General features: G+C 50.4%; 4 protein-coding genes and 3 long non-coding RNA genes across 20 annotated transcripts; 2 read left to right on the plus strand and 5 right to left on the minus strand.

The window, feature by feature from the left end:
* Positions 1-2,203: 2,203 nt before the first annotated feature.
* On the plus strand, positions 2,204-23,091 carry MFSD4A (major facilitator superfamily domain containing 4A). Its single transcript, XM_056361919.1, has 10 exons — positions 2,204-2,547; positions 8,695-8,893; positions 9,029-9,268; positions 15,150-15,318; positions 17,069-17,184; positions 18,149-18,322; positions 20,119-20,266; positions 20,918-20,988; positions 21,184-21,304; positions 21,973-23,091. Exons 1-10 carry the CDS (start codon positions 2,318-2,320, stop codon positions 22,035-22,037), a joined length of 1,533 nt encoding a protein of 510 aa, XP_056217894.1. The 5' UTR covers positions 2,204-2,317; the 3' UTR covers positions 22,038-23,091.
* LOC130159889 (uncharacterized) lies at positions 18,904-21,973 on the minus strand. Of its 3 annotated transcripts, none has more exons than XR_008825875.1 (4): positions 21,771-21,973; positions 20,808-21,057; positions 20,386-20,700; positions 18,904-20,253 (listed from the first exon to the last, which is right to left on the minus strand). It is a non-coding gene; the product is annotated as an uncharacterized LOC130159889 (long non-coding RNA). The 3 variants fall into 3 exon arrangements; XR_008825874.1 differs by having other exon boundaries at positions 18,904-19,415; positions 19,512-20,253; positions 20,386-21,057; XR_008825873.1 differs by having other exon boundaries at positions 20,386-21,057.
* Positions 23,092-23,198: 107 nt separating the features above from the next.
* ELK4 (ETS transcription factor ELK4) lies at positions 23,199-47,124 on the minus strand. 6 transcript variants are annotated; one of them, XR_008825870.1, is made up of 7 exons: positions 45,755-46,013; positions 37,258-37,473; positions 34,962-35,885; positions 33,686-33,802; positions 30,847-32,525; positions 23,854-23,974; positions 23,199-23,324 (listed from the first exon to the last, which is right to left on the minus strand). XR_008825870.1 is itself a non-coding variant. In XM_056361925.1 (6 exons), the coding sequence occupies exons 3-6, from the start codon at positions 37,462-37,464 to the stop codon at positions 32,427-32,429; spliced, it is 1,347 nt and encodes a 448-aa protein (XP_056217900.1). In that variant the 5' UTR covers positions 37,465-37,473; positions 38,211-38,396; positions 38,630-38,732; the 3' UTR covers positions 24,093-32,426. The 6 variants fall into 6 exon arrangements, 4 of the variants coding, with proteins under 4 accessions (XP_056217900.1, XP_056217898.1, XP_056217897.1 ...); XR_008825871.1 differs by lacking the exons at positions 23,199-23,324; positions 23,854-23,974 and adding an exon at positions 24,093-30,716; XM_056361925.1 differs by lacking the exons at positions 23,199-23,324; positions 23,854-23,974; positions 45,755-46,013 and adding exons at positions 38,211-38,396; positions 38,630-38,732 and having other exon boundaries at positions 24,093-32,525.
* Positions 47,125-56,521: 9,397 nt separating this feature from the next.
* On the minus strand, positions 56,522-63,447 carry LOC130159888 (Krueppel-like factor 15). 4 transcript variants are annotated; one of them, XM_056361926.1, is made up of 4 exons: positions 63,391-63,441; positions 61,687-61,769; positions 59,666-60,707; positions 56,522-56,916 (listed from the first exon to the last, which is right to left on the minus strand). In XM_056361926.1, the coding sequence occupies exons 3-4, from the start codon at positions 60,598-60,600 to the stop codon at positions 56,739-56,741; spliced, it is 1,113 nt and encodes a 370-aa protein (XP_056217901.1). In that variant the 5' UTR covers positions 60,601-60,707; positions 61,687-61,769; positions 63,391-63,441; the 3' UTR covers positions 56,522-56,738. The 4 variants fall into 4 exon arrangements, 3 of the variants coding, with proteins under 3 accessions (XP_056217901.1, XP_056217904.1, XP_056217903.1); XM_056361929.1 differs by lacking the exon at positions 61,687-61,769 and having other exon boundaries at positions 63,391-63,447; XM_056361928.1 differs by lacking the exon at positions 63,391-63,441 and having other exon boundaries at positions 61,626-63,338.
* A 2,615-nt stretch (positions 63,448-66,062) lies between these two features.
* SLC45A3 (solute carrier family 45 member 3) lies at positions 66,063-97,084 on the minus strand. Of its 2 annotated transcripts, XM_056361579.1 has the most exons (7): positions 96,855-97,084; positions 96,284-96,393; positions 82,691-82,838; positions 77,466-77,893; positions 76,374-77,207; positions 74,584-74,849; positions 66,063-71,074 (listed from the first exon to the last, which is right to left on the minus strand). In XM_056361579.1, exons 4-7 carry the CDS (start codon positions 77,611-77,613, stop codon positions 70,619-70,621), a joined length of 1,704 nt encoding a protein of 567 aa, XP_056217554.1. In that variant the 5' UTR covers positions 77,614-77,893; positions 82,691-82,838; positions 96,284-96,393; positions 96,855-97,084; the 3' UTR covers positions 66,063-70,618. The 2 variants fall into 2 exon arrangements, with proteins under 2 accessions (XP_056217554.1, XP_056217553.1); XM_056361578.1 differs by lacking the exon at positions 82,691-82,838.
* On the plus strand, positions 70,880-82,684 carry LOC130159696 (uncharacterized). The gene is made up of 3 exons (XR_008825820.1): positions 70,880-70,969; positions 79,598-80,868; positions 81,998-82,684. It is a non-coding gene; the product is annotated as an uncharacterized LOC130159696 (long non-coding RNA).
* Positions 97,085-97,173: 89 nt separating the features above from the next.
* On the minus strand, positions 97,174-103,422 carry LOC130159910 (uncharacterized). Of its 3 annotated transcripts, XR_008825882.1 has the most exons (5): positions 102,824-103,422; positions 102,217-102,323; positions 101,618-101,799; positions 100,952-101,080; positions 98,827-100,827 (listed from the first exon to the last, which is right to left on the minus strand). It is a non-coding gene; the product is annotated as an uncharacterized LOC130159910 (long non-coding RNA). The 3 variants fall into 3 exon arrangements; XR_008825881.1 differs by lacking the exon at positions 98,827-100,827 and adding an exon at positions 97,174-98,812 and having other exon boundaries at positions 102,217-103,421; XR_008825880.1 differs by having other exon boundaries at positions 102,217-103,411.
* Between the last annotated feature and the right edge of the window lie 11,096 nt (positions 103,423-114,518).

Here is a 114,518-nt window from a genome sequence, read left to right on the forward strand (position 1 = left end):
CGCTGCTGTCTGTAATCACGCTGCTCTGCTATTCCTCCATTCATGGTTTCACTTTGCAGTTTGCAGCAAGCGCAGAAATGTGGGTGTTTAATTCATTGCAAGTACAACATTGATTTCAGTTTGGAAAACAGCCTAAAGTGCCTCCTCGTGAAGCTAATTCTGGTGTTGCATATACTCATAGTCCTGTGGCTTGCATTTTTATGAGCTACCTCCAAGGATCTGGATTTCAGTACATGGAGCCAGAAAGGATCTGCGTGTTCTTATGCTGACTAACCCACCTACGCTTCGTTTCTTATTTGCAAGCAGATCTTGCATGATTTATGTTATCCCTGATAAAATGGCCAGATATTCCTGGAGGCAAGTGTTCTAGCGTTTAGGCCATTGCTTAGCAAACAGGGTCAGCTGTTGTAGCTGGGTAGGAGTTAGCACTAACATCTGTAACCTCTGGTGCCCGGATGCTGCTTTCTCATCTGGGGGTGGATGCAGCAAACCTGCAAAGATGGGGAAAGCATTGCTCAGCCTTTTTATAGTTGGGGGAAGCCAGGGCCCAGAGGGCTGATGCTGTCAAGTGATGGTGATGCAGTAATGGGAGCTAGTAGAGCACACAGGTCTCCTGGCTCCCTGTCTGGTAAAGGGAGAACTACAATCAAAACTGAGATCAAGAATGTGGTCGAGGGCAACCACCGGTAGAGCCCTGTAAGCCCTTTTCCTGGGGCATGGCTCCTGGTGCGTGGAAGATAAGGATCTGCTGTTTCATCAGGTAACTCCAGCTCCATGCACAAGAAGATGGATCGATGAAGAGGCTCAGGAGATGCATTTTGATGGAAAGGCCCTTTCTGTCACAATCCTTCCTCCCTCCTGTTGTTTTGTCGCCGCTTAAGGCTGGGGATGGAGACGCTGGGGTCACCTGCAGTGGCATGACATCTCAAAGCTAGTGATTGCCTGGCAGGGAGAGCCCGAGGCACCCAGGCCTCCGCATCAGCCTCCCCCTCCCCCTCTGGCTATTAAGGAAGACAGTCTATCATGTAATGATAAAATCCAATTTCCGGCCGTGCTGTTGACTCACTCCATGTCCATAAGCAAAGTGCTTCATTCCTTTCTGGCCCTCAGTTTCCCCATCAGTAAACCAGGATAACAACATTGCCCTGTCCCCCCAGGCGGCTGAGCTGTTTCTTCAGTTGCTTAATGGTTCCAGGTGCAGGTCCCTGACCACCCCAGAGTTTTCCTTCAGGGCAATCGGGAGTTTATTTTGCCCACCTGCCTGGGGCTGTTGCCCACAGCTGCTTTACTTGGTGGTGGAAGAGGCCAAGATCCTGTTCTCCTTACTGTGGGAAGACTCCAGTAGATGCCGCAGACAGGGAAGGACAAGGACTCAGATGTAATTTGGATTAGCTAAACATTAAGCCATGTCCAGGTGGAAATGGGTGCCTACAGCCCCGGAGCAGCATTCCTGAAGGACGGGTCACAGGACGCGTGAGTACCTGTGCGGGGTCTGCTGGCACGGGAAGGGACCTGGTGCGTGGGTCCGGGGCCAGCCCCCTGCCACGGCTGAGCTCCATCGATTCTGCTTTGCCTGGAAAGAGTGTTCTAAAAATTGTCTTTCCTAGCTAAAGTAGGTGAAATATTTATAAATCCATCCTCTAGAGGAGACCTTTTGCGTAAGCATCAACCACTCCGTCTTTAAAACATGCCCTCCCCGAGCCGTCTTGTGCTCCTCATCCAGAGAGGGGGCAACTTTAATTGCATTTGTCTGGAACGGTCACACCTATTTACCGGAGAGCACAGGGATGGTCCGCAGCAGAAAAAGGGGATTTCTGGGCTCCCTTTGGGAAGGGGATTTCTGGGCTCCCTTTGGGAAGGGGATTTCTGGGCTCCCTTTGGGAAGGGGATTTCTGGGCTCCCTTGCTTGGCCCTGCTGTCTGTCGCATGGCGTTTGCTGTGGTGGCCCTGGTTCAGCACCGCGAGGTGGGGTCGCGGCGGGGGGCTGCCCCGCTTCTGGCAAGGCGATGCGAACGCCGCGGGGTGCCGGGGAGGGCGGCGGGGCTCTCGGCCGGGCCCCCGCGGGATGCGCCGGAGCGCGGCGGGCTCGGGCGGAGCGGGGCGATGCGGGGGGCTCCGCCCCGGCCCCGCAGCCCCGGCCCCGGGAGGCGGCGGCGGCCCCCGGCCCCGGAGGCGGAGCCAGCGCCCGGCGCGGTGCCGCGGGCCCGGGAGCCACATCCTGCGCGGGCGGAGCGGAGCGGGGCGGCGGCGCGGCCGGCAGCGGGGCAGCGGGCGGCGGGGGGAGCCGCATCGCCGGGGCCGCCCCGCGCCGCCCAGGATGTGGTGGGACGAGCGGGTGTCGGCGCGGTTCCGGAGGAACCTGCAGCCCACCCTCACCTACTGGAGCGTCTTCTTCAGCTTCGGCCTCTGCATCGCCTTCCTGGGGCCCACGCTGCTGGACCTGCGCTGCCAGACCCAGAGCTCCCTCTCCCAGATCACCTGGGTCTTCTTCTCCCAGCAGTTCTGCCTCCTGCTCGGCAGCTGCCTCGGAGGGGTCTTCAAGAGGACGTAAGGCGCCTGGCAAACTCAGCGCACCTCCCGCGGGTGGGCTTAGCGCTCCGCAACCCCCCCCCGCCCCCGCGCTTTACCTCCCTGGGTGGGGGTGGGCGACGCCAGCCTCCCCCCCCCCCCGCGCCGCGTTCTCCTGCCGGGTTTGCATGGCTGAGCTGGGATGCTGTGGTCCCCGTGGGATGCTGTGGTCCCCGTGGGAAGACCCTCCCCGAGGGGAGCGCTCCACGCGTGTCCTAGGGGGTCCGCAGCCCCCCTGCCCAAGCGGCTTGGAGAGGGGGGGCTTCCCAGGAGGTGCGGGGCTCTGCGGGCTGCTGCTCCCTTCTGCACGGCTTCGTACCCTTGGAGAGATGCTGCTGCTTCTCCCGAAGCTCAGGACCGAGGGAGGCTTAGCATGAAGCTACAGCCAGAACTTCTGGAGGGTATTTTCCTTCACCCGATTGTTCATCACAAAAATATTATTGGAAGCCTGTTTGAATAACCTGGGTGTCAGAACTCACAGCACTGCCGTGCTCCCTGGGAGTTTGGGCAAACACGAGGCGAGATGCGAGCGGTCCTCGTGGCCGTGCCGCTGTGAGGGGCGAGGGGGGCGGCCGTGCCACGCACTTCATGGGGCAGCCAGAAAGCTGGGTACAGCCCCATGGGGATTTGCGCTGAGCCTCCTGTCCTGGATGTGTTTCAAATAAGTAATACACAATGGCTCAACCCTGAGGATTGCCAAACAGGCGTTTGATCTGAGGCTCGATGGCAGCCATGCTCTGCTAAGAATCAGCTGATTATTTACATTGTCACTAATTCTTCAGGCAGTGATGTAACGTGTCAGTTCCACGTGTGGCTCAGACATACACGTCATGTATACCTTTAACATGCATATTAGAGAATTTTGCATGAATCCTTCACTGCTTCCAAATGCCCTTTTTAAAATGGTTTGTTAAACTCTTTGTCTTGTGAATTGTAGAGTGTTGGCTAACAAAGATGGCATTAGAGCACCTGTTTAATTGCCATCCTGGTACATTGAACTGTCCTGACCCCCTGTCCGGACAGAGCCTGAAGGCTCCATGGAGCAGCAGGAGCTGCCGTCTGTCGGGCTGTGATGGGAGAGGTGGGATGCTCGGGAATGGGGCTGGCACAGGAGAGGTGGGATGCACGGGAATGGGGCTGGCACAGGAGAGGTGGGATGCACGGGAATGGGGCTGGCACGGGAGAGGTGGGATGCATGGGAATGGGGCTGGCACGGGAGAGGTGGGATGCACGGGAATGGGGCTGGCACATGGGAATCTTACTCTGGGTCTGACACGGATCCGCGGCTGCTGGGTCAGCAGCAGCGCCTTTGCCAGCCCCTGGTCTGCTTCACATATGTTTGAAGGAGCAGTGAAGGAAAATGCAGAATTGTTTCCTGCTGTCAGCTTCCTACCCAAAGCTCCTGCCCTGGGCCAGTGGGTTACACAGACTTGTTTGGGGGTTTGTGCTCAGAGACTCCCCAACTTTGGCGTCTGCAGCGCGTTGGGGAAAGGAGCGTGTTTGTTGCTCTCTGTGGTTACGGACCAGGATGGGTTTGTGATCGTGGGCTCTCGGAGCAGTGGGCTTTTGCAAAGCGCCTGCGAGCCCCACTGAGGAGCAGCAGCCCTGCCAGGCAGGGGGGCATGTTTCGGATAGTTGTAGCTTGTGAGCATTGTGGGGGGTTACTCGGAGCAGTGTGGTGTAAAAACGTGTGGCTTTGGATGAGGATATTAACTGTTCAGACTCTTCAGGGGCGGACAGATTGAGCTGTTCTGCCAAGGATTTCTGCTTCTGGGCCGTGCTGTGGATTTATAAATCAAATTATGCTGGCCCCAGTGCTGGGCAGGGAGGAGCACTGGACAGGTCATCTTTTCCAGTTAGGAGATGGATAGCTGCTGGTAGGGGAACCCAAAGCGTCGCCTTCCTGCAAGCCAGCCAAGCCAAGATTTGGCTGCGAGCTGCGTTTCGTTTCTAATGCCTGAGGAACATAGAATTTGTTGCTTGCTTCTGATTAAAATATGTATTAGTCTGAGCTGTCTGCTCTGAGTGATGGGCTCGCAAGGGAAAGCACTGCTGTTACTGGATTCTGCAGCAGAAGTGGGTGGTGACACCTAAATAATGGTTTGGTTCCTCTCACCAGAGTTGTTGAATGCTGGGTCATAGTCTCTGCTCTGTCAGCCCAGCTGGAGTCCTGGAGCACGGGGAGGACAGAGCATAATGGTGGCATCTCTCCCTTGCGTAACTCGGTGTGAGCCAGAACGAGCTCCAGAATTCCCTCTCGTGTGAGATTGCAAGGGAGGAGAAAGTTTGTTGTTGCAAGTAATGTAGAAATGCAATAGTTGCCCGCAGTGCTCTGCGCTGGAGACCCACGTTTGCTGCGTGGTCCTTTCCTGGGCTTGTCGGGAGGTGCTGAGCTGGAGCCAGGGGACAAGCGGCTCCCACGGAGCTGCACGGCGCCTTGTTTAAGCTCACGCTCAAGTTCACGACAGGCTGCTGCGCTGTGGTCGCTCGTGCTTGGGGTTTGCTGGGTTGGGATTACAAGCTCTGAAATCCACCCCTGGATGCCTGGCACTGCAAACTCCAGGGGTGAGCTCTGCGCACCCGTATCCCCTGCCGCTCCCTCTCTTGCTTCCCTTTTCCCATTTTGTTGGATTTTAAGCTTGAAGTTAAAGCCACGCTCCCTCTGTGCTGCTGTGCTACACACGTTTGTGACAGAAACACCAGAGTAACTGAGCACCCATGCCCCAGGTTGCCTTTTTTTTTTTTCTTTTTCCTTTTTTAAAATTCAGAAACCGCATTTTTGTGTCCTGTATTTTTTGCTTTCGCTCCCAGCGTTGGGGTCAGCCCTGAGCTAGTCCTGCCAGTGTGAGCGGAGGAGGGGGCTGGTAGGTCTGTTGCTGTGTTGGAGCCCTGAGCAAGCTCTGCTCAAAGGAGTGACCCCCACCGGGACCTGGAGGGCTGATGAGATGGGACCCTTTTATCTTTCTTTCGTCTTTATCCCTGGGCACCTGCGCACATCGCAGCACATCGGCTGAGGGTGGATGACCCTGTTCTCTCCCGGCCCTTCAGATCCCCATCTTGTGAAGGTTTCTGTTCAAACACGTGGCTGGTGCATGCAGGACGCTTTTCACCACAAAGGAAAGAAGCTTTTTGTTGCCGAGAGAGCAGAGAGCATGGTGGCTAGAGCAGGAGCACCTCCGGGGAGGCGATGCTCCCCAAGCCTGGCCAGGAGGAGACAAGGGTACCTGAAGGCAGCTGCGGGATAATCCATGCCGCCTCCTTCCTCCGTGTCCTCACCTCATCCCCTTAGGGCTTTGGGTTTTAATTATCAGGTTTGCAAGTCTGAATTAGCCTGATTGTCATTTTTCTTCTTGATGTGAGTGACTTAGAAAATGCTCCCTGGGGTGGGGAAAAACATAGTTGAAGAGTGCCTGCTGCAACAGGAACGTCGAGGTGGGGGTTTATATGTGTTGGTGGGAAGGAGAGGGGCAGCTTTGCTGGCTGTGACTACAGGGCAGCGTTAACCATCCTAATGCTCTAGGGGAGATCAGCCTAAACCTTCTGGGGGAGCTGCAGACCTTCCCTCAAGCCTTGTGTTGGAGCCCGGCCATGCTCTGGCTGGTCCTGAGACGGCATCCATGACATTCCCAGACTTGTTTCCTACGCTACTGGAGCAGAGCCTGCCCTGGACCTAGCTGCAGCTGGCACAGAGCTGTGCTGTGCGTCTGCTCAGCGGGGGACACGGGGACCAGTTCATGATGGGGAGGGCAGCGATGTCAGAAACCGGACGGTGGCAGAACATCAGGGTTGCTTTTGAAGCCCTTTGGAGGGGTGCATTGGTTTTACATCATCAAGAAGTCCCCTGGAACTAATGGGGTACCTCATTTAAGGATGCTTTCAAAGAGGTTTGTTTCTGAAGAAATCCCTCAGGTCGTTGTTCAGTGCCTCCCTGGGTGCTGAGCAGTGTCCTTCAGCTGGATCTTGGGGATCTGGCATTGGAAACCAGCAATTTCTTGCCCCCCGCTAACGCCAGAGCCAGAGGAGGGGGCAGCAGTGTTGCATGTCACCCTGGGCTGTGGGCTGCTGGTGTTGGCGGGGGATGTGATTGTGTTATTAACACGTTGTGCCTGGAAGCAGGAATTTTTGCTCATCGGGGAAAAGTGAGGTGCTCCTTTTTAGAACGTAACATCACCTGCAATTAATGTTTAACTCTAGTAATGAACATGCTCCCTAGCCGAGCACAGGTGGTTGTTTTGCTGGGGCTGCAGAAGAGAAGAGGCGGTTCTGGGATGTCTTGTTGTGTTTCCCTGTCGCTCCCGGCCTCGGATTCACCAGCTGCTGGTGCCTCTGCCTCTCCTCCTGCTGGGCTCCTGCTGTACCCTGGAGAGTGCTGCCTTGTCTCTCCAGGCTCGAAGCTGCTTCTCTCTCGTTTGCTAGTTGTTTTTCCTGCCGTGACGGCGCACATCTCGCTTTGCTCCCTCCCTCCCCCAGAAATCCCACGCTGGCTCCCTGTTTTGCTGTCAGAAGCAGATCAGTCGTTACGGCTTTGCAAAACACGGGCTTCTCCCACATGGTCTGGCTGCTGGGTGAGCGAGGCTGGGCTGGGAGGTGCGAGCACACCGAGGCTCTGGTCCAGCCAGGTTTGTGCCACCGGGCAGCAGAATAAAGGAGCCGTGCCCTTGGCCCGTTTTTCTCCCTGGTGCTGTTGAAGTGCAGTGTAAGCACCAAGCAGGATGCAGAGGGCCAAATCACTCTGGGCTCGCAGATGAATGAGGGCCACACAGAAACACAGTGACATGCCCAAGGCCGTTCTGGATGAGCAGGCAGGGCAGGAAGGCTGGCAGCACGGTGCCCAGCAGCTGCGGACACTCTCTGCTCCACCGCCAGCCTGTGCCACCTCAGAGCCTTCTCCTGCCTCTGGGCAGAGCACAAAGCAGAGAGCTGTCGGTGGTTTGCTTGCTGGTTATGTGCCTGTGCTGGGGATGTACCTGTGCATTGCCAGTCCTTCGCTATGGACAGGTGATGCTGCCCCACATCACCCAGCAGCAGACCCCAATTGCTAATTAGCAACTCATTACAGCAAGCTGCTGGCCACTGCAATGGGCTGCAACTGCAGTTTGGGAACCCCGGTGTGGGGGGGAGCGTGCCTGTGCTACTTAGTCTCTGCTGTGGCTTGCTTTATAGTCTTTCTGCTAGTTTCAGTGCTTCGCTGTCTGGTCCCTGTTTCCTTCCTTCCTGCCTGCCTTTGGGCTTGGCAGCCCCGGCACAGCGCGGTGCCAGCCTGGGCGCCGTTCTCCAGCAAGCTGGCTAGTGCCTGGCTCGCACCGAGAGCTCAGCCGGGCTGCTGCCAGGCTCGAGATGTGCTGCACCAGCTTTACCTCCACCACACGCATCCCTTGGGCTTCTCCGATGGACCATGTGGGTTGGAGAGCGGCTGGCCGCATGGAGAACAGCAGCGGTGCTGCATCCCACCCTGGTGTGCTGGGGAAAGGGATGATGGTGCCAGAACAGAGGCAGCACAGGGCATGGAGAGGGAGCCAGGAGTGCTCCCTGTGAGGCAGGACGGCTCGTGCAGGCAGGTCCGGGATGACACGGTGGTGTGGATGCCAGCAGCTCTGTCCCTGCTGGGAGCTGGGATTGCGCAGCAGCTCTCGTGCCTGCTCAGCCTGCTTGTGTGATCCAGCCCTGCGTGAGAAATGCCCTGGAGCTGCTCGGAAGTCGTGATGTGGCCTTGCCAGTGTGGACCTGTGTCCCTTTCCGTTCCCCAGGTCTGCCCAATGAACAAGGGAAGGTTGCTGGGCTTTATTCTGCCTTGGAACGTGCAGGGTGCTGGTTTGAAGGGATGGTTACTCTTCTCCCCAAAAGTTGGGTGGAAGGAAGATCTGCCTCCCTGAGGCATCGCCCTCCACACAGGAGATGGCGGTGCCCTGGGCTGTACGGCTGTGGAGACGTGGGGGTGCAGGGTGTGTAGCATCCCCCTTGTCTTGTCAGAAGAGCATGTGCTGGAGCTACAGCCGGTGGGTGCATCTCCTGCTAGTGCCTACACCACCGACTGACCCGGGGCTGAGAACAGGAGACGGGGCTGTAGTGTGGATACTGCTCTTGTGGTAGTAATTCCATCCTGTCTTTCCTCTTTCCCTGTCTCAGGTTGTCTCAGTCCTTGTTTGCACTCTTCGCCTCGTCGCTGGCGATCTCCTTGGTCTTTGCCATCATCCCCCTGTGCCACAATGTGGTGGTCCTGGCTGTGGTCATGGCTGTGGCAGGACTGGCCATGGGTTGCATCGACACAATCTCCAACATGCAGCTGGTGAAGATCTACCAGAAGGACTCGGCCATCTTCCTGCAGGTGAGCATGGAGCCCACCTCCCCCCTCTGGCTGTGCTTCCTCCTCTGAGGAAGAGGAGAGAGGGGCTGAGCCACCCTCCCTGGGGAGAAGAGCAGTAACCTCCTCTGCTCTGCTTGCATGTCTCATCTCCTGTAGGCTCTTCATTTCTTTGTGGGCTTTGGAGCACTGCTGAGCCCGCTGATAGCTGACCCCTTCCTCTCGGACACCAACTGCATCCTCTCAAACACCACGGCCAATGCCTCCAGCAACCTCCCTCACATCCGCAAGTCCCTGGTCCCGCACCATCCAGGCAACCTGTCCCATTATGACTTGCCGATGAAAGGCATGGTGGTCACACGCGTCTCCTACGCCTTCTGGATCATGGCCCTCATCAATGTAAGTGCTGCAGCCGGCGTGGCCCACGTGGTTGCCGGGGACATCCCTGCTTCTCGGTTTTGCAGGTGGCTGGGGGGCGTTGGTGCCTGTTAGGTGGTCCCAGCGATGGAAGGAGGCATGAGGATGGTTGTGCTGCTCCACGGGGAAGGTTCATTCTTTGCCAAGTGCCCCGTTTCCAGCAGGTGCCTGGGGAAGGAGGGCAGGACCCTGTAAAGCTGAGCCAGTGGTCCCTGCACTGCCAGATGTGACAGGGTCAATGTACCATCCTGCAGGGATTTGTCTGATCTCTCTGGAAGCAGGTTGTATCTCCAGCACCCCCTGGGCAGGAGTTACACCAGCTAACTGCACTCAGAGCCACAGGGTGTTCCTCTGTGATCGGTGCGGGAGGGCAAGTTGCAGTGATTCTCGTAGGAAAGTGCCCGTCGGTGAACTGAGTTACTGTGGCTGGAAGCTTGTTCGGGGTGTGTCTCCTCTTTGTCATGTTTCCCTGGTGATTTGCAGCAGGTGTAAAAGCCCTGTGGCCCTTCTGTTGAGGGAGAGAGCTGGGGTTTAGTGCCCGTCCTCTTTCTCTGCCCTGCTGAGTCCCAGAGCTGATCTCCAGCAAGCCACCCTTGTCTGCAGGCTGTGGGCTTTCTTGGAAATGTAGCCCTGTTCCTTCCCCCCCAGTTAAAACCCGAATCCCAGCGTGGATAAGTCCAGCTGTTCCCCTGCGCAGCCTCCCTGGGCAGTGCCATCATCGTGCCCATCCTGGTCCCCCTGCAGCAGAGCTGGCTAAGCTGCTGCTGTCCCTTCCCAGTGGCAGGAGCCCTGCGAGCGTGTGTGTAATTGTCCGTGTAGATCCGGAGCGATAAGAGCAGAGCGTGTTGCGGCAGCGAGCGGCTGCCCTGGCGAGCGGTGCTGTTCCTGCTGGGGTTGATGCTGAGGCTCTGCTCAGCACCTGTAGAGCGCCTGGCTGCGCTTTGTGCGTGGGAACTCTTGCTGGCAGGGGTCCGGGGTCCCTGCTGTGAGCAGAGCCAAGCCCAGCCTGTCAGCCCTTGCCATACGGGGCTCTGTGTCCGTTTGTAAGACGCGTGCCAGGGCAGGGGCTGGCGAGCTGGTGCCCGTTTCACTCGCCAGGAGACCTCCTGCGGTAGGGGTGAAGGGTGATGCTGCCAGGAGCTCTCCCTGCCCTGCAGCCCCCGTACCTGCTGCCCTTCCCTGGGCAGGTTGAGCCATTGCCCCTCTGCCCAAACATGAGGATGTGCCGGTGCTCCCTGTCCCAGGCCAGCGAGCAGCCCTTGGTCTTCCACCGCGCCGGCTGCCCTAGGCAAAGGGAACAGGTTTCTCTCTGCTTTTGGCCTTCCCGTGTGCCGAGTAACTGAAACATCCCCCCGTGCCCCTCATCCAGGGGCTCTCCTCGGACCTCGCTGGGGCGAGGAGAAGGGGCAGCTGAAATAGCTGGGCAGGAGCTGTAATGAGTTTCTTTGCAGAAGTACCAAAAAGAACGTTCCCTGCCTAGGAGGAGAAGCAGCTTTAATTACCTCTGCGTATGCCATGGGAAATGTGCTTTTAATTACACCCGAGCGTTACCTATTTTACCAGTCAATCCTGAGCAAACTAATTGAGTTTTGAAGGCGGCGTCTCATATCTGCTTTGAATACAACCGTGTGCCTGAAATCTGGAACCCTGATGGGAGGGTGGCTGCCAGACCCCTCTCTGTGCCTAGCGGTGTCCCACGGACATTTTGGGAGCAGGATGGGACCCTCGGCTGAGTCCCAGCAGCTGATACGTAGCAGGTCGTGAGCTGGGCTCGTGCATCACTGCATGCTCCAGTGCTGCTTGCACATGTGGGTGGCTCGCCACGTGTGTGTGCATGCTGCGTGGGATCAGCAGGAATATGGCAGGGAGTGCCGGGGTGCTGGGTGCTTGGGATGAGGGTTAGGTAATGAGCATGAGAGGAGGGGGCAGCTCTTGGAGCGTGTCCCCCTGCCAAAGCCGAGCGGTTGTTCTTTCCCAAAGCCTTGCTGAGGGAGCTGACTTGATTCCTTGTTTAAATTAAATAACTCAACCCACCGTCTGGAGATACTGAGAGTAGCTCAGCTCAACGAAAAAAAAAAAAAAAAGCTCCCAAACTCCTTTCTTCAAGGTGTAAATGTCAGAGAATAGATGATGATAATTGATATTTAAAACCCCAGGGAAGTGGATGAAACGAGTAAGCTGTAGAAGTGGAAACCAGGACCAGCAGCTTTGTTATAAAATGGTCAAAGACACATTTCCATCCCGGTTTTCGCAGAGCTGTGTGTATTCTGACAAGACACAAGCTGAAATGATTCATTTCAATTTCTTGCTTTGTTTAAAGTGGAGATGTCTCAATTTAACTTTGGCATAAATGCAATGTGTAAAGCTGACAGAAACATAGTTGTTTCAATGTTATTGAAGCAGAATGTTTTTTGCTTTAGTAAGATTAAGTGGTTCAACATTATCAAAATGAAGTACTTGGATGACTCCCGGCCAAAATTTTTCATTCTAAGAGAAAATTTTTGGCTTTTCATCCAGATTTGGAACAAAAACATATTTTAAAATTTGGTTTCCCACAGAGCGGAAATTTCATCATGCAGCCTGTTCCAAGGGGCTGGAAATCAGGAAAATGTTCCTCTGAGAGAGATGTGTTTATCCGGAAGGTGGTTTCCCAGGGGAAGTGCGGGACGCTCCATTGTGCTTAGGTTGCTTAAAAGTAGCTGGGATACAATAGCAGGGAACAGTCCCCTGCTCCTGGGGGGAGAGACCGAAATAGAAACTGGAGGGAAGGAGCCTGGATTATACCCACACTTAACTGCGTGATGCAGCAACTCGTTAAGTTTATAATAACGGTTAAAAGCTGCCAGGGGAAGGGGAGCATCCCTGGCAATTAGAAGGGCAGAGCTGGAGCGCTGGGGCCAGGCGGGGAGGCTCTTGCTGCCTGCACAGGCTCCCAGGGGATGCTCGGATGCCCCTTTCCCCCTTGAAAAAAGAAAAGCCTTCCCCCGCAAAAGGCAAAGCCGAGTTGCCCTGGTAAGAAAGCCCGTGAGCAAATGGTTATCACACCAAAATCTCTGCCCCCTCAAGAGGGAGGGCTGCTCGGAGGTGGGGATCCATCCAGATCCCCTCCAGCTTGGCGCGGGCAGGACGGTGCGGGGCAGGGTCAGTTCGGCCGGGCAGGGCAGTGTGTGAGCACCCGGGTCCTTGTGTAGGGGCTGTGGCTGCTGCTCAGCTCTGGTTCTGGGGGCTCCCCCAGGGTGGGGAGCTCTGACGGCTCCGGGAAGGCTCTGGCAGCTCTGTGCCTCGTGCCAAGCAGCCCGGGCAGCCGAGGCGTCAGCCCCCAGAACACTGAGGCTGTGCCGGGAGCCGAGCAGCAGGATTCTGCCACAAGCACGGTGGCCCTGGGTCTTGGCACGTGGCTCATCATCACCACCCAACCTCTCCAGCTGGGACACGTAGGGGCTGTGGATAGGAAGAGGGGCTCAGCGCCTGCCTGGCACCTCGTGGCACCAGCCGTGCTCACGTGGGCAGTGGAAGGGACATTTTTCCAGTTATTTTGTAGCTGTTCAAAGTGCACCTTTGCTTATGTGAGTCATTGAAGGTATGTTATAAAACATACTTTTGATCAGGTTTCACAGAAAGTAGTAAATGCTAACTTACATTAATTAGCAATTTTTTTATTTATTTTTTTTTTAGTAAGCGGAGTTGCATATACTTGAAAGTAATTTTTGTAGCTTTTTCTGGCTGATGAGGAAATAAGTGGAAGGGACAGTCCTCGAGCTGTCCTTGTCCCGTGGTTGGGGTAGGCTGCTCCTCTGGGATGGGTTTGTCCCTTTGCTTGGTGAAACATGCCCTGGCAGGGCTCTGGTGTTCGGCTCTGTTTGCTCCTCTCCATCTACCCACGTAATAACTGATCTGCTTGTGTGGATGCTCCGTCCCCTGCACCCACCCCAGATTTACAGCCACCCCTCCTGCGGGCCAGGTGGCCACAGGTGACCGTCCCCCAGGTGGTTTGCCAGCTGCTGTGCAGGACACGAGGCTGGCTCAGGATGGAGTCCTGGGAACCTGCTTTCTCTTGAGCTTGATCCTTTGCTCTTCCCCGCGTCCCTGAGCTCGCTTTGGCATGATGGCAACCTGTGGGCGAGGGCTGCTCTTGGGCATGGGTGAGTCTCCAGCTTTTGGGCATTTCCTACCAGAAACAGCCAAGGCTGGTGAGCAGCTGATGGGGTCAGAGCACTCGTGCCCCTGAGGCGCTGCCAGCTTCAAGCCGGTACAGCCTGGATAAAGCCAAAGCGACCTGCTTGCTTTAGTGATGAGGATCTGGGGAGCAGGGGTATGCCTGTGGTTTGACTGGGAATCGGGAGTCGGGAGCTGGGGCCCTTTGCTGCATAGGCACCGAGTGCTGCTTAAGACTGGAATTGCCCAGAGACGTTTATCTGTACGGCCGGTCCCTCTGCGTCAGTTTGTTGTTGGGTTTTGGGGACTTTTTTTTGCAAAATCTGCAATTTGGAAGAATAAAATCTGGTCCTGACCTCCGGAAGGATTAGAACTATCAAGCAAATGCGTTTTTCTTCCATGGGACCGAACTAACTGTTCCTATTCCCATTGTTCCCAGAACAATGAAGTCCTCATAAATGAATTCAGGCAAGAGAAGCAGGGGTGGGGGGGGGGAATTCTCCATACATTTAAATCATGCCATGAGCCAACAAAAGGCAGGAAATTGGGAACTAGAGCTCGCACTTGCTCACAGACATGTAGAAAACAAGCGCTCAGCGGCTGGAGAGTGAGCTGTCACTTAGGATTTCCTGGCTTTCTCCCCCAGTTTGCTGCAGAATAAACACCACTTGCTTGCGGCGGGAGGTGAAGGGAGGGCTGGCGAGGAGCAAACCCAGCTTCATTTGCTTCCCTCTGTTTTCTTTCCCCAAAAAAGAGCAAGTCCCTCCGGGCTTGGAGGCACCACGGCAGCGTGGGTGTGCGCGGGGAGTGGGCTCGTCCCCAGGCATGTGGCAGCGCGGTGCCAGGGGGCCTGATGCTGCGGCTGCCACGTGATGGATCCGGTGGGCAGGTACGAGCCCACGGTCCCTGTGTGCATTAGCAGCAGGCAGAAAGCCCAGACTGCGGGGAACGGTGCTGGTGGGACTGTGTGTGCTGGGAGCCTGAGGACCTACGGGGTTCTCCAAGGCACTGACAGCTGGAGGCTGCTCTGCAGCCCCTGGTAGCCGCCGTGGGGGCTGCACCAAAGGGCTCTTTGAAGTCGCTGGGCTGTAGCAGTTGGCCTGGGAAGCATCTCATCTCTTACGAGATGCTGAGCAACCTCTGCTAATGGCTGGAGATGGGCAAAGCTGGTCTGGGAGCAGCTTGCCCTTCCCCCACACAGCATTTTGGCCACAGAAGCTCTCCCTTTAAAACCGTCCTGCTCTCCGCAGGCTTTATTATTCTACTCTTCAGACAGAAGCGGCCAAATGCTTGGAAACCAGAAAGTTACGGTTTTGAAGGGCTGGTATGGTGCTTTGTGAGGTTTGCATTTAGGTGCCGTCTGTTCCAGTGTCCCTGTCCCCCACCCCAGGTGATGGTCCCCAGGCCACCTGGCATCCCACAGAGACTGGCAGGATGCTCCAGCTGCACTCCGGATCGGCGGTCTTTGCTCTCAACTTGATTTATTTTTTTTTCCCCTCCCCACTAGCTCTCCTAACAAGCCTCCATCCCTCCTGCAGTGGCTCCTTACCCCACTGCCAGCACCTGTCCTTGCTCTTTGAGGTCAGTGCAGGCACATCCATTGCAGATGCTGAGCGCAGCTTCCTAAAAGGCTGTTGTGACTGGGGAGCTGGACTGTATGTTGTGCCAGGCTTGTCACGCTTACCTGCCCTTCTCTGTTCCTCCCCAGCTGCCGGTGCCCATCGCGGTGTTTTTCTTGCTCTACAAGGAGCGGATGGTGCCGTGCTTCAACAGCAGCAGCCACCCGCTGCTGTCAGCTGACGAGCTGGCAATGGAGACGCGGCCCGTGGAGAAGGACGATCTCTGCGCTGCTGTGCAGAGACCCCAGGCAGCAGGAGGTGAGCTGGTGGCATCTCTCTCACGGGCTTGGAGGAATGGGGGGTGAGCAGGGGGAGAAAAAGCCGAGCTTTATTTCTGAGCTGAGTTTACCAAGCGAGATCCATCGCTATTGCCTAAGGAGGAAGCTTGCCAAGAGGCACACGTGAACGTAATCCAGAAATACCCAAACAATCCAAACAGACAATTTGGTGCCCAATTGCCCTCCAATTAGATGGGACCGTAATCCCTGAGCAGAGATTAGCAGCCTGCTGGTGGCACTCAGGGCTGCTTTTCTCCAGGCTGTCCTAAAACTAAACCTGGGCTCCCGAGTCATTTAAGCACACGTGGAAGTTGTGCCCCTTAGTTTCCTTCTGGTTTTCAGTCAGGTTTTGAGCTGGCTCTGCTGACTGTTCAGTTTAAAAGTGGTCGTCATGCTGCGGAATGCTGCCTTTTTTTTTTTCTTTTTTCTAATTTTCTAATAAATCTGAAAGGAATGAGGACAGTGCCCTTGTTTGCAGGGAAAAGTTAAACACCAGCAATAGTTTGCTCTTGGACTTGTGACTACACCCTGTTTTGGGGACAATAGTAACATTGTTCTTTGCTACCCAAGAGAGACGTATCAAAAAGCAAATTCTTCAGCTAAATAGTGAATCTTGGAAGTCATTGTATTTTAGGGTTATCAGAGGAGTGTGTAGTGTTATTACAGGAGAGATGGCTTTACCTGAACGATAAAAGAAATTTTAGGGACTACTTGAAGGTGGAGGCAGTTGGGATGTGGGGAGGATGCTGTAGGGAAGGATCATAGGTGTCCCTAACGGAGTGGGTTCTCTAGTGTCTGATAAGGTTGTGCTCATCTGATAGCATTTCCCTTAGCTGAGGTGCTGGTGGTTTCTTTCCTCAACCCAGCTGCCCGTTTTCATACAACCCCACTGCAGCTTCATGTTCTTCAGCTCTCCATCTTCCTCTTAAACGCAGTTGAGATTAATCCTTTATAGAGAATCAGGAAGGCTGTACGCTGACTGCTGTGATCTTCGGCAGGCACGTCTGTGCTGGCAAAATCCCTTCTTCCCCATAGAAGTAGTGAGAATCTCATCTTTGCCAGGCAGGAGCAACTGTCTCACCTGCACAGGACTCCAGGTGCTGCCACCAGCCCTTTGTACATCCCAGAGTGGTGGGATATAAGCAGGAGGATGGGAGAGTAGGGAATTCCTGGGGTCCTGACCCCCAGCTTTGGCAGGCTGTTGCTCCCAACGCTCTGTTCAGAGGAGGCAATGCTAGCTGTGTGGTTATCACTCTCTTTCCCAAAGCTGGCTTATTTGGTTAACTATCGTTTATCCGAGGAATGTGAGCTATCCTGGGCAGGACTCTCCTGTGTGGTGGTACCAAGGATGAGGGGCTCCGAGCACCAGTGCTATGGTTGAATGGGCTTGTTTCTGTTGACTGTAAGAGCAGGGCCAGCAATTGGAGCTCCTAAATGGGAAGAGGAGCACAAGCAGCTACAGTAGGAGAAGTAACAAGTATCCTGGACAGCTAGGATCCCAGTCTGTGGACAGCAGCCCATAAGCATATCCATCTTCCTTCTGAAAGTTTAGAGGTAGGTAAAGAGAGAGGCTGTGCCAGCAGAGGTTAGCAGTGCTCCACGTTGTTCACGGTCCTCTATGAATCTCTGTCGTGCAGCTGAGCGCAAAACAAATCCCCATTGCGGGCTGGCAACCACCCAGCCCCAGGGGGACGTTCCAGCTAAGTTTGCTTTGCATTGTTTTTCACCAGGTCATGATGACTTATTTAGCTGCTGCCAAAGCAAAAACTTCAGAGGGGCTTCTTACACCTACTTCGCAGTCCACATCACTGGGGCTCTTGTTCTCTTCATGACTGATGGGATTGTGGTGAGTTCAGCTGATAGAGGGATCTTGTCTGAGCAAAGCTATACGGCTTTCTTCCTTCCAAATCACTTGTAGCAGCCCAAACCCCGGCCCGTGTCCTCTGCGTGCAGTGGGCTGGTCCTGAGGCTCTGCCGGTGCAGCAGGATGCTTCCCGAGGTGGCTCCTTCACAGCTAAGCGTGGTCAGGCTGGCGTGTGCCCTGCTTCTTGGGAGGGTTCCCTGGCTTCTCCTAGGCTCCGTGTTGTTGCAGCTAGATCGCTGCTCACCTAGCCAGCGTACAGCTGGAGTTGTGACATTGTCTACTTGTAGGTCTCTTCTCGCTTCAGCCAAGAACAGCTTCATTTTATTTCATAAGAAACCATGGCTCTTTGATGAAGCCGCCGGTCACACGGGCTTCGCCGTGGGTAGCACTTCTGTCCGGGCGAGGAAGGCTCGCTCCTGGCTGGCACCTTGCTGTTCTTTTTCTTTCAACAGTTTTATCTCAGTCCCCTCATGGTAAAATACTGCTGGGTCTTGCTAGGGCATTCAATAGGGTCCCGAGAGGTGAGTGGGGTTACACAGAGCAGCTGTCAGCTACGGGAACTTTCCAGGGCCTCCGTCTTCAAGGATGATCAGCTCCGAGTTCTTAATGTGATGATAGGTTTTGAGAGGATGCAATTCCAAAAGGATAAGACAGTCCCTAGGGAAGAGAGCATCTCTGCAGATAAGCGCTTAGCACGTGTTTTACCCAGCAACGCTGTGAAGTCTTGCCCTGTGAGGAGAGCTTAAGTCCTGTGTATCTACTTCTGGTGGAAGCCTGTCTCCAGCTGCCAACCCTTGGGAACGAGGTTCATTGAGACATGGTAGCAAATCCATAGGTGGGCTCTCCGGCACTGTTGCGATATTGTGAATAACTGAGGGTCAGGCTGAAGCTGCAAAGCCTGCAGGCAATCCCGTCGGTGTGACGTGCTGTTTTGTCTTCCCTGCAGGGAGAGTACTCGGGCTTCATTTACAGCTACGCCGTGGAAGAGCCTCTCTCCGTAGTACATAAAGTGGCCGGTTACCTGCCCAGCCTCTTCTGGGGATTCATCACACTGGGCAGGCTCATCTCCATCCCCGTGTCCTACCGAATGAAGCCGGCAACTATGGTCTTCATCAATGTGGTAAGGCTGGGGTTTTACTCCGTGGTCTTTTTTTCTTTCTGCTTGCCTCCAAGATGCTGTCCAGCTCTGGTGTGCAGAGCTGCAGCTGCTCTCATGCCAGACCTGGGGCAGACCTCTGCACCTCTGTTGCTGCATGTTTGCAGCTGGCTCCGATGCAGGAGCTTGCTAAGACTTACAACGTGGTTGCACTGCTTTTCTGAGCTTGCTCCTCAGTTACCTAATGCTACATTTGTGAAAGTGCCTAGTCAAGTGTCTGCCAACTTTATTTACTTTGCACGCTGTCTTCTCCGGCCTCTACAGGGAAATTAATGCCTGTGTTAGCCATGGAAAGGGAAGGCAGGTAGTGCTGTAAATTCTCTGCTTTGACTGTAGCAGCTGTCAAAGAAACTGATGTGATCTGAGGTTGCTTAAATTGATAAAACACATTCATGTGAAGAAAGGGGAGGGAATCCTTTTAGGATATGTAAGAAAGATGCATGTAAGGATGTGGCAGACAACAGGAAGGGAGTTGTTCCCATTCACAGTCCTTACAAAAAAAGGAAACCATACAAAAACCAAAAAGAAAAGAAATGAGCGAGAAGGCAGTTGATTTACCATTTATTTAAACCAGAAGTTATTTTGGTACCAAGTTTCACAGTTAATATTGCGAGGCCAAGAATAGGTAGCAGGGTGGTGAAAGAACAGGAGTGATGGTTCCCACTGGGATGGGTTTGAGGATTTCAGCCCGTGTCCATTGCGGGCCAGAGCAGGTGAGGCAGACGGCTCCAAACCTTCTTGCTGGTCACTTTACGAACCCAGCTTTGAATGCCAAAAGATACAGCCGAACAAAACACGACTGTTTTTTTAAAATGAGTGCAATCTCTTCCTTCGGCACAGAGCGACTGCTGACAGGGGAGCAAGGAAAGCTCAGCGTCAGCAGATCGATCGTACGGACAGGCCCATGCATCTCCTTGATGCACACTGCTGACTTCATCCCTGGTCCTAACTGCACCATTAACAAACCCGAGGACAGGAGTTTTGCTTTAGCTGCTGCTAATATTTGGAGAGAAGCAGGAACAGCCTCCAGCCTTGCATGGAAACCTTCTCGCTTCCCCTTAAATGCAAAGGGGGTAGCACCATGAGAATAAAAATTCACTTGACCGACACAGAACGCTCTCTGAAACGCTTGCTAGTTGGTGCTGCTACTTACGGCAAGATACACCGGCTCCTGGCGTCGTTGCAGCAAGCTGCCGTTTGAATTCAGCTGCTTTAGAATCCAAATGGCTCTTGCGTACATGCACATGCTCACAATCAGGGCCTGAACAACTAAGACAAAATACCTGGGGTCGGTATTGCAGAGCTGCCTCCGCTGCCGTGGTGCCCTGGCGAGCCTGGGGCACCGGGGGGATTTGCTGTCGCTTGCTCACTGCAGCACGGCAGAGCCTGCTGGATAAGGCTGAGCAGTGACTGGGACATGAACATGTTGTGGAAGTAGCAGTACTCTTGCATGAAAGCTGCAGAGGAAGAAAGTACTTTTTTCAGATATAATCTTAAGTCTCTACCTAATGACCGTGAGACTTAAGTACCAAGTTATGTTACCGAGTCCTGTTCTAAAAAGTACCAAATTCTTCACTGTCAGGGCAGACGGATTTTATTTGGCTAGCTGCTTCAGCTTTTCAGAGATTGTGGTCTTTCTTCCAGTATAACTTATTTTCTTTTCCAGACCATTTACTGCAAAAAAAGGATAAAATACAATCTAGAGCCTGTCGCAGCTTGGCGTTATACCCTTCTACTGACTCTGTGTGTGTCGTTCACAGGTTGGAGTCCTGATAACTTTCCTCCTGCTCCTGATTTTCTCCTACAGCGTCGTCTTCTTGTTTGTGGGGACAGCGTCTCTGGGGCTGTTCCTCAGCAGCACGTTCCCCAGCATGCTGGCCTACACCGAGGACATCCTGCAGTACAAAGGTGAGCAGGGATTTGGGCAAACCTTTGGAAGCAGGTGGGTGTTCCAAGACTAGAGCTGGCATACAGTCACACCTAGCGCCTCCCTCCCTCTTCAGGGATGCCTGGGAAGAAAGACCTACCTTTGAATACCATGTTTATTCAAGCTTATGGTCAGAAAACCAGCACAAATCCCAGCTTTGGTGTACTAAAAATTTCTCCAGGCAGGGATCCAGACTGGTTCTTAGCTTCCTGCACCTTTAGGGCTCTCGGGCACTGACAGAAACGTCTGCTTTAGAGGCTCACAGAGAGCCAGTTTTGAAAACATCATCCAGATTATCAGGGAACTGAAAAGCCCAGCGTTTGGCCAGCTCTTGGAGGAAGTCTCTGCTAACCTCCGTCTCTGGGGCAGTGATACTGAAGAATGAAAATCTTTCCAGCAAGAAGCAACGTCACCTCTGCCAACAGAGAAAAGTGACAGGAGAGGGCTTTTTGACTTAAACTTAAACCTTTCTGCACTATCGCAGGTTAGAAGAGATGTTCTCAACACTAGATGGGAACATACATTAAGTATTTGTAAATCTTGTATGGAGAGATCCATAAAAGAGCTCCAGGCTGATCCTGCTGGCTGGTTCACCTGTTCCGTGCCACATCACTTGCACTATTTCTTTGCAGGCTGTGCCACAACCGTGTTAGTGACTGGAGCTGGAATTGGTGAGATGGTGCTACAGCTGCTGGTGGGATCGGTGAGTGCGGACAAGGCATGCCAAAACCTGGAACTTCTCAGTAGAAACCTTAGTCCTGGGTTTGGACAGCTGCTGGGAAGAAGCACTGCATTACCCTTGAGCTATCAAACAGTGAAGCTCTTACTGAATGTTAATTAGGTATTTTAGTGCTATGATGACACGTCTGCTCCCTTTCCCCCCCTCTTCCAACTGCAGATTATACACGATCAGGGCAGCTACAGTTTCCTGGTCTGCGGGATGATCTTTGGAGGCTTGGCCTTTATCTTCTACGCTTTCCTCTTGTTTTTCCACAGGATGTACCCCAAGCCCTCATCAGGTAAGAAAGCACCATCACTCAGCCCCGCTTTATAATGAGAGGAAGAGTGGCATATGCATCAAAACCTAACCAGGGTGCAGCACTTCAGCAAAATGCAAGGAAATGTTTATTTTACTGCTGCTTCCTGTCCCCTCTTCCTGCTTTGACTTACCCACAAAGCTTTGGCAGCCACAGCTCAGGGTTTGCTTTCTTTTCTGTTGGAGAAGCAAGGGAAAAAAGTAGGAATGGTCTGTGGATCACAGGGAAACTGCAGCCCACATTCGAGGCGAGCTGTGAAAGCAGCAGCGTGCTGCTGCAGGGCTATGTCCTCCCAGCACCGACTGCACAGGCTTCCCTGTTCCCTGGCTAAAATCCAAGGAATGAGCAGGTCTGCCATGCCATCCAAAGGCAGACAAAAGCCTTGCTGATAAAGGATTTATCTTATCTACCACCTCAGTCCGTATAGGCTATTTGGTTTTACAAGCACCTTCTACGAAAGGAGCTCTGTGTGTCAGGTAAAAAACTTGTCCAGGTTACTGGGAATAGCAGCTCTTCCTCCACGCCCAGCGAAATAACCCAGCTGGTGTGGTGGGTGACGGAACAGCAACGGTCACGTCTGGGAGAGCTCATGCACATTCCCTTAAAGCTCAGCAGAATTTCATCTGAAGTATCTAACATCAATTTTGCAGATCCGGATGATGCCTCGCCCGACAAACCAGCAGTAACGGATGACACCGGACAGTATCAGCGCTAAAGAAGTGGCCAAGCCCTAGACAAGCAATAAAACAACACACAATTAAAGCATTACTGTTAAGGATGATTTCACAATTAATGACTGAATCATGCAAGTTTTCTGCAATCAAAAGCACATTAGATTGGGTAAGTCAGAATCAAGACAACATCCTAAAACACTGCATCAAGCTAAGCACAAGTTGCCCGTGGCACACGTACCAAAAAGATGACTGTTGCCCGTGTCCGAAAGGGTACGGTGTATGGCAGGGATGGTGGGAGAACAGTTACTCCTGCAAAGGAACTTTCTTACCGGTCCAGGATGGAAGGTGGGAAGGAAGAGGTTCTCTCAGTCTTACATATGGAACGCAATTGTTGAACTGAATGGTTTTTTTTCGTTTGGCCTGTAACGTACAGAAGCCCCTACAATTTACAGCACAATACAGGATTTGAATTCATTTTTGTGCAACACTGCCATGAGTAGATGTCACCTCCACGTATACTTCCAAAGGGGAAAAAAATACACGATTAGTAGAACCCACCGAGTGCACAGTGGTAGCAGGACCTATCTATATTTGCACAGTTGATTCTTGTATATGACACAGTATCAGACGTTCACACAGCCAGTGTCTTATTCCGCATGCTAGGGCCTCTTGATTATTAAAATCATTAGCTTTTTTGTTTGTTTGTTTTTGAGTCAAGAATGAGTTGTGACGGTTTGTTTTGCTTTCAGTCACCGGTTTAGCTGCTACAGTTGCAGTGTCTTTTAGGGTGGTTTTATTTCTAGCTTCCAGTTGAAGCTGAACCAGAGGTATTTGGGAGCCAGCCTCCAGCTGCTTTAATCTGTGCAATACTTTATTAATAAACAGGTGCCTTCCCTAAGGTACTCTCATAACCCACGCATGCCCTATTACAAGCTATGAAGAAAGGACTGGCTTTAGAAGAGTGTAAAGCTATATACATCTATTTCTTCAGTGACTGATTGGACATGTACTTTTTGCTTTAACTGCTGTATGTGGATGTACATATGTACGTGTGTATATAAAGCAGTGTTTAATTAAAGGTGATTGGTTGCTAGATTCTCGGCACGACTGGACTGAGGTAACTTCAGCTGTTTCTGGGCAAGACTATCAGCTGCTCCCTTCACCAGTTCTAGCTTTCAAACTCAGACTAAGGGCTGTTCAACTTCAAACTGCTTTTAGCATGTCAGTAGATCTTACCTTCCACAACGTATCTTCGCAAGCTCCCACGGGCGGTTCCGTAGAAAGCCTCAAGGGAGTGAACTTGTTGCATTTACTGTGTGCACCTAAAGCTGAGTGCAATGCAAGAAGGGAGTAAATGCAGTTGAATTCTGGGCTTAACTCATCCCTGGACTGCAGGAGGCCCCCCGCCTCCCACCCAGGGCAGCGCGTGCTGTAATTCTCGCCGAGCACCACAGGATGCCACTGTTACTCTCCTTGAGACACCCAAACCAAAAAAAAAAAAAAAATAATAATAAAAAAAATGGATACTGCAAAACCCGTTTGCAGCAATAACCCCCCCATCTGTCACTAATAGAGCCCCTCCCACCATGACACCATTCTCTCCATCCCTCTACGGAGGAAATGAGCATGAAACAATACAAGAAGGGAGTTTATTTTGAAAGAAGGCTGCTCAGATTACGTATGTATCACATCAGGGACTGTCTGCTATTAAAACAAGTCTCTTCTTATGATGTCCTCGCAGACTGGTAATACAGAGCTAAACGCTATCGCCAGAACAGCGTTTCTCGTTAGAAGCGTACTAGACAATTCAGATCTCCACTTTGCTGTCGGCACTATATATAACACAGAGCTACTCACCAAAGGCAGTTTTCACCAGAAGAGAATAGTTCCTGGTTTGGCGACGAGATTGTGCAGCCAGCTAGCACGAGCAGCTCCACCTCTGTCTCGGTGCAAGCAAGATGCGGGAGAGCCCGTGATGCTGCGAAGGGACAGGGTTAGCTCAGGGTCTGATGAACTCCCTCATTATCACAAAACAAGCTGCCCTGCAGCTGTAACTTTCAATTTCCTCAACTAAAAAAACCAAACCAGTCAAAAGATCAGCAACTTTGTTAAAAATATTTATTTAAAAAAATACAATTGTTTTGCATGTCTGGTTGCACATAACTATTAACATATGATCGACTTGAATAATTTGCTACAATGCTTTTTTAAAGCCAGCTTGCATTATACAAAGCAAATCCCTCTGTCAGTTCTTACATAAAATAGTTTTCTTTAACTATTCCCACCCCATTTTTAAAAAAGATTGCAATACATTGATTTTTTTTAAATTTTTTTTTTTGCACAAAAATCGAAGCAATAGAAAAGTCACCTGATTTCTCAGGAAAGACCTTCACTATGTTTGAATAACAACTGCCAATACGCCACTATTTAAAAGCAGCATTTGTTGCTTTGAAGTGTCATTACAGTGCGCTTCCTCTAAAGTAAGTTTTGCCTCCAAATTGTATTCAAACCTGAAATGTGCTCAAATAACTGCATATCTGCTAGAATCTTGTTGATCGGACTTTTTTTTCAAAATGCTATCAACATGCTGAAGGTCTTCCTAGTGTGTTATCTTGGAAGGTTAAACAAAAAGCAAATTTAGTAACACTGAACAATTACTGAAAACTTTGGCTATTTATGTACTTGCATTACATACCAGCATTTATTTTTTTTTTAACACAATGGCATTAAGATACTCTTATTATAAGGTATTACTTTCAAAAAAAGTTAGACTGAGAAGCTATTCTCTCCCAGGCAAGTTTACCCAACTGTAACGAGAGCACCAAAGCGGTGTGAGATTACAGTTGTCTCTAAAAGACTGTGTCTAGAAAAAGTCTCCAGTGTAGGAAGTTAAGACACTCACTACAACATAACTTGCTTTGTCTCTTAACTTGGTACTATATATATATGTGTATATATAGAAATAAAAATGCAATTCTGTTCTGGAAAGAGTAACTGAAAACATTCTCTCTGCTGCTTTCAATGTAATTTTTACCACTGACAGTTCTACTAAAATCACGGGAAAGTAAAATGGAATCCATTCCAGAGGTCAGGAGTAAGTTAGTTGACACGAACGTCTGCCCCAAGCAGAGGGGTCAGAGCTGCTGTAGTATAAAAAACATTGCAGACATCCTCTTGCTGATTTGCAAAGAACCCAGGTTAACCTAAAAATTCAATCGAGGAGTAAAACACTGAAGGCGTCTGAAAGTCACTTTCCAGAACAGATGTGCACTTTAAAAAACAAACAGAGTAACAACTGTCACACATTACTACAGCTGATTAGGTTGCTTAAGTTCTCTAAAATTTAAACTTCAGCTTCCCTCCCTTGACTCCATCTGAGCCAGAGGCAAGACGCTGCACAGACCAGATTCTCAGCCGCTGTAAGTTAGACCAGTCGCAGTGAAGCCAACGGATCTATCCTGATTTACAAGCTTCTGGCATACGATTCACATCTGCCATCAGCTCGTGCAAAGATTCTCAGAATTCCCAAGACAAAGTCTCATGCTGGTTAACGATCCCTATTCAGAGTCGTTTCAGTCCCAGATTAATTCCAGCTGCCCTAATATACATTAGTGGAGACAACCACTCTCCTTACCGTACATGCTGCTAGAATTTTCCCATTTATTCACCTCTATTATTCAGAATATACTTCTCAGCTATAAAAACAGAGGGGGGGGGAGGAGATAAGCATTAAATGTGCTACTGTACTTATCACAAAACACTGTGACGTACATAAGGCCATCTGGTAACACTGCAACAGAATACAAACAAGATTTTTAAAAAGGAGTTTTAGAATACAACTTTTTTTTTTTTTTTTAACTACAATGAATAATCTCAACCCTGTTCACAGAGAATTAACGTTAAAACTAGTACATCATATATATAAAACTCTGTGCAACTGAACAACAGCAGAACAAAAAGTCAACACAATTCTATAAAGCAGTTTCAAAGCCTGAAGATTTAAGACATGCTAGCCAAAAAAACACAACACATCTCAAGGAGTCTAGAGCAAAACCCAGGTATCGTAACCCCCCCCCCCCCCCCCCAGCACACAGCACACACTAGGAACCATGCAGAGGCCATCCTCAAAGCCTTCCTGTGTTAAGGAAAAAAAAAAAAAAAAAAAAAGGAAAAAAAAAAAGAAAAAAGAACCCCAAACAAAATAAAAATAAACCCCAACGGCTTCCAGTTATTAGTACAGCACTGCTGCGTGTACTGCTCAAGGACTGAAATGGGCTCCGAACACAACGCCTTCCAGCCTCTCCTCCCCTCTCTGCTCACAGTTCATTCCCCGTCTCCATTAAAAGACCCCCGTCTTCCAAAGGTTCGTAAGTTATCCTGTTACACCCCCTGCTAAAAAACCCTACTTTGAGATGAAAACCTTCTGCAACACATGGTCTCAACAGAGTGTTTGAAAGTAAAAAAAGAAGTCCAAACTTTTGTTCCATGAACACAAAACGATTCAGACACATTTAAGACTTTTTTTTTTTTTTTTTTTAGATGTGGCATACAACAACGTCAAAGATGCATTTAAAAATAACCTTTGGCAATTAATTAGTCCACACTGTGGTATAACTGATTGAAGTACTACATAAAAAAACAAACAGAAAAGCCCCCCAAAACCTCACCAGCATGTGCAAAACATTTAAAAGTGGCAACTGCATAGTGCAGCATTTGCTTTGAGTGTACACGGGAAGCGTGACTGATACACGTCTAGAAGGCAGCCTACGTAAGGAACACACATCCTCCGAGGCAGCGAGCGTGTGCACACACGGATGTTCACGTGGAGATAGCCATTCCAGCCTCCATCAAACACTGCATCGAAAACCCAAGTCCTCAGCTCTCCAAGTATGTTTTTTATCAGATGTCTGGAACAGCTCCACAGTCCAAGTCTTCTACTACATTCTTTGGGAGGGGGTAAATAAAAATAAATTCTAGTCCGTTTTACTTTTTTTTTTTTAAAAAAAACTTTTTTTTTTTTTGGTAGAATAATTTATAGGAAGCGGACATCTTGCAATCTCCAAAGGGAAATACATTAACATACACATTCAAGAAGAAACACCGGGCCCTGCCCAGCTTTCTTACCTTGCGGGTCACACGGGGGTTTTTTTGGCAAAGCATGGTTACGGCCAGCAATGCTCTATCCCTCCAAAAAGAATCAACATTCTGCGGTGAACATATTCTCCCTTATTTTTGTTTGTTCTTTGTATAAAAGCAAGAATACTATCCCTCAGTTCAGGATCCACCAGACACCCAAAGCCAAAGCTTTAACCCTTCTGCTTAAGACGGGACCCGGCCAGTCGGGACATGCAACAGAAGGGCTGTTGATAACGACGGATCGCAGAAATACGGTAGCGCTGCCGTTACTGCCGCCTGGTAGCTCCTGTATTACATCCTTATGACCAAAAGCAGGCTGTGGAGACAAGATGGGTGGTTCTACCATCAAAAATTCTTTGTCCTGAATCAGCTCTTAGGAAGGGCTCCTACACAGTCCATACTAATGCCACATCCACGGATGCTGATCCACGACAAAGCCTTTTGCAGTAATAGCCCTAAGGACTGTGTAAAACAACCACCACCGCATTTTATCTTTTAATCTTCATCTGACAGCCTCTGATTTCAGCAGATCAACTTTAGCATGTCGCATATTAACCACCACTCAACTTGACGGCAATAGCCACAGGCTTCCACGTTAAGCAGATCTGCTAATACTGTTCAGACTAAACAGCAGCCATTGCCAATTACTGTTTAATTAAATTCAAATCAAACCATAAAAATTCCTGTTTAGGCAAGACACACTATACCTCATTAAAACATTCTGAACAGCTTCTAAGCAACACGATTGCAAATCTAATGGATTTTCAACTTATCTGCCAAGCGTAAGGTCCTGTGGGGCTGGGGCTGTTTGTTTGCAATGCCGTGCTACGTGATTACCAAGAGAAAATAAAATTATCCATACCCATGACCTCAGAGGCCAGAAGTTACGTCTATTTCTTACACAGGAGAACTAAGGAACAAAACAGAACAAAATCGTTATGGACACCCAAAACTCAAGCATCAAGTTTTAAAACACTTGTCGACTTTGACAATGTTCCTTAACTACTGACGTAGTTTATTTTCATAACTGGCAATACCAAGATAGCCTCTTGATACAACACTGAGATGTGTCTTGTAAACAAATATGCATTAAAAATGGAAGAGGTTAAATCGTATAGTAAAACATGAGTACATACAAAAAATGCTATAAAACAGTAGCAAAAGGTAACTAAAAGATACATGAATAAACCACGGGTAGCCTGCAGACTGTCAGAACTGTGGGCTCTGACCTCAGCACTAGAAAAACGCTACAGAAGCGGATCAGAACTCTGCGTGCCTGTGCTCACCTGAGAAACTGCACCAAAGCGCTAGGCTAGCTCTTTCATCCCATCTCAACCTGCAGAAGTTCTCACGTGAAAGTTGAACTCATGAGGGAATCTGACATTAACGTGCCTCACTGCACTTTGAAAAGCTGTGTAAAGGAAGATACGCACATAAGCAGCCTTCACTGTGGTTAGAATAAACACTATAAAAACCCAAGAAGAATCTATTTGCTAGGTATCTGAGGTTTGAAAACATATCAGAGGGAGAAATTATCCCAAACAAACCACTGAACTGCCAAAGCCTCTCGTATTAGAACGCATGCTCCATTATACCAGAGATTGCATGGACACTGATGTCTTAGGATGCTCTAAGTTGAAACAAACGAATTCTCAAATTCAAGGAACTTTATCACTTCCTGACCTATTGCAAAATGCAACTTGAATGTGCCAAAGACAGTGCATAGGAATTACATTCAGCCATCGCTGCTGAAGACCAATTTCTGAAAGAAGAATCTAGACCTAAGCTGCTGTTAAGGAAAAAAACCCAACTCTCCTCCATCACCCTCGTTACTAGGATCACATTCTCTGGAAACAGGTAAGACAGAACAAATACGGTTCTACAACCATAGGTATTATTAACACGTTTCTGCTTTCCGTGGATTACTTCTGCTAGCAGCACGTGTTGCCAGTGGCATCCTGACAGTTCAGGATGTCAAAAAAAGCCAGACGTAGCACACGCAGCACCAGCAGTGCAAGCTTTCCAACTGCAGTACTATTATACAGCAGCAGTGACATAGAAATTTCCAGAAGCAAGACAGATGTTCAGCTTCCATGCTCATCCAGTCTAATTCTACCACCATCTATGAATTAACCGATGCAAATATTATCAAGCATTCAACAATACCATGGCTACTTCAGCAACACAAATTGTAACAAAATGTTTCTGTAATGCTGCGGGTTTTTTTTTTTTTTTTTTCAAACCAACACGGTACTATACCCATATTACAGACTGCTACCATGATAATTAAAAGAGCCTATATTAACCCCTACTTCCCTACACTAAATTAAAAACAAGTTGTAACGAGCTGCAAACTGCTTCTGCAGCGAGCTGGTAGAGTACCAGCAATTCACAGAACCAAGCTCCAAGAAGTCACAGCGACGCTGTGCTGTCAGGAACGCGATCCAAAAAAGGTGGCTGTAATATACTTGTCAGTAAATGTGTGTTTAATGAGGCAGCATATATACAAGATAATATTACCTTAAGTGACCTGAAAGTTGTAATGGAGAAAAGGCAGCAAGCCGCTCCTCTCCCACCTCCCCTCCCCTTTCAACTCGCTTTCCCAAGTGCCTCCTGAGATTATAATCCTACACGGGACTGTTATTTTCCTAGCCAGGTGCTCAAGAAGCAAAAGCAACCATCTCCTCAGCGCTACCTGTCAGGAAGCTGGATATGACCCGACTGAAACCAACACGTACAGGCTGCATTTCATACCAGCTTTCTCTGAAGAAGGCATCCCCGGTGGCGAACGCGCATCTCCCCAGCCCACTACGGCCGTGCAATCTTCCAAAGCTACTTGGAGAAGAGGCATGAAACCAGGCCAAGCACAAGTGACAAGCTACGTTAGCATTTGGTTCTCTTGCATACCTACGCTGAAAGTGATAAAGTTTACAAAGAATTAAGTGCACGTGTGCACATACACAACTTTTAAACAAATAAACTTGGCTTTTCTCCATAGGGGACAAGGAAAAGGAAGCAATTAAATTGCAAGTCTTTAGTGCTCAGTAATTATTTTTAAATTCTAATCCTAGTCTGCAATGTTGCTCTCAAGTCCACGCACTTGGTGGGCATAAAATTGGCCATCAAAACCATCAAAACCATCAAAAGTGCTGCTATTTATATATAGCTATATATATATTTCTAGAGCAGACTCATAAGCCATCATGCAAACCAGAAAATTCCAGATGCCTGCTCTTAATTATGATCTGCAGCTTTCTTCCTGCATTTTAAAAAAAATAATAATAAAAAGGTCAATATTGCACATTGTCATTTTAAGAGCTGCTGGCACAGGAACTTTTATCCTGCATCTGCTGATGTCTAAAATGCAAAGCAGAATTATGCCTCTGACATAACCGGGCAGGAAGACGGTTCAGTACGTGAGCTTACTCCCTGCTACATCCACCTAAAGAAGGCATACTCTCCCACCTCCCACCTGGCAGGGGATTTTCTGGATGAACAATGCCCAAAAAGCAACTCCATCACACCCACCTGCCTCAGGTGTCATGTCAGGAACATACATACTAAGTGGTTTACATATTTCAATGCTAGAATATAGAAAGATGACATCACTGCAGTGAATGAAGTCTTGGGTTATTGTCATACGCTTTAAAGTGAATTCAGAGCCTGCACAAGTGGCAAAAGGAGAACTCTGCAAAGCTCGAGTTCACCGCTTACCCATAAGACAGGTGCAATATATACAGCATACACTGTCAGCTCCTCTTGCTGTAAAGGTACAATCTTCCTCTGCTCATTAAAACTTTGAAGACAGCCAGTGAGGATGCCAAAGGAAAGAGACGGTCTCCACCTGTTTTCTAGTGGGTATTTTATGGAGAAGATTATCTTACGTCATTGACTCTATGTACAGAGTAGCAAACAGAAGCTGCTGCCTGACGTCAGATGCCCAAAGTGGAGGGGCACACCATCCAGCGCCACCAGAGCGAGACATCCAGCCTCCGAGGGGCCGTGAGAGGCGAGTCTCTCTTCTTTCATTCCTCAGTGTTCTTAAAAGGCCTCCTGAGGTATAAAAATCTAACTACAAATTTCATTTCGTCAGCGTTTCAAACAGCTTGGGAAACTAACCTTGCGTTAATCCATACAAACATGGCCACCAAGAACAGGAATGCAAGCGCAAATTTACCAGAAGGTTGATATGCCGTGATACCCCTCTCAGCTAGCTGTTCACGCTGAGCCTCACTTATTTTGGGTCCGGTGCTTCCTCAGATACTAAAAAAATAAAGCAACAGACCTAATGCGAAACTTGAGATAAGAGCTGGTAGAAGAGGAGCGTCTCCACTTCAACTGTGGGAAAAGAGCAGTAACGTTAACGGTGGGACGTTAGTGTTCTCGCCCACTGTTTGGGTCTGAAACTCTAGCATCAGGCAGCAACCTCACCAAAACGACACACCCTCAAAACCGCACGTCAAATCCACCATCCTGCTAATCTTCTAGCAGTGAGATTACAGGCTTTGTAACAGGTCTCTGGCACAAGAAATGTTTGGACTTCAGCATTCAAAACTTTCTGAGAACTGAAAGGAACTAATCCCACCATTCATTTGTCTCCAGACCTCGCCTCCTCACCGAAGGGAGGGCAGGGAAGCATCCAGAAGCTAGCCAGACAGCTTCTCCGAGGGGCTGGTCTGGCGGTATACAATGCCATTCAAAAATTGTCCGTTATCTCAGTAACACAATCATTGAATATTCCTTGAAAATTTCTCCCTGCAAAAAGACAAGATGTTTTTACAGCAGAAGAGAGGCGGGCTGTTTTGTCGCTGCAGAAGTTACTAGCCCCCAAGGCAAAGCTGAGTGCACACACCCCTTTCCCAAGCATTTCCTGGAATGCCAGCTTCGATCACCGTTAGATTTCTTCTTGCCAAGCACAGGAAGCAGAACAGAGGGTTTTTCCAAGAGTCACAGAGAAAAGACTTCTCTGATACCGTTTACTGCCATCGGTGCAGACTCAGTTACTGCCACACCAACCGAAACTCCCTTTAACCATAGCGAAGTCTTCCAAACCGAGGAGGGAAGAGAAGAGACCGGAGCTTCAGCTCCTATTAAGGCGTTTGCATATACATTCCCAACCTGGGTCTTCAAAAAAGGGAATTTTGCAAAAAAGGCATTTCATTTGGGAATGGCAAAAACTATGATTGTTGATAATCTCTGTAGAATTATAAATTGCTCGTTTAAAAAACATGGTTAAATACAAGTGTCATATCTTTCCCTTGCTTGCCAATATGTCCTTTCCATGAGTTCATGTGCTATGTCTTCTGTAGGTCAGGGGAAAACGGGCCAGGGGTAGAGGGTCCATCCAGTCCAGACAGAGTAAATGGGCCATGACTGTTCAGCACGGATGGAAACTAAGAGACAAAACAAAAATGATTAGGGAAGAGGCCGTTATTAATTTACTGTTCCTCTCGTATCTCTGCATGTAGACGCTCCCCCCCGGGGAAACAAAAAGAAAACCAACCAACCACCACCACACAACAAAGAAAAACCCCCAAACTTTCAAAGAAACTTCTTGGCTTCCCCCAAGTAATGTACTTCTTAAATGCCACTGTATAACAGACTGCAACAATCCATCTGTCACAACCAGTGCCACCAGGAGGACCCAGTCCGTAACCTCTGCACTGAGCGCTGCCTGCATCCTGAACCGGTAGGTGACTTTAACAGGCTGTTGGGAAACCACGGTCTACATTGTTCTTCAGTTAATTATCACCTATTTATAGAGAAAAATGTCCAGTGCATTTTCAGACCTACTTGTTTAATTCCTATCCTCACATATAAGCTCCTTCCTTCATCTCCACAGAGATGACAGACACAAACCCAAAAGACAACTTGTTAAATTTTACCCTTTGCCTAAGCAAACTCAGGCAACAGACGCGGGTATCCCAGTTCCAAAGTGGAAGGTGAAGGAAGAGCGTGAGTAATTACAATTAAAAAGATACATATATTTTTTTAAAAAACAGGGGACTTATTTTCTTATATATTAGTTAAACAAAAAAAATTTAATAAAAAGAGTGAAGCTGAGAATTTCCAAACAACAGAAAACAGCAGAACACAGATCTGAAAGAACTGTGCTATATATTGCCACACAGATTGCGCACAGTGTCTTCCTTCTCACTAGTGGCAAGATTTAATGTCTTTCAACAGAAGAGACTGTTACCAAATGATTAAAACAAGCAATACCGTAGCAAAATTAAATTTCCAGGAAAATCTCAACCAGTGAAGTTACAGGAAGGCAAGTTTTATGGGAAGGACAAACCTAAAATAAAAATGTCTAACTCCAACACAGCCTGTTATTAACTTAACGCATTTCTGAAATACCAATATTTACAATATACTTAAATAAATCTGGGTAAACACTAAAATTCAACGCTCTCAAAAGCTAATATAGGGGGTAGAAAACTGAAAGATCACTGTTTTGTGTCTACGTGAGATATCTGGGCTGATTCCTGTGGGTCTGCTGAGGAAGGCACTGAAAAGCACGGAGAGCCTGGCTAAACCTGCTGGCACTTACCTGAAAGAGTGTATTAGCACCTTGCAGCCTTGCAGGACTGAGGGGAGCAACCGGGCTCAGAGTACTCCAGAAGTGAATACTGGAGAGCAAGGGACTCGGGGTCAGCAAGATGGGAGTCTGCAAAACACGCAAGGAGTCAGCTGTGGCCAGTAAGGCAGAGCACGTGTCAATCCGGCCCCAACAATCCCAGCTCCTGCAGCTGCAGAGGGCTGGGTCCCAATTTCAGCAACTCCCATTCCCCCCTTCCGCCTCCTCCCACCTCCTCCTCCTCCTCCCTTCAAACCCCAGCAGCAGCCATCCAGCTCTGGCTGAGCAACCAGCCCTCTTTTCCCAACGGCTGCCAGATCCCATCCCGCTGTAACCTACAGCGGATCGGCTGCTCCTGCCATCCGGCACACGACTTTGGAAAACTCAGCCTACGAATTTCAAAAGAGCAGACAGCGGGCACCCGCGTGGCCTGGGTGACACCGACAACCTAAGCCACACCAGAAGACATTTCCATCTGGCTTCTGAGTATTTGGGATGATCTGGGTTCACAGGCCAAGCACTCCGAAGGGTGCCAAAAAAGCGACTCCACTTGATTTTTTCCCCTGTCTTCAGCCATTTCAGTGTTTAATCAGCAGTTTCCCTACAGTTTCACTCAAATTCCTATTTATTACAGGACAGAGATTAAATATATACAGAACAATTTAACAGCCTGGTTGGATTCAGTTCTCTTCCAAATCTTCCATGAGGCATAAAAGCTTTCCTTTCCCACACAAAGATAACAACCAAATTAAGCAGCTGTTCTTACTCCTGTTAAATCCCAATACTCTGGTCTTAAGTAAATGCCTACTGAACCAAGTAAAAGCTGCTAAACAGACACCTCCGTGGTTCTCTATTTTTAAAGTATTTTCAGATTCAGCCTGGAGGATAAGGGCAGGGTTTAGGGTTTTTGAAATAATTCAGTATCACCCTGGCAAGCTGTACAAAGGATCCTGCTGGTGCTGGTCCGGGTTTTGCCTCCACATGCTAACACTGTACAGACACGTACGGCTGACACACCGCTTGGGCACACTTGCAAGGGGAAGCTCATACCGATTATGAATAAAATTTATGTTTTATTTAAAAAAAAAAAAAAAAAAAAAGGGAGTGACATCCTGAGTTTCAGAGCTCCAAACACAATCTACTGACTATTCATTTTCCACTCGCCTTCCCTTACTGTTTTAAAATATAACATAACCACTATTGTTACTTTAAGAAAAAGCAACAAAAAACAGGAAGGGAATTAGGTTACCTGAGAGAAAAGTGCTGGAGTAAGAGAAGCAGTGGGGAGAGAAGGACTCAGAATTCCCAGTGGACTTGGATCGCTGCCTGTAATGACGAGAGTAGGAGCCAACTCCAGCCCTTTGGGTTTTTTAGATCTGGAGAGGTGATTGGCAAATTCCTTCTCCAGCACAGATGAATCCTGCTCTTTGGACTCTGGGGATTGATGCTGAAGGCTCTGAGCTTGCTCCAGCTGCTGAGAAGCCACGGACTCTATGTCCGTGTCAATGTCCAGGTCAGGATTAGAGCTCAGGGGCGGCGACGGGGGCGTGGAAGGAACTTGCAGAGTGGGAGAAACTGAGGATATGGGTGGAGTTGGGGTAAAGCTGGTGGTTAAGTTTGGCAAAGGTGCTGGAGCTTCAGGGACAGTTAACTTGGGTAGAACAAGCGTCTCCAACGTCTGGAGAGTTTCTTCCGATCCCATGGGAAGAGAGGATGCGATCGAAGCGGGAGAAGCAGTGGAAGTGGCAGAGAGCGTTGAAGGGGTAGAGACCAGGGGGGCAGACGAAGGCTTTTTGGAGGGCATGGTTACAAACTTGATGACGGAGGGGGTTGGATCCTGAGCGGGTTTCTTCTCTGCCAGTTTCTCAGCTGGATTCTCGATCTTGATGGACCTGAAGAGTTTTACGCTGGAAGAGTTCAGGGAGTTCAGAGTAAAAGAGGAGTACAAGCCTGAGTGGATATAGTCATTGCGGCTGGAGGATTTAGCACATGACTGAGCCTTCTCCTTCCCACAGTTTTCCACATCCTTTGGAGCACTGCTAACTTCCGCAAAACCAGTCATTTCAGGGTCTCCTTCTATACGGCCCACGACAAGTGGATCCATATTTAAAATCTCCGGGTAAGAAACAAACTTGTACACAAACTTCTTACCATTCACTTTTTTAATGATATTCTGTGGGTAAGAAGATACATATGTTTAGACCTTCTTCGGATTAATTTTCTCCCTACCAACACTGCCTAAAATAGACAGGAATTGGATAGTCCGTAATCTTTCATCAAAAATGGTTTTTCTTTTTTAAAAACACACTGCATTCCCGCAGTTCAGTTACGCTCCCAAAGTATCACCTCCAGACAGAACACCACAACAGGTGAGCTTAACCTGAGGTTAAGTACACTAAAAGCAGCCTTAAAACTGCCAAGTAATTCTGTTTAACATGTTTTAAAAGAGCAGCTATGAAACAAAAATGACCCATTACCCCCATCAAAGAACACTGACCCGGGTGCAGTAAGCATAACCTAACAAGAGAACCTGCAGAATTCAAGCTTACAAGTGGGCAGAATTGAGAGCTAAGACTTCAAATCAAACCACGTTTATTCTTAATAAGATGAGAATAAAAGAAAGTAAGTAGCTGAACTAGTCAGCAGGCTATGTAGGCTAATCAGCTATTTCAATACCACAAACCAGCATGTCGAACTTGTTTTGCTCCCAAGTGAAATGCCACACGCAATTTGGACCTAAGAAGATTCTAATTTATCATACAATTATTATTACTGAGTCCTCAGTAAAAGTCAGATTTGTGCTACCCAATAATAAACTCCCAGCAACACACCACCTGCTACAAACTGACAGGTTCCTCAGAAACAGTGTTTTATTTTTTAGCTGGTACACCCACACAATAACAGCTGTGGGATAAACGGCTTATTGGAACGAAGGTGAGAGCCTCCCACATGGTGGTTCTAGTTCTGCTTTTTGACGTTACCTGTGCACTTACAAAAGGCCCTCGCAAGTTATTCGAAGACAACAGCTAAACAAGAAAAGCGCCTTACTCTGCTGGAGAGGTGCAATTCTGAATACATGGAGAAAAAGGAAAATACTTCGGGCTGCTTCACTGAAAATCCTCATTTTGATGGCCCCTTCATAGAGGCAACTGCAGAAAAGATCTCAAGGTGGTGCAATATTCACTATTCTCAATCATCGGCATCATTCTGTTGCTTAAACTGGAGTGTTGAGGATTTTAACACTTGCAAGGGTGTGTGCTTTTGGAAAGGGGATTATCATTCAAAGACAGACTGGTATTAGCAAAGACTTAAATCAAAGAACGTAACATTGCGCAAAGCTATCTAGAGCCTTATAAAATAACCGCCGGGGAGGAAATGCAGCACAAACGATAAACAGAAGAAAAAAACACCTTTAAACATAAACTGGTACACCTTAAGCCTGGTGACACCTATCCCCTTGAAGAGAATGGAAAAGGAAACAAAGCTCATTAGGCAGAAGCTGTAAGATGGATAAGGATTTGAGGTGGATTTATGGACTTTGTTACCTTCACGTAATAGTATCTGAGAGCACGGCTGAGTTTATCATAGTTCATACTGGGCTTGTTCTTGCGGATTCCCCAGAGTCTGGCCACCTCCTCTGCCTGCAGCAGTTTGAACTCCCCGTCGTTGGAGGTCCAACAGATGATATTCTTGTTCTGAGGCTCTTGGAGGAGTTGGAGGAGGAACTGCCACAGGGTGATAGCACTGTCCATAGCAGTAAGCTGAAATTCAGAAAGGCAGACAAGAAGCAACAGATTAGGAACGGCGCATTTTCTTCATCTCCCTAGAAAGGGGTAATGGAGCAGAGATGTTATTTCCAAAGCCAGCAAGAGTAAAAATTATTAGTCACCAGTCGTGAAAGATGTTCCCTGCAGAACAGAGAGGCTGAGAGCCAACTGCTGTCGTCTCCTCCCACATGTCAGTACTTTTCACATGGGTTATATTTAGCCTCATTTAACTAAATCAGGTCACTTTGGGTAAGTTGCAATGAGTCACTATCCCAAAAAAAAAAATAATTTTTTTCTAAGTTGTTCCATGTTCACCCACTCTGACTTGTACTGCTTTATGAGAAACAGCTCAGGTGCACCCAGGTAAAAATCAAACCTCCCACTCGCCCCCTCCTTTCCTTACCTGCGCCCACCTCCAACCTCGGTATCTTTAAGAAAATAGAGCAGATCAAACAACCGCTTAAACTACATGAAGATGCCAGTGCAGAACAACCCAATTTTCCTTCAGTTCACATTTCTGCTGCCTCTTTTGTAAGCAGCCCTCTCAATCACCAACCAACCTCCTCTCTTCCAAATCTCCTTTCTTTTCCAGGTATCGTCCCTGTCTCTCCTAAGAAAATAAACATGAAAGTAAATACAACTATTTCAAATGCTGCCTTTGCTTTTCCCTTGACTCCTGCCATGTCTTACCTACATCCGTCATGTAGGCTGAGACTTCCTAGGGCTAGTACCTGGCAGCCGATTCACGCACTTCCAGTGTGGTTTTCTTGCAGGGAAACTGTCGATGTATAAATCCAAGGACAGACAAGCAGCAGAGATGACGTTTTTCCTTGCCCATATCTGACTACAGTACTTCCACCGATATTTTTAAACAGAACACTAATAATCCTGTCTGCACAAGGGAAGTATAAGATACACTGTGAATTAAACCAGATAAAACTACATTAATTCAGTATCCCATATGGATTCTCTTATTCCAGAACAGAACAGTTCCATCAGTGCAAACTTAAACTCCTTCCAATGAAAAAAACCCACACCCAGACACCCTGCAATAAGAACCATCACGATGAATTACACTAAAAATGTAACTAACTGCTAATTTGCTGGTTTTCCCCCCCACACGCACAGTCAAACCTCAGTAAAGGCAAACCTAAAGAGGACAGGGATTTCCATCTGGGTGAATCTGCAGCCCAAGCGAACAAACGCTATTCACAAGCAGAAGGTCCAAACCCGAGGCATCAAGTCCAACTCCAGCAAGCAGGATCCACGCCCACGTTGTTTGAAGTCCACGTCTACGCAGGGATAAGTTTTAAGATACAGTCGGGACAGCCAGTTCATCTTTGCTACCAGAGCCTTTTATTTCAATCTCATTACTGTCCAGCATTTATCCAGCCCTATATAAGGAAGGGAACATCTACAAGTCAGAGCTTCAGAATTTAGTCAGCCCAGTAAAAGGATTACTGCTGACAGTTTACACAGGACTATGCATTCTTATTTAAATAAGGTGCCCTAGGGCAGGTACTTTTTTGGGCACAGCCCACTGCATTTAACCTATTTTTAAGAATACCTGCCTAATGGCATGCTTACATGACTACACAGGGATGTTACATTGATCAAGTCAGCTAAATTGCTGCAATTACACAGAACAATCTCAAAATGAAGGACACCCACACCACCTTGTTATGCTGGCCTAAGGTGCTTTCCTCGTTAATTACTGTATGCATACAACTCCATGCTTGCCCAAATTAATTGCACAGTACTCTAAGAAAATACCAGCTGCTGAATGCTGCGCTTTGAGACTCTTCCCACACCGTACTGTGGCACGCCAGCTGAACCGTACGGGAACTCGGGGCCAGGCAACCACACTCAAACTCTTCCAGGACTTCTCCTCGGACTTGTGTTCACATTTGCCAATAACATTTCACATCTGCCTACTGGCTCCGCAGAGGGCACACGTGCTGCGGAGCCTCCTCATTATCCCATCGGGATGATGCACATGCACGGGGTGTTGTGTAGACATAAGGACTTGATTCTACCGTTCTGCAGAGCTGTCAATACTAGTGATATGTGTTAACAGAGAAAGAGCAGGAAAATGAAGTTGAGTGATTATTCCCACGCTACATTTATCTACAGCACTTTCAAAATCCATAAGCAGCACTGCACCAAATAGCGCTGACTGATGCAATGGGAGGCAATCACATAGAAATTAGATTAGCAGCAGAATTTCACAGTGGCAAAGGGGTTCTTTTCTCCTCCTGAAAATCCATGCAGATTTCACCCCAGACTTTAAATGCTATTATTTCACTGGGCTGCTTCCCTTTATCTCAAAGCTCACCAACATCTACCGCAGTCAAGCGCTATTGCCTAGGTCAAAGCCAGTTTTGAATCAAGCTGGAGATGCACAATGCTGACAGACCCACACTCTGACAGCACAGAGTTCAACAAGACACAGTCCACATGAGTGACCAAGACGATGGAAGGCACAAGATTATTATTTTTATTTTTTTAAAAAAATCACCTTTCCCAGTGATGAGCTACGTTCCGAGGAGCACTTGCCAAAATAAGAGTTCGTGCTGCCTAAATCCCAAATACTGCACCTTTCCAGCTGGAAGGATCCTTCTCCCAGGGGCAGTTACAGACCGTACTGGAGTGTTAGACCGATCAAGTTACTACTGATGCTTCTGGTATTTACAGGCTTTAGGGTTGTCATGATTCAGTCCATCATCTGGAGGATACATCGCATACCCTCAGCACCCTCTACCTCAAAGAGTCTTTCTTACGTTAGACACATGAACAAGGTGAAGTTTTACTTAACTCCCTGGCTGTTGTAGAAAAGGAGCAGAGAGCACTCTGGAATTGTTAATGGACAGGTTATATTGCATAGGAGAGAACAAATGTCCCTCTATTAAATATTTATTGCATGCCTATACAGGAAACAATGGAGAGCTGCCTCAATGGAACCAGGAGTATACAGTTTTTCTGAAGATTATGTACAGGAGGAAGGGCAGAAAATAACCCTCCAATCTGGTCAAAGCAACAGGATGACAGGTGGATACTGCCCCTTCAGGGTCCAGGAAGTAAGCTGTAACTGGGAAAGTATAATATGTATATGGGAGATAATGTTGTGTTATGAATCAAGGCTTCTCATTTAACATTTTTTATTAAAGTTGCTTTGATATGGCATAAGAATACATCAAAGAACTGTTACTTCTCCAGGAAAAAGGAGAATGAAAAAAAACCATCACACAAGATGTAAAATTAAAACCAGTACAGGCAAGATGAGCACTTCTCTTTGTTTAAGAACAGGCTAACGCACTAAAAAGGTTCTCCCTTCTTCAGCACCTGGGGCAGAAGGCAGCTGATGCCCTTCACGAGCCTTTCCCTTGCAACCGCAGGGACCGAGCAGCGGTTCAAGCTCCTTGTGCTATCCACATCTTCCAGAACACCTTCAGCTGCCCTGGCACGTGGGGACCAGCTGTTACAGAGGCTCCCGTCCACACCAGGTCAGGGCCACGTACTCAGAAGCATCCCCCTCCTGCACTGACAGTGGAAGAAATTCAGAAGACCCTCTTGTCCTTTTTACCGAGATATACACCAAACCCCCCACTCCCCAGAGATGTTACAGGCCCATGTGTTAGAGAAACTAAAGAAATCAAGATAAGGACAGGAGCACACCATCCCACTCCACACTAACAATGGTGAGATGTTGCTTCTTTCATGATTTATAAACATTATTTCAACTTCTTTCAAAACTACATCTCCTTTCATGAAAAGACATCAATCTCCCAGTACAGCTCCCCGTCAGCATAAAAAAGCCTGGTAGTTTGATTGCTTTTTCTTCAAGATGAATATGCCAATAATTACAAGCACACACCACTGCAAAGCATCGTTTTGCTGAAGGTTACTTTCCTTGCTTGGAGAAAGAAAAAGGTCTCATTTGAAAAGACGACGAGGGAATGGGGCAGAGAGGCAACGCTGCTGCTTGCAACGACGGCCCTTCCACTTCTGCACCATTTCAGTACAAGGAAAAAATAGTTGCTAGAGGCAGAGGGCAGTTATACTTTGTAATGAGTATGCTAAAATAGAGCACTATTATTGTCTTGAGATCTTCTCTGACGCCTACGGATGACCCTTGAAGTATACTGAGTAGCTGACAGAATTTGGCTGCAGTACTCTAAATACAAGCGCTGCAAACTTGAGCTTTCTCATGTTGCTGCAGCTTCGTTTGAGGTTGCTGGAGCTCTGTTTGAGGCCTTGACTTTACAAAGCTTTGAGTTTACAAAAAAAAACCCAAAACACAGGACAGGAGATATGTATCTTTTCCAGCGCCTTCTCACGCACTTGCACCACAGCGTGCTCCACACGATCCGTTTGATTACAGAGCCTCAAGGCTCTGCACCTTCTGTGGAAGGAGAGTGCGCAATCACTGGGTGGCACAGCAGACAGGAGGAACAGTTTAGGAAGTGGCATATGGTAATCTCTCCCTGGCCAGCAGCTATACTTACTGTTGCAAAACAAACTCGAGCGTTCATCCCTTCATGCTCAAAAAGGAGAGGGCACCTCACTATGCCCCAGCGGGGCGGCAGCCAGCTAGCCCCTGAGGGTAGCAGAGGCAGGACCGGGGGGGTCTGGTCTGCCCTAACCCCCGTCTTCAAGGTCTTCTGGCAGATTTCCTGTGCTTTGACTCAACACCAAGAACAGCTCAAGTAATCTGTCACCTCAGTTTGTTCCAACAGTCTCTTATAAACATCTGCAGCCTGAGGACTTCTGCAGATGGACGGAATAAAGCCGTCGGGTCTACACCCCGCACAGAACCAAAGGATGGTGCGAAGGAAAGAAAGGACGTTACACAGACGTTACACAGGGAGGACAAAAATCACCACTGCCACGTATTTAAGTGTCATGGTTACAGCTGCCCAGGTATTTACACAGAAGTGACACCTCAGAAGATGACCTTGGAAGCAGCCCAGAGCAGAGGTAAACACATAGGGTGACAAAGAAACCACTTCTCAGATCACAAACACTTTGTTAAAAAAACACCACCACCAAACCACAAACAGTCAGCACCAGTAACTTAAGAGATGGTCTTGGGGACCTCAGACTTCATGGTGCTTGTCAGACCTTCAGCAGGCGAGCAGATCGAGCCTTCACACCGCTCCAGGACAGCTGGGCTTGCTGCACGTACAGCACATGGCGCTCCGCACCGCTGCACCAAAGCCCAACTGTTTAGACATTACTACGCAAAACTATTTGTCTGGTTTCTTAATAGTTTAAGACGGCCATGGTGTGTGAACAGAAGGAATTCGTAGACAATAACTCCCGCTGCATTGTGCAATATTCCTGTGGACACAAGGCCTTGACAGTTGTTCCCAGAAAATAAACAACAGAATAACTCTGGTTGAAGGAGATTTCTGGAGGTCACAGGCCCAACTCCTTGCTCAAAACAGGGCTGACTTCAAAGTTAAATCAGGTTTTTCAGTGTCTTTGTCCAGGCAACTAACTAACTAAATGGCCGCCCTATTCTTTTTTATTTTAGCCAAGGGACAAAGAGGTGTAACACTGCTGACGAAGTACCTAATTAAGTAACAACACACAACCAAGCAACAATTTCATTAGCACAGCACTTAAAATATCCCATTACTAATAAACCTTTCACGAAATATCTTCAAGCTCCTGGGGCTGCAATTCACCTGAATTAATACTTTTAGGATTTTTTCCCATTTTGATTTATTTTAGAAAGAGCCTGCCACCCAACGCATATGAAACCTACTGCCCCAAAAGCAGCCTGTTCAGGGTGCTAGTATCGCCCCATCACATACTCCGACGTGGTGGGAAGCATGTAAGGGTATTTAGTCCTTTTCCAGAACACACAGAGCATTGTAAAAGTACTTATAACTACTGTCACTATCACTTGCTTATTAGCATGCTTCCCAAAGACAGGTGAATTGCCTGTTGAAAGCCTGTTCCACGTGTAAAATAAAGTTACTACTTAGAAGGAATTTAACTATCGATGCAGACTTCTACATCTGCAACACCACCGTTAAAAAATTCCGATCCCTGGCAGCTTTCCAAGTAGTCGCTGAATTAGACCTTCCCTAGTAAATACTAAAATCAGGCAAGAACAAGAAAAACACATGCTAGCCTCCAATAAATGCTTGCCTTCCTCTTGGCTCTGGCATTCACTGCACCGTTGTTTCCAAACCAGCCAGGAAAATCAGCTTGTTCTGAAGGAGAAGCCGTGGTTATCGAGGCAGGAAGCTCCTTGGAAGGAAACGCTGGAGGATGTCCTTATGATAAGAGCTGCTCCAGTTTACATTCCCTAATCCCACTCCAAGTTTGACAGTTTTATCTACTTAAAACAAACACTGCAATAAATTTTGGGTTCTTGGCTCAAAAATCATTTTATACGAAATTAAGGTGTGAGCAAATATTTTGGGTTTTAACAACAAATAGTTTCAGCTTTTCAACTCCTATCTAAGAAATAAGTATATCCCTTTCTTCATGTCTTCTACTCTAGTAATAGTCAACTAGAAAACAAGCCATGAAGGAGAACAGCGGCATCGGGATGCCCATCGTGCTCACGGCTGAAGACTCGAGCTGGCAGATGAGCCAAGCAGCTCTCTGGGCTTTTTGAATCTTGACACAGAGATGATGGTGCCCCCTTTGTTATCTAACACGGTTTTGCCTAGCACACTCTGGCACTGAAAAACGTTTAACCTGTTCGAACCAAGCCAGTAAGGGGACTTCAAAGCACAGACCACGTTCTTCCTCCAGCTGCTACAAGCGTTCTGATCCTCCACCCCTGGCTAAGGGTGACTGACATCCCAGTGCAGCCAGTTTTAGGCACAGCAGACCTCATCTCCCTGCTTTTCCGTATTTGAGGAAGAGTCTCTCTTTTCTACCTCTTTTTTTATAGGGTATGAGACCTAAGAGAACATGGGAGGGTTTAGGCCAAACTGGGAGTGAACTTCAAAAGCAAAATGCCTTTGATCAGCAACCTGCTTGTTTTCTGACACTGATGCGATTGTTTCCGAGCAAAGGCATAAAAATACTTATTTCCGTGGAAGCTCCCCTCTAAGCTGATTACGTTTGCTTCCTCCTTATCTGCCACCACAAAGGGCTGAGGGGAATGTTTACCAACAGCACATCAGATTAGCTTCAATAGACACACCGCGTCTGCTCAAAGTAGAAGCATCCTCGTTTAAAAGTAAAGGGTCACGTCTCTGCATCACGCTACGGAGTAAACCCCAAACAAAAGGTTAAACAGTTTATGTCAATCCTAACTAACTTTATTATGAAAAGGAAGTCCCATTTAAGACAGAAAAGGTTTCCTTTAATAATGTTTATAATACACTCAGCCTGGTTGCTATGACAATGGAACAGCTACCCTCTACAAACAGGCACGAAGACCCTAAAAATAAACAGGCCAACAAAAATCACGCACACGCAGCTCTGACAGGCAGGCAGCGCCTGGTGCGGGGATCGTGTTTGTTGGGAATATGATGAAGATAAAGAAATGTTAACGCCTCGATTTCGCACCCACTGCAAGAGCACTTGCCTACCAACGCCATTCCCGTATTTCTCTGGAGCTGCCACTTCCAAAGCGACACCACCGGAGCCAGAACTCTGGGTTCCACCCCCCCGCGGGGAGCAGCGCAGTGGGGATGATGAGAAGTTTGTGAAAATAAGGTAAGGACGGTGGAAGTAACGCACAGGTACGCGCAGAGGGGTGTGTGTACATGTAAACAGGCATAAAAAAAAAATCATAAAAGCCTAAGAGCAGGCATTTGCATACTTTCTCTGTGGATGCGCTTATTGATGTGGGCAGGCACCCACCCATCGCACAAAGCACTGAGTGCACAGGTATATAAAATAAATATAATTAAACAGGCGCAGAGTCAGGAAGGAGAGAGCCCGGCCGTTCGGTGCCAGGCGCGGGCGCCCGCCGGCGGAGAGGCCGGGCAGGCAGCACCGAGCGCGGGGACACCCGCCCGCTCAGCCCCGAGCCCCGGGACACGGGGGGCGGCCCTGGCTTCCCCCCCTCCGCCCCCGGAGCCGGGCCCGGGCCGCCCGCGGATCAAAGCCCCGAGGCGGGCTGCGCCCTCCGGCGCTCCCGCTCCCCGGCCGCCCCCGCCCGCACCCCCCACTCCGCCCGGAGACGGCGGCCCCCCAGCCCCTCCGTGACCGCCGGCCGCGGCCCCCCGGCCCAGCCCGAACCCCCTCAGCCCCGCCGCTCCGGACCCGGCGTCCCCCCCGCCGCGCCGGCCCCGCTCACCGAGAAGGAGCCCCGCCGGTCCCCGGGCGTCGCGTTCCCCTCGCGGCGGGCAGGTGCTAGGAGCGGCTCCCCCGCCGCCCTTCATGGCCGGGCACCCCCCCGGCGGGCCGGGCGCCGGGCCCCCATCCCGGGCGGGAGGAGCCGGGCGAGCAGCGCAGGGCAGCGGCGCGGAGGCGGCGGTGGCAGCGGCGCGTTACATGGCGGGACGCGGAGCGCCCGTCCCTCCGCCACCGAGCCTCCGCGGCCGCCGTACCCCACACTTCCGCCCACGGCCCCGCAGGGGCGCGGGGCGATCGCGCCCGCCGGCCAATCCCCGCGCGGAACGCGGGCGCCGCGGACCAATGGGACGGCGCTGCCCACCCACCGCCCGCAAGGCCCGCTGGGAAGTGTAGTCCGCCGGGCCTAGCGCCCGCCCGCAGCCATGTGCCCGCGGCCCGGCCCCGCCGGGAGCCCGAGCCCTGCGCGCCGCCGGGGGGGGGCCTTTGCGTCGGTGCCACGAACAACACGGACACCCCCCCCACCCCTCGGCCTGCGGAGCACGGGGGGCCGTGGGGTGAGCGGGGCTGCACACTGGCGGGGGCCCCCAGCCACAGCGGGGCACCTCGGGAGAGGGGAAGGGGCTTAGGCTGCAGTGAGCTGCAGAACGTGACAATATTTGTTAAAATCGCCCCCCCCCCCCCCAAAACAAACAAACAAACAAACAAACAACATCAACAAAACAAAATTCAAAATGAGAACTCCTGGAAAACCGGGGATGTTTTCAGGCAAGGTGAAGGCAAGGGTGTCGGGGCTGGCTGGAACAGGGCACAAGCCCACGGTTGGATGCACCCTCGCAGGTGCCTCCTACGCCGAGCAACTCGCACATAAAAATATCCCTTCTCTGAAGAACAGCGCTGCCACACGCTCATGTCCTTCTGGGGAACAAGGTGGCACTGCGCTGTCAGTTCAAGACACCCACTTGGGTGTATTCCCCATGGAAAGCTGCAGGGTTTGGCTGCAGTCTTACAGCAGCTCCACATCACTGGGTCCTTCCCACACCATCCCCATCCCTCCATCCCCATCCCTCGCCCAGCACGCTGGTGGCAAAGGGACAGCACCTTCACACTGCCCAGGCTGGGCAGGAGGTGAGGTGACTCCGGGCTCGCCACCAGCCAGACACCACACAGGCAGCAGCTGCCTTCACCCCACCATAGCCCGTCACAGCGACCCCTGCACACAAAGTCCCCAGCAAAGTGCTCATCCGTGGTCAGGTGGAAGGTGCTGCCTTGGCCTGCAGACCAGCAGCCCCAGTCCTGAGGCACCTACCGAAAAAAAATCACTCCTCTTACCCGCTGGAGAGCGAGGCGCGTTCCATTGGATCAGGCATCGGGAGCAGGAGGTGAAGCGCCGAGAAGGCAGTGCTCCCGCGCTTCCCCCCCGTGAGCAAACAGCCCTCGCTGCTGCACCACTAGATTCCCACCCATTGGCAGAGAAGAAAACAAAACACAAACAGCGCTGCACTGTCAATGACGGCACATGCCAAAACACGCAGCTTTCTGTTTCCTAGGCACATGCCGGTAAAAGGTTAGCTGCGCCAGCACCACCTCTGCTCGGTGCGTTTCATCCGTCGCCTTCGAACAAGCGTGAGTCCTGCTCGGTACATGGGCACGAGCCAAAGCACCGCGCAGCCAGGTATGCTGCCGTTCGGGAAGCACCGCCGTCCCCCAACGCAGAAGGATCCTCAGACCCTGGGGAAGCCTGAGCAGCTCCAGCTGCCATTAATGCCATTGCTATAAAGGCAAATTCCAGATCATCACCAGGTCATCCCCTTCAGCTGGTCCCATTTCACAGAGCCAAATGACAATCAGAGGAAGTGTAAGGAGGTTTCTAAACTTGGGAGCAAGGCCAGGAAGGCAGTGTGGCATTTGACAACACCCTTAAACCTTTATCAGCACTTATTGCAGGGGATCAGAAGGGAGACAAAAGCAGAGAAAGTAGGGGAGTTCAGGGAATCGAGATGTCTTTTGACTACAGGGAAGTAGTACAGGGGTTTCCCCCACAGCATGCTTTCTGTCACGGGGAGAGAGGAAGGTTTTAACCAAGTTGACCATTATTTATTTATTTACAGAAGTTAACTACCGCGTTATAAAGCAACATTAAGAGAATGGTTTCTGGTTTTCCCACCCTGCACTTAAAAAAACCAAACAGACAAACAAACAAAAAAAAAAAAACCCAAAAAAAGTAAAAGCGAGATGAGACAGGGCAAGGAGAGGAAGAAAAGAAAACAGTAAGGAGAAAGGGCAGCAAAATCCTCCACGAAAGTCCAGAGTCAGTTTCTGCAGCTTTCAAAAATAATTACAGCCCCTCTGAAATGAAAGCATGTGCTCTTTTCCTTTTGTTTTGCCCCATGGAAAGCATTGGTCATTATTTCCATAGAGCACTTCACCTTATCGGTGCTGCTTTTCCCTTAGGAATGGCCAGGCCAGGAAGCGCTGACCCAGGAACAAAGACCTGGAGCCCAGGAGGCCCCATTCCCCTGGTGCTGAGCAGTTGCCTCCTCACCTCTACCTGATCTTCTGCACTGCAGATGACTCAAATAGAACCAACGCTCCATGGGTGAGCCAGACTTACTAACAAACACCACAAGCCTTTGCTCCAGCATCTCCCTGCACCCATCCCCTCTTTTCTTCTGCTGTGCTCCATCCTAACCTCTCGCTGTTTAGAGCTTGGGCTCCATTCTCCCACACCAAATCAAAAAACAAAGAGGAACATAAAGGAAAGCCCCTGTGCGCTCTCAGACTCTTCCTGTAGAGTCACACATGGGAGGTTTGCCAACATCTGCATGTGTGTACCTCAAACAGAGCTAAATCCATTTCTTTGGGGAAGGACCAGCACCTGGGTTTGCACAACTCGCTTGGGGAGCACTCCTGACATCAGCTGCTTCCCCAGGAGCTCCTACAGCCTACGGGACTGGCACACACCGTGCCGTTTCTTTGGGTATCTTTTCCTCATTTGGCACTGAGCATCACTTACTTGCAAAGTGGGAGAACAATACGGCTCTGAAAAGGAACATTTCACAAGATACACGATCGCGCAAACCCAGCGTTTCAGCACGCGCGCCAGACTCCAGTGGGGTCCCAACATGTTTTCCAAGGCAAACAGCAGAGCTCCATCTCTGAGCGCGCCACCACAACTCCAGACTATTCCCTGGCTTTGTTTCCACTTGCCACCAGCAAAATCTACCAGCACGCCCCAAACTTTCCTATTTCCTTAGCACTCAGGTAAGAAACAATGCACGAGCTGAACCCAAAAAGACAGTGCAAGCTGCTGTGGAAGAGGGACAGCACACAAAAATCAACTCCACTCCACCCCAGCATCCAAAGGACCTAAAGGGCTTCAGCTGTATCAGCCAGGGTAACTCCGCTCAGAAACAATCAAAGCATCTTTTTTAGAGGGATAATAAATTTCTGACTTTGTGCAACTCTCACTTTGTTCTGCTTCCCCTGCTGTGGGTTTGCAATCCAGCATGGGCTTGTTCTTATCTTAGACAACATCACAAGGGAAAAAATACAGGACAGACAAAGGGATGGAATAAAAAATCAAGCAGGCAACAAGGCAGGGTTTGGAAAAAGCTCATATGCAAAGGCCTTTTAAAAAAGGCAGCTCACATGTAAAGGCATTTTAAAGAGGCAGCAGACAAAGGAATTCAAACACAAATGCATTTCAGTTGGGATTTCTGGTGAAGGTTAATTAGACAGCAGCACCTAGAAATAGATTTTGCAAGTTCTGAGGCAAGGACAAAGTCATGAGGTGATACCCAACTGCCAGTTCTCGGAAAGCACAGGGGCTTCTAAAAGCACTGACTTATCAAAAAAGAGAAATCTTACTGCAACGTTCTGACTTTACCATCACATGGCCTTGGCCTGAGACAGTGGGGAAACACAAGCACCACCAGGAACGCCAGAAATTATGCAACAGCTAATCAGACCCCAACAAGGCCTTGCTCCAGAAGATGGAGGTGCTATTTTAATACAGCTCCCAACTCCAAGGCTGAGCTTTGCAAGAGTTCTGGGAATCCAAAAGTCGTGAAATAAGCAGAACAGCTACGAGAGGTTTTGTGCCTCATTAGTGAGAGGCTACACTCACAAGGGAAAAGCCTTTAGATCAAGGAAAGTTGTTTGTTTTTAAAGTTTCACAACCAAAACCCACTCGTTGGCCTCTCAAGAGAGATGCTCTCAGGAAGCTTAATGTTCAACACAGTGTCGGTTCACTGAAGCTTCAGTTACCAATATTAGCACCTTAAACCACAGCTCCCAAGACATCCTTGGAGGTAGAAGGGGGGAAGGCAAGCCCCCCGCTCACTTGCGGCCTGGGGGAAGGATGGGTTGCTGGATACAAGCAGCAGGAGCAGCACAAGTCACGCAGCAGCACGGACACGCAGCTCTGGGCTCAGGGGCTGCCAACCGCCCCCATCCCCTACAGAAGCTCTACCAAAAAAGTGGGCATGAGTGCTGCTAGTTTGCCTACGAGGCCTAGATGGTGCTAGTCATCAACCTGACAAATTTACAGCAGAAAACCTGCTGTCACTTGGTTCAGAACAGCTTCCCACCCTGCTCACAACCCACCACAAAGCCGGGGCTTCGCGACCCAGGGAAACGCAATGCTCCTCACAGGGATGCCACCCTCAGCATCCCTGGATGCGTGACACTCCCTTGTGCAGGAAGTCATCGCTTCACAGAGGTCCCAAAGACGCTGCAGGATGCCCATGGAGTATTACAAGGCCCACAAATACCAGCCACCTTTGCTGAAGCTAAAAGGAGCACCCTGAAGATGATGGAGAAGTAACTGGGTTCGCATCCTCGTGTTCCCTTTCATGCCCAAGCTGCCAACGGTCTTGTATCGCTCAGCCCCAATATAGCCTTTTTGCACTCTGGCTTTTCAGCTGTCTGGGTTTCCTTTGCAGAGAGCAGCTCTGCCTCTGCTTTGGTGTTTGCTGATGCTTTCAAAAAGCCATGGATTTGCGCTGGTTTCAAACCTTGGTTATTCCCGAGTCTGTAACAGGAAAGCTCCTGCCTTGAGGGCCAGGCAATCCGCACACTGCTCAGGGCAGGTAAGAGGAGAGAGGAAGTTCAGCATCCTACAGCAGGCACAGGGTGGCCAACCCAGTCCAAAGCCTCCATTTCCAGTCCCCCGGAGATGTTTGACTGGGACAAGTCCAAGGCTTGTCAGCAGAAAACCCTGCAGGGGAGTTCGCTGTCATAGCAAATGCTCCAGAGTTAAATCCTTTGCTGAACAGGACACATGATGCCCAGCTCATACAACAGCTGTTAATATTCTAAGGAACAGATAATACTATATTTCAGGAAAAAGCAAAATTACCCAGTTACATGAGAACTTCACTATGCAGTGAGGAACTAGATACAGTGGGAGAAAAGCTGGTTTTGTTTTGGGTTTCTTTTTTTTTCAGAAGGGCTAGTCTCCACTGACTCAGATAGGCTTGGAGGTGGTTTCAGGTGCTTATGAAAGTTAAGCCCTAAAGCTGTGCACCAGAGGATCTCTGGTTATTACAGAGCGTTGCCAAACTAGTTTCCACCGTGTTATCTATGCAGCCCTTCTCCTGCTAAAAACACAATTCCCCTTGTGACGTTCCCACATCCTGAACAAAATTCCTGAAAACAACTCTCAAAAACCTCACTGGTTCTCCTCCTGGCCTGACCCGATGGCACCGTCACAGGTGGTAACAACAGGGCAGTCGGGACCCATCGTGACCAGTTAAATGGCATCTGGAGTTTCATTTCAGAGCCTGTTGTTTGCACAAACAACCCAAGGTCTGACATGGAAGGGGTGAGAAGCAGACTGCGGTGCTCGGCTCTCTTAACAAGGAGCTGCGAAACTGCAGTTGGGGAGAAATTGGTAATACACAGGGACAAGCCAACATTTCCAAAAGTGAACGCAGATCCGTGGATATCAAATCGCACGTCTGATTTCCACCCCCTCCCACCACATACTTTGTAAGCCAAAAAAAGGCTTTATCTGGGTGGATTTTCCAGGGAAGGAGAAGCCCTTTCTGTACCACTGCCCAGTTCCTGGATCAAACAACAGAAAATGGCACAGCTGACCAGATACCATCACCCCCATCCTTTCCCACAGGGCTCCAGCCACAGAATTTATCCCATCAGCTGGAAACCTTCCCCCAGCAAGGCAGCTCAGCCCAAACGTCAGCAAACAGTGTTTTACCTGCACAGGCAGCAGAGGGCAGCTCCCAGGAAAGGTGCATCCCTGCAAACAACCTGTCCAAAGTCCATGCTAAGAGCACACATCCAGCCTGGGGGTAGGAGCCGGGCAAGCCAGGAACAAAAGCCAGTCACTCATTAGCCTTATTCCTAAACAGAGATGTTCTTCCCTGCTCCAGCCTCCCTGCCAGTGGACTTGTGCCTTCTTAGAAAGCTGATTATGAAGCGGTAAGTCATCCAGCATGGCCAGGCCAAGCCAGCCAGCTGTTTTAATTTAGCTGGTTTGTTCCTTAAGTCTCGCTGTGCCCTTAACCCCTCTGTTCCCAGGGCAGGGGCTCCGGGGAGCTCCCCCAGAGCCCACTCACCGGCTGACAGCAGGGAGAGGTGAGCAGAGCATGGGGTGGGAGCTACTGCATCAGCTGCAGCACAAGGCCATGACATACCCCACTTCTTTGCAAGGAAACATTGCCTTTTGTGCTTAGCCGTGGCTCCAGAAGAGCTTGAACCATATCCCAGGACACGTGCAAACCAACAAGCGGCTCCTGTCCCTTTTTGCTTCCAACTTCAGGCCTGAGATGTGCTGCTGAGCCACCTGAGGGTTAACGCCGAGCCGCTGCAAACCTTCTCCACCTGTTCCCCATTACCAGCTCCACTTTTTGTTACTTAGGGCCAGGATCTGGCCCAGCTGGTGGCTAGCTGTCCAGGCAGCGGAGGAACACTCAACTGACCCCCTTTGTCTCTGCAAACACTTGCCTGTTTTCCAGCCTGCGTGGTCCCGTGCCCGTAAAAAGCTATTTACTGTTCTGAGAACACTCAAGGCTCCAGTTTGCTACCTGCCACAAGCCAGCTTCTGCTGCTGAACCAGAAATCACACCAAGAATTGCATTTGCCCCAAATAAAACTGGGCTCTGGAAGGGACAACTGTTAATAAAAATCCAGTTCTCATTTTATTGGGGGGATAAAGAAAAAGAAAAACCTATATGCCATCATCCATCTTAGAGCTATGTTTCCAAAGGGGCCTTCAATCAAACTGTGGGTTTGCACTGGCCCTTACCTCATCTCAGAGGATGAGCAGCCAGCACGAGCTCCACGTGGGCTGCAGCTTGGGGCTGTCAGTGCTGTCACTTGTGCTGCCGAAGATGGAGGGCTCTGCACTGCGTACTGCTATATCCAGAGCCGCAGCTGCAAATTTAGAAACGTTGCCTGAATTTCTCTTTGTGCTCTCCCACGTCCTGCCCTGCTACAACTCCTGTCTGCTTGCGTTTCGGTTCTTAAAAACCACTGCTTAGCAACCTGACAGCCTTTTCGCTTCGAGCACAAGGCAACCAGCTCCTCCCATTCCCACTCCTCCAACAGACAAACCATCCGAGATGGAGCCAGGCTGACAGCCCGGCAGCCGTGGTGACATGAGGGCAGCTTGTGTCACCTCTTGGCAGCTCCAGTGTATTTCTGTCTGTGGGAGGACAAAGAAAGGTCTCCATCCCTCCTGATGCCACAGATCGCATCTGTACTTCCACAACAAGCGTTTCTGCTGTGGAGTAATATCCTCACTGGAGCAAAGGATAGGTAATTACAGAGCCTTCAGTAAATCTTTTAAGCCACTCATCCAAAGTCCCCAGAGGGAAGCAGGTGAGACTATAATGCACATTGCACAAGAGATACGTATCTAGGGTATTTTATTTTATAAAAACCTCTCTCCCCTCCCTTTGCGGTTTGTTTAAAAGGAATGGCAAAACAAACCAGCCCTGTCTTCCACAGCGGATCCACCTTGGGAGCAGCGTGGACTCTGCCGTAGCTGCTCAGCAGATAAACTGCTGGAGAACAGAGCAGGGCCTTGCACTACCGATGAGGCACAGCCCTTCTTGCTCCACACTTTGGAAACGTGCAACCTCCCCAGTTGCCTTCGGCTGAGAGCAGAGGGAGGCAGGATGGGGCAGGTCCAAAATGAACAGGGAGTGCTGTGAAAGAGTCTGGAGCGAAGGAGAAGAGCAAAGGGGGGGGACACAGATAAAAGCACAAGACGGGCATGAGTCATGTTGGCATCCAGCCTCTGAAGAGAGCCCGCCAGCAAAGAGGGTATGAAGTAAATTCCTAGCCAGGAAAAAACCCGCTAAAACAAAAGGCAACCCCAAAGAGGCTCTTGCATACCTGTCTCCTCTGGCTCATCATTAAAGGTTCAGCATCGTGTGAACTCGGGCTGTGTTTCTTGCTGGCATCTGGTCACCCCAGAGGTGGGAGCACCCACGGTGCGCTGGGAGAGCGCTCGCTCCCCCAGGCAGGGCCAGAGCTCCAGCTAAGCCTTGCAAAAGCTGCCTTCCTTCCCCAAAGGGGAGAGCTCTCGCCAAAGAGTCCACATCAGGGTTGCAGGTCTCAGACACTTCCACTTGCGCACACAGGAAAGAAACCCCGCTGCAGGCAGCTCCTTTCTGTTCAGCCTATCCACACCTACCCACTTATGAGCTAAGGATGAAGGAGTTTAGAGCTGGGATCCAGAAACCAGCCCTCCCAGACCTTTGGGGAAAGCTTGGATCTGAAGTCAAGCAGCGTGGCTCCAGCTATTTCTGTCGTAAACCCTGCTCTCCCGCCTGGGGATTAGGAAAGCAAGTAATGCAGGTGTTCTCCGAGAAACACGCCGCGCAGGCACGCCAGCCCTTTGGAAGCCAACAGCGGATCCATTAGCTGGGGCTCCCGCTGCAGCCTTGCAGCTGGGGGAGCCACAAGCCGGTTCCCCGCTACGCTGCGGCTGGAAGCTGGCCAGCCAGCCTGCCTTCAGCTGCCGGCCTGCTTGGTTTTACAACCCAGAATCTAAACCCAAAGCCAGCTTTACTAACGTTTCTCCTCGACACTAACATCATTTCTGCACGCACTCACATTTCCACTTTGGAGAAACTTTTGCTGTTTGTAGGGGCCAAAGGCATGGGGGAAGCGGACCCTGCTCGTTGGTGCCTATACAGGCTGGACCGTGGCCTTGCAGCACGGGAACAACAAAAAGCAGGAGAAACAAGTTCATCATGGGGACCCTCAGCGCACCAGAGAACCTCACTGGTGGAAAGTGCCCTACCCCATCTGTCTCCAACCTCCACAGCAGCAGCATCTCCTCCAAGGGCAGCAGAAGCAACCCCAAATATTCTAAACTAAGAATAAATCAAGGAATTTCAGCTCCCTTGCTCCTTTCCCTGAAGTCACACTGTGGTAGCTTCTCAAAAAAGCTGGACCAAGAGCTCTGGTCACTGCGCTGAGGAAGGAGCAGCCAGCAACAGCCAACATCTCCAGCCACACAACACTGTCACTAGGACGGATTGCTTTACGAGCTCGTCCTTCTCACACAGAAGTTTGGTGTCTCGTCCAGAGATGCTTGTACCATCCCTCAGAGCAGGACACCTTATCCGTCCCCACCAGTCTGGCTGTTTCCTTCCCCAGAGTCATCACTCGAGAAGGGCTGCAGGGACCAGAGAACAACCTCTTTGCTGTACAAACATGCCCTCCACAGGGCAGGGAAATGAGTTCAGCTCACTTCCCTGTCCTTATGTTGGGTCCAACCCAACACTCCTCACTGAAGTCAGCTCAAGGGCAGCTTGAAGTGTGTGAAGTCCTACTCTGGAAGAGAACTGGGGTAACAGCAGAACAGCATGAGCGCACCTGAGTGGAAAAGAGCCTGGAGGTGCTAAATATCAGCTTGAGACATGCTGGCAAAGCCACACAGAGAGGGCACACTGCCTAGCTTAAACTCCTGACGCTTATTCTTTGTTTGTACAAGCACTTAATTCCCTCCCAGATGTTTGCAAAGGCTGGGGAAGTTGGCACAGGAGCAAGCAGTTGGCCTTTAATTAACCAGAAGTCAAATACAAAAAGGACGTCAGCAACCTGTGAGCTGCACTGCTCCCCCTGACCGGAGCGTGCTGCTCCCCTCCGGCTCCATACGCACTGGTGTCTCTCCATAACGCTGCTTTTTCACGCCAGCATGTAAACACGGAGTTTGCTGCTGCTACTTACGTGTCTCCTGGTGGCCTTTCAACACGCACCACTGAGCGAGCCGAACAGACGCACTTCCCACCCCCCTCAAACTGCAGCCGCAATGTCACATCCCCAAGGACGCCAGCGCACCCGGTGCCAGCCGGGTGAAAAACCACCAACACAGAAAAGCAGAGTTAAGGACAACACAACCACCACCTCAACCGCAGCAGAAAAGCCGTCCCCAACGTCTGCCTTCAGGCCCCCCCAGGTGCTGCATGACACAAACACAACCCCCCATCCCCCCCTGGTTCTGCCTGGATGCCACCCTGCCAGGTGAGCTCATCGTATGGATTTCTGTGTGAGTCCAGAACGAACCCTCCCTGCCCGTCTCTGGAACGCTGCCGATGCAGAGCCTTGGGATGCCGGTGTGACTCGCAGCTGCCTAAGGGATGCCCCACGGTGGGGACAGCCAGCTGGGAGCCACATGCTGCCTGTCATGCTGCTGCAGGCGGGTGACACCTACGAGCTGTGCACAGGCACCTTGTAAATCTGTCCTCTCCCCCAGCCCCACTTCCCTACACACACACACGCTCACCCTGAATTATCTTGTGTTTCCGTCACGTATATTTAAGAGAGGAACAGTGGTACCAGAAACAGGCTGTGAATATGTGACATCCTCGGACAGAGAGAGGCATAACACCGGATCTCCTATAATTCATTAGGGTCATTTCCCTCTCTTCGTTAGTGTAGTGGGTTTTGCATTGTTTGCTTGGCTTCAGGGCTCCTGGACTCAGCCTCACAAGGATGAGCAGCAAGATTTAACTTCTGCTGCCGCCATGAAGCGTCCGCTGGCTGTACGGCTGGCCTCGGTGGATCTTCACGTGTTTGGCTAAATGGTCACTGCGGGCAAACTTCTTCTCGCAAGCGGCACACTGGTACGGCTTGACACCGGAGTGGGAGCGCTTGTGTCGGGAGAGCTCATCTGAGCGGGAAAACCTGTAGGAGAAGGGAAGCATGGTGGATCCAGCCTTTGCTGCTAGACAGGACAGGGAACGAGGACCCTGGCACGTGGGAGGCTGAGGTCTGGCTCTGCCACCGCCTCTTGAGTGACCCTAGATAGGTCACTTCTGCTCTCCTGCATCCCACCTACCAGTGAGGCACTCCAGGCTCCTGCTGGAGGAACAGAAAGAAAGAAACCCCTCCAAGGAGTGACGGAAAGATAGGGAAGAGGAAAATAATTCACTGAGATCTTCATTTCTTTCCACTGCTCTTAAGGGACACTTGTCCACCTACTTCCTTCAGTTGTTTCAGACTTGCTGAAACCTTTTGGAAGCTGACAGCCCCAAAGCCAGATGCTGAGAGAAATGGCTTTTTGGGGCATCAGCCCAGGCTGGCAGCAACTGGAGGTCACTGTTCAGGAGCCTGGGTAGAAAGGCTTTACTGTAATTCCCTCACCAAGCCAAAAAGAGCATCGCTGTTGAGAGAAGGCTCGATGTTCCTCGGAGAGCATGGGTTCTCCCTGCAGACTCCGAGCATTCCCTTGTTTCTCAGAATGGCAGTGAGTTTTCACTGTCAGCCTGGGCTGGGCTGGGAGCTGGGGAGAGAGGAGCTGGTTTAAATACCAAGCACAAGGGAGGAAAAGAAAATGCACCCAGCCTGGAGCGCAGAAGCAGAGGTTTCCGTGCCAAAGCAAGCTGACTGCTGTTCTGAGGATGCAGCAACAAGGACCACAGGAGTACCCAGAGCTCAGACTGCTGGTCTGTGTAATTTCCACACCTGGAGCAGATCAGCCTGGGAAGTCCCTTTAACCACATGCATGTCCCCATGGTTAATTCTCCTGCACCCTTCCTGGCACGCACAGATCCAGACCTGGGGGCAGCTGCAGCAAGCTGGTCTGCAGCTGTTTTATGAGTGCCACCTCAAAGGTCTCAAGAAAGCCTGGGAGCTGGTGTGACTTCAGCACGCTTTGCATGTTGAGTGTCGGGGGAGTGCTGGAGAGGGGGGCTGGACAGGATTTACTCCTGTTCTGCCTCTAAGGAGCCAACACAGATGGCAGGAGTATTAGGACGGAAGGGTTTTTCCATCTGGCTGAAACATGCCCACGCAAAGAAGCACAAAGCAAGGAGCTTCAGCTGTAACCCCAGACTCCCAGCGATAGGATTTCCAGCTCACACCTGGTATGGTAAATACTGCGGCTGCTCACAAAAGGCTCCGCAAAAACAAAACGCGTCCCAAGGCCATCCTCAGCTCTTCCATGCAAACCGCTGACTTCATTTCCAGCTTTGCTGTAAGAAGCGAGTTCCAAGGTTTCAGCTCCTCACAGAAAGCAGGGCCAGGAGAAATGATGTTATTACAGTTAGGGCCACATCTAGAAAAGGGAGGAAGGCTCGGAGAACCCCAGCCATGGCTGAGTACATCACTCGACAGCAGAACTGCTCCCATGCAGACGGAGGGCAGGGCAGCAAGCGGAGCAGAGCACAGTGACTCAGTGGACAGCCTGCAGGATGCTATTGTACAGGCTAGCACCATCCCTTTCCTCCTTTCCAGAGGGAAAAGTGTTGATTGTGTGGTTGCCATTGTCCCCTTCCTCAATCCCCAGGCTTTGAGGGTCAGGTCCGGGAGGATTCAGCAGTACTGGTTGGTACTGGAAAAGGAGCCAACAGCTGCCAACATGTACTGCGGTTGTGAGTGAAATGGAAGGACAATTGCTGACGGCAAAGGGACGGCAGCTTGGCAAGAAGAAGTCCCAACATTCAGATCTAGTCTCATACATTCCAGACTTTCACCAGCCTGAGACAGAAGCCATAACACACCATCCGGGGAAACAAGGCAGCCGTGTATGCCAAAGCATTGCACAAGGAACCAGGAAAGCTCAGGGCTGCCAGCACCAGTTTGCTTTGTGATATGCTTTGAGATCTGCTGATGAAAAGTGATACGCAGGACCCGAGGACTATTAGCCCTTCTTGCCAAAGGCTGTACTGAGCATCCTGCCCCGCCGGGACAGGTACGCAGTGCCAGGAAGAGAACACCACAGCAGAAAAATAATCAGAGAAGTGCAGCAAGATTATAAAGCAGGGTTAATTTAGAGAAGACAGATGAAAGAAAATGACAACCATCGTCATGTGCAGAGCAAACAAAAGTAAATGCAGCATGGAGATACGCTACAAGCGCACAGGTGTCTGAGGGATGTAAGCAGCCAGGGCAGGCAAACAGCAAGAGAAAGCAAAGGGTTGCTAAAGAAACACAGAATATGCACTGGCTCCTGAGGAAGCACTGAAACTCTTCTTTCCTGGGACAAATATTAATGGGAAAAGCCTTTTTTTGTAGCCCAACTGCAGAAATTGTCCTGAACTAGACAGAGAAAGTTTGCAAAATTGTTGTAATTTAAATTTAAATAACCAACGCTGTTGTAATATAAATAACCAACATCATTTGGTAAAGCTGTATTGCTAGGGGGTGTTTAGGCATCCAGTTCAGGGGGGATTTGGGGTGTTCAAGGGGGAGGGTGTCAGCTATGCCTCCCCCAGCTGGAGGTTTTCAGCACTTTTGGGCTGAGTGAAAACTCCCCAAAGCGCTCCACAAACTCTACTCCTCTCAGCCTCCTTCCAGCTCTCATCTATAACTCACTCGGGAAAGAAAACTCGTGATTTTATCCTGGCTTTCCACCAGCCAAGAGCTCTCCTGCAAGCGACGGCAGGCCTTTGGCGGGGACACCCACCCACACGGTCCCGCGGCTCCCACTTACCGCCAGCCGCAGTTGGGCCAAGCACAAGTGTAGGGTTTCTCACCGGTGTGCCGACGAAAGTGAGCCTTGAGGTGGGAACTCTTGGTGTACATCTTGCCGCAGCCCGGGTGCGAGCACTTGTGGATGCGGACGAGGGAAGGGGGGGCTTTGTGATGCTTGGGGTTTGCCTCCACCTCTTGCACATCCCCCGGTGCCCCTGGCCTCATGGTGACCGGCAGGGGGGCGATTTTGACATACTTTTGGTCCATGATGGTTACAGGGGGCTGGACCTGAGGGAGGAGGGACAGGTTTTGGCCCTGCAAGCTGATAACCAGCTGGGCCACCCTCACACCACCTGTAGCACTCTGCGCTAGCGGGATGCCACTGTCCACCTGGAGAGGCTGGATCTGGAGGACAACAGGAATGCTCCCAGAAGCTACTGCCTGGTCACTACCATCCGTTGTCCCTCCAGGCTGAGCAGCGTTTGAGACATCTTCTTGAGCAACACCAGAGACAGGCTGTCCCCCAGAGCTACCTAAGCTGATCTCAGAGTTGATGCCGACCTTCCCTCCACCTGGGTGAAGCTCACTTGCTTCTTCTTTGAGGAACTCAGCCTTCTCCCTTAGGAACTCCTCAATCTCCTCCAGGGTGGGAATGAAGTCCTGGGAGAGGCTGCTACAGAAATCAGGCAGCCTGAGGTGAGCCTCGCAGACAGTGGCTTGGGGTTTTGTGTCTTCCCCCTTTGCACCGGCTGGGGGGAGCGGGGTGCCTGCAGAGTGGCTAGTGGTGCCCGCAAGGAGGTGGCCAGAGCCTTCTAGGTGGCCGGACACCCTCTCGCTGCCGTGCCCTGGCAGAAGGGATGGCGGCATGCTGCGATGCAGAGCACTGGCAAAATTTTCTAGCAGGGAAGAGCTGGTCAAGGAGGGCAGCAGCTCCTGGCAACTCACAGAGACCATTTGTTGACTCACGTACTCTACCCACACACAGCTCCTGGCTTGGCCAGATCAGAAGCCTCCGCAAGAGCTCAGCGGGGGCTCCTGAGGCTGGGGAAGTCTTCATTCATCTGCAAGGGAACACCACCAAGGTTATTTCCAAATCAAAAAAACCCCAACCAAACAACAAACAAAGAAGAAAACCTCAACCTTTGAATAAAATGGACTGTGCATTAGAAAGAAAACATCAAAACTAGTCGGTGGCCTTTGTTTTTAAAGAGTCTGTTGCTCAAGAAACACATGCTTACCATTTTCCTACGCAGGATGCCAACAGGCGGCAAAGAGCTAGATTCCCCCCAGAAGCAAACTTCTCTGGGGAGTTTTATTAAGGTAAAAATACACAGTGAAACACTTCATCCGTCTTCCACCTACGCCAGAGGGCAGGTATGTGCTGCTATGGCAGAGAGGATGACTTGTGGCTTACAACTAGGAGTTAATTGAGATCCCTGCGAGGGTGCTGGTTTCCCCACGCTGCAAATGTTGGTAACAACCACACCCTGACGCAGATCTATCATGGCTGGATTAAAGCTAACGAGTTTGGGAACAGATAACGAGACAGGGATGAGAGTGCCGGCTGCCAAACTGCTCGGGGCTCCGGTGAGCGTTCACCAGTGGTTACACTGGTGATGGGTGCCTGAACCAGCGAGTTTAGAGCCAGTTCAGGCAGGTCTGCCCCAGCTCCGTCACACCTCCAGAGAGCATCGCAGACAGCCTGTCTGGGGTCAGCTCACAGGGCCCTTGAGGACACCCCCCCCACATTTCAAAACAGATCGCAGTACCTCCAGGTTAGACCTGGGAGGTCTCCAGAAGGTGGCTGGGCTCCCCACGATTCAACACGTCAAACCCTGCGGGTCACGGGGCTGTGAGCACAGAGCCCCAGCACCCACCGAGCTGCCATGCACCGTCCCTGCCCCTGCCAGGAGGCAGCTTGGGGACTACATCCTGCTCCTGCAGCACCTAAACCACCCAAGAATGCAGGATCTTCTTACATGTAATGCAGAAAGTGAGTTTCCAAGAGAAAGAAAACCCATGCCAAAGTCCCTTAAGAACCTTTTCCAGAGTGAGTCCGTGAGATCTCTGCGGAGCTGCAAACCAGTCGAGCCAGTCCTTGTTACTCCTCAGGGTCCTGAGAGCTAGGAAAGGGAAATATTGAGCAGTAGCCTGGATGTGATATAAAGGCTCTTCCCCTTAAGAAGAATTAATCCCCACATCGTTCAAAATCTGCCAAGAGCAAGAAGCCACACTGCTCGGAGTCCCACAGCCCATCTCCAGCATGGCTCTGCACCAAGTCCTGATGAGCAGAGACAATCACAGCTCACACGTGAGGTGAGGAAGGTGTTTGGGCCAACCTCAGCCTTCAGGCTTCAAGTTTTCATCACAAGTGCGTGCTCTGAACCATCACCTTCAAGGCAGCACTCAGTTCCACTCCTTCCTCCACACCAGTTTTATGATCTCCTTCTGATCTCTGCTTCTCTGACTCTCGAAAAGCCTTCCCCCTCTGGCTACCAAACAATTCTGTTTACCTCTTCCACAAAGTCTTAATACCGGATTTTCCAACAAGGTTTCCTTGTAGAGCAGCTCAGGAAGTCTCCATCCCTTCAGTATGCCCCCAAGACAACTTAATTAAACTATAAACTCCTTAACTCGGGAGCCTTATTTAGTATGTGTCTTGCAAACTCAGAGTGAGCAGTTTTGTTGAACTAACAATAGGAAGAAAAGCGCAACCAGAGGGCAAGAAGGTCCGGTGGTTGAGCTGCTGGCTTGGGACTAAGGAGATCTGAGCAGGACTGAGGAGGTCAGATCAGGTCTGCTCCACTGCAAACTTCTCGTGCAATCCTGGGGTAGTTGCTGGCGTGCTCTGGTCCTCGGTTTCCCATCAAAGTGGGGGCAACAGTAACATGCTACCTCGCAGAGCAATGCTAAGGAGAAACGCGTGAGCTGGTGGCAGGCTCGGTTACCGACAGACTTCACAGATCCCCGTTACAGGTGTCAGCACCTTGTAACTTGGAATTTTTGCAAAATGCACGTCAGCAGCACTATCATCCCAGATAAGCTACTGCAAGAAAATACAGACCTGACTTTGGCCTTCAGTGAAGCAGGCTACAAGACAAGGTCAATGTCATTTTCAAGGTTCACTTTGCATTTCTATTCCTATAGTTTTTCAGATCCCCAAGAGCACTGAATTACTGTATGAAATCAGCATGTGCGCAGCTTGAGCGCATGGAGAAAAAGTAATTTGCCCAAGGTCAGCCAACAAGCAGGAGCTGGGAATGCAGCCGAGGGTTCCAACTCTCCTCTCGTGACTGAACGCCACGAGCAAACGCCTGTAACCTCCTCAGGGCCCTGAATTACACACACAGCGTCCCTGCAAAACCTGGGCTGCCAAAGCCCTTTGGGCCACCACTGCGCTCGAGAAGCCGGACACCGCCGGCGCCATGTGCCACATGGGTCCCGGGGGATGAAGGGATGCCCCGCGCTTCGCCCTGGCCAAGGACAAGGCGGTGTGAGCACAGCCCGCACCAACTGCTGCCCCCAGACCCGCGCGGGGCACCGAGCCAGCAGCAGGCTGGGACCCCCGGGGGCCGAGGGCACCGAGCCTGGCTGGGCGGCTGGCTTCATCCCCGGGGAGGGAGGGAAAAAGGATGAAGCCCCCCGGGCCAGGCCGAGCTCGCCCCACCGAGCCACTCCGGGGCTGGGGCAGCCCCCCGGGCCGAGCCGCCGAGCGGAGCCCCCGCGCCCCCCGCGCCCCCTTACCCGGCTGCGCTCCATGCTGGCCCCGGGCTCCCGCAGCGCGGGGGCGGCTCCCGGCCCGCCCCGCCCCGCCGAGGGCTCGGCTCCGGCCGCCGGCCCCATTGGCGGCCAGCGCCCGGCACGGCACGGCACGGCACGGCACGGCACGGCACGGCACGGCACCGGGCTGAGCGGGCGGCCAGTGCCCGGCGCGGCACAGATCGGCCCGGCACGGCACCGGGCTGAGCGGGTGGCACGGATCGGCGCGGCACGGCCCGGATCAGCCCAGTCCGGCACGGCCCGGCACCGGGCTGAGTGTGCGGCCAGCACCCGGCACGGCACCGGGCTGAGCGGGCGGCCCGGATCGGCACGGCACGGCCCGGATCGGCACGGCACGGCCCCGGGCTGAGCGGGCAGCCCGGTCCTGAACCCCCCCGTGCGGGTCCTGCCCGGGCCGCCGGGATTCGGGCTGTCCCGGGGTGCTGGGGCTGGTCCTCCAGGAGATGCCCCGGCCGCTGCCGCCGTTCACCATCGTTTCCTCGCCCCGTCCATCGGCCGGGAAGTGGGAAGCGGGAAGCAGGAAGCGATCCCAGATGACTCCAAGGTTTCAGGAGAAAAGCGTCGAGCCCCAGCAGGCAGCGGCGATGCTCGCTGCTGGCACGGTTTGGACCCGGCTTTTCCATCACCGAAGGAATAGTCCTGGCAGGGCAGTGGCGCTGGGGGCGGCTGCGGTGACCAGGAGCTGTACCAGGCCACCTGTCCTTGCCGTGGCTTCGCAGGCAGCTGGTGGCTTCCTGAGGGACAGGGCTGAGGGTGGCCTTGGGGTCCCCTCTGACACGGAGGCTGAGCCCCACAGAACCACACCAAGGGGTGGCTCGCAGGCCGCTGGGGACCGATCCTGTGCCAGCAGCAAGCGGCGTTCCAGGCTGGCAGGGTCACTCAGGAACGCGTGGTGTCCCTCACGGCATCGTGTGGTCACTCAGGAACACGCGGTGTTCCTCGTGGCATCGCGGGGTCACTCAGGAACGCGCGGTGTTCCTTGCAGCATCACGGGGTCACTCGGGAACGCACGGTGTTCCTCGTGGCATCACGAGGGGCACGCGGCTGCGGCGGGCAAAAGCACCAGAGTCACAACAATGACAGCGGGGTGCCCCAGCCCGTGGCAAACACCGACCAGAGGGGGGAAGCGCCTTTACCTAGGACCACTGGTAGGGTTTGATGGCGACGGGGGGTTGGGATTGAATCTTTCCAAGCAGGAGCACATTCCCAGGCAAGCAGCACCTCTGCAAAACGAGGGAATTTCTGTTACCTACCCCATAAGCACAAGGCAGCGCAGCGTTTCTCCGCTTGGTAAGAAGCATGAGACTTCGAGCCTGAACAAAACCTGCAGTAAGGCTTCACATTTGAAAAACAGAAACAAAACAAAACAAAGCCACCCCAGCAATGAAGACGAGTGGTCATTTGGAAAGGGCCCCCCATTGCCCCGACTCGCTGCTGTGCGCTGGGTGTCACTTATCCCGCGCCTCCGCTTCGCAGCCTTTGTAAGTGCTGATAATACTTAAATCCCTTGCAGGGACCACCTCAGCTCCTCCAACCCCTCGGGTTGTACCTACCGCCACACCGCAGGGCTCACACACAACCGGCTTTGATTTACACTGTGGCACAGAATTACTGGGGATTGGAGCAGGGAGCACGTTTTCCCCGAGGCTCGCACAGCACCTAGCGGAGTGAGGGGGATGTTCACGCCCGAGCTCCACGCACAACGCGTTGAAGCGCTGCCACAGGTAACAGCAGGCGGCTCCGCACCTACCTGCCCGCCTGCTCAGTGGGGAAAGAGGCAGGGAAGCGGGTTGGTGGAATGCTCGGTTACCGGCGGGATGCTATGTCCACAGCTCTGGTGCTTGGTTACCAGCAGGATGCTCGGTCCATGAGCACGGTGCTCAGTTATGGGGCCCACTGACCAGTGGGATGCTCAGTTACTGGGCCCAGTTACCAGCAGGATGCTTGGTTATCAGCAGGATGCTCGGTTACCAGGCTAGTTACCAGCAGAATGCTCCATGACTGGGCCCAGTGCTGGGTTACTGGGCCTGGTGACTGGTGGGATGTTCGGTTATCAGCGGGATGCTCGGTTACTGGGCCCAGTTACCAGCAGGATGCTTGGTTACCAGCAGGATGCTCTGTTACCAGGCCCAGTTAGTGGCAGGTGCTCAGTTACCAGCGGGATGCTCCGTTACCAGGCCCAGTTAGTGGCAGGATGCTCAGTTACCAGCGGGATGCTCGGTTACCAGCAGGATGCTCGGTTACTGGGCCCAGTTAGTGGCAGGATGCTCGGTTACTGGGCCCAGTTAGTGGCAGGATGCTCAGTTACCAGCGGGATGCTCGGTTACCAGCAGGATGCTCGGTTACTGGGCCCAGTTAGTGGCAGGATGCTCGGTTACCAGCAGGATGCTCGGTTACTGGGCCCAGTTAGTGGCAGGATGCTTGGCTACCAGCAGGATGCTCGGTTACTGGGCCCAGTTACCAGCAGGATACCGGGCCCGGTGACCAGCGGGATACTCGGTGACCGGCGGGAGGAGCCCTACACCGAGCGTCCCCCGGCCCCGCCCCCGCCCCGGCCCCGCCCCTCACCGCAGCGCTCGTGGCGCCACCTGGCGGCGCTCCCTGCAATGCCATCGGTTTAGCGACACACACAGCTGTCCCATTTAAACACCTTTTATTTCCTCCTTTTCATAAAAATTTATAATAGCCTTCCTCTTACATTTTATACAAAATATTTACTCTACTGAATAAATAAAACATGAACATCTGGCAGACAGTATATGATCTCAAAAGGAAAAACAGCATCCATCCATCCTTCCCTAACCTTGAGATTCACAAGTCTCACATTAAAGACATTCTCCCTCCCCCCCTCTGCTCCCCCCTCCCAGAAGGAAAGGAGAGGCACAGCATGCTTCACCAGTGAGCAGAACGTAGAAGTGCACCTACTACCTGAAACAGAAAAGCTCACGGTAACCGCCTCCGAGGAGCTCGTACCGCAACCTGTGATTTGTACAGCATCATCAAGTCCTGGGGAGATTTCGATGTTCACACAGGTTCTGTCAGTGACAACATGTAAGGGATGCGCTTACCTTTACTAGAACGTGCCTGTGTCCCTTGCTGCTCTGTACATGACCCCGACACAGAGAAGCCGCTCTTAGCAGCAGCACGCTGGGTTAGGCGGAAAGGACAAATCTCACCAAGAAAGGAGTTTCTCAACAGATGCTCTGGAAAATGCCTCTCCTGTCAGCCCCAGCGAGAGCCTGGACTAGGAAGAAAGGCTTTTGGTAATAACAGAGCACACGGAGAGGGCCCTTGTGGGTGTGGGGGAGGCAGCTGCTGACCCCCCAGCTCCAGACCTGAGCTCAGTCTGTGCAGCCAGCTCGTGCGACGGGCTGGCATCGCGCTGGCGTGAGGTTACAAGCACGAAGGGTTATGAAGTGCTTTATGGACAGGGCGAGGCTGTAACCAGGGGGATGCTCTCACCCACTGCCAGGGCACCAGCATAGTGCCAAAGGCCGGTGTCCGGGGCACAGCCAGCCCAGTTCCAGCCAGTGTCCCATACTGGTCCTTCACACAGCTACAAAACTCAGGTTTCCCTGGAACCCCCTCTCCTCCTGGTCCCTTACCCTGATCTCTTTCTGTTCTCCTCTGGGGCTGCTGCCTTGTCTTTCCTCCCCACTGAACTCTCATGCAGAAAGCTGCTCCCCTTGCCTCCCAGCTGCCCACCACCCATCCAGGGCAAACAGCCCGAATCTCCTGATGGAACAGGAGGGTAAGAAGGGAAGGAGCAATTACTGAATTTGCAGGGTTTCACTCCAGATGGAGAAATGGGAAGAAGGTTGCCAGGGGTAGGGGAGAAATGAGTCTCTTGGATAATCAAGTAGCCCTTCTCATACTTGCTGAACTGGCTAAAGCAAAAGCAGTGCAGCCAGAGGACAACTGGGTGAGGAGCCCCTGGTTCAGGCTGGATCGTGTCCCTCCAGCTGGATCAGCCAGCTCCAGAGAAACGAGCTCCGTCATCAGCCCGGGCACAGGTCAGGTCAAAGCAAGATGATGGGCACCCATCAGGGACACGGCGGCAAAGAGCAAGAGCAGCCAGCTGCTGAGCCACAAGTTCGGTCACTCAGCTGTCTTTTCTGAACATAAATTAAGGAAAAGCAGGCACCTCCCTGGAAGCATATCTGATCTATGAGAAAACTGGAAAACCCCAGCCTGCCTTCTCCTAGGACCAGAGAGATCAGAGCCCACACTCCAGAAGCAGACACCAGATTTGCGGAGGAGATCCGGGTGACAAGTCCGTGACCTGGCGCCACGAAGGGGATGGGAGAACAGGGGGGCCAAAGGCACGCTTGGTCTCTCAGTGAAGGACAGGTCTGAGACCCTCCCCACACTAATACTAACCTGTCCAGCTCAGCCAAGGCACAGGCTACACGTGCCGTGAGCCCAAACCTCAGCGTATCCACCAGCGACAGCTGCACCAAAGCCACCTCAGCACGTGGAGGGCAGGTCAGCCGAGGTATCTGGCAGGCTGAAGTTTTCTCCTCTTGAGAGACAGACAAGTTATGGATCAAGAACTGCAACATCTCGTTCTTTCATGTTCCAAACTGAAGAACATTATAAAAGAAGGCTGCCTCCCCGTCCAGCCCACCGTTTTATCTCTTGGATGTCTGTAATGAAGTTTCCAAGACCTTTATCCTCAAACCCGTACACCTGAAGTTTGGTGTGGAAGTACTCTTTAGGCACTTAAACAAAATGGCTCAATTATCAAAAGCACTTAACAGCACAGCAGCCTCCACCTGTGAAGGTTCCCCACATTTTACATCAGAACAAAATAAAAATAAAGGATTCTTCAGCACTCAGGTAGGGACCCATGAAAAATTTTGAGGCAGAGGTTACTGACCACTGGGAGCATTCATCCAAGAAACACCCCACCTTTGGCAAGAACATGTTGCCTCAAAGGCATCCTCCTGAAGCATGAAGAGGACAGAGACCAGGGTAGGAAGTACAGATGAGAAACTGTTTCCGTAGGTGGTTAAGCAGCTGCCAAATTCATCCCCAAAACAGCTGCATTTCAGCACACAAACCTTGTTGTGGGAAAGGGAGGCTGGTAGGCATATAATTTGAGAAGAAATAACACAAAAACAGGGACCCTTTACGGGAAAGAAATGTTTAAAAAACTTCGAAGCCCTCCCAGGACTCGTCTGCAGACAGCAGGGGAGTAACCTTGCTTCCACGCCAAGGAATAGTCTGACAAGATCTTGCAAAAATAGCAACATTTTGCCCTTCAGCCGAACCTCACCAGCGCCTCTCACTGCCCACACACCTCCGCAGAAAAATTAGTCACAAACACTTTGTTTAGAGCAGCCACAGTTAAGGACTGTTGAACAGCTGCATACTCACAGCCCGGCCTCCAAAGGACCAATTCATGCCTTCCTCCACGCTCCGTAGGCAGTTTGGAGTCTACGTGGTGACTGCGGGCCGGGACCCTAGACTATGAGTAGTGTATGAGTAGTCGAGTGGCAGAAATCTGCCACCAGCAGAATTATTCCAGCTGGTCCAGTCCTATGGGGAATGGGACTGGCCAGAAGGGGACACGATCTGCTCGTGGGAGATGACTCACACCTGGGAGCTCAACAGACGGAACCATCCAGAAGCATTTGGTCCCAGTGCTATGGGAGCAAGAGGCACTTTGCCTTACTCTAACAGTGTTTATGTTGTGCCTCAGTAACAGTATCTCGATTCCTGTCTAGAAATCAAACAAATTTCAAAAAGCCCAAACAAGTCTAACATAGTAAATATGTAATCTGGATCAGCAAATCACAGGTGTAAACAGCATCAAGAGTTTCTGTCCTGCTCCGTTTGTCCAGCCCCCAAGAACTAAGCTCACCCTGCTCTGAAGCAGCTGCCAGAGCGGCTGCAGGCACATTTCATCCCACCCACCTCCTGTTAATGATGCTGCTTTAGGAGCCTCCCTGGGCATGCTGGCAAGGTGTTAATTCTGCCACGGTGCTGGGCAGGGGGCTGCGCTTCCTGCAAGGTGTGCTCCTGCCAGCCGGCAAGCACAGCTGGCAGCCTCTGTCTGGGAAGAGGAGTCTGGCCTCGAAAGCTGCTCTGGGGACACGTTCCTGAGGGAAAACAGACGCAGCCAGCGACCAACTCCAGGCACCTACGCCAGCAGTGACTGCTGCCGAGTCCAGCTACTCATCAGCGGAGAAGCAACTCCCCCAGCCCCTCTGGACTGGCACGCTTGCTCCCAGGCAGCCTTGCAGCAAACCCCTTCTGGTCTACTTTGCTGCCACAGGACATAAAACCTCCTGAGAACAGATTTCCCTTGTGATATGGCAGCATCTTTTAGTGGCCAGGTGTGGAAGAGGCACAGATCTGTTAGGGGACAAGGCAGGCAGCAGTTCTGAGCACTGGGGAGTGAGAGGTCAGAGCTACTGAGAACTGTGTGAAGAAAGCTAAAAACAATCATTAAAAAAAAAAAAAAAAAGTTAAGAAGTCTTTTCCCTCTGATGCAACTTGGTACATAGGTAAAAGGTAAGTCACTTTTTGGAACTGGTCCTAATGAAACGTTACTTGTTTTTCCAAAACAAGACATAGTAACTTTTCTCCTAAATGGTTTCTCCCAGTCACAACAGAGGTGGGGAAGGACGGAAGCGTGTGTGCACACATACGCACCCCCTTTGCTCCACGGCCAAACCTTAGCCACCCATCTTTTTTTCCAAAGAAAACTCCTCCCAGTGTCCTATTTGCAGAAGTATTGCTCAAGAAGTTGAGTAAAACTACAAGCGGGGGAATAGGATACAGCTATAACTGGAAAACAGGAGAGCCAATGATTCCCTCCCCCCCTTCCCATACCACCGCCTCTCCTGTTCACAAACACGACCCGTTATTAAAGGAAAAGTCCTTTCCTGTCTCTCCCCTGTATAACCCCTTTGGTGCTGGCTGTGCAGTGCTTTCTTCTGATCAAGGCACCTTTGGAAAGCACTGATGGCCCGAAGCACAATGCCCCGATGCCTCATATTTACACCTGAGATTAGCCCTGCTGCATCTCTCCTGCCCCCAGCCCCAGAACTACCCCGCCCCCGGGGCTGTGGCATGGGGAGAGCAGGTGCCACACGAGGCTTCCCGTGGTGGCCACGTGAACACCACACATACACCTCGTATGGCCACGTGCAGGCACCCGCGCGCCGCCCCGGCGCTTTCCACATCACACCGAATACTTCGCCATGTCACTCTTATCAAAGACAACTTTGGTTGCAAAGTAAATGGCGATCAGGCCAAAGCCGGCAGCTGACACCATGTAGGCAGTCACTGACTGTGTAAACTGGACAATGGACCCCATGAAGAGGGAGGGGACAACCTGAGAGAGGAGGAAAGCACTGTCCAAAATAGCCAGGTCCAAGCAGATCCCTCGGCCAGGAGCCACCGAGTCCGGTTCTCCCACCATCATCATAAGCGAGACGTCGCAGGAGGAGCTGACGCACAGAGCCGAGCTGGCAGCTGGAGGGCAGGAGGAAGAGGAGGAAGAAGAGAAGAGGCTCCCAGCGTGTCCATTCTGGTAAGGCAGCTTCTGGCTGGAAAGGAGACCTTTGGAGAAGGCTGATTTCTTGTCCAGTCGAGCTGCATCTCCCTCCTCTTTGCTCTTGTATTTATGCAAAAATACCTGGGGGAAAGCAGAAGGGCACGTGAGGAATGAGTCGGCAGGGTGGAGCCCAGCAAGTGAGGTGGGGGGCAGGGGGGGCCCCATTTTTTGTGCAAGAGAGCAAAACCACTCTGTGCTTTGTGTGCACTGGGTCAGGCTGTTGGAGGTGGGGAGCGCCTGCAGAGAGCCTGGCCCATGTGAGATGGGCTCCAGGAGCCAGCCTGGCTTTTCCCAACTGGCGTGGGGTTCAAAGCAACCCTGACTCCCTGGGGGAATCTGGCCAAGTGGTGCCTTTGCTGTGCTGAAGCTCTGGGGCTCAGCAGAGTGCTGCACCCCAAAGTCAGCCCAGGCTCTGTGCTGAGCCCTGGGTTGTCACCTCCTCACTGGGTGCCACGGGAATCTGGGCACCAACTACAGCTCATCCCACCCCGACAGCCGCTGGCGCACACTTGCAGGCCAGGAGCAAAGGGCCAGAGCCCACCTTGGAGCTATCACAAAGCCAGACCGTCCCCTCCGGTGCAAACGGGAGCGTTTATAAAACGGTTGACTGGGAAACCCAAACCCTCCAACGGGCAGGCGAACAGTTCAGAGCCCTGGGTGCACAGCCACTACTTAGCACGTGGGACACTTCCAACACCAGCCGGGATGGCACAGCGCTGGGAACTCAGGAAAAAGCTCTGTTCTCAGCTCTGCAACAGACCGTGCATGCATGACCTCAGCTGAGCTGCTTCATCTGCCAGACCTGCGCCTCCTCACTCAGGCTAGAAAAGGTGGGGGGCAAGAACAAGAATCTTTTTCTTCTCATGTTTTTTAGCCTCGCTCTGCTCAACCTGTGAGATCTCTGGGGCACGGCTCACTCAAGCAGTATTCACAGAGTTATTTGGATCAAAAAGCTCTCCAGGTTAACACCAACAAATAATGGGCAGTCACGTGCAGACAGCAAAAATGCTGCAGAGCTCCAGCTTTAAAACTCCAGGGCACTTGCAATTATGCACAGCCGCTGGTCTGCATGGGGTACAGCAGATAACGAAGGACACATTAATCCATTATCTGCACGAGACTGAACAAAGAAAGAAAAGAAAAAGGAAAAAACAGCACCTGTTGGAGAGCACCGTACCCCCCCGCAGGGCTCAGAGGGGCTTGCCTGAACTTCCTTTTGCAGGTGGGACCTGGACACGGATCAGGAGCGTGTGGGCACTCCAGCTCTCTTGCAGGCCATCCCAATGCTTCCCGCAGCCCTGGCACCCACCCAGTTACACCCAGCCCTGCCCCGGTGTGTGTCAGCACCAGCCTGTCTCCCTTCATGCCGCCCCAGGCCATGGCTGCAGATCTGTAGCAGAAACAGTTTCAGATTCAATCTGAGAAGAGAAACCAGACGAGAACAATTTCCCTGAACAGCAGTCCTCTTCCAAAAGCTTTACCTGGGCTCTGCTCAGCTGCTCACTACACCCTCAGCTCCTCAGTTCTGCCTGGGCTCATGAATTTATGCTTAAATGCATCAACCCATGACCGTCGCTCACCTTGCGCGGAGCTTCAAAATCCTCCCACGTGCCTCCTACTGCCATCACGCTGCAAAGCAACTCAAACCCAGCACAGAAAGGGCACAGCGTGAGCCAGACTAGGATGTCCCCCGCAGCTCCAGCCCTTTGCACTTGACACTGACACTTCCAGAACCCTGCTGAGCTGCCCTAAAGGCTCACGCCACAATTGCTTCGTTTCTATACTGATGCCGACTAGGACTTCAGAGATACACGAGTCCTGGCTGGAGCGTCTAAAAATACCAGTGCAGAGAATTTAGATCTAGAGAAAACGACTTAGATACTCACAGGCATGACCTTGGTGAGAACTTAGGCTTTAAAACCACCCCTTGTAACACAGGACACAACCACAGGAGCCACCGGTGCCTCAACCAAGAACTTCATCTGCCTCTACAGCTGATGGGGAGCGGTGGGAGCAAGGAACCCAGCTCTCCCCAACCTCCTGCAGAAGGTGTGAGTGCTCACCATGCATCTCACCTCTACCGAGCTTTCAAGCGCTGTTAGAACATGCAGAGCTTTTCCTCCTGTTCCAGACGAGGTTTAGCAGCCATGCGAAGATGAGAGGACATGCAGGAGAGCAGAGTGACTTACACAGCCTGTGCACAGCAAGGAGCTCCAGCTGAGGTGGCCTTGCAGGCTTTCGCCAACGATCCCGCACAGGGTGGAAGCAACAGCCACTCTGGATGCCCCTTCTGCTGATTTGCTTCAGGAGGAGCGTTTAAAGTGGGGGGGGGGAGTAAAAAAAAGAGAGGGAAGAGAGGAAGCAGGAACGAGGGAAGGCAAACAAAACCGATGACAGATTCCAACAGTATAAGAATAAAGGACAGAACAGAAATGGGGACGCTGGACAACTTTCCACAAAAGGCATTTTGGGGACTACTTCTTGTGGGGTCTCCCTGCAGCCTGCCGCAAAGTAGTTGGTAAAGGAAGGAGGAACTTTCGAGTTAGGGCAACAGAGAGGCCAAACCCAGCTGTACCCACACCTCATTGTACTATGAGCGCTTCCCTGTCAAGCCTTTGACAAACAGTTGGGCATGTGGCCTTCACATTCCCAGCCTGTGGAGCTTGGTTTTCATTCTCTTGATATTATGTCCATGGGAGATCCCAGCCAAGCTGAGTTTTTGCAAAGCAGAACACTCCCTCCTACCCCTATTTTGACAGGGTGCCTGATGCAAATTGGGGTGGGTTGGTCACAAGTATTTGTTCAATGTGAACATCTGGATGCCTGTGGTAAATCTCCTACTTTATTTCATGAACCGCCTGCTATTGGGATGAAAGAGCTGCTCTCAAACCACAAATTAATTTTGCATTTGCAGCACAAGAGAAACTCCTATTAATCCACTGTGCAACTCAGGAACCTCCTAGGACTTCTCCACAAGGATAACATCTGTGGGACACGATTACTAGCTTTTGTATTGGTGTCAAAAGTTTCACAACGTTTATTTTTCTTGGAGCTAGGGGAATAGGAAGAACCTCAGGTTTTCATTTTACTGATCTTCATGCTACGGACAAAAATTGGAAGGCAGGACCTCTAAGGGCTGAAAATTCTGGAGACTTTTAGCACCTCAGGTTGGCAGTGCTACAGATGTGACTTGGATGCAGAATGCACACAGGTGTAACTAACCTGCACCAGGTTCCCTAGAAGTATGCAGAACACAGAGAATCACAGGGCGCCCCTTTTGATACACCAACCCTAGCTGATTTCTCCCATCTTACTGCCTCCCCACTTTTTAAAATTGCGTAATATGCTTGTTGCCAGCAGGGGATGCCTAAGGAAGGAGACGCTAAACTCTCTTAGCTCCTCCATTTCAGATGAATCTTCAGAGAAGACACAGCCTGGAGAGAAGAGGCACATGTGGAAAACCTTTGCACACAGGCATACGTTTCTCTTCCATGGGCTGAACTGACTGTACCAGCTACAAGTGGCAAAAGAGGCTGGCCAAGCTGTCCCCACAGCTACCTGGCACGTTGCCCCCTGGCGCGGATCCCTACCTGTTTTTCATGATGATACAGTGATGCCAGTGTGTATGGCAGGATCTGGAGTGCAGAGAAGGTGAAGCCCGTCAGAGCAGCTGAGATGGTAACAACGATGACACTGTGGGAAAGGCACATGACGAAGGCAGCCACGGGGAAGAACACCACGCTCGCCAGGTAGACCGCCCGCGTCCCAAACTGCTTCACCATCCGGTCCATGATTGTCGAAAAGAAGATGGATGTGATGCATTGCAGGAAGAGGCCCAAACTACCCATCCGGACACCTGTAGGTAAGCAGAGATGGTGACAGACACACGGTGACTACCCCCAGGCGTCACACAGCCAAACACCTTTGGTCCCCTTCCCCCTCCCAGCTCAGTACAGCCCCTGCGGAGTGCAGCACAGCTGCAAAGAGCCCCAAGAACCGCACGGCTCAGTCAGGAAGCAGAGCAGCATCACCTAACGTATCGCAGGGCTGCAGCAGCCAGCCTGCAGCTCCCACCCTCCACCAGCAGCGAGTATCTCCTACGCTTGCTCCTGGGCACCCCAGTCTAACCAGAGGGGCAATGGGAGATGGGAGTCCCAGTGCCATTCTTCTCTTTGGAAGCCGTTGTCCATTGTTTGCACCTTCCTACTCTTGAGGCAGGATCTGTCACCTGCTTATGAACCAGGATCTGCTGTTATCTGATGCCAAAACCAGCAACAGAACAAAAGGAGCAAGGAATTGTGCTTAAGCCAAGGTAAAGTATACAACACCCCCTAAATGACTGCACTATCCGGTAGCAATCCAGACCTTACCCTTTGCAAAGATCTATCAGATTTCAGGGAATTAAAAGCATTAACTCTTTGAAGTAAGGATCATTACTCAACACATGTTTCTATGACAGCTAGCACAATGGAGTCCTGACCTCCTGGAAGCTATACAGTGCAAGTGTTAAGTAATAATTAAGCTCCCTTTAAGTTAAACAGACACTCAGCACAAAGAGGCAGTGTACTGCAGAGCTCACGGAGGCAGTGAGTGGAAAACTCAGAGGGCAAGATATACAGCTGGAGGAGGAGGGCCAGGAAGGTGCCACCGACAATAAAAGACTTAGATCAGGGAGAGCAAAAGAAGGGCTGGGCAGCGAGTCAAGGCTCTGGCACACCACAGCAGGCAACAACAGTAGGCAGGTAACGTGTCACAGCGAGCAGCATCCCATGATGTGGACACAGCAGCTACAGATTCCAGCGGTGAGCGCTATCAGAAAGCATTGGAGAGAGGGGTGAGAACTGGGGAAGCTGCTCAAGGGCTCCCCAGATCCAGATGTGAGATGGGAATCTCACAGCAGCATGAAAGGAAGATGCAGCAAAGCCCACCGCACTGCCACTGAGCATGTCCTGGTTTTCCAGCCCCTGCTCTCCAGGAGATGGGGAGCACCATCACCCCTCATGTAAAAAGGAGGGAAAAGCAGTGAAAGGAGCTGGCAACAGCAGCCACAGCTTGCAGAGAGAGCCGGATCCATCCTGTTCAGTGCACAACCTGCCAGATTGTTCTGCCTCTTAACAATTCAGCCCCAGGCCAGGGCTGCACTGCCAGATCCAGTTCTCTGCTGGGTAACTCACAGGACAAAAAAATTTCCCTGTTTGGTCCACTGTGTAATGCTCTGGGAGCCGGGGGGGAATGCTTTTTCCTGACCCATCTGTAAAGTCTACTTTCCTGTAACTATTTCACATTACAAGCAGAGCTGAGCTCATTCCTAGCTTCCACCAAACACTGCTGTCCTAGGGAACACGTGCTGCAGCCTCAGAGTAGCTGGTTCACTTCTCACCTTCATCATAGTGGCGCCTGGCATCCGTGCCCGGCTTGGCTCTGGGGATGCCGTGGTACAGCCCTTCCCCAACAAAGTCTGTGTAGAACAGCATGAAAGTCATGAGTGCCATCCAGCTGCAGAGCTCGGCCACGAACAGGCGCCGGATGACCTTGGGGATGCGGCAGTAGAGGCTGTGAAGCCGCGGCACCAGCGTGCAGAGGTTTCTCAGGGCCTGCATCGTATGCCTGGCCTGCAGGAGACACGAGCTCCTGGAGAGCTGGCAAGAGCAGCAGGCAGGAGGCGAGGGCTTAGGGGGAGCGTCCTTCAGCGCTGGGCCATCCAGAACATCTGCCGGGATGGCCGCCTCCTCCGACACAAAGAGTGTGGCCAGCACACAGCCGAGGAAGATGATGGCAAGGAGGCTGAAGAGGCAGGTCTCCTGCCCTCCCAAGAACGGGGCCAGGAAGCTGCCGCCCCAGTCAATGGCTGGGAGCAGGTAGCCGATGCAGCCCCCCAAGCTGATCATGAAGGCGTACATGGAGAAGGCCTGGCGGCAGTTGTCTGGCTCCTGGAAGAGGTCTGAGAGCAGGGCCTCCAGCGGTGTGAAGCAGACCTGGCCGCAGAAATCCAGTAGCCCAATGCCCAGGATGAGGAAGGCAATCTCCAGCGGGCGAGTGTTGAGGGCAAACAGGCTGGCCAGGCTGCTGGCATGTGGGATGACGAAGAGGCTCAGCAGGACTCCCAGGCAAAGCATCCAGATGAAAGGCCGCCTTCGGCCATAGCTGCTGTGCCAGTGGTCGCTGGCAGATCCAATCAGTGGGACAAAAACCAAGCCAAGGACAGGTCCTATCCCTGGAAAAGAGAAAGAGGTGGCGTTAGGGGGACAGATCTGGAGGACGCTGGTGTGCATGCTCTGTATAAAAAGCCTGGGATGCTTCAGGACCTCATTAAGCTTCACAGGGTCACAGCCCCCTCCTCCAAAGCTGCCCTTGACCAAACAGCAGCCTTGCAACCACCCCGCAGAGGCAAGCCTCCATGCCCTCATTAGCCCACACCCTCCAGTCTCGAAGGGGAAACAAGCACCTCAAAGACGAGAGACGAACTGCCTACCCAAAACCATGGTCATGAACTTCTCCTCCACACCCACTTCCAGCAGCAGCGGAGGCACGTAGGTTATCCCTGCTGCCAGGCAGACCTCCAGGCCGAACGTCAGCGAGTTGACCAGCAGGAGCTGGGTCTTGCGGTTGTGGAAGAGCATGGTGAGCCAGGTCCTCTGAGCCACGCTGCCCCGACACCCCTCACTGCCACAGGGCTGTGGCGCTCCGGCTGTGGCACTCCCGGGGATGCCCCCCAGGCAAGGTCTGGAGCTTCCCTTCCTGGTCTGCTGGACAGATGCTGTCTCCCATTTTTAGCAACGGTGAATGAACCGTCTTTTCCTCTTCCTCTTATTGCAAGATGTGGCCCCAGCACTGTTGGGTCTGGCCGTGGGCTGGCAGGAATCCCACCCCAGGCTTCCCCTCCTGCTCACGTGCTGTGGTCTGAGAGAAGAGAGAGCTTGTTAGGCACAGTGCGGTCCAGGGCAGGGGAAAGGGCAAAACCCAGGTATCATGCAGACACGTCATCCCTGAAAGAGAGTCTCCCCATTCCCGGCAGGCTTGCAGGCACAGGACGATGAAGAGGGGACATCTGGGAGAGCGGCAGGGTTAAAAGATGCAAACTACATCGGTGCCAGGTTTCGTGACAGGTGAGACAGGCACCTGTCAGACACGGTTTGGGAAAATCCAATCCTGCCTTCGGGCTGAGGGAGGTCTAATGACCTCTCAGTGTCCTGTCCGGCCTCATCTTATAGATGGGCAGTTGTAGCAGAGAGACAAAAGGACTGAGGGTCCCCTCTCCCAGTGAAATCAATTAAGAGCCCACTTGGAGGATCAGGGCTGCAGGCACTCGCCTGCAGTCACACAGGGTCATCTCTAGAGACCCACACCGCTCCTAATGACCGGGGCATCTCCCGTGCTGCTCTGCAGGCTCCCAGGGAAGCAGTTTCACCCCAATCCTGCCTCCAGCCCCTGGGATGGGGCGCAGAGAACAGATGGTGCCTCCATGGAGTTTCACAAACAAACCTGACCCACTTTAGCCTCATCTAACAGTGAATGGCAATTACCTTACTCATTAGTCTGAGTCATTTATTTGCCCAGTAACATGCTCCCTCTCTCCAGCCTTCTTCAGAGGGGAGAGGCCACCAGATCAGGACAGGGACTAAGCAGCTAAGGCAAGAGTAAGCAGATGCTTCTTAGTAACCTGTTATGAGCCTGCCACTATGTCAGTCTACGAACAAAAGAAATCCTGCAAGGTTGCCAGCATCTAGCCCACCAAACTGCTGTTTTGCTAAAAGCATCTCAGAAAGATGGTCTGTAGTTATTCTGGGAAAGGTAGAAGGAGTTAGCAAGACATTAATTCAGGAGTAAACCAACTTGCTGCCTAATTCTCAGGGTTCATGTGCTCCGACTTCTCACCCTAAATGAGCCCTGATCGAGTTGCCCTGTGGCAACAAGGCGCAACGGGTCCCATCAGCCTGAATGTCCTACAGCTTATGACCCATTTCTGGACTGTGCAGCATGTTCCCAGTTTGCAGAGACGCTTCTGCCTCCTGTCCCACCACAGTGCAGCCCCCAAGTGCTTTGGGGTCTTTGGATGAAGGGGACTGAACAGAACGTGAGACACACAGGAGGAGTTTCCCCCCGTAACTGCCTGCCCGCACCCCGCACGCCAGAGCAGCCGGCTGGTGCATCGTTTCCCTTCCTTAGCTGCAGAGAGGGAACCCATCTGAAGAAACGAGGAGAAAATCCAGTTTTGCAGCCCACTAAATTCTTTGCCTCCATTGCAGCGGAGAGGAAAAGGCTCCTACAGGGCACGTCCCCGCCAACACTCGCCTTTGCCATGCCTGGCAGAGCGGGTGGGACCTGGCAGGGCGGCTGGTCAGGGGGCTGAGCGGGGTGCTCAGTGGGTGCGCAGGAGGGGCTGCTGAACCTGCAGTGCCCTGGGCCACAGCTCTGCCACAGCTGCACTGGGCAGAGGGAAATCTCCAGGTTATCACCAAACGTGCTGCAAAGTAGCGTTCCCTAACTTCACAGAGCGCGCGTGTTTATTGGACCTCCATCACGGCGCAAGTGTTAGTAAACAGGTACAGTTGGGGCAGTTTCCTGCTTTCTCACTTTCCTCTTTCTTCCCCTCTTTGCCATCAGCCAAATAACTCATACAGAGATGACTGGGTGAAGCTGGAAGCGTGGCCATGAGGTTTTTACAAAGATGCAAGCATCGCGCTCTCCTCTCGCCGCTGCAGAGGAAACACACCACTCCTGAGCTGAGGAGTTGTCGGGCTGCCAATTACGCACAATAAATACTATTTTCCTTCCAGGATCCCTCACTTTCCCCCTCCACACTTGCTTAGACCTCGACTGTCACAAAAGATACCTCCTTTTAATAACCGTGAACATTTAAATAACTTGCCCAAGGTCAAACAGCAAGCTAACGGCAGAGGGGAACAGCAGCAGCTTTCCTTTAATCGCACGATAAGACTTCAAAGGAACGCTTGGAGACCCCAGATAGGCTCTGTGTTGCTTCAGATGCCTTCTATCTGCAAGGAAGCGATTGGGGGCAGCAACCACCTTTCTCAGATGTGGGCTAGACACAGGATGTCTCAGCCTTGTTCGTTTGTGATGGGTGCCCAGCTGGCTGACAGCCTTGGGATAGGAATTTAAGCTGCAGCCCTGCAGCTCCAGCAGCGCAAGCCTCGGTGCTATTCGCTGGAGGAAGCAGACTCACAAACCAAAGTGAACCGAGCCACCATCAGTTTACATCTCCTTTCCAGGTCTAGCTTAATGTCCACTGCCTGCTGTAGTCCAGGGTCTGGAAGGCTTGCAGAGGGGGGCTTAGCCCAAGGTAAACCCCAAACGTTAAGTAAAAGATGTCTCACACGCACAGAGAAATAAAAATGGGTTTCTTCCCTTTTACTGCAGCGTCACCTCTAGCCCTGGGGAGGAAGCAGGAATCTGTCCGTCTCCCCCACTGCCTGACAATTTCAGTTTTGAGGCAGAGGGGCTGAATTTCTTGTCAATGGCTAAGAAAAGACCTGTCTCTTCCCCTCCCCACACCCTCAGAGGGCTTTAACAAAAAAATAAAACCCAGCATACCCAGAAGCAATACTCACATACAGCCAGAGATGAGAAGCTGACAACAGCAACCAAGTTATACGCAGAGTTGCAACCGATTCTGAACCCTTTTCTGTTTAAATGGCATTTTGTCCCAACACCCATCAATGACTTTGTTTTCTTCATGGGATACAGAGAGACGGATTGGCTTAGCTGGAAAGAAATACCAGCGCAGACTAGGAAAATCATCTGAACAAGTTGTTCTGTAAGGAAGAGGCAGAGGGATGGAAAAGGAGGGTTTGGGAGGCCAGGCTGAAAGGACGGCAGAAGCCGGGACTCACCTCCTCGGCGCTGAGCGGTGACAGGTGATCCCTGCGCTCCCCAAAGCCAGCCCAGCGCGGCACACAGCATTCAGGAAAAGCTACTTAAGTAGTTTGCAGGCAAGCAGAGGTGGAACCGAGCGGGTTTGGTTTCAGGGCCCTCCCTGCCTCCTGATAACACCACGTTACTATATTATATTAGCTCCACAACCACACCTGCGCCTGAGCCCCTCGCATCAGGCGCTGAGCAAACACACGCTGCAGGCACCAGCCCTGGGAAGCTGCCGTTTGCACCGTGCTTCCAGCTCCGAAGGAAACTCCAGGGCTGGGTTCACACCTGAACTTTGCCCAAAGCACTGCCCTGCCGTTAAAATTTGTTACCTGCCCTCGCTGGTCTCGCTGGCACTTCACAAACAGGCAGCAGAGAGAGATTTAGTACAGGGAATTGTTATTTTTGTTTTATAGATAATGAGACGTTCCCTGCAGCTTTGCAGGTAACAGTCTGGCTCTAAATAACAGCCCCAGCAGCAAAACCAAACACTTCATTTAAACCACTAATCTCTCCCAGGACAATTCCTCTGGCATACTATGCAGGAGGACTGGTTTGGTGCTGGTGCTCTATAGCTTTGTCCTGGTGTGGAAGGAGGCAGGGAAACATCTCCTGACTGGGAGATCCTGGTGTAACAGCAGCATTTGCACATCACACCCAACAGCCTGTCCAGCCCAGTGGGATTTGGCATCTTGTGCTGGGGAGACCTTGCACAGTCTGGCAGGGGGTGGGGGGTGGCTGGTCCAAAAAGCCGCACGAAAGCAAGCACCTCATGCCCTGTGGTCTCAGCTTCCCAAAACTTCTACCATAGGGACAGTATTTGTCCTTCCCTATGGAGCACAATGCCAAGTGCCTTGGCAAGGATAACACCCACCCCCCCGAAAGGGCCACAGCAGCCCCTCTGTGTAAGCTTTCCTGCACACAGCAGCAGGAGGGAGCCACATGTGGGGCTTTTTCACAGCTGCTCACCAAGCTGTCATGCCATGGGGACATCATCTGCTGCTGAGCATTAAGGCTCTTCCTCTGCTCTTCCTCTCCCTCCCCAAGGAGAAGTAAAGCATCTTGAAACCCAGGGTTTCTGTTTTACTTTTAAGCTTGCAAACCAAATTTTTCCTTTCTCTGCAGAGAAACAACAGATCAACTTGGAGAGGCTGGTTCACCTGGCAGCCAGGTAGGAGGGCGGGTCCTGGGGGCAGGAGCAAAGCAGCAGATGCCGGACAAAGGCAACCGGAGGGGAGAGGGCTCTCTGCCACCCACCTGCACAGAGCAGGCTTTTCAGCACCGGCAACCAAAGCTGAAAGGCTGGCACCTCCTGCAGCCCTGGTGTCTCCTGCCCTCTCTCCCCTCTCCTGCTCAAGCACCCAGAAGAACGGGGAGCAGCCAGGCAGGCTGCCTCCGTGGGTGCAACTCCCCCAGCAGCACCAGCAGGGAGCAAGGAGAAGGAGCAGGGATGGAACCAGGGAAAGCGGCTTCTCAGGGGCCATTTCTCTAAAGGCAACGGGCCAGCAGGTTGAGTTCACACGTTTCCCCTACTCAGAGTTCGTTCACACACAGCAGAAGCGTTGACAAACGTCTTCCTGCGCTCACTGTGGCACAGAGACGCAGCAGGGCCCTGCATGAGGAAACCCCTGGTCTGAGCTGTGCCCCAGCAAGGGCACAGACACGCACGTGGAAACGGGGCTGAATTCACGGGTGATGTCACATGCACGGGCTCCTTTACAGAAAGCAACCCCAGTGTCAGCAGACACCCACCTCCCGCCTCCCATCAGCCGGCGCAGGCGTTGCTGTGTGCCCATGCGAACAGACTTTGAACCGCACCTTTCACTTTCAGAAGGAATGAACTCCAAGACACCTGAAGAAAGTGGACTACGTGCAGGGCGCTGACGGACGTGAACGAGCAAAGACCGAGTCTCTCCTCCCAATCTCCTCTAATCTTTCCGACGTTCGATCTTACAAGTAATTGCATCTAAACAGTGATTAAATAGAATGAAGATGGAGGGACGGATATTTTAAAAATAAAATTGGGGTGTAGTTGCATGGCAGACAAAAATTCATTTATCTCTCAGAAGAATCCACACCCTTCCATAATCCTTCCAGTCTCTCACACGGGTGCAGAAGGGACAAGAGTTGTTATTCAAGGTGGTAGCAGCAGCCTCCCTGATTTATCACAGTCGCGCACCTACCCCACAGTTCAACAAACAGCCACAGCAATGGTCAGACAACAGAGAATTCGATTCATCAACTATTTGTGACCCGTCAGGGCTCTGTAATAATCTGAGCCCTGTCTTACATGGGAAGGAATTTCCCCACGAAAGCCTTTGCCTTGGCAAAGGAAAAGGCAAAGCCTTGGCTCTGGGGAGAAGCACACGAGGCAGCCGGTACTGGCCAGCACTGGAGGCAGGAGCTGGTGCTGTGCGGGGAGCTCCGGTGGGAGCTGCTCCAGCCCAGCCATCCCCAGGTGATACGGACCCACACCTCCCCTCCCCACGGCACGGCAGGTTTGGTGCAGGAACCTATTCCCACCAGGAGCAGAGAGAGGGGAGGGGGCGAAGGGTATGGCTGGCCATTGGGTTTCCATTCATAACCACCCGTTACATTTCCAACCTTCCAAGGGGCTCTTTACGAATGTTATTAATTCCCCGCTCCCTGGAAGCCCTTTGGAAGAAAGGGTGGGAGAGAGCACAAGGGCGAGTGCTTAGGGAAGGGCTGTTCATACAGTGCCAGATCCTTTCACAGCTATCAGTGTCCATTCACCGCAGCTGAATGTGAAATACACCATGGAGAATAGCCCTGGCAGGCTTGCGCGGGATGAAATGGAAAACTCACCTGACCCCTCCTGACCCTCTCCCCTTCCCCCTCCCCTCCCAAATCTCCTTGACCCCATTCACAGCGTGGGGAGAGGGGAGTGGTCATTAAGCAGGGATGGGAGAACGGCCATTTATTTAGTCTCTCTGAATTAACTCTGCGTTTCCTTTGAGCTCGGGGGCTCCATTATATCGGCTTCGGCAGCTCTGCTTAGGGAAAGAGCAGCAGTGGGTGGAAATCCCCTCCGACGAGAACAAGGAAGACCTGGGCATCCCAGCCCATTTGAAATTCCCTCCCTCACCCCACAGTGCAGCAGCCCAGACACCAGGATATATTAATCTATGACTAAATGCTACAGATGCTTCCAGAGTTACAGGCAGGGGCAGGTCCCCGCAACAGCGCAGAAGACCTTCCATGCAGTTTGGTTCAAAGGGAGACATCTGAATTTACTAGGACTGGGGCTTAGTTCCTTCCTGCCGTGCTGCAATTGCGTTGCTGCAGCACCTACAACGTGATCATCCGGCTTTCAGGGTGATGTAAAAGCCAGAGCTTAGTTCAGGCCCTCTTGTGCTTGCTGCTCTCCTGATGCAGGCTGATCCCCGGCCCAACAGACACGCACCGAGGCTGAAGGCAGCTCACCTCCATCCCCGTTTGGTGAACTGAAAGTAAGAAGCCACAGAGAGAAGAAGCCGCCAATGTGAAGCACCTGCAGCCAGCAGCTGATTTTCAGGAGGCTGCATCTTCCCCCGTCTGTGGGCCACTAAACCAGACTGCACCCGCTCAGTGAGCAAAGCTCTGGTCTCCCGTAACCACCGAGCCATTCACCTTCCCTCCAGGTGGCTAGGGCTCACCAAGATGGACTTTGAGATGCAACCTCAGGTCCTGCCAGGCTCCCACTGCCTCAACCACAGAGCACAAGTCATTTCAGAGCCAGCAGAATACATCTGCAGCTGCCATGGAGCTGGGGCAGGGCACAAACCACCCGGTGACTTTCCCTTTACCTTTGGCCCTCCTGACCTGGGAGGCTGGTCAGTCCTGGTGAGCAGGGTTGGGCTGTTCCAGAGGCAACCCAAGGGACTGGTTCACTTCTGCAGAAGCTCTGGGAGGCATTTTTTGCTGATATCCTTCAGGTAAAGGTGCATCTGTGAGGGCAAGTGACCACTGAGTATCTTCTGTGTGTTACAGTGAGCAGCAGGGGCACGTGAAACAGGTCACTGTCCCACATTCACCAGCTGACCAAAGCAAAGGCACCAGGGAAAGGCAAATGAAAGTCCCTATGAGATGGATGCGGAGGTCAAAATATTTGTTAAGAACGGGAGTTAGGAAAGGATGTTTTCCAGCCTGGCAGGCTAACAGCACTGTCCTTGCTCTGCCTGCCATGCAGAGAGGATGCCTTCCAGGGTGGAGAAAGATCTGTCCCGCTTGCCCTTCACCCTGCACGTCTGTGGTATCTCACGCTCCTTTCAGGAGCTGTGCCAATAGCTTTATCCTCACCCCGCAATGAGAACATCAAACAGACAGCAGGGCAGCCCACAGGCTCCACTGACCTCCTGTCCCACAAGCTGCTTCTCTCTCTGGCAGACAAAGGAATTGCCCCTGCCAGGAGGCTTTCTCCCGGGCTTTGGCTGCCTTAGCTCCCATGCCCGCCTGCTTGACCAGTGAAAAGGATACAGCAGCAAAAAGTGGCCAGTTCCAGCTCATCCTCACCCTCCTCCTCCTCCTCCCCCTTTACAAACAGAAACTGCCTGTCTAACGAGGTCACTGACTCAGCGGAGGCCACGCTGACACTTTCGGAGCTCACCACACTTCTCCAAGGGACGGACATCAGCCCAGCAGCGCGCACCGCGATGGATGCCAGCGGGTATCATTAACTCTCCCACAGTTGGCAGGCGTCATTGCCACGTTCACCCAGCGGCAGCAACAGGCTTCGGGCCGCCTGGGAGATCCTGCTGCCGTCCACACTAGGAGGAGCCTGGCCAAGATCAGACGGCGCAGGATGGAGCTGGGCACCCGGCTTTCTGCAGGCAGGCAGCAGCCCGGGCTGAAGGGCTGAAGCCTTGCCTTGCGGGTCTGCAGCTCAGCCCCATCTCCTTCAGGGACACCGCAAAAAGGTGACTGCACTATAGAGGGCCAAGTTCTGCTGTGGTGCGGTGAAGGACTGAGCACCCCAGTAAATACCCTGTAGCTGAGCTCAACTGCAGAGGGATCTTCAGACTGCGCTGAAGGAACCGCAACGGGACTGCTCATGCCCGCCACACGGCAGGATGGTTTAGGGTGGTCTCACAGTGTTTTACCTGCTCGGGACTGGGATTTAACCACCAGACTTCATTAAGCACAGAAGCACCGCACGCTTCTGAGCACACACAACGCCACCTGAGAAACAGCAGTTTCAGCCTCGCTCATTCTGATCGCTCCCTCCTGACTCAGCGTCAGGTCTGCTATAAACAACCCGAGACCTCCAGACGAGGTTGGCTGGCTCTACATCAGAGCTACAGCTTTGTTTTGCTACTGCATGGCCCAGGCTCTGGCTTTTATTCACGAGAGGAGCCCGTGTTTTGGAGCGGGAAGGGAAAGGAAAGATGATCTGGTTCTGCTTTTCACTTAGGTTCATTTTTGGTGTTTAAATACCGTGCCCATCGCCCTGGCGTTTGGTCTGAGTCAGCCTCTCCCCCACCCCCCTCTTCTTTTTTTTATTATTTTTTTTTAGCAGAAGAATAAAAATGTAAATTGAACTGGAAAGGGAAAAAATAAGCCCCCTCCAGGTGCCCCCCTTCTCTGCAGCGTGGTAACGGGCACAGATTATATCCGGCACCACATGACCAGGGCCCGTATTTATATGTCAGTGTGTAAAACCCACCCTGCTGAGCTGCCTTTTCTCTGCCTGAGGCTGGGGGCTTCTGCTACGCGTCTAGTCAAACAGGCCCACAAAGGGGATTAAGGAGAGCCCCTCAGCCCCGCAGAGTAATCCATCAAATTATCCCTTGTTGGCGTTGCTGTCCTCTTCAGGAAGGGGGGGGGGGGGGGGGGGGGGGGGGCTGGGGGGAGAGGAGAAAAAAAAAAAAAAAAAAGCCCTCCAAAGGCTTTTAAAGGCACTGAAATTACACTTGAGCCTGAAACACTCCACCCAGCTGCTGTAGCCCACAGCACAATGGGCTGGTTGTAAAGGGAATACCGGGAAGCGAGGGAAAAGAGATGGACGCTGTTAAAAAGGGCAGCAGCCTCCCCGTGTCTAAAACTCCAACAGGTGGCCCAGACCCCCCCGCTGCCGGGACCCCCCAGCAGTGCCGGCCACGGTAACACTTGGCTGCGCATCCCTGAGGCTCGAGGATGTGTGTGTTGTGCCCAGGACCCACGGACACGTCCTCCTCCTCAGAGAACCTTGCAAAGGCAGAGTCTGCACCCAAGAGCCTGCACCCATCACTGCAGAGGAGCACCCAGCCCTGCAGGGGACCAGGGCTGGGTCCAGCAGTGCCCCTGACCACAGGCTGTAGCACTGTCACCCCACGGTACCTGCCTGGTCCCCAGAGCTCTGCGGCTGGACAGTCCTTCGAAACCCTGCAGCACACCTAACACTGGCAGCAGGCTCGTCTGGGGCACGCTGGGGCACACGGCATCTTCACTGGTGCCCCCATAGGCAAAGCAAAGCCAAAGAACGCCCACGCTCACCAACATTCTGGGAATGTCTACCTGGATTGAACCTGTATTTTCTTCCACAGCTACCTAAATTGCACAAGGACTTTTGTGCCGGTCATTACCACCCTATTTGGAGGTACGATGTCCTCTATCCACCAGCTCTGCCTAAGCAAGCACGTGGGATTTCATGGGATTGCATTACTGTAATCCTGCTTAGGGGAAACGATCACCGGGGGTGAAACAGGGAAAGCAGAGAGCAAAGCTCTTACCCCAGCAAACTGGAACTGGCAAAGAGAAAAGCAAACCGGTTCTGGTGGATGGCTGTTACCACGTACAGAGAACACATAGCTGTCCCACTGCATGCTACACAGGTCACCTTAGCACTGAAAAGTGACACACAACTGCGTTTTAATCACTAGTGCTGAGCCCCAGAAGAATAATTTCCCCATCTTTTACGGAGAAGAGATGGGAAGGCAGAAACCCTAGCTGCTTTACTGTGTCCATTTTGCAATGCCTGTTCACAGGGCTGGGAAATGGGAAGTGAAATCGGAACTTCTTGTTTCCAACCAAAGCACAAATGCCACATAAGGGGACATCTGACTCCTCAGCAAGCCGATGTCAACTTCGGCTCCGAGACAGCTCTAGGACTTCTACCCCATGACAGAGCTTCATCATTTCTGGCTTTATTTGGGAAGCTGTGACAGTCACGGGGCCAGCCGAGTCTCAGGACTAACCTTGGGATGGAGAGGACCATTCTGAGGTACCAGCAAAACCCAAGGGCCGGAGCAAAGGCCACAGCCGGCACTGACACGTGAGACTGTAAATCCAAACCATCAGCCACGGCTCCTGGGCCAGCAGCTGCCAGGGGCTCTGCAGAAACAAACCGCCCAGCCCCGGCAGGGGGGCGAAGGGATTCCTTCGCCCAACCCGCACCCCAACAGGCTGATTATCAAGTAGCAGCGAGGGGTCCGACAAATATAGCCCCAGCGGGAGCTGCCGCCAGCTAACACCGAAATCTAACCTTCCTTCGTTTTGCCAGAAGTCGTGTTTGCCAAGGGCTGCGCCGAGGAAAGGAGGAGGAGAGCGAGCAGCCAAAGCGCCACGCACGGCCGTCCCCGGAGAGCAGCAGGCACAGACTTCCACAGTCCCTTTTGCTTCAAGTTTTGGGAGCGTGACCTCGTGCTCTTCCTCAAAGGATATACTCTGAATCCTAGACACACACAGAACTAATGGGCCCTTTTGTAATCACATGGTAGTTAGTCCATTTTTTCATGGTAATTTTCTGGTCTGCAATTCCAGTTATTTGTGTCCCTGCCGGAGAAGTTTGATGCTAACATATCTCTCAGCGAGCCCTTTGACCTCTGCTGGCAGGTTGGTGGGTTTCTCCCTCTCTGTTTTCTGTCTCTAAAATGAGGTCATGGCTTTGAATGAGACAAAGAGCCTTTGCAGCGTGAGGAATAGCCCCAAGACAGCTGTGAGTACAGAACCCCCATCAGTCACATCAGACCCTGATGTGCTCGGCAGCAGCCCGCAGCTCTCCCGGGAACGGCTGGGTTTTACCCGCCTGCTCAGAGAAGAGATCATGCAAGTGCTCCTAGCAGAGCTGGTGCAAGAACGGATGCACAACAGGCAGCTACCTCTGGTGGGAGCATTAAAAGGGGGAGAGAAAAAAAGCAAAACCCTCCAAATACTTTGGGCTGGGAGTTGATTTAAGACACCGCTGTCCGCGCCGCCTGCCCCTCTGGCAGAGTTGCAATTTCCACCCCGCTTGCTGGCTCTCCAGCCACCCGTGCTCCCCATCTACCCTCTGGGCTTCAGCGGCCGGTGGAGGTGGGTTTGTGCCAATATGCCAGACTGTCCCCTTCAGTCACAGCAGCCGTGGGCCAAGCACCCTCTGCCAAAGGGACGCGTGAAGAGCACGCGTGCAGGGAATAACAGGATTTCTCTGGGGTGCTTTAAGGTCAAAGACCACATATCGGAGTCCCGAGATCTTTCTTATAAAAGCAGCACTTCTACGTGTCCGACTTCTACTTTGCTGTCTTAATGAGGACCCTCAGATCACCGCTGGAGCAGAGAGAACTTTTTCCTTATCATGACAGACCAGTCACAAGGCCTGGGTCTGAAAACATGAGATGCTATGATTTTTACTTCTGCCTGAAATTGTCCGGATAACGGCAAAGATAAGAAGCAATCAGATTTTATTTTTCAAGACAGATAAGTTTCACTGGAAGATCGTTACAGGAAACTTAAGAAGCCTTTTCCTTTCCCCACTCTCACTATCAGTTTCATGTGTAATGGACCCTGAACACGCAGGGATTTGACATTAAGCTGCAGCCGCTCACACAAAACACACGGCAGCATGGAGAATCTGGAAGGGGAGTTTTCCATTTTCAAAAGAGAAGGCTCAAAGCTGCCATTTGTACAGGAGGTGAATGGAGCAAGGCATTTTTACCATCCCCCTCACTCCCCACCCCATCTCTCCTTACAAACAGGAACCTAACTTCTGTTTTGAGCCCTGGAAAGAATATCAGTCCCAAATATTAGCTTGTTAGTAATTAAGCATGGAGTTCAAGTTCAAAGCTCCCTAGATTTTGCAGGGCACTCTGAGCAGGGGCGCTCAGGCTTTTTGCTGCACATGGTTAGTTTCTTGCTCTGGTACCGAGAGCAGAGACTGCATCTATCAAGGAGGACAGGCAGGAAAGGGGTCAGAGCGCTGAAATTACTTAGCACTTGCTGAAAAAGTCTGCTGTAAAGCAGCGGATAAATGAAAGTTTGTGCATTTCAGACTCAGAGTAGAGGCAGGATTTTCTCTCCACGCTGGGCTCTCGCTTGCCCATGTTTACTGGAGTAAAGTTCAGTGAGCTACAAATGAAGCAGAAAAGACCTCTGATATTCCCGCAACATGCTCTGGGCTGCCTTGGGCAAACAGCCAGGGCACCTCGGGCAGGCGCAACGCTGGCTGTGCCCAGGAAGAGCCAGGAAGGAGCTTATCAACAGCAGCGTCTCGGGCCACTCTGGTTGTGCATCAGCATGTGCTAACTAGCCTCAGTTACAGTCTTCTGTTAGCAGAGGGGATAACTAGCATTCCCTGCTCTTGCCCAAAAGGCTTATACGCTGCTATCAACATTGGCCACAGACAGTGATGAATGGGAGTATCTGGGGGCAGCACAAACGTAGACTGTGTTCACAGAAATCAAAGATGAAAGAGGCCCTGTTGAATCATCTTCCCCGGGGCTGCTGCAGGACTGCTCCCAACAGCACATTCTCCAGTGATTTGTCCAGTCTGGATGGATGGGTCTCGAGTACTGAGGTTGCAAGAATTTCCCCTGAAACAATATCCATGGGCTAAGAGATTTAATAGCTGGGAAGCGACCTTCCTTCCTTCCCTCCCTCCCTCCAGTCATCCCCTATGTAATTCCTATGCTCTCCTTTTTATATGCATGGTCAGACCCCTCTCCAGACTACATTTAGCCACTTTCCTAAACCTAGCTTTAGTCAGTCCTCACGAAAAGCCACCCTTCCAGGCCCATTAATTGCTCAGTCGGCCTTGGCTGTAGCACAGCAGCCTTTTGTTCCAGCATTGCTCCAGCTGCTCCCACCACCCCTTGCACACAGGAGTCGTTTTGTCATAAACATTCCCAAACGCACCTCTGAAGTCTAACAGCAACAGTGCCCGCACAAAGCCCTCCCCTGTCACGCCAAGAGCCAGTACCTGGTACACACAGAGCGCTGCCTTGGAAAGCCACTGTCATCGCATTGTTCCTTTGTGCTCCATCTCTTTGTATTTATGAACTGCCTCTCGCCACAGACCTACAAGGAAGCTCTCTCTGTGACCAGAACAATCCTTCAGGCTGTTTGCACAGCTCTAAGCAAAGGGAGAATTTTTGCCAGAATCCAGACTGAGGTAGCACAGCGACGACCAGTACACCACACGGGCAGGGAGAGCACCAACAGGGGATAATCACCACCAGCAGTGTCAGCTCAGGTCTTGTAGATCACCAAAATGCTTTGGGTACCCCCTCTCCAAACAGAGGATCACACCAGAGGTGGCACTACAGCCCTGGGCAGAGGGGAAAGAGATGAGTGTAACTTCCCAGACCAGTGGCAGAGCACACTGCCGATGGAAAAAGTGTAAAATCACCAGCAGGGAACTCACACACAGGTTCCAGAGTGACGTGGAGGCTTTTGGCCTCTGTGCAGAGAGGACAGAGAACTGAGTGAGTACACCTACACCCACCTGGAATCCAACTGAAGAGCCAGCTCTGCCCATTGCTCCTAAATAAGAAGCAGGCAACTGGGAGGAGAAGGCAGAAGAGAGTCAGATTTGAGGTTTGATCACCACCTCCGTTTCTTTGACGTAGCAGGTCAGATTCCAGCAGGAATCACTCCTAGCATTCGGTAAAGAAAGTGTGATCCATGGATTTTATTGCATGCACTGTTTCACTAAAACTCTTAACCCATAAACCTAGCGCAAGATTTAGATGTTATCCACAACTATGTACACATCATTCCTGAAGTTGGCTCTAGCCTGCTCTGCAAGAACATTAATGGCTTTTGAGTGCTGACAGCTTGCACTGATTTGAGTCAATGCACTCACTGTATTTGCATTTTTCTTGAAGTCCTAGCTCCTGGAGACAAACCACCATGGAGACCTTCAGCTTTCAATAAAATGAAGGTGGAAGAAAATCCACTCCCTTGATTGAAGGGAAAAACCTTAGACCTCACAAACCAAACACAGTACCCATCATCGTTTTAAGTTTCTTTTTTCAAATAAACCTCGTTGTTTTGCCAGAGGCCATCCTTACACCTGAGTATTCAAAACCTGGCAATTATGAGAATTCATCTGCAAGTCCCCAGAAGCTGGTTCCTTCTGAAATCAACAGAGCTGATTTCAGGTGTTTCTCAAAGAAGGTCTCCCTGAATGTAAGACAGGGCCAGGTCCCCAAGATCTGGACTAGCAGCAGTTTCTTTTAGTACACATAAAGTAACAAGGAAAAAGAAAAACGTTTCAGAGCTGCAAATCAAGCACCTGCTTATTGCTGTGTGTGTTCCAGCCACCCTCCAGCACCGAGACAAAGAAGCCATTCGGACCACATTTCTACAGAACATTTCTTATTTTGCCAGACAATATTCACGGGGGTCTGTTTCTCCTCTTCTGCAGGCTGGCAAAATGTTAAACAAATATTTTTGAACTGCAAGAGGAACTGACATTTTAGGATATGAAAACAAGGAGGAAGGGCACAAATTTGAGGACCTCCAAGGAACAGCATGCATACAAATAATAATAATAACTAAATGGTGCCTTTATAGTTCCATTTAGTTATGTTTTTTGAACAAGCAACTCAAGAGCTTCATTTGTGGACGCATCAGCAAGTTCTGCAGGCCTGCAGCACTAGATCAGACTGATTCTTACAGCAGTGAGGAGCAACAGCAGCACAAGAAGTAGAACAGGCTTGAAGGGTTCAACATATTCAAACATCAGGCACAGAACTGCAAAAAGAAACCTTTGATTTACTATCCTCCTATTCTTTTGTGGGGAGCGCAAGGTTTCCTTTATGTTACACGGATCCGTGCTTACAGACGGTCTTCTCTGAGCATCTATATCGTGTGGCAACCTTGCAGAGACACCTTTAAAGTTTCCCAGTTTTATAAAAGCAAGGATTCCTCTGTGATGCTCTCTGTCCTCTCAGCTGAGCCCTAGGATCCTTGTTTTCACACGGAGAGGTTTGATGTCTGATATTAAACATTCAGAAATCAAGTAAACATTGAAAACAGTTGACAGGTGCTCACAAGCTCCTCATGACTCCCTTGCTCCACTCACAGCGCAACCTTGGTCATGAGTTTAACCGCACGGCTGAAGGATCACAAGACTCCGCAGGTTGGCTGTCTAGGGTTAGTTTTCGTTAAAAGTAGCTGTCTTAGGCTGACTGCCCCCCCCCCCCCCCCGCAGAAGCCACAGGACACCGTCATATGATGGAATTGTTTGCAACAGCAGAAGTGAACGGAGGAGATTCACCAGACAGAACTCTTTTTGGTTTCTGCGCATCCCTCTCCACACCGCCCGGTGCTTCCTTCTCTCCAGGCACGAGGCTTTACAGCTATTATTGCTTTGTCACCCCCTACCACTACGTGCGGTTGCTCTCCTCCCATCCCTTTGGTCCTTTTGCTTCGGCTTCCTCGTAGCCTTGACTCCATCACAAACCTCCACAACTTTCACCCAATGGGTCAAGTGTTTGGCTTTGATGTTGCCTTAGCCAAGATAAAGGAGATAGCAACTCACACATTAAAGAAAACCCCACACAGTCAACTACCAAAACAAGACACTCCTTGGATGAACTGCTCCAACATAGAGAAAGGTGGAGGATAAACACAAACAGATGTTACTCACAACACTTATAGCTCATCTGAAAAGCTCTACAATCCCACTGTGACAAGAGTGGTATAAACCTCCAGAGAGACTAAAATCAGAGGACTGCATTAGTCCTATATCCACTGCTGCGTACGAAATACGCTTAAATTGCCTGAGAATATAGAGCATCGATAAAAAAAGAGAATACAGAGTATTGATAAAAAAAAGAGACAATCAGCAAATCGCTTCGTAAAGTTCGTTACGTGTTTTCTCTGGTCATTTAAGCAAGCTCCTAGCACTGGTCTAGACTGGCACCAGACCTGACTGAGTTACAAGCAGCTTGAATCCAACCAACCGCTAGTACCGTCGGGGAGAACACACAAACCCAGCAGTATTCTGAAGTTCTCGGCCACATCACCGCCTGCAGTACTCCTTCGACAGGGAACAGTCAGAAAACTGCCACAGGCAGAACTTTTCACACCATTTTTTATCAGTGTAAAACTATGGAAACCAGAGATTGAGACTAATATAATCTAGCAGATTAGAAATATCACTATTATAAAGACTACTTTCACCGAGCATCAACGTTTGTCTTCCTTTGCTCTTGTACATCCCTCAGTATTAATTTGCAAACCCTCAGAGCTTCTGGTGGATCCAACACAAAAGGCTCTGGGTTATGATTTTCACAGTGATGCAGGCACTCTGCGAACAGGCGAATATTTCCAAAGAAGCTTTGCAGAAAGACACGCAAGGAGACACACGCAGTTATGTTCAAAATGCAGGTTTTGCCTTGTCACTTCATCATACAGTGGATTCAATGCTTTTAGCACCAGCTTTTTTTGGTCCATACTCTGAACAAAGCTTCCACAAGCAACTTCATTACAAAACTAGGCAGCTATCGTTATATACAGTTTTTAAAATTATTTTCAGGACTGCGCACTCACAATGCCATCAGCCACAAGAGCCCAGCCATCACCCTGAATTCCATATGGAAGCTTTAGTCAAAAGAGCAGAGATGTGTAACAAGGGAAAAACAAAAACACACACACACCCCCCTCAACACTGCCACTGCAGTGCTCCCGCGAAATAAACAGTTTGGGGAAAAGGTTAACAAGAGTTTATGCTAGACATCCCTACTTTCAAAGATAAAGCGGAGCAAAGGCTACATTTTCTAACTCAGCGAGCAGTCCAGTGAATTCAGCTTCTCGCACTATGGCTGTAACATTTCTCACTGCCCACAACAGCTGACTGTCCACTTCCACAACGACGCTGCTGGTGGAGTTTGTCCCGAACATATTGCAGTATCTACTATCACTCTTATTACATTACAGTGACAGTAATCTTAGAGCCACTAAGAGCACTGCTTTGTTCGCAGATAATGTTATCCTTATCTCCAGGCAGCTTCTACACAAAGCCATGGGGCTTGGGCCTTCTAGCAACAGCTCCACGGTGGGAAACACCTTGAGGTTCAGGTACTTTGTAACTGGAACCTCGCCAAGGAGACAAGATGTTCTTACAGCTGACACTGCACTGTAACAAGCTGTAGAGGGATATACCCACCAGCAAACAGCGCAAGAAAAATCTCCCTACAAGGAGAAGTTTCCTACTAAATCCCAAGATTGGTTTATGCCCTGAAATACAGGGATTGGTATCCCTTGTAAAGCTCTCATTTAATTTGCTATTAATTCTGGAGATTCTTGTTATCCATATCAAATTTCTAATCCTTTTTTTCAAATCCCAGAAGCCAAGCGCTCTTGGCTTCCACGATGCTTTGCGGTAATAAGTTCCAGAGTTTAAGGCACTGCCTGGAATCCAAGCGCAGGGCTGGCAATCTGGCATGCCTGGGTCCGCCACCGCGGCCACTCCCCACCGAGTGGAAGGGCAGTAGCTACGGATGATGCAAGAAAGTCCAGGTAGCATCACACATTTAAGAAAAACAGAAAGAAAATTGCAGGTAGGGTGAATAATATAAAACGTTTAAAGGCTGGTACATGTTTTTCAGGAGTGCCTGCATGACTTCAATGCCCAGGTCATTTGGGTACTTTTGAAGTTCTTACTCATGTTCTGTTTCTATAAATTTCTAGTTATTCTCACGTTATACAAAGGCTGCTCTCTTCAACCCACATCTAGAACAGTGCCAGAATGGGACACGGTTTGAGCCTGGGCACTTTCCCTGTATTGCTCATGAGTCTGACAAATCTAGATGAGGATCAGGAAAGCTGCTCCTGACACATTTCCCTTCCAAAAAAAATTTTTTTTTTTTTTTAAACATAAGCATCTTGCCAAGCCTGGCTATCGCCAGCATAAAACTATTAGTTTATTCTAGTGCCTGCCACTTGCTCCTAAAGCTGTCATCTGCAGGAAGACAAATTATTCTTTTAGTTTATGTTTACCATAAACAGCTAAGGCGTTTTACTACCAAAGTCTCCAGTCATGCCGAAGTCAGTAACGTAGGGACTGTCCCCGTTAGGATCTTTAGGCACCGCTTTTAAGACAACAGCCTCCTCCCACTCCCGCTGATGGGGAGAGACAAGTTATCCAGCGCAGGCAGAGCCCTCGGTGGGGTGCAATGGAAACTGCCCTTTGCCAGGCGCTGGCTCCTTCGGTTCTAAGGATTCACTGACCTGTCCCCACAAGTCTTCAGGATTCCTGGGAGCCGGCGGTCACATCACGCTTCCCAAACTCCTTTCCCATCCGAGAATCTTTAACGCGAACTCGGTCGCAGCAGATGTCTCTGTAACAATGAGAAGCACGGGGGGGCAAAACCTCTCCTGCCACATCCCGGCCCTGGGAGGGCTCGGGGCGGCCTGGCCGGGCGCAGCGCCGCGCTACCTGCAGCCGCTCCCGCTTCCCCGGGCGCCCGGGGCTCCCACCGGGAAGCAGCGCGGATCCCAAGGAGCATCAGCAGGACCACTGCAGCAGGACCCGGCGCAGCCGCCCCAGTACCAGCGCTGCGCCGCGCCCCCGCCGCCCCCCGTCCCGTCCCCCCGGCGCTGCCCAGCTCCGGCTCCCGCATCCCGCATCCCGCCGCCGCTCGGGCTCGGCGCTCTGCCGCGACCCCCCCACAACGCCCCCCCGCACCGCTCCCGTCCCCCCGGCGCTGCCCAGCTCCGGCTCCCGCATCCCGCCGCAGCTCGGGCTCGGCGCTCTGCCGCGCCCCCCCCCCCCAACGACCCCCCCCCCCCCCAGCCCTACCTCGGCGCGGCCGGGGCTCAGCCCTCCGCCCGGCCCCGGTGCGGCGCCCGCGCCTCCGCCGCCGTTTAAATGGGCAGGTTGCGGCCCGGCAGGGAGCATGCGCTGCCGCGGGCGGAGCGGGGCCGCGGGGGGGCCCGGCCGCCCCCCGCCGCCGGGCAGAGCAGCCCCCAGCCCCCGCGGCCGGCGGAGCGGGGCTGCCCGGGCCCCCAGCGCGCCCGGTGCCGCTGCCAGCAGCCCCGCGGGGACCGGGCATCCACGCAAACCACTGGCATTTGGAGAAGGAACATCTCCCTCCCCCCCCCCCCCCTTTTTCCTCCCTTCTTCCTCGAGTATTACCCAGTGTGAATGGTTTCCCGTTTTGTTTGATTTTACTAACCTATTCATTACTTGTAATTGCTCGGATTGTATGCAAATGGATTCCCATGCTATGGGAAGCTTGTGACCTGGCCCCTGGACATTATTCATGGTAGATGACTGCTTCAAATCACATGGCGTGTGAGGGAGAGAGACAGACAGAATATATATGCTTGTACAGAGAGATCTAGACATTGTATCGGTATCTAACTTGTCCAACAATCGCTGAACAGAACTGCGAGTTGAGGAAAATGAATGCTCTTATTCAAACGTACAGCCCTCAAGATGTGGACCCTCAGAAGGAACAGCCTTCCTTAAACATCTGCATCAACAAATATCTTTTTTTGTGTGAACACTCACGAGCGGAGGATAGGAAACAGGAGACAAGAATGCAGTCGACAAAACCAGCTGTTCTTAAATTAATGTTTGCAAATGCTTGGGCCAGTTCTTCAGCTGATAGGTCATCAAAAGACTTGTACTAGTTTGTACTATTTAAAGATTTGGCCCCCTGTTCTGCAACGTATTCATCCAGCTCTGCTTGCTGCAGAAATGTTACAAAGATCTTGTTATTTTTAATCTTCGCAGGGTCCCCTCCTTTGAGCAACTTTGTACCTCTCAAGGTCAAAAAATCCATTTCCATGTCACATTTCAGCTTGGATCAGCAGGATAGTCTTGTTTTCACTGTGAGCAGCTGTTCCCTCCCAAAGTTTGCTGAAAAGACTTACCCTACATCGAAAAAGCAGAGAAGCACCTGCATTTGTTGTCACTTGAACTGATGAGAACTCACGCTCGCTGTGTGTGTGGGGGGGTGACAAGGAGAAACGGCACCACTGTTTCCTGAAAAAAGTTTTTTGGCAGTCCAGATGCAGCTAGGAACTCGCAAAAACTGCTGAAGAGCTAGGCTATGACTTCAGTTGGTGAAGTGCCAGGGTCCAAATTCGGGTGGGGAGAACTGCCCCTGTTTTATAGTCAGGGAAGTTCAAAAGCAATTAAATAGCTATTAGTGCTGCTGCTTTTTTTTCTCTCTTTTTTTTTTTTTTTTTTTTTTTTCTTCTCCTTTTTTTGCCCTGGAGCGTCTGACTCTCAGGAGGTGGGTTCCCAAATGCTGTGCACTGAGCTCGAGGAGCTGGGCATTGCAGGGCTCAGTGGTTAGACTAGCAGCATGAATTCGAGTTTCCTATCTTCTATTCCCGGCTCTGACTCACTGGGTGAGCTTGGTCCAGGCACAAGCAGCCAATTTTATAAAAGAAATTGCAGGCTGTGGTGGTGAATACTCCTAGACCGTCGCGCAGAGGAAGCTCTGCTCGTTTCGCCGCATGCCACAGCGGGCTGGCACTGTTTGAACGGGCTGGGAGTTCCACGAAGCTCTGCGAGTCAGAGAACAAACCAGCAGCTCCGCTGGATGATACCACCTCCCTAGGATCATCTATGCTCACAACAGGACACAGGGCAGGTCATAGGAAGGTCTGGCTTGTTACTCTCAAAACTCTGGAGGGAGATTTAACATGTACAGTTCCATAGCTGTACCAAAGAGCAATACCTCCTGGAGATGGACAGGGCTTGCTCAGAAGCGGTGCTCCAGACCAGAGGCAGGGCAACCTGTGCTGTTAACGGACAGATCACATTTTTTAGATTTACCAGGCAGAAGGTGGGTTTAACTACGGCTAACAGGGCAGATTAGGACAACTGATACTCTGCTATATCAAACACTAGTTCATTCATGCTTCAGTTATGTTCCTAGGGCACACGACCAATGCCCTTCCATCGAGGCACCATAAAAGTTAGGTGCTTCTCAAATACTTCAGCCTTCCCATCTCTCGTCTCATTTATCCTTTAATAAAGCAGTGATAACAATATTTGTGCACTCTGACAAGCACTTGGCAACTTGTTGATAAAGGCTCCAGCTGATGCGATATATCTTTATTGCAATAATCTCTTCAAATTCCAGCCAGACGCTCTGCTCCTCCACAGAAAGCATTCACGAGTTCTAGCTGCAGGTGAACGCACCTCTAGTTCCTCCCTCTTCAGCAAGGCATTTTCACACTTACTTAAAGCACACCTTCGCCTCACCTGGCCTCTGCTGTACAGGACGAGCTCCATGCTGAACTGCTACGTCTCACACTGGTTCCCAGTACAAGGAGCGCAGAGGGAACCCTGAGCTCCTCTACATGGTTTTTCTTTGCACAACTTTTGCCCCTTCCTCTCCACGACACCACTGTTTTTATTTATTGCCTCCTGCTCTTCTCTGGGACAAGACCATACCTTTCTTTAAGCTGACAGCAAGGTACTACTACTGCACAGATAAAGAAGAAAACAAAAAAAGAACAATTACTCCCCTTTAGAGGAATAAGCACTGGAAGTTACACCCAGACATCATAAGAGAGACTAAGGTGGCGGCACATCAGAGACAGCACTTGCACGGCTGTGAGCAAGCACAGATTTGAGTTTCACGGTCCCCAACACAGCAGGGGCAGCTGCGAGGGCGGCTTTCACCCTGCGCTGCCTCTCGCCAGCTCACGCACCAATGCAGCGTTTGAGTGCCAGTTTCCAAAACACCGATGCTTGCCTACGGGGCCTCAGCCGAGGCTTTCCACAGTCATTTCACAAACGTTACCAGAAGGAAAGAAGGGACATGTCACCACAAGAAGTAAAATACAGCCACACGCTGGTGGAACTTCCACTTCTCCCTGCTCAGGTCCTCCTTCCTTCCACCACGGCTCTACGGATCTCACATCTACCAGACAACTCCCCACAGCTGAGCAAGACCAAAAGACCAGGCATATCCTGGAGCCTTCTCACATGCTCCGGTAACTCATCCACCAACCAGCCGAGGATTTCACAGCACGTTAGAGGTTTTCCTGTTGCAGGGCTCCATGCTGATGGCTGCTGAGGATCCCACACCTCGATCCCAGAAGCACTTTGGCAAGGGCCCAGTGGGATCTTTGGTGGGATCAGCAGCTCTGAGAATTTAGACCATATAGTTGGGTACCTAAACATGGCAATAAGAGCCTGACATTGTTTCTACTACTGGTTTCCGTAGATCCAGTCCTAGGCTTATAAATAGACCTAATCATTTTGCTGAAGTAGGACTAGAAGACTGAGAACATTGCAGGATTGAGCCATCATGGGAATCTGCAAACTAGACTGATCTATCGAAGTGGGGAAATCCAGAGTCAACTGCCCTCCCAGCTGCTCGTGCCTGATTAGATCATAGCATAGATTTCCCCCATTTTATCTAAATCTCATCTACCCGTGGAGCTCATGGTATTGCCTAGAATATCGACGGGGGTAAGGCACCCTCACAAGTGGCAAATAAAACATGGAGCCAAAGAGCAGGAGACCATCTCAGCTTTACCTTGGGCACAGGGCGCGCTGTGACAGCTCAGGCTCTTCTGCCACAGCAACACAGAGAGAATGCGCAATCCTGATCTCCTCTATGGATCTTAATCTGGCTGCACAGAGAGATTTCGTGGATGGTGTGATCTACTCTGGAAGCCACATCAGCCCCAGCCTGGCCAAAGGTAGCTTTAAGCCCATTTCGTGCTTAATTACAGAAAAAAACGAGTCCTGAACTTGATTGCAGATGGTCTGCTGACTCACAATACAAACCTTTCGCTCTCTGTAAGCAGAGAAAATAAACCCATTCTCAGCACCCCACCCAGGGAGGTTAGGAGTGACTATGTACAGAGCACTCAGATGCCAAGGTGGAAAAGTGTTAAGAGAAATGCACAGCAGAAACATACTCTGGTGGTGCTGAGAGCTGTTGCCTCGAAAACAAAGGTGGGAATTCATGCTGCACGCTCAGGGCTTTTAGAAGGATCTTTCTTGACACGCCGACAGCCCCAGACCTCTCGTGCCAGTTGGGAGCGATGCTGCCAAAAGATGGACTGTGTGTAACTGTGTCTAATGCACCTTTAAAGAGAAAAAGCCACTAGAACAAACAAAAGCAGCGCCCAGCTGCACAAGCTGTTTATACTTGAGGTAGCCAGAGCAGGCGGCTCCACTTTTGGGCTTATCTTCACTCTCTTTCTAAACAGGAAATGTATTTTTGTCTCAAGCATTTCAGGAGAAGCCATCAGGCTAAAACCTTCAGAATGTGGGGTACCAAAAAATTAGCATTTCAGCTCCTTTCGTGAGCCCTGAGAGGTGGCGGGTGGGTCCCCAGAACAGCAGGGGTATCACCTCTAACCACAACGCGAGGCACCGCCGGGCCAGCTCTGCTGGGCACCAGGGGCATCCGACACATCGGCTGCAGGAAAACAAAGGGATGGAAGTGGGGCTACCAGATCGGCTCTTGTGCATGTGAAAACTGCCACTGTCAGCATAACTGAGGAGGGAAAATTTGGCGCAGGCAAACTATAGAAATTGCATTTTCCATGGCAATAGGGTTTCCTTGATAGAGGCATTACCTCTGCCCGGAGCAGTGCCAGGCTGGAAAGTGCCCGCTCCTGAAGACTGAAGAGAACAGCACATGTTCTTGCTTCCTCCCTGACAGCAAAGCAAAGCTGCAACATCCCAGAGGTTTGCTATCTCCTGGCTCAGCACCACCATCCCCAGCTAGCCGCGCAAGCAGCTGGTTGTCTCTGTAAGACTGCAGGGGGGACACTGTGTCAGCACTACACTGGCTTTGCACAATTTTAATTCTCCCGGTTTTGCTGTAAGTTTCATAATATTTAGTATCAAAGCATTTGGAGTCATGGATTTAGTGAGGTGGGATTATTTTTTTTCTTTTTCTTTTTCTACATCTTTTAGTTATACATCTAGATCCATTTCTACATCTTTTATAGAGAAAAGCTTGGAAACATGATTGGCCGTAAACTGCCAAAATCAAAAGGCAATTAGTTCTTGGCTTTTTGGTTTGTTTTGTTTTTTTTAATTGGGAAGCTCAAGACTTAAACAATCTCATGATTTTTGAGACTGCAAAGCCTGTCTCATATTGCAAGGGCTGGATTTGGTTAGAGAGATATTCCTGTTTGGTAGGGAGATGGGGTCACCGTGTACCACTTACTGGTTTCCAAGGCCTTTGCAGACAAGCAAACTTGCTCCCTCGTCCAAGTCCTTATTGATACTGGAACAGCTCCCACTGTTTGCCGCTCAGTGTCAACGTTACTGTCCCTGCAGGCGATGCAGAAAGAAAGAAGCTGTCCGTGAAACTGTGTATATGAGCGTTGCTAAACTGGGTTTGAAATCTGGGCATATCTGCTATGTTTACAGAGTGCAGGACAAACATTTTAGCATTCCCCCTGCTGTTCCCTGGGCTGCATTCTTAACCTCTGCCTCTTCCAGCCAGCCTCCTTTCCCCATACACAGCACCACGTGCTCCGTTGCCTTCCCTTCTTTTCAGGATGTAGCCAGTTTTGAACTCTGCCACCTGCCAAGCAAGCTGTGGTTGCCCCTTGCCCTGTCAGGACACTGCAGATCCTGGCAGGGAGGGATGTCCTTGCTAGGAATAGACGAGGAGAAACAGCCAACCTCAACAGCACCACAAAATCTACCTTCACTAAGGGGAAGTTAGAAAGGAACTGAACAACAACAGCTCTGCTGAACCCTCTTCCCCCGCTGTTGTTCTGTGCCTTCTTTTTTTTTTTTTTCTTTTTTCTTTTTGTTGCTGTCACCTCCGGTGTGCAGGTAAGCCCAAATTTCCCCTGTGTGAAAAGGAAGCACAGCTCTGTTTCAGTCCCCTGCCTGAGAGCAGCCACAGCCTCCAGCTCGCCAAACCTCTGGCTCCTGTGGACTTCAATCCTTGGCATAGCAAAGCTTGCCACCCACACCTGGCCTCTGGCCACAGCGAGCTCTTTAACCTTCTGCATCGCAAAAGCAGCCAGGCACCACTTTGGAAGGCCACTGTAAGGATAAAGATCACTTTGCAACACCTAGTTCTACGACCTACAGCACATCTCTGCTACCACCCTGCCTCTCCTCCCCCAGTACGTCACTCCTCGCCTACCTCAGTCCTACAAATGAGGCAGGGAAAAATTGCCTGGCCAGGACCTTCAGCAGCAGCACAACAGATGCCAGGTTAGGAAAGGTACCACTCTCCTCAAAATCTTGAGCTACATCACCCACCCGAGTATCAGGTAATTGCTCACACTCTGCCCACTGCCTTCCCACTCTTACCCCAAGGAGGTAAATGTTATTTCACTGTGCCCAGAGTCACATTGCCAGGGGGCACAGCAGACAATGCTGGCGCCAGTTTACAATTTCCAGCCCACGGGGTAAGATTTGAGGGTCTTCCTCGTGAAATAGCCTATTTTGATTCAAATCTGGTTAGAGAAAGCCGCCTATGGATTGAGCTCGTTCCCACCCTGCACGTTTGGTACCGGCAACTTAAAGCTACTCTCTGCCTTGCTGCCCTTTAGTTCTGCTAAGCTAGAGACAAAGCAATGGATTTCTTTCTGGTTTGGGTGCCAAGGAAACTGTCAGCTCCCATTCAGTCTCCAAGCCTTTCCCTGCAACAGACTTGCTCAGCCACTTGCAAATGATGCACCCCATGAGCCATCCAGTCAATTTCCCAGGACAGCTTCAGCGCTGAGCGCCGGCCACGGGACCCCGGGACACTCGGTAGGTAACAGATGAAACCAGGGGCCCTGGTATGCAAGAGGCTGATGACCTTGACTAAACAATAACTTACTAATACAAGTCCCTCTGGAACAAGGGCAACTAGATGAAAAAGCAGGTCTTGCTGTTTGTTCCAGTTGGGGGCCATCTCATTTCTTTAATGAAATTCTACTTATTTGCAAAGGGACATAAAAAGTTCCAGTTCCTTGAATAAAGCAGGGCCTAAACAATGAGAGATGCTGCCTTTGATTATAAATCCAAACCTTTTCTCCAGGCAGAACCCCTTTCTCCAGGCAGTACCTAACGCCACAGCACTCAGCTCACCCTGGAGGTGCCCCCAGACCCGTTCTGACTGAGCCCTTAGCTTTTCTGCCCCGACTCAATTTTTTTCTTTTACTTTCCATCCCTCCTTCTCTCACATAGCCACGACTCCTCCAGGCGACATCTCTTAACTTCAGCAAGCCCTGCTGCTTGCAGGACGGTTCTCAGCTTTGCCAGAGTTTTGTGCAGGACTTGGAGTCGGCTCTTTCAGAGTAATTCTTTGGCTCCATCCCAGGCGTGCACACTCCTGCAGATGTCCTAACAGAAAACAAAAAAGGCGGTCCTCAGCCTAGACCTTGACATCCGAGCATAGGAGGAGACAGGACAGATGGATCCGAGTAAAACAAACAGGAAGAGGGGCAAGGTCATTGCTTTGCACCCCAAGAAGAGCTTGGGATGGGGTTCCAATCCAGTTTGTATCGGACCACTGAGCCTCCTGTGTGGCGTATCTCCCACTGCAGGGTGCACAGCGGGATCTGCAAACAGGAACCATTATGGGAAATGGGGTACTGGAGCCCCTGAGGTGGTGCTCACACCATAAAGGTGCTGCTCAACTGTTACCCTGTGGTGGTAGGAGACATCCAAGGCAAGCGATCGCAGCCAGGCAAGGAGGAGGGCAGCAATCTGCAGGGGGTGAAACTAATTTTGAATAAAAGTCCACCCTAAAGCAAAGCCCCTGATGCCGTCTGAACCATCATCAGTTTCCAAAGGGAAAGCCCTCAAATCTCCGACTTCCAGCCTCCCGAAGCCTTGTAAAACCTTCAGGCACAGCCAGTGGCACACAGGCTGAGGGGCAGAATTGCCTCTCCAGTAGAGGAACAGGTTATCTGCCAGGCAAGAAAGTCAGATTGCCTGAAAGAAACACGCCACGTTCAGAGGGTGCTTACACACTTCAGATCACTGCAAATTGACTTGCAAAATCCTGCTTGTCACCGCAGCAGCCCCGCGGCCATCCCCGTGCCCACGCGCAGCACCCCACGTGCTGAGCCAAACCCGCTCGCCAGCTCTCAGCCTGCCAGGCTGAACAAGACCTGAGCTCCCAGCCTGAAGGAGCCATAGGAAATTACGTGTGTCCGAACATATATTTTACAGCCTGAACTGAGATCCAACCCCAGCCATGAGATGAAGAACTACGCATTGTTGTGGACACTGCTGGAGATTTCCAGGGGTATTTGCTCCAGCAGCTCAGCTGCGAAGAGCAGTAACAATGGTGGCAGAGAACTGCCGTAATTCATCGTGAGTGGATGAAGCACAAACCTGAAACAGAAAATAACTGTATTTACAGAAACCACCCCAGCCATATTTGCTGAAAAAGGAATTTCTTGTCAAACCAGTTGATCAAGAGTAATTATCTATGAAACTTTACAAGCTTAACATTTCCCTTTTCTTGACTCTTTTATTATACAATTGATGGGCAGATATTTTTTTCAGGTAAACAACTTGCACCCTGTTTATAGCACACAGTGCAAATATTTCCCAGCATGTTTATTCTGAAATACTTGTACTGTATGGCCAGGAAGTGACTGCAGGAGAAAGACACCCAGGCTATGCTCCTTTCCAAAGCGCTGGTTGGAAGCAGCTGCTAGATGATGAAGCCTCCCTTAGAGAAACTGAGATACTAGAGATGGAGATTAAGGCCATACACCTGTCTGCAAAGAAGCATGAACCTGATTCTGCAGGACTGGGAGAACCTTGATTCTATTTCATTAATTTAAAAAAAAAAAAAAAAGCATCATCAGAAGAATAATAAGAGTGTTTTCCACTCAGATCTCACAATGACAGAATAGGGCAATCACGGCTATCCAATTTGCTTACCATTATCCCAGGTTTCTGTATCTTCACAGGTCTTGTCCTTCTCTCCCTTTAATCTCGCTAAAGCTATTTTTCTTTCTGTGTCACACTTCCCTAGAATTTTTATTGCAATTCACAGCACCAGGACTCAGGAAGGAGGTATCCTAGAACCAGCCAAGGCATCAGCTCCTTTGCTTCTGCTATTCCCAAACAAAATAAAGAAATATTAATAGTGACTGTGCATTGCTAACTTTGTGATTAATTCACCTCCTACACAGCCTCACTATCTGAAATCCTAGGGATGACTTTGACCTGAATGTTAAAAATTGTTCCATGATGAGCCCTACCCGAAATGATTATTGACAATTCTGTGTCACTCCCAGCCCCAGCAGCTCAGGAGACCTACAAAGGGGTCACTGGCATTCAACAAATCACTTGTTTAACAAAGGAAGAATGGAGGAATTGCCTGGGGTCAAGACACACAAACATCATTGGAGACTCGCCCCAGCAGTGGTCCTAGACAGAGTTCCCCCTTTTTCCATATGGTAGAGTGAGTGCTCAAATTTGATGTAACGAGCACTGTCAGAATGGGATCAACTACAGAGAACGATCTATTACCCCCCCACCCCCCTTACTCCCTTTTAATAAGGAGCCAAGAAACCTTTTCTGGAGTGGATTTAGCTGTCACTTGCCTTGATTTTTTTTATGGGAATTTTTATCTTGCAGAAGCCTAAGCATGAGAGCTGGAAAAAAAAAATCATACAGCCTTGCCACCAGAATTAACTCAGGACCGCTCGCCACCATGCCTTCTCTGCAGCAGGGTGGCTCAAAAGTCACCAGCTGACAGGCCATGGCCACTTCTCAGCAAAATTCAGAAAGAACATCTTAAACTGCTCCAGCTGTGTACAGAGACCCATGCTGAGAGGTGCACATGATTCAGACAGCATCCCAGCGCGCCGCGTGAGGGCAAGTCTCCTTGAGGTTCTTTTTCCTTTTCCTTTTATACAGCATTTCTCAACTTTTCCACCACATGACCCCCAGTTACAAAGACAACAGCTTCTCTCTCGTTCATCTGCAGCAAAAGGGTAGGACTGCCGGGGTCTGACATGAAGTTAGATGGAGAAGATTCCCAAGAACACGAGCAATTTGTTTCAAGTGGCTTTCCTTTTTTTTTTTTTTTTTTTGTCAGAGCAACTTCAGATATATTCCAATGAGGAATGCGCTGTAACTAGCAGCAGGTTGAGTCCAAGTTTATTATCCAGACTCACTACACACCAGGAAAAACTTTGTCTACACTAACAAGTTTTTAACCTGCTATGCAAGCACAGCCCCCTAGAGCAGATGCAACACTTGCCTAGAGATGGCATTTCCCACCCCTTCCTTGTTGTAGGTCCACATACTTCAGAGAAAAGCCCAGAGATCAAAGTAAGTTTTGAGAAATGTTGCAGTATCAGTGAGGAAAAGGAGGCGATGGCATTTTTTTTTTAAAGTATGTTATGCCAACAGCCATTCTGCCAATGGTGCCAGATAGACCAGGTTTATGTTTAAAGCTTGGTGATTTGTTTTGGTGTCAGCAACGCCTTCAAGCATTTAAAGTCTTGGGAATTTTTGTTTATTTTAATTACTCCAGTGTTCTAGCATCAGATCAGAGGACTGGTCTCTTCCTTGTTGCGTTTGAACTAAAATGACTGAACGGGCAGAGAATAATTCCCTACAGCCTACTTCCCACGCCGCACTCGTTGGGCACATCCGTCTCAGTTGCTCCCTTTCCAGCCATATGGAGTACTGACTCAGGGGCATCTACGTCACGTTGTACCTGGGGAAGCGATACTAGAGAGGCAGAGAGCTGTCCTTCAGCCAGGCAGATCTGCCAGGGGTCAAGGGAGCTGCTTTCTCCTCCCCAAACTGCCTCAGGGTCCAAGCTGCAACATGGCTTGGGTTCCTCGGAAAGGAGACATCAAGGTTTCTGTCCTCACCGACACCCAGCACAGCCGTCCAGCAGAAACCTGGCCAGTGGAAGGCAGAGTCCATGAATTTAAAGCAGACTGAAGACATATTTCTGGAAAGAAACAAATATCCAACAAGTTCACCTTAGATCTGACCCAAGATAGCAATATCTAGCATTCATATAACAACTCGCTTTTTCAAAGTAATCTATTCACATTAAGAATATTTATGTTTGCATTTAACTGACTTGGGAAAATGAAATATCAGAGGTAACACAAATTGTTAAACTCTACCACTTGGTCTTTTACACTTAAAAGCTCTTGGTGGCGTGGGGAGATACGAGAGTGAGAACAAGGACTTGTGCCCAAAGGTATTTTCTTTTTCCTCTCGGCACCCTTGCTCAACAAAAGGAGGAAACGAGGAAAAATGTTTAAAGAAGTCGCTTAAGTGGCATCACGCATTTAAAGTTGCAAAAAAAGTTTCATGTGAATGAGACTGAAAGAACCTGAGTCACTTCCAAATGAGAACTCGTTTGCCTTTGAGAAATGCGTCACCTGTTAGTTTAAAACTAATGTACTGAACTATTTCTGGGAAAAGAACTGTTTCAATTGCAGTATCATCATCAGCAATGAATTAAAAAAAAAAAAAGATAGCTTAAGGAAAAAGAAATTATGCCTTTATATAATAAATGGGATTATATTCAAAGTATTCCATTCATTTCTCAGGAGGTGAAGCAGAAACACAGCACATGCTTTAGGAGACTACAAGAATATCCTCTTTATAAAAGTCAGAAGACCATTTAGTTAAAAAAAAAAAAAAAATCCAAACAGAAGAGACAATTAAAAAAAAAAATCAGTACTAACTTCATCTCACAAGAGGACAGAAGTTCTCAGACATAAACCACTCCAATCAATTCAAAAATGTTTGAAAATGTTTGTAATGAACAAAGCTAACAGACCTCACTTAAAGAAAGCCACTAATTGATAATGCTAACCAAAACCTCCTTACAAGGCCAACTGCTTAGTTAGAAATGCTTAAGGAAAAAAAGACAGTGTGACAACAGGAAATTTATTGCTGCTGGAACTGTTATCTTATCTACTCAAAACATAAATGTTATTCAACCTGAAAGACAAGGGATTATTCAAATATAATAGCAGTCGCTCTTCAAGCTACAGAATTTGCAAGCAAATATAAAGCAAACCCTTGAATATAAAACAAAACATCATTTTGAAGGGTAAATTAAATATTATTGAAGAGACAGAATAGGAAGTGGCTTTGACTTCGTGCAAGATTGCTTTCATTTATTTTCCATCCAAAAACATGCACACACAGGAGACCAAACTGCAAATATGGTTTAAGGCCAAGGGCTGAATTTGACCTAGAGAGTTTAATTTAACATCAACTTTTTCTTAAAAGGAGCTATCCCTTACTGGTCTTTTTCATTCATGGGGGGAGAGTGCATTCCGATGCTTCCCCACAGTGGGATAATAGCACTTGAACTTGACCTACAGCCATGGAAAGAGGAAAAAACCCTAAAACACACAAAACCATTTCCTGGTCTACATAAAACCCTGAAGCTGGAGACATGCGTTAGCCCAGGATGTGGTTATGAACTAACAAGCAGTACTCCCAGATCAAATTCAAGTCTAACATATCACATGTTACAGACGTGTAGATCAATGCACAATGAACAGACACCTTTCAGAGCTCTTATGTTCTCTTTACCCCCCAGGAGAGCCTTTGTGTCAACTCCACAGGAGTTTCGGTTATTAGTGATATCTTTCTAGTCTTGATTTATCATATCGCATGCAACATAGACCCCAAATACCAGTGAAAGAAGTAAAAAAGCCAACTCTGTTCACTTTGTGGTTTGCTGCATCAAAACTATACCTAAAAATACACTTTCCAAGTACAGGGAATTTGCTGGGAAATAATCTCAACTTCCACAATTTTTCTAGGTTTCCTTCAACATGCAAGACGGGCAAGAACAGAACAGCAGCTCTTTAAATCAACTTCATCCCATTTACTTACTCTTTCAAGCCCACCAGGGCCAAACCAAGCTGTATTGCAGAAAACAGATCTAATCTTGAATTCCACCTTTTATTTTTGTCCTGTAACCAAATGCTACCAAAAGAAACACAAACAGGATATTCCTGAGGCAAAATTCTGTTAGATTTAAACTTGACAGCTGGTATTCTTTGCCAAGGGAATCTTATCCCCCCGGTTTGGCAGCGCTCACTGTAGTTACAAAACATTATGCGTGTCCACTTCTCAGATGCACATCCATTAAATCTGAAAACAAATAATTTGGTTTTGGTATTAGTTCCCTGTAAATACTACTACAGAGCCAAGGGGAACTTTTAACTTATGCTGGCAAAGCATCTGCCTGCAGGACTGAGCGGTCAGTAAATACATGGGGTTGAGAAGAGCGATATTGAGGAGAAAAGCCGCCAAAGGCTGGGTATACTGGCAGGATGGTCAAAGCCTAGTGGCAGCAGAGAAGAAGAACAGCTCTTGAAAAAGAGTTCACAGATCCTAGTATTGCACCATTTCTTTGAGTAAGTAAGTGGTGTTTACTTCTGGAGACAATAGAAGCGCCACACCTATAACTGCTAATTAATCCTAAAACTGAAGTAGCACAGCAGTACCTGCAGGTAACCCTACAGCTGCTCCAGATAAAGAATCCACGTCAAGGCTGCAGCATATAACTGCAGATACCATAGCAGTGAGGTAGAAATACCTGTCAAGGTTAATTGGCTGGCACGTTTAAAGAAAGGAGGGAGGAATGCCATAAGCTGCATTATTAAAGGCTCCATCCCAGAAGCCTGGAGCATCATTAGCAGCATCCACCACCACACACGCCTCTGTTACGTAGTCTTATTTTACCATGCTGTGGAATAAAATAAACAGAAGAGGGAGAGAATCTGCAGCCAGGCACCGGCTTATGGCTGTCAGGGAGGGTTTTGTGTCGGGCAAGAGGCAGCATTTCACAAAACTGCCCAAACAACCGCTGAAAACAATACACAAACCAGTCTGTGCTGCCACTGGGGGCAACTGCAATCTGGTCTCTTGTCCAGCTGTATCAGGCACCAAACTGGTTTGTTATGGTTGAACGTGCTGCTGAACTGGGCCAAGGAGGAGACACAAACGACTCACCCAGCGAGGTCGCGAGTGCGTGTCGCCCCCTTAGCACAGCCAGCTCCCTTAGGAGCCCAGCAGCAGCTTCAGCCTGAACCCTATGAGAAACAAACGCTTTCAGGTGTTCACCCTGTAGAACCACAACTCCAGGTTTTAAAGACAGACACACGCGAGTGACACACAATGTCACCACGGGATGCACGACATGTCGCGCCAGTGGCGGCGCGGGCGGAGCGCCCCCTGCTGGCCCACCGCAGAACCCCACAAAAGAGCCAACTCCTCCAGGCGCTGCCCAGCTTGCCGTTGGGCGTTACAACGAAGATTCTGCAGGAAATTAAGATTAAATCGGCTCTAATGGATTTCTTAAAAAGCACCAACTCGTTACACACCACTACAGCGTGCGGGACAGGTGGGGAAAGCGACCTGGACCCGGGTCGGTTCATCTGCCTGGGGAACGACAACCAGCTACTGATGACTCGGCACACGCTCCTGGCCAACACGGTTGTCCTCTCCGGTTTGACACCTCCAAAGAACAGGCTGTGTAGTTATTGTCATTGCTGGGGCCACAAATGGCAAAATCAAAAGGCTATTGATTGCTGGGGGCACGCTCACGGAGGCAAGCGTGACAGGTGAAAGGCTTTCCCTCTCCCCTCGTCATCGCTTTTAGTAACTGGATTTGAACCTGAAAACCTCAACTTGCAGCTCTGGGGTGGAGCAGCCTGTGAAAACAAGGAGCAAGTTCTTTACAGCCACTAGCACTTAATTCTCCGTCTTCCCCTCAGCTCACGGGAAGGTCACGTTTGCCCAATTGTTCTGTCCAGAATCTGACCTACCCTCCCCAGAGAAAGCACAAGGTCTGCAAGGGAATTAATCCCCAAACTATCGGACCTTATGGAAGATGAACACGTTTCTACATCTCACCAATATCCACGTAACAAAAAGTAATACCTTCCGATATCAGAAAAATTACACAAGCCATGTTTATGGGTTATAAAAGCCCTTTTATAAAGCCATTTTTAAACAAAACCAAAAAGTTTACAAAAGAAAATAAAAGATACAGAAGAATGAGTTGCTTAATATATTCCAAAAAGGAGAAAAATAAAAGAGGGGACACAATTCCAACATGCTGAACAATAAAGGGTTCTTTTTCCTTGTGTTTTTTTTTAATACAAAATACAAGCGAAGGATACACATACTTAAAACAGAGCTCAGGAGCAGGTATGCAGTCCTGGGAACCCTTTCAATAAAAGCAAAGCAGGGTTTTGTTATTTTTTTTTTCTTTCTTTGCAGGTACATACAGAGACTGGAATATGTAAAATTAAGTAGCACAAAAGACCATCACACAATTCTACCAATGAATGTTGCATCTATAAATTCACGAACATGGTCAACAGTCATGTTCACTTCAACCCCTTAAAAAAAAAAAAAAAAAAGTGTTGTTTTTATTTTAAATAAAGCATTAATGTTACATTCAGACTTAACTCCTAGTACCATGCGGTAGATCTCAGTATTGTCAAGGTATCGCAAGAGTCACCAACCCTGTTGGGCCCAGTGATGACAGCGTGTCTGCACACCCCCCCGACCGCAGGCCAGCAGCACTGAACACTGTTTGCAGCTGCCCCTTTTTCTGTCTGCTCTTGAGATTAAAAAAAAATAAAAATCAAAAGGGATGGGGAGGGGAACTGCAAAGAGCCTGATTTTTAGTAAAGCTCAACGGGGGATTGCAAATACTCAAGACAAATATTCATTGCATACCATATAACGATGCCTTGCCGACAGCCAAAGGCCCAAGGCCCTACCTGGAGTATCCTCCTCTACTTTCAAAGTGAATATTCAGGGTTTGCTGTGACATGATGTTCATGGTTAAACAAAAATTATGTAGCTCTTATTTACAATTTTTTTTTTGTAACAATTGCTTCTGCAGGAAAAAAAAAAAAAAAAAAGTAAAACTCACAAATCTTCAGAACACAAAGGGAATAAGATGTCAGACACTCCCATGCGCGCACTCACACCCGCGCACTCACACACAAAATACTTCAGGGGCTTTTACACACATTATTCTGGCTTAAGCTGATTGAGTATTTCTCCATCCCACCCACTACCCCTCCCAAAATATATATATAAAAAACCCTCGCCCCAATATACAAAGCATATGCACAATGGTGTTTGCAGTCACACTGAGCATGCTCAGACCGATGGACCCACTCGATTCACCGCGGCTGAAGGGGCAGGCAGTCTAGAGAGTCGTTTCCAATAGTGGTTGATACACAGAGTCAGCACATGGTGAGAACTTGACTAAGAAATATTGGTGGTTTGTTTTTAATATAAAGAGTTCAATGAAGAGACATTCAAATGCCAGTCATCTACTGAAGTGGGAAGTCTAACACGAGGATACACTTGATTTGGGGAGGTCAAGGAAGGACACTGTCATCTTTCAGAGCTCTGATAATCCTCATAGTACTTAAAAAGAGTCATCACGGACAGTAAGAACATAATTGTTAGTCTTGCTTCCTAGTTTCATTAGCAGAACTTGTATTTAAACCTCCCAAAACTGTAGGAAAACTTTTCAAGGTTCAGGGAATATTTTCTATTTGTTCATATATGTAGAGAATATATAATTTCCACATACAGATGTGACACCCCCCCCCAAACTAACATATCCTATATGCCAGCAACTATTTTGTGACAGTGTCTCTTTAAATATCCATCTGCTTACATTTCCATATCCTGCCTCCCCCAACAGATGAACGTCCACTTCTCAAATATTAAACTCATGGATCAGTTTGTAGTTTTTAAGAACCATGTGTTCAACAACATGATCTGTTATAAAAATAAACACTTCACAAACAAATTACATAAAGCAAAGCACCAGTTTCTACAGCTCAAAAGCTTCCAGCATGTTACAGTTTACTTCCCTCCCTCCTTAACCTGGGTGCCTCAGTGTCTATTGTACCTTTGTGACCATCACCAGAGGGAAAGAAAAAAAGAAAAAAGAAAAAAAGGAATATGCAGCGCATCTTCTGCCACTACCCTGGCTGTCCATCACCTGCGGATGCAGTGGTGCGGTGGCACAGCAGCTGAGCACACTCAGAACCATTACCCAGCACTGGTGAGGTTCCCCAGCAGAAGTCACCCAAGGTGTGCTGCTTCTCTCCCCACACACGCTTCTGCTTTGATGAAGTTAAAACAACATAATTAAAAGCTTCTTGGCTGCCCCATTTCTATGTCTTGCTCTCACCCACAATCCATTCTGAAACCCATGTAGCTTGGCATGTTTGGCATTCCCATGCTGATCAAACAGAAACCGAAGCAAATAATCTTTACTACGAAATTCCAACTGGAATTGCGAATTTTTACTGACCAAGCCTTGTGGCCAGTTAAACGCAACACTACTGGCACATAACTGCAAAACTGAACGTGGTGGTGTGGATTTGGAAACAGAATGTAGGAAAGGACATATAATGGACCTTAGTTACGAACTACCGTTTTAAGAGTAAGACCAGGGCAGGGCACTAGATTAACTGAACTTTGGAATAAATTCATTCACCTCTCTGC

This window comes from Falco biarmicus, chromosome 16, assembly GCF_023638135.1.
Source record: "Falco biarmicus isolate bFalBia1 chromosome 16, bFalBia1.pri, whole genome shotgun sequence".
Lineage (NCBI taxonomy): Eukaryota > Metazoa > Chordata > Aves > Falconiformes > Falconidae > Falco > Falco biarmicus.

Excerpts from the sequence above, each read along its gene's own strand:
- LOC130159888 (XM_056361929.1), bottom strand. The coding sequence starts at position 60,600 with ATGGTCTCTGTGAGTTGCCAGGAGCTGCTGCCCTCCTTGACCAGCTCT. Across the intron at positions 56,917-59,665 it reads TGGCCCAACTGCGGCTGGCG|GTTTTCCCGCTCAGATGAGC; the intron begins GTAAGTGGGAGC and ends CTTCTCCTACAG.
- ELK4 (XM_056361923.1), bottom strand. The coding sequence starts at position 37,464 with ATGGACAGTGCTATCACCCTGTGGCAGTTCCTCCTCCAACTCCTCCAA. Across the intron at positions 35,886-37,257 it reads TCAGATACTATTACGTGAAG|AATATCATTAAAAAAGTGAA; the intron begins GTAACAAAGTCC and ends TCTTACCCACAG. Across the intron at positions 33,803-34,961 it reads CTCCAGCACTTTTCTCTCAG|ACTCCCATCTTGCTGACCCC; the intron begins GTAACCTAATTC and ends CGTGTTTTGCAG.
- MFSD4A (XM_056361919.1), top strand. The coding sequence starts at position 2,318 with ATGTGGTGGGACGAGCGGGTGTCGGCGCGGTTCCGGAGGAACCTGCAG. Across the intron at positions 9,269-15,149 it reads GGATCATGGCCCTCATCAAT|CTGCCGGTGCCCATCGCGGT; the intron begins GTAAGTGCTGCA and ends GTTCCTCCCCAG. Across the intron at positions 20,267-20,917 it reads GGACATCCTGCAGTACAAAG|GCTGTGCCACAACCGTGTTA; the intron begins GTGAGCAGGGAT and ends ATTTCTTTGCAG.
- SLC45A3 (XM_056361578.1), bottom strand. The coding sequence starts at position 77,613 with ATGCTCTTCCACAACCGCAAGACCCAGCTCCTGCTGGTCAACTCGCTG. Across the intron at positions 74,850-76,373 it reads CAGGCGCCACTATGATGAAG|GTGTCCGGATGGGTAGTTTG; the intron begins GTGAGAAGTGAA and ends GCTTACCTACAG. Across the intron at positions 71,075-74,583 it reads TGTATCATCATGAAAAACAG|GTATTTTTGCATAAATACAA; the intron begins GTAGGGATCCGC and ends GCTTTCCCCCAG.